We start from the raw sequence: 106,597 nt of genomic DNA, 5'->3' as shown, positions 1-106,597 counted from the left end.
TTTGCTGGCTTCAGGTATGACCCAGCACAGTCCCAGTGGTGGTGGTCATAAGAAGGCTTGCATCACCCCACCCCTAGCTCCAGGAAGCTCAGCAAAGAGACAGAGACTCCATTTATTTGGGAGACAGTAAGGAAAGAGAACAAGAGTCTCTGCCTAGTAATCAGAGAATTCTTCTGCATCTTATCTAGGACCACCAAGGTGGTACTTATATGAGCCCACAAGAACCACAGTGTTATTGGGCTTGGAGCTCAAGTCTTTTTGGATACCTGGAAAGCCTTCCCAAAAAAGATGGGCACAAAGAAGCCCAGACTGCAAAGACTACAATAAATACCTAACTCTTCAATGTGCAGACACTGATGAACATCGACAAGCATCAAGACCATCCAGGAAAACATGACCTCACCAAATGAACCAAATAAGCCACCAGGGACTAATCCTGGAGGAACACAGATGGGACTTTTCAGACAGAGAATTCAATAAAGACGTTTTGAAGAAACTCATAGAAATTCACAATAACACAGAGAAGGAATTCAGAATTCTATCAGATAAATTTAACAAAGAGATTGAAATAACTAAAAATAAGCAGAAATTCTAGAGTTGGAAAATGCAATTGTGATACTAAAGAATGCATTAGAAGGCGTGGTAGCTCACACCTGTAATCCCAGCACTTTGGGAGGCTGAGGTGGGTGGATCACCTGAGGTCAGAAGTTCGCGACCAGCCTGGCCAACATTGTGAAACCCTCTACTAAAAATACAAAAATTAGCCGGGCATGGTGGCGCACACACATAATCCCAGCTACTCAGGAGACGGAGGCAGGAGAATCACTTGAGCCTGGGAGGCGGAGGTTGCAGTGAACCGAGATTTTGCCACTGCACTTCAGCCTGGGCAACAGAGTGAGACTCCATCTCAAAAAAAAAAAAAAAGAAAAGAAAAGAAAAAGAAAAAAAAAGAAGAATGCATTAGAGTCCCTTAATAGCAGAACTGGTCAAGCAAAAGAAAGAATTAATGAGCTTGAAGACAGGCTATTTGAAAATACATAGGCAGAAGAGACAAAAGAAAAAAGAATATAAAATAATGAAAAATACCTACAAGATCTAGAAAATAGCCTCAAAAGGGTAAATCTAAGCATTATTAGCCTTACCGGAGGAGGTAGAGAAAGAGATGGGGTAGAAAGTTTTTTCAAGGAATAATAACAGAAAACTTCTAAAACCTAGAGAAAGATATCAGCATTCAAGTACAAGGTTATAGAACACCAAGCAGATTTAGCCCAAAGAAGACTACCTCAAGGTGCTTAATAATCAAACTCTCAAATGTCAAGGATAAAGAATCCTAAAATCAGCAAGAGAAAAGATCCAAATAACATAAAATGGAGGCTGGGTGCAGTGGCTCACACCTGTAATCCCAGCACTTTGGGAGGCTGAAGCAGGCAGATCATTTGAGGTCAGGAGTTTGAGACCAGCCTGAGCAACATGGTGAAACCCCGTCTCTACTAAAAATACACACACACACACACACACACACACACACACACACACACACACAGGCATATTGGTGCATGTCTGTAGTCCCAGTTACTCACGAGGCTGAGGCAGGAGAATCGCTTGAACCTGGGAGATGAAGGTTGCAGTAAGCTGAGATCGCACCACTGCACTGCAGCCTGGGCGACAAAGCGAGACTCCATCTCAAAACAAACAAACAAACAAACAACAAACAAAAAAACACACAATGGAGCTCCAATTCCCATCTGGCAGCAGACTTTTCAGTGGAAACCTTACAGGCCAGGAAAGAATGGCATGACATATTGAAAGTGCTAAAAGAAAAAAAAATTACCCTAGAATAGTATGTCTGGTAAAAATATTCTTCAAATATGAAGGATAAATAAAGACTTGCCCAGACAAACGAAAATGAAGGGTTTCATCAACACCAGACCTGTCCCAGAAGAAATGCTAAGAGGAGTTCTTCAATCTGAAAGAAAAGGATGTTCATGAGCAATAAGAAATCATTTGAAGGTACAAAATTCACTGGTAACAGTGAGCACACAGAAAAATACAGAATATTATAACGCTGTAATTTTGGCATAAAAACTACCATTATCTGTTTTTTTTGTTTGCTTGTTTGTTTGTTTTTTTGAGATGGAGTTTCACTCTTGTTGCCCAGGCTGGAGTGCAATGGTGCGATCTGGACTCACTGCAACCTCCTCCTCCTGGGTTCAAGTGATTCTCCTGCCTCAGTCTCCCGAGTAGCTGGGATTATAGGCATGCATCACCACACCTGGCTAATTTTGTATTTTTAGTAGAGACAGGGTTTCTCCATGTTGGTCAGGCTGGTCTCGAACTCCCCACCTCAGGTGATCCGCCCACCTAGGCCTCCCAAAGTGCTGGGATTACAAGCATGAGCCACTGCGCCCAGCCAACTACTCTTAAATAGAAAAGCTAAACAATGAACCAATAAAAAAACAATAACTACAACATTTCAAGGCATAGTACAATAAGACATAAAGGGAACCAAATTAAAAAGCAGTGGGGGCTGTACACGGTGGCTAATGCCTGTAATCCCGGCACTTTGGGAGGCTGAGGCGGGTGGATCACGAGGTCTGGAGTTCAAGACAAGCCTAATCAATATGGTGAAACTCCGTCTCTACAAAAAATAGAAAAATTAGTCAGGTGTGGTGGCATGCACCTGTAGTCCCAGCTACTCGGGAGGCTGAGGCAGGAGAATCGCTTGAACTATGGAAGACAGAGGTTGCAGTGAGATGAGATCACGCCACTGCACTCCAGCCTGGGCAACAGAGTGAGACTCCATCTCAAAAAAAACAAAAACAAAAACAAAACAGGGAGGAGGAAGTTAGTGTAGAGTTTTTATTATTATTATTTTTCATTTTGCTTGTTTGTTTGTTTATGTAACCAATGTTAAGTTGTCATCAGTTTGCTGGGCGTGGTGGCTCATGCCTGTAATCCCAGCACTTTGGGAGGCCGAAGCGGGCGGATCATGAGGTCAGGAGATCAAGACCATCCTGGCTAACACGGTGAAACCCCGTCTCTACTAAAAATACAAAAAATTAGCCAGGCGCAGTGGTGGGTGCCTATAGTCCCAGCTACTTGGGAGGCTGAGGCAGGAGAATGGCGTGAACCCGGGAGGCGGAGCTTGCAGTGAGCCAAGATCACGCCACTGCACACCAGCCTGGGTGACAGAGCAAAACTCTCTCTCAAAATAAAAAAAAAGTTGTCATCAGTTATCAGTTTAAAATAATGGGTAATAAGATAGTATTTGGCTGGGCATGGTAGCTCACGCCTATAATCCCAATACTTTGATAGGCTAAGGCAGGAAGATCACTTTAACCCAGGAGTTCACAATGTTACTCATTTTGCCTGGGTAAATGGCAAAATGTTAACTCTACAATAAAAAAAAATAGCTGGATGTGGTGGCATGCACCTGTAGTCCCAGCTCCTGGGGAGGCTGAGGCAGGAGAATCACTTGAACTCAGGAGGCAGGGGCCACAGTGAGCTGAGATTGTGCCATTACCCTCTAGCCTAGGTGACAGACAGAGCAAGACTCCATCTCAAACAAAAAAAAGAAAAGATCATAATGACGAAGTGGAATTTCTCCCAGGGATGCAAGGATGGTTCAACATACACAAGTCAATTAATGTGGTACATCATGTCAACAAAATGAAAGACAAAAACCATATGATCATTTCAATTGATGCTGAAAAAGCATTTGATAAAATTCAACACTACTTCATAATAAAAACCCTCAAAAAACTGGGTATAGAATAAACATACTTCAACATTATAAAAACCATATATGACAGACCCACAGCTAGTATCATACTGAATGAGGAAAACCCGAAAGGCTTTCCTCTAAGATCTGGAGCACGACAAAGATGCCCACTTTCACCACTGTTATTCAACATAGTACTGGAAGCCCTAGCTAGAACAATTAGACAAGAGAAAGAAACAAAGGGCATCCAAATTGGAAAGGAAGAAGTAAAAATTATTCTTGTTTGCAGATGATAAGATGATAAGATCTTATATTTGGAAAAAACATAGACTCCACTAAAAAACTATTAGAACTAATAAACAGGGGACAGTCATGCCAAGCACCTTAATTCATTTTAATGGTGGAAATAATGGACACATATGCTTAGGGAGTTCAAGTCATCTCACTTATGACATATAGACAGAATGAAAAACTATTTTTTTTTTAGCAATATGATTCTTCTTCTTTTTTTTTTTTTTGAGACGGAGTCTTGCTCTGTTGCCCAGGCTGGAGTACAGTGGTGCCATCTTGGCTCACCGCAACCTCTGCTTCCCAGGTTCAAGCAATTCTCCTGCCTCAGCTTCCTGAGTAGCTGGGACTACAGGCATGTACCACCATGCCTGGCTAATTTTTGTATTTTTAGTAGAGATGGGTTTCACTATGTTGGTCAGGCTGGTCTCGAACTCCTGATCTCATGATCTGCCCACCTCGGCCTCCCAAAGTGCTGGGATTACAGACGTCAGCCACAGCGCCCGGCCATTCTTTCTTTTTTTTTTTTTTTTTTTTTTGAGACAGAGTCTGGCTCTCTCACCCAGGCTGGAGTGCAGTGGCGCGATCTCGGCTCACTGCAAGCTCCGCCTCCCGGGTTCACGCCATTCTCCTGCCTCAGCCTCTCCGAGTAGCTGGGACTAGAGGCGCCCGCCACCACGCCCGGCTAATTTTTTGTATTTTTAGTAGAGACAGGGTTTCACCGTGGTCTCGATCTCCTGACCTCGTGATCCGCCCACCTCGGCCTCCCAAAGTGCTGGGATTACAGGCGTGAGCCACAGCGCCCGGCCATTCTTTCTTTTTTTTTTTTTTTTTTTTTTTTTGAGATGGAGTCTAGCTCTGTCACCCAGGGTGGAGTGCAGTGGCATGATCTCCGCTTGCTGCAACCTCCGCCTCCCAGGTTCAAGCAATTCCCCTGCCTCAGCCTCTCAAGTAGGTGGGACTATGAGCGTGCACCCCTAGGCCTGGCTAACTTTCTTCTTTTTTTTTTTTGAGACGGAGTCTCACTCTGTCACCCAGGCTAGAGTGCAGTGGCGTGATCTCAGCTCACTTCAAGCTCTGCCTCCTGGGTTCATGCCATTCTCCTGTCTCAGCCTCCTGAGTAGTGGGGACTACAGGCGCCTGAGGCCTGGCTAACTTTTTTTGTCTTTTTAGTACAGATGGAGTTTCACCATGTTGGTCAGGCTGGTCTTGAACTCCTGGCCTCAAATGATCCGCCCATCTCGGCCTCCAAAAGTGCTGGGATTACAGCACGAGCCACTGCGCCAGGTCAGTCAATAATAATTTAATTGTATATTTTAAAATAACTGAAAGAATATAACTGGGTTATTTGTAACACAAAGGATAAATTCTTGAGAGGATGGATACCCCATTTATCATGATGTGATTATTATGCATTGCATGCCTCTATCAAGGTATCTCCTGTACCCCATAAATATATATGCCTACTATGTACCCACAAAAATTAAAAACAAGAAATTTAAAAAGTTAAAACATACAAAAGAAAAAACCCAGTGTGATACTGACCTAAGGGTAGATAGAGAAACAAATGGAGTAGAATAGAGAACCCAGAAATAAACCCTCACATATATGGTTAATTGATTTGCAACAATTGATTTTCAACTATTTTCCCTTATTGAAAATAGTTGTCTAGACTATTCAATGGGGAAAGGATTCGTATTTTTGACAAATGTTGGTGGGCAGGGGGCAGGGGAAACATGCAAAATAATGAGGTTAGACCTTTTCTGTACCCCACTAGAAAGCTTACCTCACATACACAAAATTAACTCAAAATGGATCAAAGATCTAAACTTAAGTGCAAAAGCCATAAAAATCCTAGAAGAAAACATAGGGGAAAATCTTCATCATATTGTATTTGGCAATGATTTCTTAGATATGATACCAAAAGCACAGGTAACAAAAGTAAAAATAGATAAATGGGACTTCATCAAAGTAAAAAGTTTTGTGCTTCAAAGAATACCAGCCACAAGGCCCAGTGCGGTGGCTCACGCCTGTAATCCCAGCACTTTGGGAGTCCGAGGCAGGCAGATCATGAGGTCAGCAGATAGAGACCATCCTGGCTAACACGGTGAAACCCCATCTCTACTAAAAAAATACAAAAAATTAGCCAGGCATGGTGGCGGGCACCTGTAGTCCCAGCTACTCAGGAGGCTGAGGCAGGAGAATGGCGTGAACCCAGGAGGCGGAGCTTGCAGTGAGCCGAGATCGTGCCACTGTACTCCAGCCTGGGCGACAGAGCAAGACTCTGTCTCAAAAGAAAAAAAAAGGAATACCAGCCACAAAGTGAAAAGACAGCTCACAGAATGGGAAAAAGTATCTGCAAATCCTACATCTGATAAGGTACTTGTACCTAAAAGATAGAAATAACTCTTACAATTCAATAAGAAAAAGAAAATTGGGCCAGGCGCAGTGGCTCACGCTTGTAATCCCAGCACTTTGGGAGGCCGAGGCGGGCGGATCATGAGGTCATGAGATCGAGACCACGGTGAAACCCCGTCTCTACTAAAAATACAAAAAATTAGCCGGGCGTGGTGGCCGGCGCCTGTAGTCCCAGCTACTCGGAGAGGCTGAAGCAGGAGAATGGCGTGAACCCGGGAGGCGGAGCTTGCAGTGAGCCGAGATCGCGCCACTGCACTCCAGCCTGGGTGACAGAGCGAGACTCCGTCTCAAAAAAAAAAAAAAAGAAAAAGAAAAAGAAAATTGACCAATTGAAAAATGGGTAAGGGGCCAGGTGCGGTGGATCACGCCTGTAATCCCAGCACTTTGGGAGGCCAAGGCGGGTAGATCACTTGAGGTCAGGAGTTCGAGACAAGCCTGGCCAACATGGCGAAACCCTGTCTCTACTAAAAATACAAAAATTAGCTGGGTGTGGTGGCGTTTGCCTATAATCCCAGCTACTCGGGAGGCAGGAGAATCACTTGAACCTGGGAGGCGGAGGTTGCAGTGAGCCAAGATTGCACCACTGCACTCCAGCCTGGGTGATAGAATGAGACTCTGAGTCTCCAAAAAAAAAATGGGGCTCTGAGTCTCCAAAAAAAAAGAATTCTGATACATACTACAACATGGATGAACCTTGAAAACATTGTGCTGGCTGGGCACGGTGGCTCATGCCTGTAATCCCAGCACTTTGGGAGGCTGAGATGGCAGGATCACGAGGTCAGGAGATCGAGACCATCCTGGCTAACACGGTGAAACCCCATCTCTACTAAAAATACAAAAAATTAGCCAGGTGTGGTGGCAGGCACCTGTAGTCCCAGCTACTCGGGAGGCTGAAGCAGGAGAATGGCGTGAACCCCAAGAGGCGGAGCTTGCAGTGAGCCGAGATCATGCCACTGCACTCCAGCCTGGGTGACAGAGCTAGCTAGACTCCGTCTCAAAAAAAAAAAAAAAAAAAGGAAAACATTGTGCTAAGTGAAAGTGGCCAGCCATAAACTATAGTCACATATCGTATGATTCCATGCATATGAAATGTCCAGAACAGGCAAATCTACGGGGAGATTAGGGACTGCCAGGGGCTGGGCACACAGGGGAATAGAGAATCACTGCCTAATGGGTTTGGGGGTTTCCTTTGGGGTGATGATAATGTTTTGGAGCTAGATCAAGGTGACGCTTTCAAACATTGTGAATTTACCTAATGCCACTGAATTGTACACTGTAAAATGGTTAAATGGTAAATTTTACATTGTGTGTATTTTACTACAATTTCTTTTTAAAAACTGAGCTTATTACTTTTTCTGTTTTTTCTTTTTGAGACAGGGTCTTGCTCTGTTGCCCAAGCTGGAGTGCAGTAGCACGATCATGACTCACTGCAGCCTCGACCTCCTGGGCCCAAGCGGTTCTCCCACCTCAGACTCCCAAGTAGCTGGGACTACAGGCCTGCACCACCATGCCTGGCTAATTGTTTTGAATTTTAGTAGAGATGAGATTTCTCTATGTTGCTCAGGCTGATCTGGAACTCTGGGGCTAAGGTGATTCACACACCTCAGCCTCCCAAAGTGCTGGGATTATGGGCGTGAGCCACTGCGCCCGGCCTACTTTTTCTTCATATAAACTCCTCTTACTGTATCTTCATCTCAGGTTACAGTGTAATCATCTACCCAGTCTCCCAAGCAAGAAACCTCTGAGTCAGCCTGGACTCCACCCTCTGCCCTTATCCCACGCAATCCATGCATCACAGTCTTCCCAAAGCCTTCCCCTCCTCTCCATTCCCTTTGCTTCCTTTAGACTTTCTTTGTCTCTCATCAGGGCTCAGCAGTGTCTCCTCACCCTTCTCGCTGCCTCCACTTTCTCCTCCATTCAATGCATCTTCCACATCGCCTCCTGAGTTTGTTTCCTAAAAGAGCAGCCTCAAGACTCAGCTGCTCTGCCTGAAGAACTCTGCTGCCTCCAGCAGAAAGCTCCACGTTTTGAAACAGATATGATCCTCCAGCAATCCCAACACTGGGAGGCTGAGGCGAGTGGATCACTTGAGCACAGGAGTTCAAGTCCAGCCTGGGCAACACAGCAAGACCTCCACTGAAATTCAAAAAAGTTAGCTAGGTGTGGTGGCTGTAAGAATTAAAGAAAGAGGAGAGAAACATGAAGGGTGGCTTGACAGTCATCAGGGACAGGTTTATTTTGAATAATAAACTTGGCGGCTGGCCAAGTTAGGTCAGAGCCACCCTCTCTTACAGATTAAGAGTTTGTAAGGATTCAGGGTGGGAGAGTTTATCAGAGGCTTGGACTGCTGCTGTGTCTCTTTGTTGTGCTTATCTTGTGCTTATATTTTTTCTGCAGCTACAGGCATATCCCGAGTCTGCTTTTAACTTCCCTATCTTAGTGCACCTGAAGGGAAAGAAATGTGCTTATTAAGGCCCATTATTTTTTTGTTTGTTTGTTTTGAGACAATCTCTCTCTGTCATCCAGGCTGGAGTGCAGTGGCGTGATCTAGGCTCACTGCAACCTCTGCCTCCCAGGTTCAAGGGATTCTCCTGCCTCAGCCTCCTGAGTAGCTGGGATTACAGGCGCGCGCCACCATGCCCAGCTAATTTTTGTATTTTTAATAGAGATGGTGTTTCACCATGTTGGTCAGGCTGGTCTCGAACTCCTGACCTCATGATCTGCCCACCTCAGCCTCCCAAAGTGCTGGGATTACAGACATGAGCCACCGCGCCCGACCTAAGGCCCACGGTTTTACTGGGGCCCATTGTATGAGGGTGAAGTTTGGCAGTTACCCAAGAGACTTTGCCCCCACCTCCCTCTGTGCCCAAACTGTCTTATCTGTGTTTTCCTGTCTGCTCTTTCTGTCTGCTTGTAGTTAGAAGAGAAGTGATTTCCTTGAAATGCATGAGGCTAGAAAGGGAGCTGGAACTTAAAGTGGCAGTGTTTGTCCGAGATGATAGTGCTCTTGCTCCGTCAGTGTCATATGGCTGTAGTCCCAGCACCTTGGGACGCTGAGGCAGGAGGATCGCTTAAGCCTAGGAGCTTGAGGCTGCAGTGAACTGTGATTATACCACCGCACTCCAGCCTGGGCGACAGAGCAAGATCCTATCTCAAAATTAATGTATTATTATTATTATTAATTTTTTGAGACAGAGTCTTGCTCTGTCACCCAGGCTGGAGTGCAGTGGCAGAATCTCTGCTCACTGCAACCTTCGCCTCCCAGGTTCAAGCAATTCTTCTGCCTCAGCCTCCCTAGTAGCTGGGACTACAGGTGCACACCACCACGCCCAGCTAATTTTTGTACTTTTTTTTTTTTTTTGAGACGGAGTCTCGCTCTGTCTCCCAGGCTGGAGTGCAGTGGCGCAATCTCAGCTCACTGCAAGCTCCGCCTCCCGGGTTCACGCCATTCTCCTGCCTCAGCCTCTCCGAGTAGCTGGGACTACAGGCGCCTGCCACCACGCCCGGCTAATTTTTTTGTATTTTTAGTAGAGACGGGGTTTCACCGTGGTCTCGATCTCCTGACCTCGTGATCCGCCCGCCTCGGCCTCCCAAAGTGCTGGGATTACAAGCGTGAGCCACCGTGCCCGGCCATTTTTGTATTTTTAGTAGAGACAGGGTTTTGCCATGTTGGCCAGGCTGGTCTCGAACTCCTGACCTTGAGTCATCTGCCCGCTTCGGCCTCCCAAAGTGCTGAGATTACAGGTGTGAGCCACTGTGCCCAGCCTATTATTATTATTATTATTATTATTATTATTATTATTCTTTGAGACGGAGTCTTGCTCTGTCACCCAGGCTGGAGTGCAGTGGCACAATCTCGCCAGCCTATTATTTTTTTAAGAGATCCTTCAAAACCTGGCCTTAACTCTCCTTTCCAGCATCATCTCTCATTTTTCACTCCAGTCACATAAATGTCTCACAATTCTACCTACTCCATACCTCCATATTTTTGGTTGGTGCAATTCTCTCTTCGGGAAACTTTCTCCCTTCTTTCTGCCTTGTACACATTTTCTCTTTCTTCAAGACCAATCTCAAAGGTCACAGCCTCTGTAATGCCTTCCCCTACTCTCAGGATTGAGCTCCCATTCCCACTGAACCTCGGCAAGTCTCCACCTACAGTACATAGCACCCTGCATGTAACTCTCTTACAGAAAAAATCCATCTCCTTTGTTTTTTATTTATTTGTTTATTTACATACAGAATCTCCCTTTGTCTCCCAGGCTGGAGTGCAGTGGTGCAATCATAGCTCACTGCAGCCTCCACTTCCTGTGCTCAATCCATCCTCCTGCCTCAGCCTCCCAAGTAGCTGGGACTACAGGCATGTGCCATCACACTCGGCTAAGTTTGAAATTTTTTGTAGAGGTGGGGTCTCACTATGTTATTGCCCAGGCTGATCTCAAGCTCCTGCCCTCAAGCAATCCTCCCACCGTGGCCTCCCAAGATGCTGGGCCAGGTGCTGTGGTACCATGCTAGATGGTATGTCACAGGTAGCCAGTGGTTCCTGGTAGTGACTATATTCAGAATGGCAGTTACAAGTAATCAGTTTATTCTGCAGCAAACACAGGGGCACAGGAAGACAGTCCTGACTCCAGTGGCTAGCACCTGTTGGGGATTCTGGGATGCCAGGGCTAGCTCCAGTCCTAGGGAAACTGTATTATCAGACAGGGCAACTGAGGCAGAAACCTTGGCCAACAGCAGAGAAGAGGAAAGGCAGGGGTCTGGTGGTCATCAGGGTTTCCAGGGCTCATCTCAGGCAGTTAGAGGAAGGCAATGGTTTTTTGGAGAACAGAATGAAGGACATATTGTGTGGGAAATGTCAGGGATGCGGCAAGGGAGGTGAATTAGTGGGGTGCGAACTCCGTTGCTTAGCCTAAAGCTTTTCCTGGTCTTTCCATCTTCACTGGCCAAAGCAGCTGTCATACAATTGGGTCCTTTGCTGCTATGATTCCAGGGCTGGAAGGGTCCTTAAAGATATTCCAGCCAACGCCCTGGGTGATGCTAGAATTCCTTCTAGACTTTAGGCTTGATCCACACACTCCCAGAACTAGTAAAGCCCTCAGAGACCTGGGGACCTGGTATGCAGGGCCCACTCCTGCCTTCTCTGGGGGAATTTTCCCCACCGCCTCCTTTCTCTGCCTGGTCCAAGTCCCAGCTCCCAGAAAGAGGTCCATACCTGAGATACCTCCACTTCCTCCTCCTCCAGAGCCAGCTTAAAGTCAGGAGGCGGCACAAGGCCGCAAAGCTCAGAAAGTCCCCCAGATTCCTCTGTGGTCAAGCCAGTTTCATTCAAATGAAGCTTGTTCCCTGAGGATTTGTTCATGGGGGAGTTATTGTGTACTTGATTATAGTTCCCATGGCTACTGGCTCACAGTGTGAAGGGAATGGGCATACATCCACGTCCTCCTGCAAAATTGGGATTTGACCTCATTTATAACCAAACATGCAGCAGGCAACCTTGCAAATTACACAGCATGAAGAGAGTCCAGAGAGTTCTGCATGACTTAGTAGAAAAGAACATTAGGCCGGGCGCGGTGGCTTACGCCTGTAATCCCAGCACTTTGGGAGGCTGAGGCGGGCGGACCACGAGGTCAGGAGATCGAGACCATCCTGGCTAACACGGTGAAACCCCGTCTCTATTAAAAATACAAAAAAATTAGCCGGGCGAGGTGGCGGGCGCCTGTAGTCCCAGCTACTCAGGAGGCTGAGGCAGGAGAATGGCGTGAACCCTGGGGGGCGGAGCCTGCAGTGAGCCGAGATCGCGCCACTGCACTCCAGCCTGGGTGAAAGAGCAAGACTCCTTCTCAAAAAAAAAAAAAAAAAAAAAGAACATTAAGTAATAGTACATGCGGAAGGATGTGTTCTCTCCCTGGTTCAACTTAGGTGCATAATAGCTGTTCATAGCAGTATTAACCTTGACATCCAGAAGGGAGACCATTCAACTGAAAGCTTGCAAATTGGCAACCCTCAGCTGGAATCTCGCCCATAGACCTATATATCCGATTTCAGAGTACTATGGTTTGAATGAGTCCCTCAAAGCTCAGGTGTTGGAAAGTTAATCCCTGATGTAATACTGTTGAGAGGTGAGATCCTTAAGAGGCAGTTAGGTCAATGGATTAATGCCATTATTTCAGGAATGGGTTTGTTATAAAAGCAAATTCAGCCCTCTCTTTCTCTCTCTCATGCTCTCTTGCCATGTGATGATGTTTCACCAGAGGCAGCTCCTGTATCTTGGACTTCACAGCCTCCAGAACCATAAGCCAAATAAATGTCTATTGTTCCCAAACTGCGCAGACTGTGATATTCTGTGATAGCAACATGAAGTGGACACAGAGTGTTTAAAACTTGCTTTGAGTCAACTTAAAAAAAATCAGTATCTTTCACGGAAAAAAAAAATCCAGGCCAGGTGCAGTGGCTCACACCTATAATCCCAGCACTATGGGAGGCCGAGGTGGGTGGATCACATGAGGCCAGGAGTTCAAGACCAGCCTGGCCAATATGGTGAATCCTCGTCTCTACTAAAAATACAAAAATTAGCCAGGTGTGGTGGCAGGCTCCTGTAATCCCCGCTACATGGGTGGCTGAGGCACGAGATTCGCTTGAACCCAGGAGGCAGAGGTTGCAGTGAGCCGAGATTGTGCCACTGCACTCCAGCCTGGGTGACAGAGCAAGATCCTGTCTCCAAAACAAACAAACATCCCGATTCCAGTGTCAATGTCCTTCTGTTAAGGGCCACCAAGAACACACCTAAAAGAAAGTTTTAAAACAACGTTGGGGGACTGAGTGTGGTGGTTCATGCATGTAATCCCAGCTCTTTGGGAGGCTAAGGTGGGAGGATTGCTTGAACGTGGGGGTTTGAGACTAGCCTGGGCAACATGAAGAACCTCCATCTCTACAAAAAATACAAAAAATTAGTGGGGCATGGTGGCATGTGCCTGTAGTCTTAGCTATTCAAGGGGGCTGAGGTGGGAGAATCACCTGAGCCTGGGAGGTTGAGGCTGCAGTAAGTCATGATTGCACCACTGTACTCCAGCCTGGGCAAGAGAATGAGACCATGTCTCAAAAAAAAAAAAAAAAAAAAAATCCAAAACAAAAAACAAAGTCAGTTTTACGGACTCATTACAATGAGGCGGACCCACATAATATGGGCAACTCTAAGGCATCTCAGATAGAGGTGTTGAAGATGACTTAGACTGGGCATGGTGGCTCCCGCCTGTAAGCCCAGCAATATGGAATGCCAAGGCAGGAAGATCGCTTAGGCCCAGGAGTTCAAGACCAGCCTGGGCAACATAGTGAAACCCCACATGTCTAATTTAAAAAAAAAAAAAAAAGACTTATTGTAGGACTTATGCTTATGTTATGTTTCAGGAGCAGATTCGAGGCAACAGGGTTTGCTCTGGTTTGGATGCATCAGGAAGGAAGGGGTAATTCTTTTTCTTTTTTTTTTTTTTTTTGAGATGGAGTCTTGCTCTGTCTCCAGGCTGGAGTGCAGCAGTGTGATCTCGGCTTACTGCAAGCTCTGCCTCTCAGGTTCACGCCATTCTCCTGCCTCAGCCTCCCAAGTAGCTGGAACTACAGGCGCCCGCCACCACACCCAGCTAATTTTTTTGTATTTTTAGTAGAGGGGGGTTTCACTGTGTTCGCCAGGATGGTCTCAATCTCCTGACCTTGTGATCTGCCTGCCTTGGCTTCCCAAAGTGCTGGGATTACAGGCGTGAGCCACCGCGCCTGGCCAGGAAGGGGTAATTCTATGTCTGAGTACCTTAATTTTCAACTGAAAGGTGGGAGGAAGGAGCAGGACTAAATAGTTTGGACAATGTTCTTGATTTTGTCTGTGTTCAGACATCATGATTACACAGTGGCCTTGTTTTTGTCTGATCCACTACAGTCATAGAGTGGCCTTGTCTCTCTTCTATAAAATTGTTTTTTTTTTTCTTGAGAGGAGTCGCTCTCTTTCGCCCAGGCTGGAGGGCAGTGGCACGATCTCGGCTCACTGCAAGCTCCGCCTCCAGGGTTCACACCATTCTCCTGCCTCAGCCTCCCGAGTAGCTGGGACTACAGGCGCCCGCCACTACGCCCAGCTAATTTTTTGTATTTTTAGTAGAGACAGGGTTTCACCATGTTAGCCAGGATGGTCTCAATCTCCTGACCTCATGATCCACCTGCCTCGGCCTCCCAAAGTGCTGGGATTACAGGCGTGAGCCACCGCACCCGGCCTAAAATTGTTGATGTTGGCTGGGTGCGGTGGCTCACGCCTGTAATCCCAGCACTTTGGGAGGCCGAGGCAGGTGGATCACCTGATGTCAGGAGGTTGAGACCAGCCTGGCCAACATGGTAAAACCCCACCTCTATTAAAAAAATACAAAAATTAGGCCGGGCGCAGTGGCTTACACCTGTAATCCCAGCACTTTGGGAGGCCGAGGCGGGTGGATCACCTGAGGTCAGAAGTTCAAGACCAGCCTGGTCAACATGGTGAAACCCTGTCTCTACTAAACATACAAAAATTAGCCAGGTGTGGTGGTGGGCACCTGTAGTCCCAGCTACTCGGGAGGCTGAGGCAGGAGAATCGCTTGAACCTGGGAGGCAGAGGTTGCAGTGAGCCAAAATTGTGCCATTGCACTCCAGCCTAGACAACAAGAGCAAAACTTCATCTCAAAAACAAAACAAAACAAAACAAAACAAAACAAAACAAAACAAAACAAAACAAAAATTAGCTGGGCATGGTGGTGGGCGCCTGTAATCCCAGCTACTTGGCACCAGCCTTGGCAACAAGAACGAAACTCCATTTCAAAAAAAAAAAATTGCTGGGCGCGGTGGCTCACGCCTGTAATCCCAGCACTTTGGGAGTCTGAGGCAGGCGGATCACGAGGTCAGGAGATCGAGACCATCCTAGTTAACACAGTGAAACCCTGTCTCTACTAAAAAAATACAAAAAAATTAGCCGGGTATTGTGGTGGGCGCCTGTAGTCCCAGCTACTCGGGAGGCTGAGGCAGGAGAATGGCATGAACCCAGGAGGCGGAGCTTGCAGTGAGCCAAGATCGAGCCACTGCACTCTAGCCTGGGCAACACAGCGAGACTCCGTCTCAAAAATAAATAAATAAATAAATAAATAAACAAATAAATAAATAATTGCCAAGATGGTCCAGGTGCAGCAGCTCATGCTTGTAATCCCAGCACTTTGGGAGGCCGAGACAGGCGGATCACCTGGGGTCAGGAGTTTGAGACCAGCCTGGCCAACATGGCGAATCCCTGTCCCTACTAAAAATACAAAAATTAGCTGGGCATGGTGGTGTGTGCCTGTAGTTCCAGCTACTCAGCAGGCTGAGGCATGAGAATTGCTTGAATCTGGGAGGTGGAGTTTGCAGTGAGCCCATATCATGCCACTGCACTCCAACCTGGGCGACAGAGCAAGACTCTGTCTCAAAAAAAAAAAGAAAAAAAAAAAGCCAAGATGGTAAGTTTCATGCAATGTATTCTAAAATTTAAAGTATTATTTATTTTTTAAGAGATGGGGTCTTGCTCTTTTGTCTAGGATGGAGTGCAGTGGCATGATCAAGGCTCACTGCAGCCTCTACCTCACGAGCTCAAAGGATCCTCCTGCTTCAGTCTCTCAAGTAGCTGGAAACATAGGTGCACACCACCATGCCCGGCTAATCTTTTTAATTTTTTTAGAAGCGAGGACTCCTTTTGTTGCCCAGGCTGGTCTTGAGCTCCTGGTCTCAAGTGATCCACCTACCTCAGCCTCCCAAAGTGCTGAGATCACAGATGTCAGCCACCAAGCCTGGCCAAGGAAAGTATCTTAACTGGTAACTGACACAATAATAAAACTTGTTTGTTGATCCTTGGATTCACATTTCCCAAATGAAAAGACATATGTCACCTTCTCCTGCGGAATACAACAGAACAAGATTAGTTATTTGATTACTCGGTACCTTTTTTATTTTCTTCCTTTCTTCTTCTGCTTTTTTATGGTGGGGGTTGGCTGATGGGTTCATCTCACTCTGTCGCCCAGTTTGGAGTGCAGTTGTGGTCATAGCTCTCTGTAGCCTCGATCTCCTGGGCTCAAGCAATTTTTTCCCACCGCTGGTCTTGAACTTCTGGCCTCAAATAATTTTCATGCCTCAGCCTCCCAAAGTGCTGGGATCACAGATGTGAGCCACCACTCCTGGCCCTTTTCCTTTTTTTCAATTTAATTTTATATGCAGGGGTTACCAGGGCATGTTGTGTGATGCTGAAGATTGGGCTTCTGCTGATCACATCGCCCAAGTAGGGAACAATAGGAAGTTTTTCAGCCCTTTCTCCTCCCTCCCTCCCCTATGCAGTCCCCAGCTTCTATTGTTCTCATCTTTATGTCCGTGTGTACTCAATGTTTAGCTCCTACTTACAAGTAAGAACATATGATATTAGGTTTTCTGTTTCTGTGTTAATTCACTTAGGATAATGGCCTCCAGCTGCATCCATGTTGCTGCAAAGGACATCATTTTGTTCATTTCTATGGCTGTGCATTACCTGTTTTCCTACCCTTTGTTCTGTTATTCATATTGCCTGTTATTGTCTTTAATACCCTCTTTAATTAAAGTTTTCTTTATCTGATCTTCCTTATCTTCATCCTGTTACCTTTGACTCTCTATGGTCTTCTTTTGTAACTCAAGAAAAATTTGGCTTACACCTCTAATCCCAGCACTTTGGGAGGCCAAGACGAGAGGATCACCTGAGGTCAGGAGTTTCAGACTAGCCTGGCCAACATGGTGAAACCCCATCTCTACTAAAAATACAATAACTAGCCAGGCATGGTGGCAGGCACCTGTAATCCCCACTACTTGGGAGGCTGAGGCACAAGAATCGCTTGAACCTGGGAGGTGGAGGTTGCAGTGAACAAAGATGGTCCCATGCTGTTCTCATGATAGTGAATAAGTCTCATGAGATCTGATGGTTTTATAAAGGGCAGTTCCCCTGCACACACTCTCTTGCCTGCCACCACGTAAGATGTGTCTTTGCTCCTCCTTCGCCTTCTGCCATGATGGTGAGGCCTCCCCAAGCATGTGGAACTGTGAATCTATTAAACCTCTTTTTCTTTATAAATTACCGAGTCTCAAGTATCTCTTCATAGCAATATCAAAATGGACTAATACACCCATAATAATTTAAAATAAAAAAATATCAGGCCAGGCACAGTGGCTCACGCCTGTAATCCCAGCACTTTGGGAGGCTGAGGAAGGCAGATCACGAGGTCAGGAAATCGAGACCATCCTGGCTAACATGGGCAAACCCCGTTTCTACTAAAAAAATACAAAAAAATTAGCCGGGCGTTGTGGCGGGTGCCTGTAGTCCCAGCTTACTCAGGAGGCTGAGGCAGGAGAATGGCGTGAACCTGGGAGGTGGAGCTTGCAGTGAGCCGAGATTGCACCACTGCACTCCTGCCTGGGCGACAGAGCGAGACTCCATCTCAACAAAAAAAATAATAATAAAAAAAGTAAAAGAATTTTTAAAGTGCAGCAGAAAAAATAATTTTTAAAAATGCCATGTGATGCTAATCATCTCCACATGAGCAGTTTATCTCTCCAGTAAATTATGTATTGCAGTAAAAAGTGATCTCTTGTGGTTCTCCTGTGTTCTTTATTGTGTTTAGTGCAATATCGTAAGCCTTGTATAACACCATGGGACCCACGTGAAGTGTCACTAGTAATGCTGGAAGTGCTTCCAAGAAGCAGGGAAAAGTCATGACATTACAAAAAAAAGTTGAACTGCTTGATATGTAATGTGGATTGGGGTCAGCAGCTGTGGCTGCCCACCATTTCAGACAGATGATTCATCTTATAAACATATGACGCAAACTTATGGTATCCATAATACAGTACAGTACTGTAAATATATTTTCTTTTCCTATGATTTTCCTAATAACATTTTCTTTTCTCTACTTTGTTGTAAGACTACAGTATATAATATATAAAACATGCAGAGTATGTGTTAATTGACTGTTTATGTTATTGGTAAGGCTTCTGGTTGACAGTAGGCTATTGGTAGTTAAGTTTGGGGGGAGTCAAAAGTTATATGAGGCCAAGGCCGGGGGCAGTGGCTCATGCCTGTAATCCCAGTACTTTGAAAGGCGGAGGTGGGCAGATCACTTGTGGTCAGGATTTCAAGACCAGCCTGGCCAACATGGTGAAACCCCATCTCTACTAAAAATACTAAAATTAGCTGGGCGTGGTGGCAGACACCTGTAATCCCAGCTACTTGGGAGGCTGTAGCAAGAGAATCACTTGAACCCAGGAGGCGGAGGTTGCAGTGAGCTGAGATCACGCCACTGCACTCCAGCCTGGGTGACAGAGCGAGGCTCTATCAAAAAAAAAAAAAAAAAAAAAAAAAAAAGGCTGAGGTGGGAGGATTGCTTGAGGCCAGGAGTACAAGACCAGCCCGGGCAACATATTAAGACCTTATCTCTACAAAAGAAAAATAGTTATACATGGATTTTCAACTGTGTTGGGGTTGGCATCCCTAACCCCCACAATGTTCAAGGGTCAACTGCAGGAAGACTTGAAAATTGAAATTACTCCTTGGCTTATGGGCTGAAGAACAGATACTGCATTAGTAGGCAAGAAAACAACATTAATTTCCTTGTACATCTCCATTAGAGCTCTTGGATGACCAGAGGAACTGTCATAATATTTTGAAAGGAATCTCTTTTTCTGAGCAGTAGGTCTCAACAGTGGGCTTAAAATATTCCATGAACCATGCTATAAACAGACATGTGGCCATTCAGGCTTTTTTGTTCCATTAATAGGGGACAGGCAGAATGGATTTAGCATAATTCCTCAGGGCCCTAGGACTTTCAGAATGGTTAATGAGCATTGGCTTCAACTTAAAGTCACCAGAGCAGCCGCAATAGTCCCTGACAAGAGTCAACCTGTCCTTCAAAGCTTTGAAACCAGGCATTGACTTCTCCTCTCTAGCTATAAAAGTCCTAGATGGCATCTTCTTCCAATAGAAGGCTGTTTTGTCTAAATTGGAAATCTGTTGTTTAGTAAGCCACCTTCATCAATTATCTTACTAGATCTTCTGGATAACTTGCTGCAGCTTCCACACAGCACTTGCTGCAGCTTCCACACAGCACTTGCTGCTTCATCTTGCACTTTTATGTTCTGCAGATGGCTCATTTCCTTAAACCTCATGAACTAGCCTCTGCTACCTTCAAATTTTTCTTCTGCAAATTCCTCATCCCTCTCAGTCTTCATAGTAATGAAGAGATTTAGAGTTGTTGTGGCTGTTTTGATCTATTCAGACCACTAAAACTTTCTCCATATCAGCAATCAGGCTGTTCCAGTTTCTTTTCTTTTCTTTTTTCTTCTTTTGAGACAGAGTCTCGCTCTGTTGCCCAGGCTGGAGTGCAGTGATGCAATCTTGGCTCACTGTAACCTCTGCCTCCCGGATTCAAGTGATTCTGCTGCCTCAGCCTCCTGAGCAAGACTCCGTCGCAAAAACAAACAAACAAACAAAAAACACTTGCTCAACACAGGGTTGCCACACACCTTCAATTTGTAACAAATGCAATATCTGTGAAGAGCAATAAAGTGAGGTGTAATAAAACAAGGAGTGCCTGTGTATAATTTTCATTTGAACAATTTATGAAAACCATCACAATTTACTTAACTCATAAGATCAACATAAATACATTGAGAAGGCTTAAATCATGAGGGCCAAGAGCAGTGAGTGGTTCATGTCTGTATTCACAACACTTTGGGAGGCGAAGGTGGGAGAACTGCTTGAGCCCAGGAGCTCAAGATCAGCCTGGGTAACATGTGAGACCCCGTCTATACAAAAAAAAATTAGCTGGGCATGGTGGTGTGTGCCTGGGGTCCCAGCTACTTGGGAGGCTGAGAGAGGAGGATCTCTTGAGCCCAGAAGGTTGAGGCTGCAGTGAACCATGATTATGCCACTGCAGTCCAGATGGGGTGACAGAGTGGGACCCTGTCTCAGAGAGAGAGAGAGAGAGAGAGAAAGAGAATTAACCCTGTTCTTGTACAAACCAAAATATCACACTGGCATCATTTTTACGTGAGTGAATAAAAAATTTAACTGAATCATGCCAAAAGCTCTTCTTTTGTCTTGGAACTAAGACTTTTTTTTTTTTTTTTTTTGAGATGGAGTTTTTGCTCTTGTTGCCCAGGCTGCAGTGCAGTGGCACAATCTCGGCTCACAGCAACCTCCACCTCCTGGGTTCAAGTGATTCTCCTGCCTCAGCCTCCAGAGTAGTCGGGATTACAGGAGCCCGCCACCATGCCTGGCTAATTTTTTTGTTTTTTTTTTTTAGTAGAGACAGGGTTTCCCTGTGTTAGCCCGGATGGTCTCAATCTCCTGACCTTGTGATCCGCCCTCCTCGGCCTCCCAAAGTGCTGGGACTACAGGCATAATAGATCTTTTCTTCTAACTGGAATAGCAAAGGCTATTACATAAATATACTTTTTAGTGCCTATATATACACACACTATATATATACGTATATACATGTATACACACACACACACACACACACACACACACACACATATATATATGACTTTCTGTTTCTTTTAGGCATTTCTATTTCTTTTAGGACTGGATTTACCTGGACTGTGCACATATAACTGAAAAACTTTTTGATTAGTTAATCTTTAAAGCTTTCCAAGAGAGGTGAAGAAAAAGAGAATGAAATGGACAGCAAGAAAATGTGAGAAGACAATAAGATACCATCTCACACCAGTTAGAATGGCCATCATTAAAAAGTCAGGAAACAACAGGTGCTGGAGAGGATGTGGAGAAATAGGAATACTTTTACACTGTTGGTGGGACTGTAAATTAGTTCAACCATTGTGGAAGTCGGTGTGACAATTCCTCAGGGATCTAGAACTAGAAATACCATTTGACCCAGCCATCCCATTACTGGGTATATACCCAAAGGATTATAAATCATGCTGCTATAAAGACACATGCACATGTATGTTTATTGCGGCACTATTCACAATAGCAAAGACTTGGAACCAAGCCAAATGTCCAACAATGATAGACTGGATTAAGAAAATGTGGCACATATACACCATGGAATACTATGCAGCCACAAAAAATGATGAGTTCATGTCCTTTGTAGGGACATGGATGAAACTGGAAACCATCATTCTTAGCAAACTATGGCAAGGACAAAAAACCAAACACCACATGTTCTCACTCATAGGTGGGAATTGAACAATGAGAACACATGGACACAGGAAGGGGAACATCACACACCAGGGACTGTTGTGGGGTGGGGGGAGGGGGAAGGATAGCATTAGGAGATATACCTAATGCTAAATGACGAGTTAATAGGTGCAGCACACCAACATGGCACATGGATACATATGTAACAAACCTGCATGTTGTGCAAATGTACCCTAAAACTTAAAGTATAATAATTTAAAAAATTAAAAACAAAACTAAAGTAAATTCCTAGAAATAAAAGCACTTTGAACAGAAAAAAAAAAAGAAAAATATGAGAATAAGCTACTTCAGACAAACGTGAAATTATCACTCCAAAAGGCTAAGGTTATATTCCCTCTGCAAGGAGAAGGAAGACAGTTTAAACATAGGAAAATAGATTTTGACATATAAACACTGTCTTAGTCCATTCTGTGTTGCTATAATAGAATACCTGAGGCTGGATACTTTATTTTTAAAAATTTATTTCTTACAGTTCTGGAGGGTGGGAATTCCAAAGTCCAGCAGCCACATCTGGTAAGGACCTTCTTTCTTTCTTTTTTTTTTAGGCAGAGTTTTGCTCTTGTTGCCCAGGCTGGAGTACAATGGCACGATCTCAGTTCACTGTAGCCTCCGCTTCCTGGGCTCAAACAATTCTCCTGCCTCAGCCTCCAAAGTAGCTGGGATTACAGGCGCACACCACCAAGCCTGGCTGATTTTTGTATTTTTAGTAGAGATGGGGTTTCACCATGTTGGCCAGGCTGGTCTCAAACTCCTGACCTCAAGTGATTCTCCTACCTCAGCCTTCCAAAGTGCTGGGATTACAGGTGTGAGCCACTGCGCCTGGCCGACGGCATTTATTAATATGCAAAATAGGCAAATGAAATATTGCCTATGTGAAACAAAATAATCTTTGTTTTTAACAAACAAGGCAAACAATCTCACAAGGGTTTCTTCCCTTTGTGTTCTGAGGCACCTCCCAAGTGAACAATCTTATTATTATCAAAAGTTCCACCAAATGGCTACGGCAATTACAAACCGTCCCTGGTGAAATTGTGTCAGTTAGAAATATATGGGTACAAGTTATTGCAATCGTGAGAAAACATGAAGGGAGCAGGTCTTTGGCCCAATTTTAGTTGTAACTGGGGTCTAAAAGAATGGTGCTTATACAACTTCGTATCTCTAGAATGTGGCCAAACACCATCGCTGATCAGAGGCCAGAGAAAGCCCCCAATACTGAGCAGAAGAAATGAAACAAAGCAGTTTGCAAGGACATAGACAAAACCGAAGAAATCCTTTTCAAGGCTTTGAAATGGTGACCTGGGGCCGGGCGCGGTGGCTCATGCCTGTAATCCCAACACTTTGGGAGCCAGAGGCGGGTGGATCACCTGAGGTCAGGAGTTCGAGACTAACCTGGCCAACATGGTGAAACCCTGTCTCTATCAAAAATACAAAAATTAGCCGGACATGGTAGCAGGCACCTGTAATCCCAGCTACTCAGGAGGCTGAGGCACGAGAATCACTTGAACCTGGGAGGTGGAAGTTGCAGCTGAGGTGAGATTGTTCTATTGCACTTCAGCAGGCAACAAGAGTAAAACTCTGTCTCAAAAAACAAAAACAAAAAAGAAATGGTGACCTGGGCAAAGTTTATCCAAAGGACGTTAGTCTGAGAATACCTTCCGAATTGTACAGTCCCTGGAGCTGGTTGTAGGGCACACTTACTGGCGCTTGGTTGCTGGAGTGATTTCTCTGGTTAATTCTGATAACAAATAAGACTCTCGGATGCTAATTAGTTGCACAACCCCTCAACAGTTGGCATCCCTACCTTCCTAGATGGATAAGTTGTGTTCAGTCACCAGAGATTCAGCAATAACAGGTTTGTGATGCCCTTAGACATCCGAGGCTACACATCCATCCTTTTCCTTTTTTTTTTCTTTTGAGACAGAGACTTTTTCTTTTTTTTTTTTGCTCTGTCGCCCAGGCTGGAGTGCAATGGCATGAACTCAGCTCACTGCAACCTCTGCCTCCCAAGTTCAAGTGATTCTCCTGCCTTGGCCTCCCAAGTAGCTGGGATTACAGGCACCTGCCACCACGCCCGGCTAATTTTGTGCATTTTTAGTAGTTGGGGTTTTACCATGTGGGCCAGGCTGGTCTTGAACTCCTGATCTCAGGTGATCCACCCACCTCAGCCTCCCAACGTTGCTAGGATTACAGGCCTGAGCCACCGCGCCCAGCCTACATCCATCCTTTTTATATCGACTTTGCCTCTTATGGACAAACAATATTCAAAATACTAGACAAGAAAACACCACAGGAATGAGTGTAGAAGGACAGAAAAGAATTGTACCAAAGACAAAATAAATATCTGATCAGATAACCAAAAATCCAGTATGTGGGCCTTATTCCAGGAGTAAAAAAACTGAAAAACCAAATAAACCCAATGCTTGGCAGGGCGTGGTGGCTCACACCTATAATCCCAGCACTTTGGGAAACCAAGGTGGGAGGATCGCTTTGAGCTCAGGAGTTTGAGACCAGCCTGGGTAACATGGAGAAACCCTATCTCTACAAAAATATATATATATATATATATATATATATATATATATATAAATTAACCGGCATTGCCGGGTGCGGTGGCTAATGCCTGTAATCCCAGCACTTTGGGAGGCCGAGGCGAGCAGATCACGGGATCAGGAGTTTGAGACCAGCCTGACCAACATGGCGAAACCCCATCTCTACTAAAAATACAAAACTTAGCCAGGTGTGGTGGGGCACACCTGTAATCCCAGCTACTCGGGAGGCTGAGGCAGGAGAATTGCTTGAACCCGGGAGGCAGAGGTTGCAGGGAGCAGAGATAGTGCCACTGCACTCCACTCTGGGAGACAGAGCGAGACTCTGTCCCCCACCAAAAAAAAAAAAAAAAAAAAAAAATTAACCGGCATTGGTTAATTTTAGTGCCAGCTACTCAGGAGGCTGAGACTGGAGAATCACTTGAGCTGGGAAGCAGAGGTTGCAGTGAGCTGAGTCGTACCACTGCACTCCAGCCTGGTCAACAGAGTGAGACCCTATCTCAAAAAGTAAAAAATGAAAAATAAAAAATATGGCCGGGCACGGTGGCTCACACTTGTAATCCCAGCACTTTGGGAGGCCGAGATGGGTGGATCACCTGAGGTCAGGAGTTTGAGACCAGCCTGACAAACATGGAGAAACTCTGTCTCTACTAAAAATATAAAATTAGCCAGGCATGGTGGTGCATGCCTGTAATCCCAGCTACTCAGGAGGCTGAGGCAGGAGAATTGCTTGAACCCAGGAGGCAGAGGTTGCGGTGAGCCAAGATCGCACCATTGCACTCCAGCCTGGGCAACAAGAGTGAAACTCCGTCTCAAAAATTAATTAATTAATTAATTAAAATAAAAAGTAAACCCAATGCTTAAGGGTATCAATAAAATATCAGAACTCAATTAGCTTCCAACCATCAGCAGGATGGCACCTCAGAGACATAAGCAGTTTCAGGTGTGCACACAATGACGAGTCAAGGGTCCCAGTCCCAGGCAGTGAGGGCTTCAGCTGAATCTTTGTTGCTCCTCCATTTCTGATAGTACCCTCCAACCAAGGACCACCAGGAAGCACCTGTAGTTGAACAAGGGAGGCTGAACACCACGGACATCTCAGCAAGAGCATGTGTGAAAGGACTTATTACAGGATTGGAACTTTTGTTAGGGGACTTCCTAGGCAGGTTCAAAAAGGGGGGCATTTGCTCTGGGTTGGATGATATCAGGAAGTAGGGACAATTCTTTTTGGTTATCTTAATAATTCTCATCTAGAAGATGGGAGGAATGAATCAAGCTAAAACCGTACTTGGTAAAGAAGCAGCAGTGGCCAGGTGCAGTGGCTCACGCCTGTAGTCCCAGCACTTTGGGAGGCCGAGGTGGGCATATCACTGGAGGTCAGGAGTTCAAGACCCGCCTGGGCAACTTGGTGAAACCCCGTCTCTACTAAAAATACAGAAATTATCTGGGCATGATGGTGGGTGCCTGTAATCCCAGCTACTCTGGAAGCTGAGGCAGGAGAATCGCTTGAACCTGGAGGTGGAGGTTGCAGTGAGCCAAGATCGCGTTACTGCACTCCAGCCTGGCTAACAGAGCAAGACTGCATTTCAAAAACAAAACAAAACAAAACAAACAAAAACAACAACCAAAAAAGAAGCAGCAGTAACTTACGCTGTGGGAGAGAGGATTGTGTTGGTAATTTTTGTGGTTTGGACAATGTTCTTATTTCTGTGTTGAGGTTTAATTATGGAATGGTCTTTTTCTAGATCATCAGTCAGAGAGTGACCTTGTCTGATGTTTTTTGTGAAATTATTATGCTCAACAGAACACCATCATGGCCTTGCTGTTGGTGCCAGGCCAGCTCCTAGCAACATCAAGGCTTCTGGAATGAGGGTGCAAACCAGCTCCCAGCTGGCAGCAGTTCTTTTCTCTTTTACACCGCCACACTCGAAATCAGAAAATTGGCAACCGCTTTGGTAGAACATGAGCTCCCGGCCACTACAGGCCCATTTATACCCAGTAACGGGCCCACGTCACACATTTACACTCCGACCTCCCTCCTGCGTGTGCATCCCTTACACCAACCACGCCCAGAGGAAAGTCACTCGTCTAGCATCTCCCAGGGACCTGCTGGCAGGGCTGAAGATAGAACTCTGTGTTTTCCCTCCAGCAACCCCCCTTGCTAGACATTAAGGCGGATTGTTAAATCCCTGATGTATCGGCTTCTAAACTGGATGCAGATCGGGTCAGATAAAAACACTTCTCAGTGCACCTTCTTGTCAGCAGTGGGTTCCTATCTATTCTTCTTTCTTTTGGGATTGGGTGCTAGGTCCCACGACATTAGCTGGGATTCTAAGACCTTTGCTCAGCTACTGCGGCCACCACTGACACGCCCTCTGCTCCTCAAATACGGAGAACAGTTCAGTGTTCTTGCCTGAGGATCTTTGCATTTGCCTTCCCTCTGCCTGGAACTCTTCCCTCACATCCGCTTCCCAGCTTCAGCTCCGCATCACCTCCTCAGAGAGGCCTTCCATCCTTGGTGCCCGGGCACCACTGCTACCCCTTTTGGCCTCTGTTTTTTTTTTTTTTAAAGGACGTTATGTTGCCCAGGCTGGAGTGCAGTGGTCCGATCACGGATTACTGCAGCTTCCAACTACTGGCTTCAAGCGCTCCTTCTGCCTCGGCCTCCCGAGTAGCTAGGCTTACAGGCTGGGGTTACAGGTGTGAGCCACAGCGCCCGGCCGCTTTGGCCTCCTTTAAGAGCTTCCCTCCGCGCTTTGTTCGCAGTTTTCGTCACGGTCTGCTCAGTGTGCGGGGCTGGGAGGCGGGAAAACTGCCCAATGCCCAGACCTCTCGGTCTGTTTCCCTTCAAGCTCGTGAAGCTCTCTGACAGCAGAGACCCAATCACGAGGCGGAGACTTCGCTTTCCACATCGGACAGGGGGTCGGCCGCATCCTCGATCTGGTCTTGGGGACTCGAGACCAGAGGGGAGCGCACGTCTACCCGCCCGGGGAACCCTCAGGCCACAAGCCGAACTTCCACCGGTTCCCCCAGCAAGCCCACTGCGCATGCTCCATACTCGCAGCCCCGCCCCCATTCGGGGGCGGGGCCGCGCCTGCGCAGCTGCTCGGCGCCGGCTTCCGGGTGGTGCGAGCGAGATGGGGCGGAGGGCCGGTCTCGCCGAGTAGCTGCGGTGAGTGGGCGTGTGCGCCGAGCGGTCTGGCTCGAGGGCTGGGGGCCGGCCGAGGGTCTTCGGGAGCAGGCCGCAGGGCGCGGAGAAAGCCTGAGATCGCCGTCTGCCGCTGCTACCCGGCATGTCGGCGGAGGCCTCGGGCCCGGCGGCCGCCGCGGCCCCGTCCCTGGAAGCCCCCAAGCCCTCGGGTCTCGAGCCTGGCCCCGCCGCCTACGGTCTCAAGCCGCTGACCCCGAACAGCAAATACGTGAAGCTGAACGTGGGCGGCTCGTTGCACTACACCACGCTGCGCACCCTCACGGGACAGGACACCATGCTCAAGGCCATGTTCAGCGGCCGCGTGGAGGTGCTGACCGATGCCGGAGGTACGAGCGGCGCCCCTACCGTGCCCCCATCCCCAGACCCCCAACTCCCGTTCCCCGCAGTCTCTCACCACCGGGGCTCCTCATGCCCCTTCTCTCTGCCCGCTACTGTCCAGTCAACTCATTCTCAGCTCCCTCCAGCCCCCACATCCCATCTCCTCCCCTTTCTCATTCATAATTTCTCTTCTCCTCCCCCAATCCTTTACCCCCAGCAATAACCAACAGTTACGGAACCCCTAACTCTGCCAGGCGCTGTGGTAAGTGATTGAACGTGTCAGTTCATAATCCTCATGACCACCTCTCCCACCCTTCACCCCTCAGCTCAAGACTTGGGAACCAGCCCTGCTGCCTGCAGTACTACTCCTGGCAGCCTTCATCAGTTTCTTCCGACTGCCCAGCCTTTTGTTTCCCACTCTGCTTCAGAACTGCTAACAGCCAGCCAGGAGAGCTGGGAGATCTTGTCTGTCTCTGTGTTCCCCTGACACAGGTCCCTGTACACTCTAGGAATCCACCTGTATATACACATTGCAGAAGGAGGCTGCTTTGGGTTTGCCAGGGACACCAGAGTGGAGGGTGGACAGGTCTCCTTGGCAGGTGAACCTTACCTTCTTGGAGTGTTGCATTCAAGTTTGGACCCTTCGTGCCCAAGTGAGACTTTGAAGTTTTGGAGTTTGGGAGTGGGAGAGTCTTAAGGGAAGGGTTAACGAGGACTGTGAGAGCAGGAGAATAAAAATTTGGGAGGCGGAGATCTGCCTTCAAGTATCAGAGGTGAAGAATTCGGCCAGGTGCCGTGGCTCACGCCTTTAATCCCAGCACTTTGGGAGGCCGAGGCGGTGGATCACCTGAGGTCAGGAGTTCGAGACCAGCCTGACCAATATGGCGAAACCCCGTCTCTACTAAAAATACAAAAATTAGCCGGGCGTGGTGGTGTGCGCCTGTAGCCCAGCTACTTGGGAGGCTGAGACAGGAGAATCGCTTGAACCTGGGAGGTGGAGGTTGCAGTGAGCCGAGACGGCGCCACTGCACTCCAGCCTGGGCGACAGAGACTCTGTCTCAAAAAAAAAAAAAAAAGGAAGAATTCATTTGTCCAATAAGTATTTGTAAAATATCAGTTAGTGCTGGAGATAGGTAAATGAACCTGACAAAATTACGGAAATTCCCCTTTTTTAGGGAAGTGGGAGATCAGAAGACCAATAAGCAAGTAAACAAAATGTATATGCATATGCAATTGCAGATAGTAGTAAGTTCTTTCTTTTTTCTTTTTTTGATAGTAAGTTCTATGAAGAATATAAAAGTTAAAATGGCAGTGAACTGGATGGAGGGGAGGTGGACATTTTAATTAAATAGGATGGTGAGAATTAACTTTGGGGGTTAGCAGTTTATTGATAAGGTAATTCTGCAAGAACTTTCTCATGGTGAGAGCCTTCTGACTGTAGACCAGATATGGATGAATTAATTCTCTGGCTGAATATGTATAAAAACGTAAGGGAGAACTCGCTGGAGATGTTTTAAAGAGATTTCTTGGCTGTGGCACAGGTTTGAGACAGATCAATATTCAGACTTTTTTGTGGCTTTGGAATCCTTTTTCTTTTCTTTTCTTTTCTGTTTTTTTTCGAGATGGAGTTTCACTCTTGTTGCCCAGGCTGGAGTGCAATGGCACGATCTCGGCTCACTGCAACCTCCACCTCCCAGGTTCAAGCAATTCTCCTGCCTCAGCCTCTTGAGTAGCTGGGATTACAGGCATGCGCCACCACTCCCGGCTAATTTTGTGTTTTTAGTAAAGACGGGGTTTCTCCATGTTGGTCAGGCTGGTCTCGAACTCCTGACGTCAGGTGATCTGCCCACCTCAGCCTCCCAAAGTGCTGGGATTACAGGCATCAGTCACCGTGCCTGGCCTTCTTTTCTTTACTTTACTTTTTTTTTTTGTTTTGTTTTGAGACGGAGTTTCCCTCTTATTGCCGAGGCTGGAGTGCAATGGCTCGATCTCAGCTCACTGCAAACTCCACCTCCCAGGTTCAAGCGATTCTCCTGCCTTGCCCTCCCGAGTAGCTGGCATGTGCCACCAAGCCCAGCTAATTTTGTATTTTTAGTAGAGATGGGGTTTCTCCGTGTTGGTCAGGCTAGTCTCAGACTCCTGACCTCAGGTGATCTGCCTGCCTCAGCCTCCTAAAGTGCTGGGATTACAGGCATGAGCCACCGCGCCTGGCTGGAATCCTTTTTTCTTATAATTGAGGCCAGGTTTGGTGGCTCACACCTATAATCCAAGTACTTGGGAGGCCGAGATGGGAGGATCACTTGAGCCAGGAGTTCAAGACCAGTCTGGGCAACATAGTGAGACTCCATCTCTACAAAATTTTTTTTTAAATTTAGTAGCTCCAGGTCCCATAGCAAAGCCATCTTTCCCCCTGCCTCTCCCCACCCCACCAGGTTGGGTGCTGATTGACCGGAGCGGCCGTCACTTTGGTACAATCCTCAATTACCTGCGGGATGGGTCTGTGCCACTGCCGGAGAGTACCAGAGAACTGGGGGAGCTGCTGGGCGAAGCACGCTACTACCTGGTGCAGGGCCTGATAGAGGACTGCCAGCTGGCGCTGCAGGTGAGGGCCTTCCGAGTCCCCGTGCCTATGTTCCTGGGAGAGCTGCCCAAGCAGGTATTAGGGCAGAAAAAAGGAGATATGGGGTATGGCTTGGAGAGCCTGGCTCTGACTGGCCATAACCCCAGAGAATTTGAGGTGCCATCTTCTGCATCCCTGCTGCCTCAGGCAGTACCCCCACCCCAACCTCATGCCAGGACCTTTGCAATGGTTAAATAGCTGCTCTCTGCTTTCCACTGTTCCTATGCAGCCAGTCCAGCTGTTACACTCGCACCTGAGTAATTATCTTCAAACACAACCCCTATCTATTCTCCCTCTTGCTCAGAAATCCTAAATAGCTCCCTCATGTCACTAGGGAAAAACATCTAAATTTAAATTGAAATATAATAACCTCTGCGATCTGGCCCTATCCTGGGAGGCAGCATTCTCCCATGGCTTCTGCCCCCCAGGGGCTTTCTAATTTTTTTTTTTTTTTTTAAAACAGTGAAATTCTTTATTCAGATGAAATCTCACAGAAGCAGGGCCACTCCCAGTAAAACAGGGTTAGGGATTCTAGAGACCCCACCTTTAGGGCTCCACTTTTGTGGACCTGTTAGGGTTCTGAGGAGTAGAGCTTGGAAAGTGAAGCCAGGACATAAGGGTTCCATGTCACCTCTGTCACAGCTGACTCAGTGACCTTCAGTGAGTCCATTCCTACCTCTGGGATTCTGTCCTCGGGTTCCGAAAGATAGGGAAGGGAGAAAAAGAAGTACAAAGTAGTGAGTTTTACATAAAGCCTGTTATTCTGTTCTATTTTTACAATGTTAAAAATGTCTTTTCTTTTATGTTACAATAGTAAGAGGAGATTATAAAAGTTTCTTTTCAAATGCCCTTTATAGATTAAAAGGTGGCCTCCCTGAACAACTTTTGTCTCAGGGAATACTTACTGGTTCTTGAAACCCAAAGGTGTAGAACTCCTTTGGACAATATCCATGTTTTTCAAACTTTTGGATTGCCTGCCACAGGGAAAAAATGCATTTTAGTACTCATTATATAAAACTGAAATAACAGTTCTATAAAAAGATACTTTTAGTGAAATGTACTCTGATAATCTTCTTTCTTTTTAATGCTGTTTGGGACCCATTACTTATTTCATGACCCATTAATAAATTACCACTTGCGTTTGAGAAACATTCATTGTACTAGATCTTGGAAGTGCGTTCCTGCTCTGTAGCATTTTTGTTTTGTTTTGTTTTGTCTTGTTTTGAGACAGTCTCTCTGTCGCCCAGGCTGGAGTGCAATGGCGTGATCTTGGCTCACCACAACCTCTGCCTCCCAGGTTCAAGCAATTCTCCTGCCTCAGCCTCCCAAGTAGCTGGAATTACAGGCGCCTGCCACCACGCTTTGCTACTTTTTTGTGTTTTTAGTAGAGACGGGGTTTCACCATGTTTGCCAGGCTGGTCTTGAACTCTTGACCTCAAGTGATCCATCCGCCTTGGCCCCCCAAAGTGCTGGGATTACAGGCGTGAGCCACCGTACCTGGCCTGTAGTTTTAAATTTACTAATGTTATCATGTACCCACTGTGTGTCAGGAGCAATTCTGCTATCTGCTTGTGTATACGTCTTGTACCCTTGTTTGACATAAAAAGAAATTCAAGGGAGCTTGCATGACGCGTCCAAGGTCAAAGAGCTGGGAAGCAGCAGAGCTCAGATTTGACCCCAGGCTAGCTGACTATCTGACCTTCAGCCTCCCAAGGGCAGTACTTTTCTGTACTCCTGCTCTCTCCTTTCCAGGTTCCCTCAACACCTCACACAGCTCAGCACACTCCTCAGTGTGTGGCACTTCATCAATATTGGTCTACGCAAACCTTTTGTCTTTTAATTTTATTTCTTTCCCTTCATTCCCAATCCCCTGCCTACTTTCCTTTTCCCCAGGGGCACCCATCCAATTTTAATGTTTTGATACATATGCTCAAAAAGCTAAAGCATTGTTCTGCATATGTGTGCATTTTAAATGTCCATAAATGGCATTGAAACTGTGAATCCGTTTCTGTTGCATTGTGTTTTTTAAATTCAGCACTTTTTTTCAAGATCTATTCATGCTGCTCCAAGTACATCTAGTTCTTTGCTTCTAACAGCTGCAGAGAAATCTATGGTGTTCATTCACCATATTTTGTTCATACATTCCCCTGAGGTTGGAGACCTAGATTGCCTTCCAGTTCCTGCCCCTACAAACCGTGTCACCATGAGCATCCTGGTACATGCTCCCGTCTGATTCTGTGCCAGTCTCCTGTGATTGTAGCTGGGAGTAGAATTGCTGGATAACAGGACACCTGCAAACGGCGTTTTAGTAAATATCATCTAATTGCTCTCCCGAATGGTTATAGTACTTTATCTTCATAATGAGCAGTGCATAAGAGATCCCATTTCTGCATGTCCTCATCAAAACATGGCATCATCCAGCTTTCTAATTTTGCCAATCCGATGAGCGTAGCATGATCTCATTTTCATTTGCATGCCTCTGATTACTAATGAGGTTCAGCATCTTTTCATATACTCACTATTGTTTTTTTGTTTCCCTTCCTGTGAATTGCTTATTCATGTTCTTTACCAGATTTTCTGCTTTTTTGTTTTTCATGTTGCTTAGCAGGAGATCTTTGCATATTTTAGTTTAGTTCCTAAGGATAATTAAGCCCTACTACGTATGGGTATGTCTTATACATGCCCTGGGGCATGGATTATACATAACAAATTAACCTCTAAGCCTGTAGCATGGGACTATTTACCTACTGTTCTCAGCAAAGTTCAGAAAACACTCGAATTATTTGCTGTTTTTTTGTTTTTGTTTTTCTTTTTTTGAGGTGGAGTCTTGCTCTGTCGCCCAGGGTGGAGTGCAGTGGCGCGATCTTGCCTCACTGCAACCTCCCTCTCTGGGGTTCAAGTGATTCTCCTGCCTCAGCTTCCTGAGTAGCTGGGACTACATGTGTGCACCACAATGCCCGGCTAATTTTACCGTATTTTTGGTAGAGATGAAGTTTCGCCACGTTGGCCAGGCTGGTCTCGAACTCCTGACCTCAAGTGATCCACCTGCCTTGGCCTCCCAAAGTGCTGGGATTCAGGTGTGAGCCACCGTGCCCGGCCATATTTGCTGGTTTTTGAGATTCAGATGAGGAACTTCAGTTGAAAAAGTCTGTTCTAGATAAAAATTTCTAGTCAATGTAGATACCGCCAATATTTTTTCTTAGAATGTCACCTGCTTGTGGCATCTAGCATTGAATGGAAGTCCTTGATTTTTTAAAATTACAAATAACCATTTATTACTTTAAAGCAGTATTTATTAATTGTAGAAATTTCAGAAACACAAATAATCTAAAAAATAAAAGCACCAAATATTCTTCCAGGTCGTTTCCTGTGTGAGAGTATGTGTGTGCGTGTGTGTGTTTGCTTGCCAAAATACAATCGTGTTGTATGAAATGTTTTATAATCTGTTTTTTGTTGTTGTTAATAATTGCCATCTTTACATGTCAATAAATTTTTATTTAATATCCAGTCTAGGGCATACTCTGGTTTCTCCAGTTGTTCCAGAAATGTGTTTTTACAGCTGGTTCATCAAACCAGGGTCCAGTCTAGATCTTCACGTTGCGTCTGGTTATCTGCAAGTTGACAATGGAAAGCATGACTTTATAAATAGTCTCATGTAATAATGTTGAAAAGATGATAAGAGTTATGGGTATTCTATGGCACGAATGTAATTACTGGTTCAGGTAAGGATTATCATTGATAGGTAACTGCCTTAATACAGTGGCCAAATAATACCATAAGCATTACTTTATTACAATCCAAGGAGTCCCTTTTTCCTCACGAGGCTGGCCTGTTAAAGACACTGCCAGTTGTCCTGCACAATGACCTGCTTTCCAACTTTGCCTGGTTGTTTACTCCCGGTATCATGTGGTTTATTACCCAGCCTTATCCTTAATTTCCTGTAAACCAGACTGTAGATTTTAAATGACTGATATTGGGTGGGCACGGTGGCTCACACCTATAATCCCAGCACTTTGGGAGGCCAAGGCAAGTGGATCACTTGAGGTCAGGAGTTTGAGACCAGCCTGGTCAGCATGGTGAAACCCCATCTCTATTAAAAATACAAAAATTATGCCAGGTGCAGTGGCTCATGCCTGTAATCCCAGCACTTTGGGAGGCTGAGGCAGGTGGATCACGAGGTCAGGAGTTCAAGACCAGCCTGGCCAACATGGTGAAACCCTGTCTCTACTAAAAATACAAAAAAATTAGCCAGGCCTGGTGGTGGGCATCTGTAATCCCAGCTACTCAGGAGGCTGAGGCAGGAGAATCACTTGAACCTGGGAGGCGGAGGTTGCAGTGAGCCGAGATCACGCCACTGCACTCCAGCCTGGGCAACAGTGCGAGACTCCGTCTCAAAAAAAAAAAAAAAAAAAAAAAAATAAATAAATAAATAAATAAAAATTACAAAAATTAGCTGGGAGTGGTGGTGAGTGCCTGTAGTCCCAGTTACTCAGGAGGCTGAGGCAGAAGAATTATTTGAACCTGGGAGGCAGAGGTTGCAGTGAGTCAAGGTTGCACCACTGCACTCCAGCCTGGTCAACAGAGCAAGACTCTGTCTCAAAATAAATAAATAATAAAATAAATAAAATGACTGATATTAAACATTTTGTTTAGAATACATTTTAGGTAATATTATGTATGTATTTCACGTTGGGCCACATCAAGCAACCTGTAATATTGTTAATATGACTCGTCATTAATGACCTTCATAATTGGCCCCTGGATCTAGGGGATGGTGGTTTGATTTCTCTATCATTGTTACATTTCCTTGTTGCTAACTATAAAATAATGCATATGGTATTATTTGGCCACTGTATTAAGGCAGTTACCTATCAATGACACACAAATTGATAATCCTTACCTGAACCAGTAATTACATTTGTGCCACAGAATACCTGTAAGTCTTTTCTCTTCAACATTATTACATGAGATTATTTGTAAAGTCATGCTTTCCATTGTCAACTTGAAAAATTCTTGATTTTGATGTAGTCCAATTCCTCACCATTTTTTGCCTAATACTGTATCCTTATGGTCTTGTTTAAAAATGTTTTTCTGATTTTCTATTTCTTGTGAGCTTTATAGTTTTATTTTTATTTTTTGAGGCAGAGTCTTGATCTGTCACCCAGGTTAGAGTTCAGTGGTGTCATCTCGGCTCGCTGCAACCTCCACCTCCCAGGTTCAAACGATTTTCATGTCTCAGCCTCCCGAGTAGCTGCGATTACAGGCGTGCACCATGACGCCTGGCTGATTTTTTTTTCTTTTTTTTTTTTTTCTAAACGGAGGCTCACTCTATTGCCCAGACTGGAGTGCAATGGCATGAACTTGCCTCACTGCAACCTCTGTCTCCCGGGTTCAAGCGATTCTCCTGCCCCAGCCTCCTGAGTAGCTGGGATTACAGGCGTGCACCACCATGCCCGGCTAATTTTTGTGTTTTAGCAGAGATGGGGTTCACCATGTTGGCCAGACTGGTCTCGAACTCCTGACCTCGTGATCCGCCCGCCTTGGTCTCCCAAAGTGCTGGGATTACAAGCGTGAGCCACCACACCCGGCTAATTTTTGTATTTTTTGTAGAAAGGGGGTTTCGCCATGTTGGTCAGGCTGGTCTCAAACTCCTGAGCTCAAGCGATCTGCCCACTTCGGCCTCCCAAAGTGCTGGGATTACAGGCGTGAGCCACCATACCTGGCCTATAGTTTTAAATATGGATTTTTTTCATATATGGGTATTTTAATCTAAATGGAACTCACTTTTGTAAATATGATTGTGAAGGGATTTAGCTCATTTTTGTCTTCCATAGGGTGAGGTAGTTTTCCCAGTGCCAGGTATTAAACAGTCCAGAGGTAGCCAGCACCCAAGACAGCCACCAGGGGTTCTTGCCTCCTGGTTTCCAGGCTCTTGTTTAGTCCCCTCCCACACCAAATAGGGCAGACCTTTTCAGTTCCTCACCAAGGAGACCCTTGTGTATGACCAATAGGACATTGCAGAAATGACAGCATGTGACTTTGAAGCTAGGTCATAAAAGACATTACAGCTTCTGCCTCTCTTTGGGATCACTCACTCTATGTGAATGCTATGCGAGGACACTCAGGCATCCCTAGGCAGAGGTCTACTTGGTGAGGAACTGAAGCCCCTGCTGACAGCAAGGACAGACTCCCCGCCATACTGGTGACCTGTCTCAGAAGCAGAGCTTCTAGGCCCAGGCAAACCTTCCGATGACTGAAGCCCTAGCCAAAATCCATACTGCAGCTTCATGACAGACTCTGGGCCAGGTCCACCCAGCTAAGCCCATCCCAAATTCCTGACCCACAGAAACTGTGAGATAATGTTTATTTTTATTTATTTATTTTTAAATAGAGACGGAGTCTTGCTATGTTGGCCAGGCTGGTCTCGAACTCCTGACTTCAAGCAGTCCTCCAGCCTTGGCCTCCCAAAATGCTGAGATTACAGGCATGAGCCACCACACCTCGGCTATTGTTTTAAGCTGCTGAGTTTGTAGTAATTTGTTACCCAGTAACAGAGAACAAACTTTGGTTTCTGGAATGGGGGTCTGCCATAACAGAAACCTCGAATGTAGAAGTAACTTTACAACTGAGAAGTGGGAAGAAGATGGAAGGACTCTGAGGAGATTGTTAGTAAAAGCTTAAGGAGTGTTAAAAAGTATTGGCTGGGCACAGTGGCTCACGCTTGTAATACCATAACTTTTGGAGGCCAAGGTGGGAGGATCACTTGAGTTCAGGAGTTCGAGACCAGCTTGGGCAATATAGTGAGACCTTGTCTCTAAAAAAATTAAAAGAAAAAAGGTAAGAAAGTCTGTTAGTAAGAGTCCAGTGACCTTTAAGACAGCTGCAATAAGGGCTTAAAGAACAGTTAGGAAAATGCTATTGGAAACTGATGGAAAGGAGATCCTTGTGTAGCGGCAGAAAGTTTAGCAACACTGTCTCCTGCATTAGTGTGGAGGGTAGGAAATATACCTAATGAACGGATGGTCTAGCTAAGGAGCTTTCCAGACAGAATGTTGAAGGTGCCACCTAGCTTCTTGCTGCTTATAGTAAAATTGAAGAGGAGAGAGTAAGTTAAAGAAAAAACCACTTAAGTGAAAAGGAGCCTGAAATTGTTGGGTTTGAAAATTCCCAGCCTTTCCAGATAACAAGTGATGTTAAAATTAACAAATGGCTTCCATGCAAAGATTAAATACAAGGCATTAAATACAGGGAAATGTGGTCTAAAGGTCAAGTTGAGGATGTGATGAAAAAGTCCTTTGTTAAGACCTCAGAAATACCAACAAGATACTTCAGAGGGAACTTCCAGTCGAATCAAATAATAATCATGCTTCTGAGAAGGTTAAAGGTGTTGTCTCTCAGCATCTCAGCACAAGCCCAAAGTAGAGAAGGGCTTATCTTGCAGAGATTTTCTTTTTTCTTTTTCTTTTTTTTTTTTTAGATAGCTCACTGCAACCTCCTCCTCCTGGGTTCAAGCGATTCTCCTGTCTCAGCCTCCCGAGTAGATGGGATTACAGGTGCCCACCACCACGCCCAGCTAATTTTTGTATTTTTAGTAGAGATGGGGTTTCACCATGTTGGTCAGACTAGTCTCTAACTCTTGACCTCAGGTGATCCACCCGCCTCGGCCTCCCAAAGTGCTGGGATTACAGGCGTGAGCCACCGTGCCTGGCCACTTGCAGAGATTTCTAGGTGTGGCTTTTTTCTAATGTAGTAAACCCTAAGACATGCAAGATACCCAATAAGTTATGAAGAGAATTATATTGGCAGAGACACTGCCAGCTTGGACTGAAAGGGACAGAGCCAGTGCAAAAGGACAAGACGCCTTTGCACACCCAAACTTCTACAGGCAGGAAGCAGGCAGATGAAACTGTGGAGCTGCAAACATCTTTCATGGAAGAGGTGGAACGACTCAGGGAGAGCCATGGAGAATCATTCATGAACAGGAGTAGGCATCAAAGAGTTCCTAGCATTTCTCCAACTGGATTACAGAATTTCTACAGACCAGTGACTTATATGTGTGACTTATATGTGCCTCCTGTCCCCTGCCCCATTTTTTTTTTTTTTGAGACAGAGTCTTGCTATGTTGCCCAGGCTGGTCTCGAACTCCTGGGCTCAAGTAATCCTCCTACCTTGGCCTCCCGAGTAGCTGGGATGTCAGGCACACGCTACCACACCCGGCTTCCCCTGCTTTTGAGCAAGAGTGTCCTTACTGGTTATCCTGTGCCTGCCTCTACCACTGCACACTGGGAGTGTGGAGATGACCTGTCTCTTTAGCTCACAGGTCTGCAGATAGGAAATGCACTTAAGGGCTGGATGCAGTGGCTCAAACCTGTAATCCCAACACTTTGGGAGGCCAAGGGAGGTGGATCACTTGAGGTCAGGAGTTCAAGACCAGCCTGGCCAACATGGTGAAATCCCATCTCTACTAAAGAAAATTAGCTGGGGTGGTGGTGCATGCCTGTATTCCCAGCTACTTAGGAGGTTGAGGCAAGAGAATCACTTAAACCTGGGAGGCAGAGTTTTCAGTGAGGTGAGATGGTGCCACTGCACTCCAGCTTGGGAGACAGAGCAAGACTCCATTTCAAAAAAAAAAAAGAAATGCACTTAAGGAGCCATAGTTAAGGAACTGCCTGCTAGAGCCACATCCCCACCTGGACCTGACTGAGATGACGAGATTCTGTACTTTGAGCTGATGCTGTAATGGGATGATGGGGGATCCTGGGAGGTGGTGAGTATATTTGGCATGTGGGAGGGGGGAAATCACTGAGGGCCAGTGGTGGCCTATGGAGCCAGCTGCCAAGGCAGCCTGATGATTCTCATTCCCTGGTGCTCGTTCCCGTGCGTCATCTCCTTCCTCACTGGATAGGACCAACAGACCTACCTCATAAAAGACAATGGAGGGGCCTGGCACTGTGGCTCACGTCTGTAATCCCAGCACTTTGGGAGGCTGAGGCGAGTGGATCACCTAAGGTTGGGAGTTTGAGACCAGCCTGACCAACATGGTGAAACGCTGTCTCTACTAAAAATACAAAAATTAGCTGGGCGTGATGGCACACCTCAGTAATCCCAGCTACTTGGGTGGTTGAGTCAGGAAAACTGCTTCAACCTGGGAGGCGGAGGTTGCAGTGAGCCGATATCACGCCACTGCACTCCAGCCTGGGCGACACAGTGAGACTCCATCTCAAAAATAAAAAAGACAACGAGGCTTCCACCTTGCCTTCTCTGGAATTATTTGCTCTGGAGACGCCAGTTGCCATGCTGTGAGGATACTCAAGCAACCCTGTGGAGAGATCTACGTGGCAGGGATTTGTTGTTTCCTGCAAGCAGCTAGTGCAAACTTGCCAGCCACATGAACAAGCTTTCTCAGAATGCATCCTCTAGGGGCGATCATGCCTTTAGATGCCCACAGCCCCACTGACATCTTGGCCACAGCCTCAGAAGAGACCCCATGCCAGAGTCACCCAGCCGAGCCACTGCTGAGTTCCTGACCCTCAGAAACAGAAGTAATAAATATTGTTAATTTAAGCTGGTAAATTGGGGGCAGTTTGTTACACAGTGATAATGAATTCATACTCCGTAATTCCTCTCGCACATTTGTGGTGTCTTTTTAAAAATACCAGTTCTCATATACACAGTGGTCTGTTTCTGATTGCACTGTTGTGTTTTTTTTTTTTTTTTTTTTTTTTTTTTTTTTTTTTTTTTGAGACAGAGTCTCACTCTGTCACCCAGGCTGGAGTGCAGCGGTGCGATCTCGGCTCACTGCAAGCTCCGCCTCCTGGGTTCACGCCATTCTCCTGCCTCAGCCTCCCGAGTAGCTGGGACTAGAGGCGCCCGCCACCACGCCCGGCTAATTTTTTGTATTTTTAGTAGAGACGGGGTTTCACCGTGTTAACCAGGATGGTCTCGATCTCCTGACCTCGTGATCCGCCCGCCTCGGCCTCCCAAAGTGCTGGGATTACAGGCGTGAGCCACCGCGCCCGACCGCGCTGTTGTGTTTCTCAGGTATTTTTGTTTCTGTGCCTGAACTGATACCCTTCTCACTGTCGTGGCTTTGCAGCCTATCTTAATATCTGGCAAGGTCGGCCTTTCCTCTTTGCTCTTTTTAAAAACTGACCTAAGTTTGGGAGGATGGCTTGAGCCCAGGAGGTCAAGGCTGCTGTAAGCTGTGATCACGCCACTGCACTCAGCCTGGATGACAGCAAGACCTTGTCTCAAAAAAAAAAAAAAAAAAAAAAATAGCCTAAGTAATTGTAGACTTTTATTCTTCTATGTTAATTTTAGAGAGTCTTATGAGTTTCTACAAAAAACAAATCTGGAATTTGTATTAGAATTGCGCATTGAGTTTTCAAGGTTGGGAGAAGTGAGAGGGATTTTGGCATGAAGATTCTAGAAGACAGAAGAGAAAGAAGCCCATGTGTTTGTTTCTGATTTCTTTCTCCAACGTCATCCCACCCAGTGAAGTTCATTCACTCTACAAATATGTTCATTCATTCAACAAATACAGAGCATCAGCTGTATACTAGGTAGTTATTCCTAGGTGGGAAGAGACAGATCATAAACAAATACAAAAAGTTACAAAAAGTCAGGCACTAACTGCTGTGTAGAAAATGAACTGATAGGCCAGGTGCAGTGGCTCATGCCTGTAATCCCAGCACTTTGGGAGGCTGAGGCGGGCTGATCACCTGAGGTCAGGAGTTCGAGACCAGCCTGACCAACATGGAGAAACCCCCGTCTCTACTAAAAATGCAAAATTAGCTGGGCATGGTGGCACATGCCTGTAATCCCAGCTACTCAGGAGGCTGAGGCAGGAGAATTGCTTTAACCCGCGAGACAGAGGTTGCAGTGAGCCGAGATGGTGCCATTGCACTCCAGCCTGGGCAACAAGAGTGAAACTCTGTCTCAAAAAAAGAAAAAAGAAAAGAAAAAGAAAACTGATAACACAAAAGGCAGGATGTAGAGGAGGCTGTTTTAGCCAGGAGGGCTGGGGAGGGCTGGCCCTGAGGAGGCACTGTGTGAGCTTCGATCTGAATGGCATGACAGACCCGCCATGCTGACAGCTGAGCAAAGAAGCATCCCGGGCAGGGGCACAGCCAGTGGCTGGGGTGGGCACAAGCTGGATGTGTGAAGCAGCAAGGTGTCCGTGGGACCAAGGCCCAGCAAGCAAAGGGAGAGTGGCAGAGAGGTCGGCAGCTTGGAGCCTGCAGAGCCCTGCGGACCACTGAGGAGTCTGGAGTTGTTCCCAACCAGCTTTTGAAGGCTTTTAAGTGGGGGAGTACGTGGCCTTTGGTTGTGCTGTTAACCACCTTCCGCTTCTTCCCCAGCAAAAAAGGGAGACGCTGTCCCCGCTGTGCCTCATCCCCATGGTGACATCTCCCCGGGAGGAGCAGCAGCTCCTGGCCAGCACCTCCAAGGTGAGGCCCCCAAGCCCTGCAGGGTGGAGGCTCACTGGGGGGGCCTCTCCCTCTCCCTGCAGCCTCACCCCTCTCGTCCATCCTCTCTCCCCCGCCAGCCCGTGGTGAAGCTCCTGCACAACCGCAGTAACAACAAGTACTCCTACACCAGGTGACCGCCGGGGTGCGGGGCACTGGGTGGGACCCTGGGATGCAGCACAGCCCTGCTCCTGCCCAAGGCGAGGGCCACTGCCGCACAGGGGGCCTACAAGAACATCTGTGCCTGCTCGCAGATGCGGCTTCGCCTCTTACCCCTGGCACTCTGGGCAGGTCCTTTCTGCTTCTCAGCTTCAGCTCAGTCATCAGTAAATGGGTTTGGGTGAGGACGAAGTGATAATGGCGAGCCTGTCCCAAGTGCTCTCTCTCTAGGAACTGGCAGAGTCCTCCCCCTTGAGGTCAGTACTGTTGTGAGCTCCATTTTACAGATGAGGAGGTCGAGACACCAAGAGGTGAAGTAACTTGCCTAGTGTCACCCAGTTAAAAAATTGGGACACCAGGACCCCCGGGGAGGCGGCCTGGCTCCAGGTCTCGCACGGGAGCTGCTGTGCTGTGCTGTGCTGGGATTTGCTCAGCGCATGTGGCTTCCCTTCTGAGACCTGTTTAGCCTGGCCCCAGGGGCGGAGGAGGCTCCCTGTTGAGCACCAAAGCCCTGGGCAGGAGCAGAGGACTGGGAATGCATCCAGGCCCATGTTCTGGGGGTACAGAGGGAGGGGTGCCAACTGCACTGAGGCCTCCTGGTCCCCTGGTCCCCAGCACGTCAGATGACAACCTACTTAAGAACATCGAGCTGTTCGACAAGCTGGCCCTGCGCTTCCATGGGCGGCTACTCTTCCTCAAGGATGTCCTGGGGGACGAGATCTGCTGCTGGTCTTTCTACGGGCAGGGCCGCAAAATCGCAGAGGTGTGCTGCACCTCCATTGTCTATGCTACGGAGAAGAAGCAGACCAAGGTCAGACGGGCTCCAGAGCCCACATGGGGGGCTGGGGGTGGCCAGGACCAGGACCCTGGACAAAAGCAGGTTGGCAGGGGAAGGAGCCCACCACCAGGAGGCAGGAGCCAGATCCTGGGGTCTGGAGTGCACAACAGTGGGCAAGCCACCCTATCCCTGTGGGTCTCTTTCTCTGTGAAATGGGGGTCATGGGTTAGAGAAGGGTGCTTAGCCTAGGCCTGTTGGATGGGTTTCAAGGCTGTTTGCAACTCCTGAAATGGGGGTGTATGCATTTTTCTGTATAGGAGGTCCATAGTTGCCATTAGAAACTCAGAAGGGGCGAGGCATAGTGGCTTACGCCTGTAATCCCAGGACTCTGGGAGGCCAAGGCAGGAGGATCACTTGAGCCCAGGAGTTTGAGACCAGCCTGGGCAACATAGTGGGACCTGATCTCTGTAAGAAGTCAAAAAATTTAGCCAGGTTTGGTGGCTTGGTGGCATGATGGCATGCACCTGTAATCCCAGCTACTCAGGAGGCTAAGGCAGGAGGATTGCTTGAGCCCAGTAATTTTTTTATTTTTTATTATTATTTTTTGAGATGGAGTCTCGCTCTGTCACCAGGCTGGAGTACAGTGGCACAATCTCTGCTCGCTGCAACCTCCACCTCCCAGGTTCAAGCAATTCTCCTGCCTCAGCCTCCCCAGTAGCTAGGACTACAGGCACGTGCCACCATGCCCAGCTAATTTTTGTATTTTTAGTAGAGATGGGGTTTCACCATGTTGGCCAGGATGGTCTCAATCTCTTGACCTCATGATCCACCTGTCTCAGCCTCCCAAAGTGCTGGGATTACAAGCGTGAGCCACTGCTCTCAGCCTTTTTTTTTTTTTTTTTTTTTTAAACAGAGTCTCACTCTGTTGCCCAAGCTGCAGTGCAATGGCATGATCTCAGCTCACTTAACCTCCGCCTCCCAGATTCAAGTGATTCTCCTGCCTCAGCCTCCCAAGTAGCTGGGACTACAGGCGCCCGCCTCCATGCCCAGCTAATTTTGTATTTTTAGTAGAGACTAAATGTAGTAGAGAAGTCTCTTTAGTAGAGACTTCACCATGTTGGTCAGGCTGGTACTGAACCCCTGACCTCAAGTGATCCGCCCTCCTCGGCCTCCCAAAGTGCTTGGATTATAGGTGTGAGCCACCTAGGAATTTGAGGCAGCAGAGAGCTATGATCATGCCACTGCACTCCATCCTGGGAGACAGAGCGAGGCCCCAACTCTAATTTAAAAAAAAAAAAAAAAAAAAAAGGAAACTCAGAAAGGCCCATTGCCAAAAATAGATTCTTAAAACCTCAGGATCAGATGTCTCTTAGAACATCCTCTGAGTTTGTAGATCCTGAGTCATTAATGTGGCAATCATCAGCAGATATTCCCCAAGCCCCTGCTCTGTGCTAAGTACTGTACTGGGCTGGAAATCAAGGGGAATGAAGTGCTGAGCAAAATACAAGCCCTTCCTCATCTGGTCCCTTCCGAGCTTACTATGAGCCACATGCCTCAGGTACACCACAGTCATCGCAAGCCTCTAAGCACTCAGTGCTATTTCACACCTCTTACCTCTGCACACACTGTTGCCTCTTGGAATTCTTTCTTTCTATCTGCCTAATGAACTTGTACTTAATCTTAAGACTCAAGCTAAGCATCACTTTCTTTGGGTCACCTTCACTCATGAACTTTCAATCCAGCAACCCCAAAGTTGGTCATACTCCCTTCATAGCTAAAGACAGTGTTTTATCATGTGTCGGGAAGGCGAGGGGGTTTGCATCAGCAGCGAGGTGTTAGTTCCTTGAGGGCAGGGTCATGTCTTTTTCTTTCCTATCTCCCGTTAGCTGGGCCCTTTTCACACAGTGGAAGCTAGGAAACATTTATTGAATGAATGAATGAATCAGTGACCCAACTTTCAAGAAACATCCTCTGTAATTGGGAAGATAGGAAGATAAATCAATAATTAGAGTGCATGGCTCACACCTGTAATCCCAACACTTTAGGAGGCTGAGGCAGGGGACCATTAAGGCCAGGAGTTTGAGGCCAGCCTGGGCAACATAGCAAGACCCCATCTCTACAAAAAATAAAAAAAAATTAACCGGGCATAGTGGTACACCCAGGTACTCGGGAGGGTGAGGTGGGAGGATCACTTGAGCCCAGGAGGTCGAGGCTGCAGGGATACATGATCACACCACTGCACTCCAGCCTAGGCAACAGAGTGAGATCTTGTCTTAGAAACAAACAACGATTAAAAAAAAAAAAAGGCCGGGCATGGTGGCTCACACCTGTAATCCCAGCACTTTGGGAGGCTGAGGCGGGCAGATCATGAGGTCAGGAGTTCGAGACCAGGCTGTACAACATGGTGAAACCCTGTCTCTACTAAAAATCCAAAAATTAGCCGGGCATAGTGGCACATGCCTGTAATCACAGCTACTCGGGAGGCTGAAGCAGGAAAATCGCTTGAACTTGGGAAGCGGAGGTTGCAGTGAGCTGAGATTGCACCATTGCGCTCCAGCCTGGGTGACAGAGCAAGACTCTGTCTCAGGAAAAAATAAAAAATAAAAATAAAAATAAATAAAAAATAAAAAAACCAGTTTGCTAAGAGCTGTGTTAGATGCTTCCAAGGCCACACAAGGGAACACCCCAGTCACCTCTTCGACTTCATCCCTTTCCACTCCCTGTCATCTCTGCCTCAATTGCATTGGCCTCCCTTTTGATCTTCCAGTAAGACACTGGGTGCACTCCTGTCCCACAGCTGTCATGCTGGCCCTGGCCCTCCCCAGGCTGCTCTTTCTGCTCTGTGTGCCTTGTCTCCTCCCCCACTCCTTTGGTCAAATATCACCTCAGCGAGGCCTTCCCTGGAGTCCCTCTTAAAGTTGTAACACTCCTGGCTCTGGCTATCACATCCATTTTTCCTGATGTATCTCTCTCTCTCTCTTTTTTTTTTTAATAGATGAGGTCTTGCTACATTGCCCAGGCTGGCTTTGAACTTGAACTCCTAGGCTCTAACGATGCTCCTGCCTTAGCCTCCCAATATGCTGGGATTACAGTCAGGAGACATCACACCCAGCTTATATCTTTTCCTAAACATCATCATTTGACTGCATTTATATTTTATTTTATTTATTTATTTATTTTTTTTTTTGAGATGGGGTCTCACTGTCACCCAGGTTGGAGTGCAGTGGTGCAATCTCAGCTCACTGCAACTTCCGCCTCCTATGCTCAGGTGATCCTCCCACCTCAGCCTCCCGAGTAGCTGGGAACACAGGTGTGGGCCACCACACTTAGCTAATTTTTTGTATTTTTGGTAGAGATGGGGTTACACCATGTTGCCCAGACTAGACTCAAACTCCTGGCCTCAAGCTGTCCTCCCACCTTGGCTTCCCAAAGTGCTGGGATTACAGGCGTGAGCCACTGCGCCAGGCTAGTTTATATTTTCTTAAGTGTATGACTGAGTCCTCCCACTAGAATGTAACTTCCTGAGGACAGGACCCTTGTTTTGTTCACTGCTATTTTTGCAGTGCCTAGAATAATACCTGGTGCACTGCACTCACTCAGCATTTGTCAAAAGAAAAAATATACCAAGAAACTAGGCAAGGAAGGAGATGAAGGAGAGAAATAATTCTGAATGCCTGACTTCAGAGCTGAGCCTTGAAGTATGACTTTGCTGAGTAAAGGAGTGGCAGAGAGGTCAGGCCAGGCCTAAGGACCTGACTGCAGGGCTAGGAGGTGTGTAGGTGCAGGGGCCCTAGGTAGGGGGATGGCCCTGCCAGACTGCACCAGAAGGAAGGAGCTGGGGCCGGCTGGCCTTTTGCAGGTGGAATTTCCAGAGGCCCGGATCTTTGAGGAGACCCTGAACATCCTCATCTACGAGACTCCCCGGGGCCCAGACCCAGCCCTCCTGGAGGCCACAGGGGGAGCAGCTGGAGCTGGTGGGGCTGGCCGCGGGGAGGATGAAGAGAACCGAGAGCACCGTGTCCGCAGGATCCATGTCCGGCGCCACATCACCCACGACGAGCGTCCTCATGGCCAACAAATTGTCTTCAAGGACTGACCTCTGACCCTCCCCCTGCTTTCCTCTTGCCTTGGGACCCAGTCCCTCTCTCTTTCCCTCCCCTTCCCAGACCTTTGCCCCGGCTCTGCTGGCCAAGTCGCGGGTCCTCCTCTGTCCCTTCATTGCATGGCACAGCTCACTTTGGCCCTTCTCCACCCATCCCGACCCCATTGCTAACAACATGGTACATTCCGGCCCCACCGCTCAGAGCCTTCCGAAGCCAACACTTGTCCCCACCCTGGCCCTGCATCCTTCCCTCTCCAGCTGGTTAAGAGGGATTTAGAATTCCCTTTCTCTTTTTTTAGTGCATCGTCCATGCCAAAGTGTGCGGCCCTTCCTATTATCACCACAGTCTGAGCCGCCTCCCGCGTCGTGCAGGATAGTCCACCTCCTCCTCCCCACCATCCTCCCTACCTCCTTAACTTTGTACTAGACTGGCCTGGGCCTGCCCAGCTCAGCGTTCTCAGTCTGTTTCATATTATTTATTATTTTAATTTTCTATTAAATTATTGAAATAAAGTTAAGTTGAGGAACTGGTGCTGGCTCCTGGGGAGAGGGACGGGGAGATGCCTGTGTTAGGAGGTATCTAGCCGGGCGTGGTGGCTCACACGTGTAATCCCAACTACTTAGGAGGTTGAGGCAGAAGGATCACTTGAGCCCAGGAGTTCAAGACCAGCCTGGGCAACAAAGCAAGACCCTGACTCTACAAAAAAAAAAAAAAAAAAAAAGAGGTACTGGTTTGGTTGTACCAGGAGAAGCCATAAGGCCCTGCCCCAGCCTCTCCCTGGGAAGGAAGTAGTCAGGAGTTAGGAGAGGATTCAGAATTTATATTTCAGTGCTCACTAGCCAGTTCCCATCCTCCACCCCCGCCCACCCCCCGCAGTAGAGAGGAGGTCCTGGCTACCATCAAGCCGTCCCTGAGCGCAGTGTCTCTCCAGCCCGGGTGTGTGAAGGGAGCACCTTCCTTCAAGGGTCTGGTGCGAAGACAAAGTCGAGGGCCTGGCGCTCAGCCCCTGCCACGTTGGGGTGCCAGAGGTCCACGATGAAGACCACTCGAGGCCCATCTTCGGGGGAGCCTAGGGCACATGGGACAGGAACAGCAGAGCCGCTGACATTAGGTACTTGCACACCAGAGCACTCACCAAACACCATAAAAGCAAACAGTAAATAAGTGGCAGGCCTTGTTCTAACCCTTTAAATGTATCAAATCTTTTTTTTTTTTGAGATGGAGTCTTGCTCTGTCACCAGGCTGGAGTGTAGTGGCGCAATTTCGGCTCACTACAACCTCTGCCTCCCAGGTTCAAGCAATTCTCGTGCCTCAGTCTCCCTAGTAGCTGGGATTTCAGGTGCTCACCACCACACCCGGTGTGGTGTTGTATTTTTAGTAGAGACGGGGTTTCACCATGTTGGCCAGGCTGGTCTCGAACTCCTGGCCTCAGGTGATCCGCCCACCTCAGCCTCCCAAAGTGCTGGGATTACAGGCGTGAGCCACCGTGCCCGGCCGATATGTATCAACTCTTAATCATCAAAACAAACTGTGGTATTACCATAATTATCCCTATTTTATACAAAGCAACAGAGGCATAAGGAGGTTAAGTCCTTTGCCCAAGTGCAAGAGGTAGGACAGGAACCCAGAGTCCTGTGCTGGTAGCAGCTTTTCTGTGCACATAATATTATCTCATTTAATCCTTGCAGTCACTTGATGAAGAAGGTGGTGGTCCTAGGGCATTGGAGAAGTTATGTGTTTTGTTCAAGGTCATGCAGCTGGAAGATGGTGGTGGTAGGACAGGAAGTCCATTGGGCCTGATTCTGCTGCCCTCTAGTCAACGCTCCTTTGCTCCTGAGTCCCTCATCCCCCTGCAGAATGGGCACCCCGTTACCATTGTGAGCCACTGTGTGTAGAAAAGAGTCGTCCACCAGTAGACAGTGCCCCTCAGCCCAGCACTGGGGCTCACCGCCGACCACCAGCTCACAGCCAGGAGGGATCTTTAGGCCTGTAAGAAGAGACGCGGGCATCCAGCACTCCTGCCTCCATCCCAGGGGCCCATCCTGGCCAGTCAGTTAGCAGCTCTAAGTGTCTTAAATGCCAGGTTTTGTGGTCGTCCTCCTTTCTTTCCAGAAAGTGGCCACAGTATAATTACAATACAGTCCTGGAGGAGGGAAGTGCTAGGAGATTAGGGAAACGCTGCTGTGGGTAGTGTGACCCACCTTTTTTTTTTTTTTTTTTTTTTTTGAGACGGAGTCTCGCGCTTTCACCCAGGCTGGAGTGCAGTGGTGCAATCTCGGCTCACTGCAGGCTCCGCCCCCCTGGGTTCACGCCATTCTCCTGCCTCAGCCTCCCGTGTAGCTGGGACTACAGGCACCCGCCACCTCGCCCGGCTAATTTTTTTTGTATTTTTAGTAGAGACGGGGTTTCACCGTGTTAGCCAGGATGGTTTCGATTTCCTGACCTCGTGATCTGCCCGCCTCGGCCTCCTAAAGTGCTGGGATTACAGGCGTGAGCCACCGCGCCTGGCTTTTTTTTTTTTTTGAGACAAAATCTCACTCTGTCACCCAGGCTGGAGTGCAATGGTGTGATCTCAGCTCACTCTGCCTCCCAGGTTCAAGTGATTCTCATGTCTCAGCCTCCAGAGTAGCTGCTGGGATTACAGGCATGTGCCGCAATGCAGGGTTAATTTTTTTAATTTTTTTTTTTTTTTTTTTGGAGATGTAGTCTTGCTCTATCTCCAGGTTGGAGTACAGTGGCATGATCTTGGCTCACTGCAACCTCCGCCTTGCAGGTTCAAGCAATTCTCCTGCCTCAGCCTCCCAAGTAGCTGGGATTACAGCTGCCCACCACCACGCCTGGCTAATTTTTGTATTTTTAGTAGAGACGGGGTTTCACCATGTTGGCCAGGCTGGTCTCGAACCCCTGAGCTCAAGTGATCTGCCTACCTCAGCCTCCCAAAATGCTGGGATTACAGGTGTGAGCCACTGCATCTGGCCAGACCCATTATTTTATTTTATTTTATTTTATTCTTATACAGACAGCGCTGGTCTTGAACTCTTGGCCTCAAGCAATCCTCCTGCTTCGGCCTCCCAAAGTGCTGGTATTTCAGGGATGAGCCACGGCACCTGGCAGCAACCTCTCATTTTAGAGAAAAGAGAAGGTTTCCTGGAGGAAATGGCTTTTCCTCCTGGGCTTTCTGACAGTTTGACTCAAGAGCTTACTGTGTGATAGGCGCTGTCTCACCGAGAGGTATAAGATTAAAGATGATCCTGGCCCAAGGACCACATGGCTGAGTGCAGTGTGGAAAGTGCGCAGCCAACTCAACTGATGGGGGAACAGGAAGGCATCCCAGAGGAAGTGTGGCACTTGAAAACTTGAGTCCTGAAGGCTGAGTAGGAGTTTTCCAGGAGGTGGTACGGGGGAAGGGGATTCTAGGTTGAAAAGAATAGCACATGTGGCATCTGTCAGGATTGGCCAGAAGGCTTTCATGATTTAGAGCACAGAGAGAGGGAAGAGAGGAAGGATTGGGAACTGATCCTGAGGCCAGTGTGCCCTGAAGTGTAGGACACATCCAGCTGGCAGCACAGGAGATGATTAGGGGCAAAACAAGGTCATGGCATGGAATAACAGAAAATTATTTCCTTTTCCATTTTCTTCCAGTCTTTAAGACATCAAAAAGTGCCAGGTGCAGTGGCTCACACCCCTAATCTCAGCACTTTGGGAGGCCAAGGCAGGAGGATCACTTGATCCCAGGAGTTCGGGTCCAGCCTGTCTTCACACAATTTTTTTTTCTTTTTTTTGAGATGAAGTTTCGCTCTTGGTGCCCAGGCTGGAGTGCAATGTTGTGATCTCGGCTCACTGCAACCTCCACCTCCTGAGTTCAAGTGATTCTCCTGCCTCGGCCTCCCGAGTAGCTGGGATTACAGGCATGCGCCACCACACCCAGCTAATTTTCTGTAATTTTAGTAGAGACGGGGTTTCTCCATGTTGGTCAGCTGGTCTCGAACTCCCAACCTCAGGTGATCCACCTGCCTCGGCCTCCCAAAGTGCTGGGATTACAGGCGTGAGCCACCGTGCCCGGCCTACACAAATTTTTTAAAAATCAGCCAAGCACGGTGGTGGGCACCTGTGGTCCCAGCTACTCAGGAGGCTGAGGTGAGAGGATCCTTTGATCTCAGGAGGTCAAGGCTGTAGTGAGCCATGTTTGTGCCACTGCACTCAGCCTGGTGACAGAGCGAGACCCTGTCTCAAAAAAAAAAAAAAAAAAAAAGAAAAGAAAATAGAAAATCTCAGTTTGGTGCTACTGTAACTTTGACACCCCACCAACCTTGCTCCCTTTTAAAAAAGAAAGTGTAGGGCTAGGCACGGTGGCTCATGCCTGTAATCCCAGCACTTTGGAAGGCTGAGGCGGACGGATCACGAGGTCAGGAGACGGAGACCATCCTGGCTAACATGGTGAAACCATGTCTCTACTAAAAATACAAAAAAAAAATTAGTCAGGTGTAGTGGCGGGTGCCTGTAGTCCCAGATACTCAGGAGACTGAGGCAGGAGAATGGCATGAACCCGGGAGGTGGAGCTTGCAGTGAGCCAAGATCGTGCCACTGCACTCCAGCCTGGGCGACAGAGCGAGACTCCGTCTCAAAAAAAAAAAAAAGTGTAGGCTTCAGGATCGGAGAGACTAGAGCACTTAACTAGAATGTTCTAGACTGTTGAAAGCTTTCTTTTTTAAATTTCAGCTTGTGTTTATGAGTACTTTCTTGTCACCCAGGCTGAAGTGCAGTAGCAAAATCTCAGCTCACTGCAGCCTCAAACTGCTGAGCTCAAGTGAACCTCCCACCTCAGCCTCTCTAGTAGCTGGGACCATAGGCATGGGCCACCGCGCCCGGCTAATTGTTTTATTATTTGTAGAGACAGGGTCTCACTGTGTTGTCCAGCCTTTTTATGAGTACTATTTAGGGCAAGTGATACTGATGATAGTGCTATAAATATTTCTTTTAAATACGTAGAACAAAAGGTCGGGGGGAGAGCCAAGGTGAAGAAACGCAGTACAGGTGGGAATGACCACGGCAAAGCTTATGAAGATGGTGTGCAGATAACCGAGGCTCAGGAAATGCTGCTGTGGGTGGCAACAGGGATCCATGGAAGAAGAGAGGCACAATGAGAACCATAGAGCAGACAGCTCTGGCGGAAAGAAGGGTCTGGGGGGGGGAATCATGGAGGCAAGGAGGTTGTCAGTAGGCGGCAGCTACTTACCCAGATGGCATCTGACTCGGGCATTGGTGGGCCCACAGCGGCCCTCGAGCCGGGCCCCAGGCAGGAGAACGGAAAAGCCGGCATTGCCGAAGGTGTTGGCACTCATAAAGCTTCGAAGCCCCCTCAGTGCCCGATAGGCCCCCGGGCACCGGCGGCAGTTGCTGGGTTGGCACCGGCCTGCTTGGTACAGCAGGAGCTGGTAGCACCCGGGGGCCAGAGGTGGGGACCAGCCCCGAGGCGGAGGGGTAGTCCCTGAGAAGTCCCAGCTCACAGCCCCGAAGTCCCGCAAAATGGCAGGGAAGCTGCCCTCCAGGAGCTCCACGTCGTGCCGCTGGGCGTCCCGCGGCACAAAGGGGGCTGAAGGCAGGTCTGGTAGGAAAAGCAGGCCTGGGCGCTGAATACCTAGGACCCCTGGCCCTCTCCCAGGGCCTGGGCCACCGTGAGCTGCCCGCCTCACTCTACCCATCCCAGCCCAGGAGTAGCGCCTTGCGTAGGCCCGAAGCCGCCGGCTCACTAGGCCTTCCGTCCTAGATCCTTCCCCGGGATCCCCAGGACCCTTTGGGCTTGGCCCGCCGGCCTCCGAGCATCCCACAGGCCCACCACGAACACCCCCAGCCCGGCTCCCAGCCCCTAGGGCCTGCACGTCTTGGGAGCCCAGGCGGTAGCAGTACCAGAGGAACAGGGAAGTGAGGGCCCCGAAGAGCAAGGTGAGGGCCGAGGAGGCCAGGGGTAGTGGCCACGGGAGCATGATCAGGGAGGCCCTGGCCAAGAGGCCTGGGGCGTCCTCCGGACCCCAGTTCCCTTGTCCCCCCAGCTCCCCACCTGTCCCTTCCATGGCTACCCCCTGGCTCCCCGCTTGACTGTTTCCCTGCCACATTCCACTCTGGGCTCTCTCTCTCTCCTTCCGCGGTCCTCTCTCCACGCTGAAGCTCCCTCTCCCCTCCTTCATGCGCCTCTAACCCTCCTCTCTCCTTACTCTCCCCCTTCTCTCTCCTTCTACCTCTTCTTCCTCCTCTCCCTCTGTCGCCTCCTCACCCTCTTCTTTCTCCTTCCAGCAGACTCCTCTCTCTCGCTCTGCTTCTCTCTCCCACCTCAGTCTCCCCCTTTCCTCCCCACCCCCGCTTTTCGCTCGCTTTCTCTCCCCGCTTCCTCCTAGCTCCCCTGGGCAGCGGTTCCTACCCTGCCTGGACCTGCAGTCCCGGGAACCCGCAGCCTGTCTTCCTCCGTGGCAGCTTCTTTCTCTCCGGCCTCACTGCTCTCTCCTTGCCCTCGCTCCTCACTAGCCCCGACCCTGCGGTCCTGCCTGGCTCTCGCTCCCTCTCTCCTACTCGCTCCTTCCTGGGCTCCCACTCACCCTGACGTCACTCCTTCCCGGAGCCGTCTCAGCTCAGCCACCCCCGAACCCTCCCAGTGGCACAGCAAATCAGCCGGGGGTCGGGGGAGGGGGGAGAGTCGTCTCTGGATGTGCCTCCCCGCCACCCCCCAGCCCAGAAAGGGCCCCACGTGGGGCGCAGGGGCCACGGTGCCAGCCTCCAGCCATCCCGCAATGCGAAAGAAGGGGCGGGTCGTATCGGGCGGGGCCTGAGGGGCGGGGCGAGCGCGGACTGTCGGCTGGGCAGGCGCCCGGGACTGCGGGCAAGGATGCAGAGGCCAGTCCGTCGGGCGGCTTGTCCCTCGGTCGGTCGGCCTGTGACTCCCGCTGGCCCTAGGCAGCCCGGGAGCCCGCGAGCCCGGCAAACACCGAAAGCGGCCTCAACCAATCGTGGGCGGTGTCGGGCCGGGCCCGCCCCGCGGGGGCGAGGGGAGCTGTCCGCGCGCCGCTGGTGCTGAAAAGGGCGCTCCGGAGGGAAAATCAGAGCCGAGGCCGCCTGTTAGCTGGCCGGGGTCATGGTTTATGGAAGAGGAGGGGTCTGTCTCTCCTCCCCAAACCCCGGCCCGTCACCCACGAGACTTGTCACAATCGTGGAAGCTCGCCATTCTCCTGGAGGAGGGAGAGCCCATTCCACCCGAGCTACTGTAAAAGGGGAAGGGAAGCCCCGTGGAAGGTCTGGATGTGAACAGGGGGCATAATGAGGGGCCCAGCAGGCGCGAACCAAGCTGTGCAGCCCCTCGGCGCCCTGGAAAGAGGAGATTCAGATTCCAGATGTGCTGGAATGGCAGGCGGAGGGGGCTAATTACTGCTGGGACCAAAGAGTTTCCTTTGCCTCCCCTAGGGGCCGCGGGAGTGAGGATTACGGCCCTGGCTCGTATGATCCCTCCCTCCTCCATCTGCACTTCCTCCTCCTCCCTCCCCGTCAAATAAATCCCAGGCCCCTCCCTTCGCCCGTCCCCAGGATCTGACGTGGGCTCGACACCTTTCTCAGCTTCTCCCTCCCGCAGCTCCAGTGCCCGAGCTTTGGCTCTCCCAGTTCCCCAACCCACCCCTTCCCCTCCCCGACAAGCCCCGCTAGAGCCCAGTGGGGACCCCCCCGATCCTCGACCCCACCCTAAACCCCCAGAAGCTGCCTTTCTCCTCCCCAGTCCCCTAGCTTGGGGTCCAGCCAGCCCAGTGGACCCAGGCGCCTGAGCAGGAGGGTAACCCAGGCCACCCGGCCCCTTCGGCCCTCTCGGCCCCACCCCCTGCAGCCGGAGCCGCGCCCCCTCTACCACAGAGCCGGGAGAAGAGGACAGAGGAGACTGAGCAAAGGGGGGTGGGCTCCAGGCGACCCCTAGCCCAATTCTGCCCCTCCATCCCAAGGGGCAGAGAAATTGTCTTTCTTTGCTGACCCCTACCAGGAAAAAAAAAAAAGAATTAAAGGGAAAGATAAACGGAGACGGAGGAAAGGTGGCAGCCAGATTACTTAGAGAGGCACAGAGGAGAGAGATCGGGGTGAGTCGCCATGGGGACTCCCAGGGCCCAGCACCCGCCGCCTCCCCAGCTGCTGTTCCTAATTCTGCTGAGCTGTCCCTGGATCCAGGGTAAGGACATGAGAGTGTGGGGGTGGGCCCCAGGAAGGCGTCCAGCGGGGTCCTCCACCCTCCTTTCTCTTAACATCCTGGGTCTTCCGAGCGCATGGGGGAGGGGAGAGGCACAGCTGATGGGGAAGGGGCAAGCCAGAGCTTTCTGGCTTGAACCCGAAGCCCCTTAACCCTCAGTATTGAGAAGGCAGGGAAATGAATGAGAGAAGCTTTTAGCAGTGTCTCAGGGGCTAGATCCACGAAGGAGGGCTGGGAAAGTTGGGGGGATGTCTGCGGAGGCGGCAGAAGCACAGAGGGACCTGGGTGGGAGATGGAGGTGCTGAGAGAGATGCCAGGCGCTGTACACACAAATGTTCTTGGATGAATGGACAAAGACAGATGAGCAGAGGCAGGGCTCAAAGACCAGATTTTCAGTCCCCCACTCTGACCCCCAGCCAGACTCCAGAGGAGGAGGCAGAGACTGCAGAGGACCAGAGAGAGGGAGAGGGGGAGAGAGAGAGAGAGAGAGAGAGAGAGAGAGAGAGAGAGAGAGAAAGAGAAAAGACAGCCACGCTGCAGAGACAGAAACCCAGAGAGAAAGCCAGGCACTGCGGAAGCAAGGGCTGGGAGGTGCGGCCGGACCCTCTGCAGAGCCCCAGGGTTGGGGGGAGATCACCACTGAGATGAAAGGGAAGGCAGCACCGGCGACCCCTCTGCCTTGCTGGCGCTGTCCAGGGTTCATGAGAGCTAAAGTGTTCAATGAAGGCCCACACAGCCCGGGGAGAAGGGAGAGGGGAGGGGAGAGAAGAGGTGTGGGAGTGGGAGTATGAGGGCAGCTGGGAGCCCCTCCTCCGATCTTGGCCCTCAGTCGAGCCTGGGACCATCTGAGCCCCTGCAGGCCCAGCTGATGGAGGAGGGAGGAAGAGTTCTAGAAAATATCTCTCTGGAGAAGGAAGGGGTGTGGGGAAGTGGAGAAGCTCACACAACTTCACCTCCTAGGTCTGCCCCTGAAGGAGGAGGAGATATTGCCAGAGCCTGGAAGTGAGACCCCCACGGTGGCCTCTGAGGCCCTGGCTGAACTGCTTCATGGGGCCCTGCTGAGGAGGGGCCCAGAGATGGGCTACCTGCCAGGTGAGGCCCCCAGAGCGGCAGGAGTGGCCTAGAGGCAGAGGGAGGGACATGGGCTCAGGGAGATGGGGAGCCAGGCTAGAGAAGAGCAGGCAGAGAGAGACTGCAGAGGAGGAAAAAGCCTGCATTCCTGTGAGATTCAGGGGACACAGAACGAGACTGTCGGAGAAAGTCAAACCTGGGCACAGACAGAACCAGAGACAGAGACAGAATGATTAGGAGACGGTCAGACAGAAAAACAGACACATAGAAAAAGAGATGGAAATTCAGAGAACCAGAGTCAGAGAAATGGTGGAAGACAGAGAGAGAGAGAGAATGAAACACAAAAACTAGTGGATCTCGAATCATGAAATCAGAGTGCAATCAGAATACTAAACAGGGAAATGAGGAAATAAAGAGTTCCAGAGAGAACGAGACAGAGGAGAGAGGAGATAACCAGAGACAGAACCTGATCTGAGTGAGGAGGCAGAGAGAGAGGCTCAGGGAGAGGAGTATCAGCGTGGAAAGGGCTGGGTGGAGAGAAGGGACCAGAAGAGAAAGAGGGGGGACTCAGGCTGTGGAAGCCTTGGGAGGAGGTAGGGGCTGGGGTGGGGAAGGGAAAGGTGGGGGGTGCTGTACCTTGTGCGGGAGGCTTTTGGGGTATGGCAGGGGAACCCCCAGCTTCCCTCAGCCCTGCTCCCCACCCAAGGTCCTCCATGTGCTCCTCCTGTGCTCTGACATTCCCTGCACTGTCCCAGGATCTGATCCGGACCCCACGCTAGCCACCCCTCCGGCCGGCCAGACTCTCACAGTGCCCTTCCTGCCACGGGCCACTGAGCCGGGGACAGGGCCTTTGACAACAGCCGTCACACCTAACGGGGTCAGGGGGGCAGGCCCCACTGCGCCAGAACTGCTGACCCCGCCCCCAGGAACCACAGCCCCACCCCCACCCAGCCCTGCCTCCCCAGGGCCTCCCCTTGGGCCTGAGGGAGGAGAGGAGGAGACAACGACCACCATCATCACCACGACAACTGTTACCACTACGGTGACCAGCCCAGGTGAGGTGACAGCAAGGGGATGGGGGTGGGAGCACCAGAGAGGTACATGCTGGGGATGGATGGGAGAGAGGCTGCTGGGAACTGTGGAAGGAGTCCTGGGTACAGATGGGAGAATAATAATAACAAAGGTAGCATTTCTGTACCCTTACTATGTACCAGGCAGTGTTCCAATTGTTTCAGCTATATAACAGTTGGGAAAGGGAGTTCTGGCTCAGGTGGGAGAGGGAGCATTGTTTAAAGATGGTGCCGGGCGTGGTGGCTCTAGCCTGTAATCCCAGCACTTTGGGAGGCCAGGCAGGCAGATCACCTGAGGTTGGGAGTTCGAGACCAGCCTGACCAACGTGGAGAAACCCCATCTCTACTAAAAATACAAAATTAGCCAGGCATGGGGGAGCATGCCTGTAATCCCAGCTACTCAGAAGTCTGAGGCAGGAGAATTGCTTGAACCTGGGAGGCGGAGGTTGTGGTGAGCTGAGATCCAGCCATTGCACTCTAGCCTGGGCAACAAGAGGGAAACTCCATCTTAAAAAAAATAAAAATAAAAAATTAAAAGATGGTGCGGGGGCACAGCAGTGCACACCTGTAATCCCAGTGATTTGGGAGGCCAAGGCAGGAGGATCGCTTGAGGCCAGGAGTTTGAGTCCAGCCTGGGAAACATGGCAAGACCCCATTTCTACAAAAAATTTAAAAAATTGGCTCAGCATGGTGATGCGCACCTGTGGGCCCAGCTACTTGGGAGGCTGAGGAGGGAGGATCACTTGAGCCCAGGAGTTTGAGACTGCAGTGAGCCATGATTGTGCCACTGCACTCCAGCCTGGGTGACAGAGCGAGACCCTGTCTCAAAACAAAACAAAAAAATGATGAGAGGTGCGAAGGAGAAGGTAGATGAAGGCCTTCAGAGTTGCTTGGCTGGGAGGGCAAGAGCACAGGCATTCCTTCCATCCCAGCCATTTGTATCTCCTCAGTTCTATGTAATAACAACATCTCCGAGGGCGAAGGGTATGTGGAGTCTCCAGATCTGGGGAGCCCTGCCAGCCGCACCCTGGGGCTCCTGGACTGCACTTACAGCATCCATGTCTACCCTGGCTACGGCATTGAGATCCAGGTAACTGGACCAAAGCATGTGACTGTGCAGCTTCCAAGCCTTTTCCTCTGGGCTGTGGGTGTGCACGGGTTTGGCCTGGGAGCCAAAAAACCTGTTTGATGACTCAGGTGACCTCAAAAACTCTTCTAGATTTCTACAACTTGGGTAGCAGTGCGGTGCCTTTTGGGCAAAGGGCAAAGGCACAGGGCAAAGGCACAGCACAGGGGCTTTGGAAGTCAAACCCCTGGCTGACTTGCCCTGGCGGGTCTGTGTCTGGCTTCTCTAGGTGCAGACGCTGAACCTGTCACAGGAAGAGGAGCTCCTGGTGCTGGCTGGTGGGGGATCCCCAGGCCTGGCCCCCCAACTCCTGGCCAACTCGTCCATGCTTGGAGAAGGACAAGTCCTTCGGAGCCCAACCAACCGGCTGCTTCTGCACTTCCAGAGCCCACGGGTCCCAAGGGGCGGTGGCTTCAGGATCCACTATCAGGGTGAGGAGTTTGAGGGTGCTGCTGGAAGGGCAGGGGCCATATTGCATACAGGGGACTTTTTTTTTTTTTTTTTTGAGACAGAGTCTTGCTCTGTCTCCCAGACTGGTGGTCAGTGGCACGATCTCAGCTCACTGCAAGCTCTGCCTCCCAGGTTCACGCCATTCTCTTGCCTCAGCCTCTCAAGTAGCTGGGACTACAGATGCCCGCCACCAAGCCCAGCTAATTTTTTGTATTTTTAGTAGAGATGGGATTTCACCGTGTTAGCCAGGATGGTCTCGATCTCCTGACTTCGTGATCCACCCGCCTCAACCTCCCAAAGTGCTGGGATTACAGGCAAGAGCCACTGTGCCCGGCCTATAAAGGGGACATCTTTAAGAACCATCGAAGCACAGGGTGCTGAGGGGGGCTTTTCCTCCTGACTGTGACCCTGGGGGGCAGGGCCCTCAGAGGAGGCCCATGCATACTTGTCTCACACACTCACAGATCTGTGCACACATTCAAGGGACAATTCATCCATTGAACCCAACAAATGTTTATCAAGTGCTTGCTTCATACCAGGACCTGTGTTAGCCTTGGAGGAGGAATGAACAAACCAGGTGTAAATCTGGTTTCAACGAGCTCAGAATCTAGGTAGGAAGACAGATGAGTAATCAGGATGGTTATAATTCAAGGAGATAAGGAATATGATGGCGGAAACGCCAGCGGGGGCAGCACATAGCCAAGGGACCTAAATTTCTCCCAAGGAATATGGGGACATCTTCTTGGAGGAGATGATGACTAAGCTGAGACCTGAAGGATAAATTCACCAGGGAAAGGGTGGGAGGGAGGGAGAGAAGGAGGGAGGCAGATGGCTAAGTGGATGAAAAAGCACACTCCAAGACCCAGAGAGAGAAGATGTGACCCCCCAGATGAGGTGAGGGAATTCAGCATGGAAGATAGAATTGTCCTAGCTATGTGACCTGGGACAAGTTACTTAACTTTTCTGTGCCTCACGATCTCATCTGAAAAATAGGGATCACAACTTGGTATTATGGGGAAGGTCAAATGAATTAATACATGTCAAGTGTTTAAAACAGTGTGTGGCCTGGCGTGGTGGCTCACTACTGTAATCTCAGCACTTTGGGAGGCCAAGGCGGGTGGATCACCTGAGTTCAGGAGTTCAAGACCAGCCTGGCCAGCATGGTGAAACCCTATCTCTACTAAAAATACAAAAATTAGCCTGGCATGGTGGCAAGCACCTGTAATCCCAGTTACTTGGGAGGCTGAGGCAAGAGAATTGTTTGAACCCAGGAGGCGGAGGTTGCAGTGAGCTGAGATTCGCCATTGTACTCCAGCCTAGGTGACAAAAGTGAAACTCTGTCTCAAAAACAAACAAAAACAAAACAAAACAAACAAAAACACAAACAGCATGTGGTACACAGTGAGAGCTCAAAACTGTCAGTCACTGCTATTACTTTCAAAGCACAGAAAGGGGTGAAGGGGAAATGGGCCAGAGACCAGGCTGGGAGGCAGGTCAGATTCAGACCATAAAGAGTCTTATCTGCTTCAGTAAGGAATTCAGACTACTTCAACCTGCAGGTGTGACAGGGAGATATTTGAATTTTTTTTTTTTTTTTTTTTTGAGACAGAGTCTCACTTTGTTGCCCAGGCTGGAGTGCAGTGGTGATGACCTTGGCTCACTGCAACCTCTGCCTCCCAGCTTCAAATGATTCTCTTGCCTCAGCTTCCTGAGTATCTGGGATTACAGGCACCTGCCACCATGCCTGGCTAATTTTTGTATTTTTAGTAGAGATGGGGTTTCACCATGTTGGCCAGGCTGGTCTCGAACTCCTGACCTCAAGTGATCCACCTGCCTTGGCCTCCCAAAGTGCTGGGATTACAGGCATGAGCCACCACACCAGGCCTCCTAATTTGAATTTTATTAATTAATTAATTTATTTATTTTTTTGAGATGGAGTTTTGCTCTTGTTGCCCAAGCTGGAGGGCAATGGCGCAATCTTGGCTCACCGCAGCCTCTGCCTCCTGGGTTCAAGCAATTTTCCTGCCTCAGCCTCCTGAGTAGCTGGGATTACAAGCATGGGCCACCACTTCTGGCTAACTTTGTATTTTTAGTAGAGACGGGCTTTCTCCATGTTGGTCAGGCTGGTCTCGAACTCCCAACCTCAGGAGATCCTCCTGCCTTGACCTCCCGAAGTGCTGGGATTACAGGCGTGAGCCATGGCGCCTGGCCTGAAATGTTTTAAGCAGGAAAGTGAGAGCCTCAGATTTGCAACTTAGAAAGATCCTTCTGACTTCTGGGGGCGGGAAAGGGGGGCTGTATTCACGCACGACTGCATTTGTTAGGACCTATGACAGATGACCTGCACATGTGTGTACATCCACGCTTACCTGTGTGTGCGGGAACTTTCCCACAGTACAAGGGTATGTTCTAGCAGACATGAGTATGAAGAAAGGGGCCCAGCCAGTGCCCTGTTCCAGACACCACTGTCTTCCTATGCTTCGTGGAGACAGAGAGAACTGTGTGTCGGGCCAATGCCCCCTTCACATCACCGCATGGCCTTGGCTGGTGTCATGCACTCTGCCCTCCTTGAAAGCTCTGCTGACCACAGATGCCTTGTGTGCCTCATGCAGGGTGCACCCTGAATCCTGTTCTCACGTCCTCTCCAGCCTCTTTTGAGGCCTCTGCTCAGGACCTGCCTTAGGGGCTCATGTGTGCCTAGCAAAGGTGCCTATTCATCGGGGGGCCAGCAAGCTGGGAGACGTGTATTTGGCAGTAGGGACCTGGTTATTGGGGAGCAAGAGCATCCCTGGAGGGCCCGGGCCAAGTGCTGGATTTCAGATATTGTGAAATCCGAAGATATGGCTCCCCACTGGCTCCTTTAAGCAGCCACTTCCCCAGGGCACTGAAAATAGGACTCCTTAGGCTAAGTGGAACATTTGGGGAAGCAGGACTATTGCATAAATTGGCCTTCATTGCTCAGTCTTCCCTGCTTCACAGCTGCACTGGGCGCCTTTGGGACCGAGGCCCTGTTTCAGCCCTTCCCAACCTGCACTAGCTGGGGCCTCTGGTCCAGAGTGGCCTCATTAGCTTCTCTGAAAAGCCAAAGGCTCCCTCACCCCAAGTTCAGCAAACTTTCCCATTACAAAGCCCTTTCACCAACCTTAGTTTCATTTGCTTCTCACAGGAACCCTGAGAGTGGCCATTGTCAGTTCCATCTCTCAAAGGAAGGAAAAGACCCAAAGGTTATGTAGATTGCTCAGCCACCTGCACGTTTATTGCAGCCAGACACCAGATCCCCGAGTCCCTGGCTCCCAGTCATTCATTAACTGAGGCTGAGGGGCGGGTGATTAACGTTTTCTCAGCAGCTTCTATGTGCCAGGTGCTTTGCGTGTTTCTTTTATTTAATTTTCAGGCCAATCTTCCCTGATAGGAATTATTATTGCCGTTAATAGGTGAGAGGCCCCTAGAGATGAAGTCACCTGCTCAAATCATGTAGTTAGTAAGTTCTGGAGCTAGAACTGGAACTCAGGTCTGCCTGATGACAAATCCAATGGTCTTTGCACCGTTTCATGCTGCCTCTTGGCTGCACCCATTGATCAGCCAGGCTAGCCCTTTTTTTTTTTTTTTTTTTTTTGAGACGGAGTCTCATTCTGCTGCCCAGGCTGGAGTGCAATGGCACAATCTCGGCTCCCTGCAACCTCCGCCCCCTGGGTTCAAGCGATTCTCCTGTCTCAGCCTCCTGAGTAGCTGGGATTATAGGCGTGTGCCACCATGCCCAGCTAATTTTTTGTATTTTTAGCAGAGACAGGGTTTCACCATGTTGGCCAGGCTGGTCTGGAACTCCTGACCTCATAGACTAGTCTTTTAGACACAAAATAAATAAGGCTTGGGCCAGTGTAGACAGTGGTTAGGCCAGGCATGGTGGCTCACGCCTGTAATCCCAGCACTTTGGGAGGCCAAGGTGGGTGGATCACCTGAGGTCAGGAGTTCGAGACCAGCCTGGCCAACATAGTGAAACACTGTCTGTACTAAAAATACCGGCACGGTGGTGCACGCCTGTAATTGCAGCACTTTGGGAGGCCGAGGCGGGGAGATCATGAGGTCAGGAGTTCGAGACCAGCCTGACCAAAATGGTGAAACACCGTCTCTACTAAAAATACAGAAATTAGCTGGGCCTGGCTGGGCGCTTTGGCTCACACCTGTAATCCCAGCACTTTGGGAGGCCGAGGCGGGCGGATCAGGAGGTCAGGAGATCGAGACCATCCTGGCTAACACGGTGAAAACCTCGTCTCTACTAAAAATACAAAAAAATTAGCCGGCCGTGGTGGCGGGTGCCTGTAGTCCCAGCTACTTGGGAGGCTGAAGCAGGAGAACGGCATGAACCCGGGAGGTGGAGCTTGCAGTGAGCCGAGATCGCGCCACCACACTCCAGCCTGGGCAACAGAGGGAGACTCCATCTCAAAAAAAAAAAAAAAAAAGAGGAATTAGCTGGGTGTGGTGGCTCATGCCTGTAATCCCAGCTACTCAGGAGGCTGAGGCCGGAGAATTGCTTGAACCTGGGAGGCGGAGGTTGCAGTGAGCCAAGATTGTGTCACTGCACTTCAGCCTGGGTGACAGAGCAAGACTCTGTGTCAAAAAAAAATAATAAAATAAATAATAATAAAAATACAAAAATTAGCCAGGAGTCGTGGCACACGCCTATAACCCCAGCTACTTGGGAGGCTGAGGGAGGAGAATTACTTGAACCCGGGAGGTAAAAGTTGCAATGAGCTGAGATCAAGCCACTGCACTCCAGACTGGGTGACAGAGTGAGACTCTCTCAAAAAAAAAAAAAAAAAAAAGACAATGGTTAATGTGATGACAAAATCATGCATGCAGGGCTGTGTATAGGTAAGAGAATAAGTAACTGTTGGAGAGATGTAGAGTCAGGAAGGCTTCCTGGAAGAGGTGGTATGTAAGCCCCCCAGTCTGATCTCTTAAAAGATGAGAAAGTAGGTGGAGAGCACAAGCGAAAATATGGAGGTGGAAACTTAAGGAGTCACAAAACTGTGTTGTGTAGGCTATATTGGTCTTGGGAGATCAACCCTGAAGCTGGAATGCGCTGGGCTGCATTTAACTGTGGAAGGGGCTTGAATGTCAAACTAAAGCATTCAGACTTGGTTCTGTTGGGCATGGGCAGCCATTCCCGAGGCTACCATTTATTGAAACCACTGTGTTCTAGAAGGTTGTTCTTATGTTTATCTCAGTAGACAATGGACTCCTGATGACAAGGCCTGGGTCTTTTTCCTGACCTCAGGTGATCCACCCGCCTCAGATCCACTCCCAAAGTGCTAGGATTACAGGTGTGAGCCACTGTGCCTTTAAAGACTATTTTGTCTTTAAAGATCTTAATACTCAGTGGCCTATAAATGAATCCCTCAATGAAAGTGAAGTCAGGAGGTCTGAAGAGATCAGGAGTTCGAGACCACCCTGGCCAACATGGTAAAATCCCATCTGTACCAAAAATACAAAAATTAGCTAGGCATGGTGGCACACACCTGTAATCCCAGCTACTTGGCAGGCTGAGGCAGGAGAATTGCTTGAACCCAGGAGACGGAGGTTGTAGTGAGCCGAGTTTGTATGCCATTGCACTCTAGCCTGGGCAACAGAGTGAGACTTCTCCTCAAAAACAAGAACAAAAAAAATAAAGACAAAATAGTCAAATTTCCTCAAGAAGTTTCATGTTTGCTTGAGGCCAGGAGTTCAAGACCAGCCTGGGCAACATACTGAGATGTCATCTCTACACAAAATTTAAAAATTAGCGGGGCATGGTGGCACAAACCTGTAGTCCCAGCTACTTGGGCGGCTGGGTCAGGAGGATTGCTTGAGGCCAGGAGTTCAAGGTTCCAGTGAGCTATGATCACGCCACTGCACTTCAGCCTGGGCAACAGAGTGAGACCCTGTCTCAAAAAAAAAAAAAAAAAAAGAAGAAGTTTCAAGTGGTTCTTCTGGATGGAAGCTGAGGAGCTGAGGGTGTACCACAGGGCACCTTGGTGGAAGAAAGGCTGTGTGTGTGGAGGGGAGAAAAATCAAAAGAGACATTTAATAACTTGGAGCCTCAGTGTTCACACCTGCAAAACAGGTCACATAATCTTTTTTTTTTTTTTTCGAGACAGAGTTTTGCTCTTGTGGCCCAGGCTGGAGTGCAATGGGATGATCTCGGCTCACTGCAACCTCTGCCTCCCAGGTTCAAGTGATTCTCCTGCTTCAGCCTCCCAAGTAGCTGGGATTACAGGCGCCCACCACCACGCCTGGCTAATTTTTGTATTTTTTAGAGATGGGGTTTTACCATGTTGGCCAGGCTGGTCTCGAACTCCTGACTTCGTGATCCACCTGCCTTGGCCTCCAAAAGTGCTGGGATTACAGGCGTGAGCCACCACGCCTAGCCAGGTCACATAATCTTTGTCTGCTGACCTCAAAATCTCTATGTGGACTCATTTTGGGAGCTGAACAAGCTCTGCAAATACTATCTGTTATTAGAGCTGGATGAAGTTCAGAGTAGTTCATTGATTTGCCTGAAGTCACACAACAAATGAGTAGCGGGGTCCAGAATAACTTGTTTGAACCTCGGATACCTCATCTATAAAATGGGTGCCAACGAGGGTGAATTACAATGAGTGGGGGAGATAAGGGATGTTGCAATTTCCTCTTCGTGAGGCAAGGTGCCTGTGTGAGGAGCTCTTATTTCTCGGTATGTACGCCAGTATGGCGCCAGTGTGTGCCCCTGGAAGGTTGGCCTGAAAGGAGAGGGGGGAAGTGCTGGGGGATCAGTATGAGAGGGTGGCATGGGAAAGTGAGCCCTGCTACCCGCTGTCTGTCTGGTGCAGCCTACCTCCTGAGCTGTGGCTTCCCTCCCCGGCCGACCCATGGGGACGTGAGTGTGACGGACCTGCACCCCGGGGGCACTGCAACCTTTCACTGTGATTCAGGCTACCAGCTGCAAGGAGAGGAGACCCTCATCTGCCTCAATGGCACCCGGCCATCCTGGAATGGTGAAACCCCCAGCTGCATGGGTGAGTCTCCTGCCACAGTGGGTGCGGGTGTCTGTTCTGGGAACCCTATTGGGAGGGTCCTATCTCAGGGGTGTCCAGGTGTCCACCTTTGGGGAAAACCCATTCTGAAGGGGTGTTTACCCTGAGGAGTCCCCATCCTGGGGTCTGCAGCCAGAGCTCTTTATGCAGAGGGTCTCTCTCCTTGGGGTGTCTCCATCCTTGGGTGGTCTCCATCTCAGGGTGTCCCACTGGAGATTTTATTTTGGGAGTCACCATTCTGGAGGTCCCTTCTGGGGTAGCGTCCTCATCTTAGAGGAAGCCATTTTTAGGGTCCATGTCCAGAGGGCTTCTATCCTGGAGAGCCTCTTACTGGGATTCCCATCCCGTGGCGTCTTCACTCTGAAAGTCCTGTCCTGAAGATTTCCCAGCTGAGGCTTTGAATTTTAGGGATCCTCGTAACTCCCCATCCTAGAGTGTCCGCAGCTGGAGAGTCTTCATTTTAGTGGTGTCTCCATCCTAGGAGGTGTCAATCCTGGGGTTCTCCTGTACCGGGGCTGGTTTCTCTCCTGGCTCATGCCTGGAGAAGGTCCTGTCCTCTGGGGCGACTCCATGGGACAGAGGCTAACCCTGGGCCGGGTCCCAGCCAAAGGTGTGAATGCAACAGCTCTGAAAACGGGCCGAGGCCCCGAGGAGAAGCACAAGTCACCTCAAGCTGGCCTTAACGTGCCCCTCCTCTGCCCACAGCATCCTGTGGTGGCACCATCCACAATGCCACACTGGGTCGCATCGTGTCCCCAGAGCCTGGGGGAGCTGTAGGGCCCAACCTCACCTGCCGTTGGGTCATTGAAGCAGCTGAGGGGCGCCGGCTGCACCTGCACTTCGAGAGGGTCTCGCTGGATGAGGACAATGACCGGTAAGGGTCTGGGTCTTGGGTCAGAAGTCCCCACCTTGGCCGGGCATGGTGGCTCATGCCTGTAATCCCAGCACTTTGGGAGGCCGAGGCAGGCGAATCACAAGGTCAGGAGATCGAGACCATCCTGGCTAACATGGTGAAACCCCATCTCTACTAAAAATACAAAAAAAAAAAAAAAAATTAGCCAGGCATGGTGGTGGGCACCTGTAGTCCCAGCTACTCGGGAGAATGAGGCAGGAGAATGGTGTGAACCCAGGAGGCAGAGCTTGCAGTGAGCCAAGATCGCACTGCTGCACTCCATCCTGGGCGACAGAACAAGACTCTGTCTTAAAAAAAAAAAAGAAGTTCCCACCTCAGGGAAATAGGGAGGCTAAGTGGGGACTTGGACACAGCTGGGGTGGATCCTGGTTGAGATATGCATCACAGCTTAGTCCTAAGCCTTTTTTTTTTTTTTTTTTGAGACAGAGTTTCACTCTTGTTGCCCAGGCTGGAGCGCAGTGCCGCAGTCTTGGCTTACTGCAACCTCCGCCTCTCAAATTCAAGCGATTCTTCTGTCTCAGGAGGGGTTCAAGCGATTCTCCTGTCTTAGCCTCCTGATTAGCTGGGATTACAGGCATGCACCACCATGCCCAGCTAATTTTGTATTTTTGGTAGAGATGTGGTTTCTCCATGTTGGTCAGGCTGGTCTCAAACTCCCAACCTCAGGTGATCTGCCCACCTTGGCCTCCCAAAGTGCTGGAATTACAGGTGTGAGCCACCGCGCCTGGCCAGTCCTAAGCCTTTCTTAGGAAGTGTAGCTGTGCAACCTTAGACAAATCACTCAACTTCTTTGCACCTCAGTTTCCTCATCTGTAGAATGGAGATAACAGTACCTCCCTCTTCAGGTTTCTGTGAGGATAAGTGCTGAAATTATATAAAGTCCTTAGAATGGCGCCTAGGGCAATAAGCACTATAAAAGTGTCTGCTACCCTCTTTTTTTTTTTTTGAGATGGAGTCTCTCCCTGTCGCCCAGACTGGAGTGCAGTGGCGCGATCTCAGCTCACTACAACCTCTGCCTCCCGGGCTCAAGCGATTCTCCTGCCTCAGCCTCCCGAGTAGCTGGGACTACAAGTGCATGCCACCACGTCCGGCTAATTTTTTGTACTTTTTTTTTTTAGTAGAGATGGGGTTTCACCGTGTTAGCCAGGATGGTCTCGATGTCCTGACCTCGTGATCCGCCCACCTCAGCCTCCCAAAGTGCTAGGATTACAGGCATGAGCCACCGTACCTGGCCTTATTTTTTTTTATTTATTTTTTTTTGGAGACAGAGTTTCACTGTCACCCAGGCTGGAGTGCAGTGGCACAGATTCAGCTCACTGCAACCTCCACCTCCCAGATGCAAGCAATTCTCCTGCCTCGGCTTCCTGAGTAGCTGGGATTACAGGCATGCACCACCATGCCTGGCTAATTTTTGTATTTTTAGTAAACATGGGGTTTTACCATGTTGGCCAGCCTGGTTTTGAACTCCTGACTTCAGGTGATCCACCTGTCTTGGCTTCCCAAAGTGCTGGGATAACAAGTGTGAGCTGAGCCACCATGCCTGGTCAAGCATCTGCTATCTTCATCATCATTATCATCCTTTACCTAGCAACTTGGTATCTCAGCCCTGCCACTACTTGCCCTGTGACCTTGGACAGGTTACTTGATCTTTCTATGCCCTAATATCCTCATCTATTAAATAAGGGATAATAATAGTGTCTGACTCAAGAGTTCTTGTGAAAATTAAATGAGATAGAATGTGTAAGGGCTTAGAAGAGTGTGTGGCATATGGTTATGTGTGATGATAACAGCTATAAAAATAAGTTAGGAAAGCAGGCAAGGGGTGAGGCAGCTTGTGAGGGAGGTTGAGCTCCTGGTCACGTTTCTGTCCATCCCAGGCTGATGGTGCGCTCAGGGGGCAGCCCCCTATCCCCCGTGATCTATGATTCGGACATGGACGATGTCCCCGAGCGGGGTCTCATCAGTGACGCCCAGTCCCTCTATGTGGAGCTGCTGTCAGAGACACCTGCCAATCCCCTGCTGTTAAGCCTCCGATTTGAAGGTAAGTGACCCACTCCCCCACCGGACCCCAAACGCCACACCTCCTCTTCCTGATACCAAGCATAGTCAGAAGCACAAACTCCATGCCTGTTCATCTCCATGCTGGGATTCCTGAAACGTGACTCGCTTCCCTGCCCCAAAACTGCAAGGATCTCTTCTAGGGACCCCTTCTCCTTCCCCGAGGCAGCCTTCTCTGTTTAAGCTTCATGCATGTCTGGATCCAGGTACATAGCCCAGAGACCAGTTATCTCAGTATCTCAGTTCTTTCCTCTGTGTTGGCTTTATTCTCAGGCAGGCTTTCCCTGTGTGATGGACATAGCTGCCGACTTACATACCACCAACTTAATTTTTATTTTATTTATTTATTTATTTATTTATTTATTTTTTTGAGATGGAGTCTTGCTCTGTCGCCCAGGCTGGAGTGCAGTGGCGCGATCTCGGCTCACTGCAAGCTCCACCTCCCGGGTTCACGCCATTCTCCTGCCTCAGTCTCCCGAGTAGCTGGGACTACAGGCACCCGCCACCACGCCCGGCTAATTTTTTTGTATTTTTAGTAGAGACGGGGTTTCACCTTGTTAGCCAGGATGGACTCGATCTCCTGACCTCGTGATCCGCCTGCCTTGGCCGCCCAAAGTGCTGGGATTACAGGAGTGAGCCACCGCACCTCGCCTTTATTTATTTTGAAAGGGAGTTTTGCTCTTGTTGCCCAGGCTGGAGTGCAATGGTGTGATCTCGGCTCACCGCAACCTCTGCCTCCTGGGTTCAAGCGATTTTCCTGCCTCAGCCTCCCGAGTAGCTGGGATTACAGGCATGCGCCACCACGCCCAGCTAATTTTGTATTTTTAGTAGAAATGGGGTTTCTCCACGTTGGTCAGGCTGGTCTCGAACTCCCGACCTCAGGCAATCCGCCCGCCTTGGCCTCCCAAAGTGTTGGGATTACAGGCGTGAGCCACTGCGCCTGGCACTTTTTATTTTTTATTTATTTTTATTTATTTATTTATTTTGAGACAAGAGTTCCTCCCTGTCGCCCAGGCTGGAGTGCGGTGGCGTGATCTCAGCTCACTGCAGCCGCCCTCCTCCAGGTTCAAGCGATTCTCATTCCTCAGCTTCCCGAGTAGCTGGGATTACAGGCATGCACCACCATGCCCAGCTAATTTTTGTGTTTTTAGCAGAGACGGGGTTTCACCACGTTGCCCAGGCTGGTCTTGAACTCCTGGGCTCAAGTGATTCGCCCATGTGGGACTCCCAAAGTGCCAGGATTACAGGTGTAAGCCACCTTGTCCAGCCCATACCACCAACTGAGTAACCGCATCAGAGAGAACACTCATGTATTTCCTGAGAGCTCAGCAAAAATGCCAGGAGAGGCGCTCATTGACCTGACTAAGGTCCTGGTTGGCCTTAGCCTGAGCCAATCACTGAGCTAGGAGAAGGCAGTATTGGGATTGGCTAATCTGCCTCACGTGGCCTTCCCTGGTGGGCTCCAACTCAACCTCGTGGAGTGAGAGTGGGGAAGGCCTGCGTCCCAAAATTAAAATTGGGATGCTGTTACCAGAAGAGGAATGAATGTGAAGGAGTAGAAACAAGGAAGTGATCATGGAGGAAGAGGCATTTGACCTTGGCCTCAAAGTATAGAAGGTATTTTATTATTATTATTATTATTGAAACAGGTCTTGCTTTGTCGCCCAGGCTATAGTTCAGTGGCCAGATCATGGTTCACTGTAACCTCAACCTCCTGGGCTCAAGTGATCCTCCTGCCTCAGCCTCTCTAGTAGCTGGGACCACAAGCGTTCGCCACCATGCCTGGGTAATTTTTAAATTTTTTGTAGAGACAGCATCTCACTATGTTGCCCAGGCTGGTCTCCAACTGCTGGGCTGAAGTGATCCTCCCACCTCGGCCTCTCAAAGTGCTAGGATTACAGGCGTGAGCCACCCTGCCCAGCCAACAGAGGACATTTTAAAAGAGGAAGATTGAGGCCAGTTGTGGTGACTCATGTCTCTAATCTGGACACTTTGGGAGGCCAAGGTGGGATGATTGCTTGAGGCCAGGAGTTTGAGAACCAGTCTGAGCAACATAGTGAGATCCTGTGTCTACAAATTAAAATAATAATAATAATTATCCAGGTGTGGTGGCACACACCTCTAGTCCCAGCTACATGGAAGGTTGAGGTGGGAGGATCACTTGAACCCCAGAGGTTGCAGTGAGCTATGATTGCACCACTGCACTCCAGCCTGGGCAACAGAGCAAGACCTTGTCAAAAAAAAAAAAAAAGAAAAAAGAAGAAAAGAAAAGGAAAGAGAGGAACTTTGAGAAAGAGCAAGTAGGGAAATGCCTGGTATGTTTGGGAAACAGAATTTCACTGTGGCTGAAACAGAGGAGTTGTAGAAACAGTAGCAAGAGAGAGACCAAAAAGATGAAATGCTTAGAGATGGGAGGGTCTAGTGTTTGATATGAATCATGGGAGAAATGGAATTGGCACGGGACTGTGATGGATGGGTAGGATTTGGACAAGATACCTTGCAGGTTAAGCAACAGTGAAATAGAACAGTGGATCTGCAAAAATCAATTGCGGGATAGATTCTGGGAGTGTTAAAGTGCAAACAGCACAGGTCTTTTAGCGAAAATGGCAAGTTTTGAGTCCTGACTCCATAGTTGTAGGCCACTGCCGTTCTATGAGTTTAAGATTCTTCACTGTGGCCAGGCACAATGGATCACGCCTGTAATCCCAGCACTTTGGGAGGCTAAGATGGGAGGATCACTTGAGCCTGGGAGTTGGAGACCAGCCTGGGCAACATAGCAAGATCTTTGTCTCAACAAAACAAAACAAAACAAAAAATTAGCCAGGTGTGGTGGTGCACGCTTGTGGTCCCAGCTGCTTGGGAGGCTGAGGCAGGAGGATCACTTGAGCCCAGGAGGTCAAGGCTGCTGTGAGTTGTGATCCCACCATTGCACACTCCAGCCTAGGTGACAGAGCAAGGCCCTGTCTCATTTTTTTCTTTTTTTTTTTTGAGACGGAGTTTCGCTCTTGTCACCCAGGCTGGAGTGCAATGGCGCAATCTTGGCTCACTGCAACCTCCACTTTCCGGGTTCAAGTGGTTCTCCTGCCTCAGCCTCCTGAGTAGCTGGGATTACAGGTGTTAGACACCACGCCCGGCTAATTTTTGTATTTTTAGTAGAGACGGGGTTTCACCATGTTGGTCAGGCTGGTCTCGAACTCCTGACCTCAGGTGATTCACCTGCCTCAGCCTCCCAAAGTGTGGGGATTACAGGTGTGAGCCACCGCATCTGGCCTCATTTTTAAAAATAAATAAAATAGCCCAGGCACAGTGGCTCATGCCTGTAATCCCCGCACTTTGGGAGGCTGAGGCAGGTGGATCATTTGAGCCCAGGAGTTTGAAACCAGCCTGGGCAACATGTCAAAGTCCCATTTCTACTAAAAACACAGCAATTAGCCATGTGTGCCTGTAATCCCAGCTACTCGGGAGGCTGAGACACGAGAATCGCTTGAACCTGGGAAGCCGAGGTTGCAGTGAAGTGAGATCATGCCACTGCACTCCAGCCTGGGCGACAGAGTGAGACTCAGTCTCAAAAAATAAAAAATAAAATATTAAAATAAAATTAGAAATCTCAAAAAACAAAAAAAGTCTGGGTATGGTGGCTCACGCCTATAATCCCAGCACTTTGGGAGGTCGAGGCGGGTAGATCACCTGAGGTCAGGTGTTCGAGACCAGCCTGGCCAACATGGTAAAACCCCATCTCTACTAAAAAAATACAAAAATTAGTGGGGGATGGTTGTGGGTGTCTGTAATCCCAGCTACTCGGGAGGCTGAGGCAGGAGAATCACTTGAACCTGGGAGGCTGAGGTTGCTGTGAGCCAAGATCACACCATTGCACTCCAGCCTGGTAACAAGAGCGAAATTCCATCCCCCCCCCCAAAAAAAAAGAGAAGGATTCCTCATTGGTATCATAGGCACCTACCTTACAGGGAGTTTTGCAGCTAAGATCCGATCAGGTGAGCAGAAACTCAAATGCTCTGCAAATGTTCACTTTTGCTGACTTAAAGTAAAAACTGAGTAGTTTTTGCATTAGCTGAAATTTTGGGTTCTAGCAACAGCATGGATGATCAGAATCCAACTGTTATTTCTGAGGAGAGAATACACCTACACCAGCCAGTTCTCCGAAAGCACCCCTCCCCTTACCCGCCTATCTCTGCTGTTTCCAGAGCCAAGTATCTGTGGCTGGGAATCAAACCATCTGGGTTTGAGACCTGCTTTTGCCATTGTCTCTTGTGTGACCTTGAGCAAGTAGCTTTTTGGTCTATCGACCTCCGCTCTGTAGAATGGTGGCTGGGATTTGGCTAGCTCAGTGGCTTCCCTCCAGAGGCCAGGGAGGCAACATAAATATGTGAATGAGGAGTGTTAGAACTTTTTTTGACAGTCTGGAGAGTGAATGCTAAACCCAGTGGCATTCAGTTTTTAAAAACCCACCAACGTCAGGGCAATGGCTCACACCTGTAATCCCAGCACTTTGGGAGGCCGAGGCCAGCAGATACCTGAGGTCAGGAGTTTGAGACCAGCCTGAGTAACATGGTGAAACCCCATCTCTACAAAAAAAAAAAAATCAGAAAATGAGCTGCTGGGTGGGGTGTGCATGCTTGTAGTCCCAGCTACTGGAGAGGCTGAGGTGGGAGGATCGCTTGAGCCTAAGAGATCTAGGCTGTAGTGAGCTGTGATCACACCACTGCACTCCAGCCTGGACAACAGAGTGAGATCCTATCTCTAAAAAAATAAAAAATAAAAAAACCCCAGGCTGGGCGCAGTGACTCATGTCTGTAATCCCAGCATTTTGGGAGGCCGAGGCAGGCAGATCACTTAAGGCCAGGAGTTCAAGACCAGCCTAGCCAACATGGTGAAACCCCTGTCTCTACTAAGAATACAAAAATTGGCCAGGCACGGTGGCTCATGCCTGTAATCCCAGCACTTTGGGAGGCCGAGGCAGGCAGATCACCTGAGGTCGGGAGTTCGAGATCAGCCTGATCAACCTGGAGAAACCCCGTCTCTACTAAAAATACAAAAAATTAGCCAGGCGTAGTAGCACATGCCTATAATCCCTGCTACTCAGGAACCTGAGGCAGGAGAATCGCTTGAACCCAGGAGGCGGAGGTTGTGGTGAGCCAAGATCGTGCCATTGCACTCCAGCCTGAGCAACAAGTGTGAAATTCCATCTCAAAAAAGAAAAAAAATTAGCTGGTCATGGTGGTGCACGCCTGCAATCCCAGCTACTTGGGAGGCTGAGGCATGAGAATTGCTTGAACCTGGGAGTCAGAGGCTGCAGTGAGCCAAGGTCTTACCACTGCACTCCAGCCTGGGCGACAGCACAAGACTCTGTCTCAAAAAAAAAAAAAAAAAAGCCCAGTGAGTGGCCAAACACCCCAATTCAGCCCACATCCCCAATTTGAGATCCCTTGAGGCCTGTCCTAATGCTTAATTGTTATGACTGACTCCTTCCCAGCCTTTGAGGAGGATCGCTGCTTCGCCCCCTTCCTGGCACATGGAAACGTCACTACCACGGACCCTGAGTATCGCCCAGGGGCACTGGCAACCTTCTCGTGCCTCCCAGGATATGCCCTGGAGCCCCCTGGGCCCCCCAATGCCATCGAATGTGTGGATCCCACAGAACCCCACTGGAACGACACAGAGCCGGCCTGCAAAGGTGAGCCTTCCTTGTCGCAGGCAGGTCCTTCAGTCCACGTTGCCCCCTGAACTGGGGATCCCAGCAAGGCCATTCAGAAAGGAAGGCTGCACATCCAGACTTAATCGACCCAAGCCTTGGGTACATCCCTGTCCCTTCAGAGGCTGTTTTCTTAGCTGAATAACTGGTGGGCTTGTTACTGAATGCAGGGGTCACAAACGCAAATGTCTTCAAGAGTGAGAACTGCTGTTGGGTTAAGTCACAGATTGGGCAGGCTTGAGAGTGGGTGGGGTTTGTTAAGAGCAGGACTGGATATTGAACACAATAGGACCTAGATGCGACAAGAAACAGGTGGACCATGGCTGGGCGCGGTGGCTCACGCCTGTAATCCCAGCACTATGGGAGGCCGAGGCGGGTGGATCACCTGAGGTGGGGAGTTCGAGACCAGCCTGATCAACATGGAGAAACACTGTCTCTACTTAAAATACAAAATTAGCTGGGCCTGGTGATGCATGCCTGTAATCCCAGCTACTCGGGAGGCTGAGGCAGGAGAATTGCTTGAACCCGGGAGGCGGAGGTTGTGATGAGCTGAGATCGCAGCACTGCACTCCAGCCTGGGCAAGAAAAGTGAAACTCCGTCTCAAAAAAAAAAAAAAGAAAGAAAAAAGAAACAGGTGGATAAAGCCAGGCGCGGTGGCTCACACCTGTAATCCCAACACTCTGGGGGGCTCAGGCAGGCAGATCACCTGAGGTCAGGAGTTGGAGACCAGCCTGGTCAACAGAGTGAAACCCCATCTCTACTGAAAATACAAAAATTAGCCGGGCATGGTGGTGCCTGCCTGTAATCCCAGCTACTTGGGAGGCTGAGGCACAAGAATCGCTTGAATCTGGGAGGTGGAGGTTGCAGTGAGCCGGGATTGTGCCACTGCACTCCAGCCTGGGCAACAGAGTGAGACTCCGTCTAAAAAAATAAAAATAGGGGCTGAGCGTGGTGGCTCACGCCTGTAATCCCAGCACTTTGGGAGGCCGAGGCGGGCGGATCACGAGGTCAGGAGATCGAGACCATTCTGGCTAACACCGTAAAACCCCATCTCTACTAAAAATACAAAAAAAAAAAAAAAAATTAGGGCGTGGTGGCTGCGCCTGTAGTCCCACCTACTCGGGAGGCTGAGGCAGGAGAATGGCGTGAACCCGGGAGGCAGAGCTTGCAGTGAGCCAAGGTCGCGCCACTGCACTCCAGCCTGGGCGACAGAGAGAGACTCTGTCTCAAAAAAAAAAAAAAAGTAAAAATAAATAAATAAATAAAATAAAAGAATAAAAGAAACAGGTGGATCATAGGTAATAGGAAACAATCGAGGTGATGTGATGCATGCATCATGAGTGGTGAGGACTGTGGTGAAATGGAGACAGCGTTCCCACCTGGGTCCCGAACCTGACACCACTTTTTTCCTAGCCATGTGTGGAGGGGAGCTGTCGGAACCAGCTGGCGTGGTCCTCTCTCCTGACTGGCCCCAGAGCTATAGCCCGGGCCAAGACTGCGTGTGGGGCCTGCACGTCCAGGAAGAGAAGCGCATCTTGCTCCAAGTCGAGATGTATGTTTGGGTCCTGCAGAGGGTGCGACGGGTGTAGGCTCAGCAAAGTGTGGTATGCCAATGCACTAGCCTGCATTCTGAGCCTGCCTGGCTTTTGCGTATCTATCCAGAATTCAGTGGATAGGCTGGTGCACTAAGGGTTCAGGATAGAGGTGAGAGAGCTGGGCTCAAATCACGTATTAGCCAGGCAACCTCGGACAAATAAATAGGGCAATGCAGCCTTCCTTAGGGGCCACTGTGAACAAGGGGCTCTGGCCTGGTGCCTCTCACTCTTTGGAGGTTTCTGAGGCTGCCCCTGGAGCTATTTCCAAACTGTTGCGTTATCACCAGCAAGTTGGGGAGGTCTAGGGAGAATCCAGTGAGCTGAATTGGTATGAGAGGGTCATGAGACGGCACAGAAGCTGAAGTGGGCTTGGCTTCAAAGCAGGTACTCAGGCGGGGCCTAGAGTTGTGTAGGGTGGTAGCGAATTTGGTCTGTGATTGGCCAGAGCTGGAGCTGGGCTAGGCTGTGGATCCCATGGTGTTGGAGGAGGGACTGGACAGTGGGCGGAGTTAGTAATGAGCAAGCTTAGGGATTGGGTAGTAGGACATGGGAGGTGCCATAGAATAGGGGAACCCTGAGGCACTAGCATAGGAGAAACCATGATTGGTCAAAACAGAGGCGGTGCCAGACCTGGGATAGAATATGGGCGGGGCTGGTGAGTAGGAGGGGCTACCAATGAGCAGAGTTGAGGATGGGGCAGAGCTGGATGGGAGGGGCCAGTCGCAGCCCCGCCCCATTGTCTGGTCTCACCCCCTGCAGATTGAATGTGCGGGAAGGGGACATGCTGACGCTGTTCGACGGGGACGGTCCCAGCGCCCGAGTCTTGGCCCAGCTGCGGGGACCTCAACCGCGCCGCCGCCTCCTCTCCTCTGGGCCCGACCTCACACTGCAGTTTCAGGCACCGCCCGGGCCCCCAAATCCAGGCCTGGGCCAGGGCTTCGTATTGCACTTCAAAGGTACTGAGGGATAGAGTCCCGGGATGGGCAGGGGTGGGGCAGGCCAGAGATCCCGGGAGGTGGCCGGTCGTGGTGGCTCACGCCTGTTATCCCAGGGCCTTGGGAGGCCGAGGCGGGAGGATTGCTTGAAGCCAGGAGGTTGAGGCTGCAATGAGCTATGCTTGTACCACTGTACTCCAGCCTGGGCGACAGGAAATCCTGTCTCTGAGAGAGAGAGACAGATCCCGGGAGGGGGCACAGAGCAAAGCCTCCGAGGCTGGAAGGGAGCCCGGAGTTAAAATGCAGCCTCCGAACTCGCCCTCCCTCCCCTGCAGAGGTCCCGAGGAACGACACTTGCCCCGAGCTGCCACCTCCGGAGTGGGGCTGGAGGACGGCATCCCACGGGGACCTGATCCGGGGCACGGTGCTCACCTACCAGTGCGAGCCTGGCTACGAGCTGCTAGGCTCCGACATTCTCACTTGCCAGTGGGACCTGTCTTGGAGCGCCGCGCCGCCCGCCTGCCAAAAGAGTGAGCCGGCCCCGCCCGCGTCCCCTCGGCCCCGCCCCCAGCCTGTCCTGTCCAGGCCCCCGTGCTTTCTGGGTTCCATCCCTTCGCTCGGGGTCCTTCCTGGATCTTCTTCAAGGCCTGCCCCTATGCCCTTTAGCTCTCACTTCTCCGCCCGGTTCCCCGAAACTGTCGCCTCTGGGTCTCCCTCTCATCTTCTCCGGGCTGCATCCCTCTTTCTTGCACCGACCTGGGCTCGGTCCCTGTTTCCTCTTCTCATGGCCCCGCCCCGTCCCCTCCTGACCCCTCCTCTGCGGCGTCTGAGTTTGGCCCCTAAAAGGGCTCCGACCAGATTCCCACTGGGCTCCCCGCGTTCACACTTGGCTCCACCTTCCTGTCCTACGCCCCGCCCCAATCCCGCAGTCCTCTCAGTTGAAATTGTAGAGAGCCACTTTGCTAGGACCAAGGCTTGTCAGAGCACTTGGTTTATTTGAATGCCATCATTGAAGCCCCGTGTTGGGTTGGGGTTAGGAGAGGGGGGTTCAAGCCACTCCATACTCTTACGGAGCTCGCATTCTGGGAGGGATACGCAGGGTGGTGATCACTGGGTGACTTTGGGCGAGGCACTTAGCATCTCTGAGCCTTGGTTTCCCCATCGGCAGAGTAGGACTCAGGTTGTGAAGCGCAGATGGAAAGTTCACAGGGCCCATGCTGCCCTGGGCGTGGCGAAGGGCTGTGGGGAGAGCAGTGGGCTAATTTTCTCAGGGCTGGAGCAGGAGATTTCACAGAGGAGGTGACATTTTAAGGAGCGGGGAGTGTGTATCTTTTAGAAGAGCAGAAAGGGCCAGGTGCGGTGGATCACCTGAGGTCAGGAGTTCGAGGGCCAGGTGCGGTGGCTCACGCTTGTAATCCCAGCACTTTGGGAGGCCGAGGCGGGCGGATCACGAGGTCAGGAGATCGAGACCACGGTGAAACCCCGTCTCTACTAACAAATACAAAAAATTAGCCGGGCGTGGTGGCGGGCGCCTGTAGTCCCAGCTCCTCGGAGAGGCTGAGACAGAAGAATGGCGTGAACCCGGGAGACGGAGCTTGCAGTGAGCCGAGATTGCGCCACTGCACTCCAGCCTGGGCGATAGAGCGAGACTCCGTCTCAAAAATAATAATAATAATAAGAAGAAGAAGAATAAGAAGAAGAAGAAGAAGAAGAAGGAGTTCGAGACCAGCCTGGCCAACATGGCGAAACCCCGTCTCTACTAAAAATAAAAAACTACCTGGGCGTGGTGGCATACGCCTGTAATCCCAGCTACTCAGGAGGCTGAGGAAGGAGAATCGCTCAAACCTGGGAGGTGGAGGTTGAAGTAAGCTCAGACTGTGCCATTGCATTCCACGCTGCGCCACGGGAGTGATACTCCATCTCAAAAAAAAAAGAAAAGAAAAAGAAAATTGAAGAGCAGAAAGGAATGGCAGCTGGTTACTTTCTCCAAATTTTGGGAAGCCAGCCCCAAGGATGTGGGGCTGTAGTTCCATGTGGCATCTCGAAGCAATGGTGGGACCAAGGGGAGAAGCTTCAGGTAGCCAGATTTGGGCTGAACACAGCTCCCCGCCCCTGGAAGGATTCACAGGATATCAGGCCTGGATGGGGCTGAGAGTTCGGCTGGCCCCGCTGCCTCGGGCTCAGGAGGAACCTGCCCCAGGCAGCAGATTGAGCCTGAAGGTGTGCCAGGACCCACATCTCTGAGTCCCTGTCCAGTGCTCCATGGCTGTGACCCTGGGCAGATTCCCGCTCTGCCACTCCCTGGCTGAGTGACCATGGGCCAAGTCCTTTGACCGCCCTGAGCCCTGGGCTCCAAGGGAGATGACAGTGACATTGGCCTCTCAGGATAATCAGGATTAAATATTATGTTTGTGCCAGGTGTGGTGGCTCACATCTGAAATTGCAGTGCTTTGGAAGGCCAAGGTGGGAGGATCAGTTGAGCCCAGGAGATTGAGAACAGCCTGGGCAACATAGTGAGACCCTGTCTCTACAAATAATAAAAAATATAGCCAGGCATGGTGGTATATGCTGTGGTCCCAGTTACTCAGGAGGCTAAGGTGCGAGAATTGCTTAAGCCCAGGAGTTTGAGGCTGCAGTGAGCCATGATCTCACCACTGCACTCCAGCTTGAGTGACAGAGCAAGTTCTCATCTCCAAAACAAAGAATTATATTTGGGGCCAGCCGTGGTGGCTCACACCTGTAATCCCAGCACTGTGGGAGGCTGAGGTGGGTGGATCACCTGAGGTCAGGAGTTCGAGACCAGCCTGGCCAACATGGCAAAACCCTGTCTATACTAAAAACACAAAAATTAGCTGGGCGTGGTAGCGAATGCCTGTAATCGCAGCTACTCAGGAGGCTGAGGCAGGAGAATCTCTTGAGTCCAGAAGGCAGAGGTTGCAGTGAGCCGAGATGCGCCACTGCACTCTAGCCTGGGCGACAGAGCGAGACTCCATCTCAAACACACACACACACACACGCACACACACACACACACGGAATTATATTTGTTTGTAAAACATTTAGCAGGGTACGTAGCTCAGGCTTATATACAAGAAATGGCTATGATTATGATTCGTTCACAACAGGGTTGTAAACTCAAACGCCTGAAGGCAGGCAGTGTATGGCTATGATTATGATTCCTTCACAACAGGGTTGTAAACTCAAACGCCTGAAGGCAGGCAGTGTATGTTAGTGAACTGGGCTGGGCATAATGAGAATACTGGGGACAGGAGAGCTGGGCCCCCTCTAAAGAGGGCAGCTGCTGTTCCACAGATGACAAGCCATGTTGGGCTCACCCTGCTGGGATTTGGCTGGGTATGCTCTGGTATGGTGGTTAAATATTTTGAATTTTACCCCAGGATAGGGGCTTGGGGTTTCCCCAAGCAAACTGTTTTTTAAATGAAGCCTGAAATATAACATACATTGAATTTTGAAAAAAATTAAGCCTGTCATTCTGCTCTGAAAATAAATGCACTGCATTTTAAGTTTTTCCAATTCATGCTCTCTTCCTTCTGAGGAATTGGTGGGAAGTGCGTGTGTGTGCAGAGGTGTTCAGAGGAAACGGCCTGAGGCTCAGGCCTCTCCTAGCCCTAGGCTTCTGGGAGATTTTCTTTTATTTTTTTTCGACTGGGTCTCACTCTGTCACCCAGGCTGGAGTGCAGTAGCGCGGTCACCATTCACTGCAGCCTCGACCTGCTGGGTTCGAGCAATCATCCCGCCTCCAACTCCTGAGTAGCTGGGACCACAGGAGTGCGCCACCACTCCTGGCTAATTTTTCAATTTTTTGTAGAGATGGGGTCTCTCTGTGTTGCCCAGGCTGATCTTTGAAGGCCCTCGCTCCCCCTGACCTTGTTCTTCTGCCACCAGTCATGACTTGTGCTGACCCTGGCGAGATTGCCAACGGGCACCGCACCGCCTCGGACGCCGGCTTCCCCGTTGGCTCCCATGTCCAGTACCGCTGCCTGCCAGGGTACAGCCTCGAGGGGGCAGCCATGCTCACCTGCTACAGCCGGGACACAGGCACACCCAAGTGGAGCGATAGGGTCCCCAAATGCGCCTGTGAGTCTGGGGCACACCCTGGGAGGGTGGCTGGGTAGCCCTGGGAGAGCCCGTCTGTCCCGTGCGCAGTAGTGCAGCTGGCACGTGACTGGCATGCTCCCCGCAGTGAAGTACGAGCCATGCCTGAACCCGGGGGTTCCCGAGAATGGCTACCAGACGCTGTACAAGCACCACTACCAGGCGGGCGAGTCTCTGCGCTTCTTCTGCTATGAGGGCTTTGAGCTTATCGGCGAGGTCACCATCACCTGTGTGCCCGGCCACCCCTCCCAGTGGACCAGCCAGCCCCCACTCTGCAAAGGTGCCTGGCCAGACAGGGCAGGAGGGGCACACCAGTGTCCGGGAAGTGACAGGGCTGGGAGAGTCAGGTAGCACATTTGAGACCAATGGGCGACCCCACAGAGCTCCCGGTTCTCCTCCTGTGGCCTCGCGTCCTCATGGGTGTGTCCAGAAGCCCTGGGTCATGTGAGGTCATGGGATTGGCTCAGGGGTGTAGTAGAGGGGGCCTTGGCTTGGAAGTCCCTTGCTCTCTCTGAATAGGCCTCAGTTTCCCTATCTCTGACAAGTTCTAGTTTGGCTCAGACTGTCCAGGAACCCTGACTTTGTAGGGGTCTGGAGAAAGAGGACAAAGGCCCTGTGCTGGTCACTCCTCTCTCTTCCCCACCAAGGGAGAGAGAAAGTTGAGGCTGAGCAGAGGGCAGAGAGAACCAGGCTGTCCAGCCCAGCCCCACCGGGCTCCCGGCCCCTCCCAGCCTCCTCCCCTCCCTGGCTCAGACCCCATCCCCTCCCCCTCCTCTCCCTGCAGTTGCCTATGAGGAGCTCCTGGACAACCGAAAACTGGAAGGTCAGTGAGAGCACAGGTGGAGACCCAGGCTGGCCAGGTCGGGAGGGCAAGGCAGAGGCCGGGCAGGAGGCCAGGCCTTGGAGGGATGAAGCCCAGGGTTTGAGGCCCAGGGCAGGAGGCTGGGAGAGCCCAGAACTGGGCCCAGCCACAGCTCACCGGCCTCTCCTCCTCCTGTAGTGACCCAGACCACAGATCCATCACGGCAGCTGGAAGGGGGGAACCTGGCCCTGGCCATCCTGCTGCCTCTAGGCTTGGTCATTGTCCTCGGCAGTGGCGTTTACATATACTACACCAAGTAAGTAGCCTGCTTGGGGACTGCCGGCCGGGGCAGACGTCTTGCAGGCCTGGCACTGGAGCCTGGGTCAGGGGAGCTCAGGGCTCACCTGTTGATAAGCTCCTCTGTCCTCTCCCTTTCCCAGGCTTCAGGGAAAGTCCCTTTTTGGCTTCTCCGGCTCCCACTCCTACAGCCCCATCACCGTGGAGTCGGACTTCAGCAACCCGCTGTATGAAGCTGGGGTAGGCACCTCCCCTGCCCCTGAAGAGCCACCACTTGGCTCTCCCAGGACTCCATAACCGTCTCACAAGGTCTCTGGAATCTCTGTCTTGGGAATTTCAAACTCAGCTGCCCCCAGAGGCCATGTCAATGAGCACAGCAAGCCATGTGTAGACAATAGGGAGTGGTGAGGACTGTGGCTAAGTGGAGCACTTGTGCCCCATCTCAAGAATACGGCTCTACCCCATACTCGAAACTGAGGCACAATTGGCAGATCTTCCAATTATTCAAGACAAGCCAGAAATTCAGATTCTTGTGTCATTTTACGACACTGTAGGATGAACCAAACACATTCACTGGCCCCCCAGCTCCCAGTGGTCAATGTTACTTTAAAACCCAGGATCATTGCCCCTTCTCCCATTCGGCTGCCTCTTCCACCCCTATCAGACCCCAACAACTGACCTGATCTCTCTGTCTTCAGGATACGCGGGAGTATGAAGTTTCCATCTGAACCGCAAGACTACAGCTGCAGGACCCAGGACGCCTCTCCCCTCCTCATTTGGGCAGAGGGAAGTATGGGACCCGGTCTCTGCCTCCTGGCTGCCCTCCTCCCTGGCTGTGTAAATAGTCTCCCCATCCCACGAGGGGGCTTTGATGGCCCTGGCGATCCTACAGTAAATAAACCAGCATCCTGCCGCCCAAAGCCGCCTCTTCTCAGTTGCCAAACGAGGGGCCTGCCCCCTACCCTACTGGCTTTTGGATTCTGGGAGGGGAACTCTGCCTCCCTGAATATCTTGCAGCCCCTCCTGCCCAGGGCACCCCTCAAGGACTGCCCCCGATAGCTCTACTGTTCCCTTGGCCACGAAGGCACCCCCCTCCCAGATGCCCTGGCCCTAGGCCTGACTCCAGCCAGGAGGGTCAGAAGAAGGACGAAGGGGAGAGCTGGGACAAGGCCTTGCCCCCTTCCTGCCATCTCCCCAACCCACAGTCTCTCTACCTTTGCTTCTGAATTCTTGTTTTTGAGCAATAAACAGAAAATCACCACTTGTAATTGGGCCGATGGGGTGTGGGGAGGTGGTCACCAAGCACTGGACCACTTCTCTGGAGAGAGGGCTGGGGAAAGGGGAACAATTTGAAAAAAAAAAAAAAAAGGAAATGCGAAAGTGGGCAGAGGGCAGTGTCTGGGGACCTGGCCTGAGGTCAAAAAGCCTGGCTTTAGCCTCAGCCTCTGTGAAGCCCTCCCTGCGACCAGCCTCACTCCAGGACGCAGTGACCTCTCCACCAGGCCTTGCCTGACCTTGCGGGCCTCTTCCAGCTGGAAGAAAACTGACAGGAGCCACCTGTCTTCTCTCACTGCTGGGCAGGAGGCAAACAGCTTTCAATTTCTTTCTTTTTAGAGACAGGGCCTGGCTCTGCTGGCCAGGCTAGAGTGCAGTGGTGCCATCACAGCTCACTGCAATCTCAAACTCCTAGGTTCAAGGGATCCTCCCGCCTCAGCGTCCTGAGTAGCTGGGACTACAGGTGCAAGCCACGGTGCCTGCCTAATTTTTAAATTTTTTGTAGAAATGAGATCTTGTTATGTTGCCCAGGCTGGTCTCGAACACCTGGCCTCAAGCAATCCTCCTTCCTCGACTTCCCAAAGTTCTGGGATTACAGGCATGAGCCACCAAGCCTGGCTTTTCAATTTGTCTTATGACCAGTTTGCCTAAAATTCAGCCCCCTTTGGAGAATTTTTGTATCCATTCAAGTACACCATTTCTTCCCCCCACCCCAATCTTTTTAGTATTTTAGGCGTATCTGCTGTGACCCATCCAACTATTTGAACTTGTTTTTTATCCTTGGGGGTGTCCTTTTCCACTTTTTTTTTTTTTTCACTCTTGTCACCCAGGCTGGAGTGCAATGGCGTGATCTTGGCTTACTGCAACCTCCACCTCCTGGGTTCAAGCCATTCTCCTGCCTCAGCCTCTCGAGTAGCTGGGATTACAGGCACCCATGCCTGGCTAATTTTTGTATTTTTAGTAGAGACTGGGTTTTGCCATGTTGGCCAGGCTGGTCTCGAACTCCTGACCTCAGGTGATCCGCCTGCCTGGGCCTCCCAAAGTGCTGGGATTACAGGTGTGAGCCACCTTGCCTGGCCTAATTAAAATTTTATATTTAAGCTGGGCGCAGTGGCTCACACCTTTAATCTCAGCACTTTGGGAGGCCGAGGCTGGCAGATTATGAGGTCAGGAGATCAAGACCATCCTGGCTAACACGGTGAAACCCCATCTCTACTAAAAATACAAAAAATTAGCCGGGCGTAGTGGCGGGCGCCTGTAATCCCAGCTACTCAGGAGGCTGAGGCAGGAGACTGGCGTGAACCCAGGAGGTGGAGCTGGCAGTGAGCCGAGATTGCGCCACTGCACTCCAGCCTAGGCGACAGAGCGAGACTCTGTCTCAAAAAAAATAAATAAAAAAAAATAAAATAAAGTAAAATAAAAATTTATATTTAAATGCAATTAAACATTTTTAGGATACTTGAAAGGATGCTGAAATATTCAGAAAGGGGTGGACTTTTAGAATGTGAGGCAAACTGATCTCAATAATAGCAAGCATTTTGTATGCATTATGTTGTTTTTTTGTCTTTTTTTTTTTTTTTGCGACTGAGTCTTACTGTGTCACCCAGGCTGGAGTGTAGTGGTGCAATCTCAGCTCATTGCAACCTCTGCCTACTGGGTTCAAGTGATTCTCCTGCCTCAGCCTCTCAAGTAACTGGGATTACAGGAGCCTGCCACCACACCCGGTTAATTTATTTTATTAGAAACAGGACACGCCTGTAATCCCAGCACTTTGGGAGGCCGAGGCGGGCGGATCACGAGGTCAGGAGATCGAGACCACGGTGAAACCCCGTCTCTACTAAAAATACAAAAAAAAAAAATTAGCCGGGCGTAGTGGCGGGCGCCTGTAGTCCCAGCTACTCGGAGAGGCTGAGGCAGGAGAATGGTGTGAACCCGGGAGGCAGAGCTTGCAGTGAGCCGAGATTGCGCCACTGCACTCCAGCCTGGGCGACAGAGCAAGACTCCGTCTCAAAAAAAAAAAATTTATTGCATTTACAAAATACACTCACAGCAACATCTAGACACACAAAAAATTGAGCACCATATACTATTCAAGTTGGCACGCAGAATTTAACTGTCCCAACTATTTACATTAATTGCTACAAATCATATTCAAAGAATGGACATAATTTTTGAAGGTACAGATATTTTGTAATGACCATGTGTTTTTGTGAAACTTTATCTCAGAAAACATTTTTTTCAGATAAGGAAACTAAGGCTCAGAGATGAGAACTGACTTCCACAGGAGGCTCCAATAAATGGCCAAACTTTGTGCAGTTTGCATTTAGCAATGCAAATGCTAAAAATGCTAAAATGAATTTAGCATTTGCATTGCTGAACGCAAACTGCGCAGCAAAGCCTACTGCATTGCTTTCTGGCTAGTAATGGGTGTGATATGTTCTCACAGGCATGAAGCCCAAAGCTCAGAGGGGCAAGGTCATAGCTCAGTGTCCCCATCCCCAACGGTGGTGGCAGAGGTGACTCCTCAGAAGGAAGAGGAGTCCTGCCAGATGCCACAGACCTAGACCTTAAGGTGCTGGAGTGTGGCCAGGAGGCTGGATTTGGACCCATGAGCTCATCTGTGTCAACAGGCCAGGTGCGGTGGGTCACACCAGTAATCCCAGCACTTTGGGAAGCCAAGGCAGGAGGATCATTTGAGGCCAGGAGTTCAAGACTAGTCTGGGCAACACAGTGAGACCTTGTCTCCACAAAAAAAAGATTTTTTGAGAAGGAGTCTCGATCTGTCGCCCAGGCTGGAGTGCAGTGGTGCAATCTCAGCTCACTGCGACCTCCGCCTCCCAGGTTCAGGTGATTCTCCTGCCACAGCCTCCCGAGTAGCTGGGACTACAGGCACGTGCCACCATGCCCGGCTAATTTTTTGTATTTTTAGTACAGACAGGGTCTCACCGTGTTGGCCAGGATGGTCTCGATCTCCTCACCTCATGATCTGTGCTGGGATTATAGGCGTGAGCCACCGCACCCGGCCACAAAATTTTTTTTTAAAAACTAAACACTCCAATCATATGCCCACATCCAGCACCCACATCTAGAAAAAAAAATAAAAGCCCCCCTGTCCCGCTTCTCTACCCCAGAGAAACCACACATGAGCAGGGCACACCCCGTCTCTTTATTAAAGCGCTTTCATTCCTGGTGGTGTCCTTGCTCGCTGAGGCTGGAGGGTCCTGTGATGAATCCAGAACACTTTGAAGGCTTCGGGATGATGCTGCTCATGACCAGGAGGTCCCCACAAACAGAAGTGGTTAAAGAGTGGCAAAAGAGTAGTTTTTAGGCATGTTCTACGGACAAAAAGGGGGAGGCATGAGAAACCAAGAGCATCAAAGAGGGGTGGGCTCATCTTCCAAACTGACTGTTAGGAAGAGCTCCATAAAAGAGACAAGAGCCTTTCCACTCTTTAGACCCAAGGATCATGTCTTTTTTATTTTTCTCGAGACAGGGTCTCTCTCTGTCAGCCAGGCTAGAGTGCAGTGGCGTAATCATATCTTCCTGCAGCCTCAACCTGGGCTCCAATGATCCTCCCACCTCAGCCTCCCAAGTAGCTGGGACCACAGCTGTGCACCACCATACCCTGCTAATTTTTTAAACCTCTTGATAGCAGGACCTCTGTTTCACTCACTGCAATACCCCAGCCCCTCGAGCAGTGCTGGCACATGGTAAGTGCTTAATTTTTATTTATTTTATTTTTTGGAGACAGAGTCTCTATCTGTGGCCCAGGCTGGAGTGCAGTGGTGCAATCTCGGCTCACTGCAACCTCCACCTCCCGGGTTCAATTGAGTCTCTGCCTCAGCTTCTCGAGTAGCTGGGATTACAGGTGTGCGACACAATGCCTGGCTAATTTTTGTTTTTGTTTTTGTTTTTGTTTTTTTGAGAAAGAGTCTTGCTCTGCGGCCCAGGCTGGAGTGCAGTGGTGCAATCTCAGCTCACTGCAACCTCCAATTCCTGGGTTCAAGCGATTCTCCTGCCTCAGCCTCCTGAGTAGCTGGGATTACAGGTGCACACCACCATCCCGGCTAATTTTTGTATTTTTAGTAGAGACAGGGTTTCCCCATGTTGGCCAGGCTGGTCTCAAACTCCTGACCTCAGGTGATCTGCCCACCTGGGCCTCCCAAAGCGCTGGGATTACAGGTGTGAGCCACCGCGCCTGACCTAACTTTTGTATTTTTCATTGAGACAGGGTTTCACTATGTTGGCCAGGCTGATCTTGAACTCCTGACCTCATGATCCACCCACCTTGGCCTCCCAAAGTGCTGGGATTACAGGTATGAGCCACTGCACCCAGCTCCTCCTACTATTTCTTTCTTTTCTTTTTAAAAAAATTTTCTTTTTGAGACAGGGTCTTGCACTGTCACCCAGGCTGGAGTGCGGTGGCATGAACATGGTTCACTGCAGCCTCAACCTCCTAGGCTCAAGTGATCCTCTGGCCTCAGCCTCTCAAGTAGCTGAGACCACAGGTTCGTGCCACCACACCTGGCTAATTTTTTAACTTTTTATAGAGATGGGGTCTCTCTATGTTGCCTAGGCTGTTCTTGAACTCCTGGGCTCAACCAATCCTCCCACCTCCCAAGTAACTGGGACCACAGGCACATGCCATCATGCCTGGGGTATCAAAATGTTGCCCAGGCTGGTCTCAAACTCCTGGATGCAAGCGATCCTCCTGCTTCAGCTTCCCAAAGTGCTGGGATTACAGGCATAAGCGACCACACCCAGCCAGGAAAGTGTGTAAGGCTCTAAATAAGGCACATAAAGTCTCTTGAGTTCCCTCTTACCTTGCCTGTAGACTCCAGCTGCTAAACTGCTTCTCCTTGCCCTAAGTACACACAGATGCTCACACTGGCTCTGCGAAGACTGCTCTTTGCCTTTGTTCATGCAACCCCAACTGCTTGAAAGACTCCTACCAACCTCTTTTTTTTTTTCCTGGAAAATTCTTTTTTTTTTTTTGAGATGGTCTCACTGTCGCCCAGACTGGAGTGCAGTGGTACTCCAGTGATCTTGGCTCACTGCAACCTCTGTCACCATGTTGACCAGGCTGGTCTCAAACTCCTGCCCTGAAGTGATCAGCCCACCTCAGCCTCCCAAAATGCTGGGATTACAGGTGTGAGCCACTGCACCTTGTGGAAAATTATTTCTTTAGGTGCTACCAAAGCCCCTGTAATCCCAACACTATGGGAGGCCAAGGCTGGCAGATCACGAGGTTAGGAGATCAAGACCATCCTGGCTAACACGGTGAAACCCCATCTCTGCTAAAAATACAAAAAAATTAGCCGGGCGTGGTGGCGGGCGCTTGTAGTCCCAGCTACTCGGGATGCTGAGGCAGGAGAATGGCGTGAACCGAGGAGGTGGAGCTGCAGTGAACCGAGATCACACCACTGCACTCCAGCCTGGGCAACACAGCAAGACTCCGTCTCAAAAAAAAAGAAGCTCCATGGCTCCTGTCCTTCCTGTCCAATTGAGGCTGGGATAAGAGTACTATCCCACTGTGTCCATTTCTATTATAGAAACTTATCCATACTGTATTATAATTTGCCATTTCCTTGTCTGTCCCCACACTGAACTGTGAACTCTTCAAGAGCTGAGACTGTATCATTCATTTCTGTTTCCCAAGCTCCTAAGACAGGGACCAACATATAGTGCAAACTCAAATGGTTTGGTTAATATCGAATAGCCTTGGCAGCCATGGACCCTGCATGTACCTTTTCACCAGGAGTTGGCAGGAGGTGTGCCTTGCTGCAGGTACGGTTTCTGTTGGAGTGGGAGATGGTGGAAGAGAGGGGAGAGAGCTGAGAATTCAGAATTTGAGGATCAGGGAAGAATAGAATGGAAGTGCACGGTTCAAAAATCCCCCTACCCTACTGGGATATTGTGAAACCCTCGCTCTCTCCCCTCCAGGTTCCTCATCTCTCTCCCAGGACAAAGAGCATCTCCCTTGAAGCCTCACTCACCAGGTGTCTGTGCCTCAGGTCTTGGTAAAGAATGCTGGAAGTAGAGGCGCTAGTCAGAGAAAGGACTATCCCCATGGCCAGGAAGAGATGCGGCCAGGGCAGACAGGGCTAAGGGGATTCTTGGCCAGCAGTGAGGAGTGGGTACTGGGTTAGCGGGTGAGAGGGGCACTTCACAAGTCCTAGGGCTGGCTGTGAGATGGGTGAGATGGGCACAGACTCCTGGAGAGTTCAGCTAGAGGTGGGAGGGGTCGGGGACTGGAACCAGGCATGGTGGAGGCAGCAGTTCTCTAGATATGGTGGTCCTGAGGCAGGGGGTTACTGCATTTGGATATCTGAGTCGCTTGGTCTTGTGACTGCTTTTTTTTGATGGGCATAGGGTTCAAGTGGCAGCAAGCAGTGCACAAAGCCTCCTCCATGAGTTCTGTACTGATCCGGGACAGGTATTCCTCAGAACGAGATAACGAAGCCTGGGAAAGGAAAAGCCAGAGGGGTTCAGCCTGGGAGCTCCCACATGGGAGTGCTGGCTGTGGGAGTTCCCAGGCTGGGGCCTGTGGGTCCAAGAAGCTTGCTCCTGAAGGACTGGGCCTTGAGATTTAGCTAGAAAGCTCTGGACCTGGGGGAGCAGGGTTTGGTGGGGGTTTAGAGTCAGGGCCTAGTGCTGAGAGCTATGGGTCTGGGCTTCAGGACTCAGGGTTGAGGCTAGAGTCTCAGGGCTTGTGGCTCAGACCTGGGACGGGGTGCCTCTGCCTGGGAGGCCTTCACTTCATTACATTCCCACCTCTAGGGTTCCCTGCAGTGCTCACCGGACCTTCTCTCAAGGAGGGTGCGGTTTGAGACGGCCAGCTGCTCTTCTTCTCCCCCTCATTCCCCATCGGAGTGGATGCCATCCCCCTGGGAACAGTCGAAGCCTGAGTTGACCTGAGAAACCAGCCCGCTTTCCCCCAGAACCCAGCCCACCACCATTCCCCGGGCCCAGGTTTAAACAAGGCCTTTAGAGGAAACATCCCGCTGCCTCATTCCCTCTCACAAGAAAAAAAATAATAATAATAAAGGTTGCTTTATATTTTCGGGAGTGAGAGGGAACTCCCGCAACCCCCCACCCCTCACCCCTGCGCCTGGTGGGGCTCTCCTTCCTGCTTCCCTCCCAAGCACCTTCCTAAGCCAAGGCAGCTGATTTGACGCCCCAGACCTGGCAGATGGGTGGAAACCTTGGGCTACTCTGCAGAAGGGGAGACGTGGAGGCCTAAGGACCTCTGGTATAGGTCGTGGGAGATGGGGAATGGGAGATGGGGAGGAAGGCTGGAAAAGGGGGAGCCGGCTCCGTGTCGCTACCGGCCGCTATAAAACCCTTGGAGTCTGCAGAGATTCCGCAGCCTCGTTGCTAGGAGATCAGGGGTTCTAGAACTAAAGACAGAAGAATTTCCTAGCGCGCCTCGTTTGCTCCTCCAGCCTCCCCTCCGTACCCCTCCAGGTGCCTCCTTGGGGGCAGTGACCCCAAGCGCCAGACGCTTGAGAAGCTTAGGAGGATGACGTAGGGTGGAGCCTGCGACCTAATCCTCCCATCACAAGGGGCACGCGAGAAGCAACCCAGCTGCAGGGCGCTCTGGAGCCTCTCTAGCCGCCTGGAGCCTGCGAGAGCAAAGGCGGCTGGAGACTTAGCGGGCGGGGAGTAAAGTGGACACTGCACCAAATCTCCTGGCCTCTCGGGGATGCAAAGACTCAGGAGGAGGAATTTTATCGCCTTGTCTTTGTCTCCAGAAAGCCATACCCTCCACAAAAGGAAAGCAGAGATTTTTATTCGGTCTTCTCTTTTACCCTTTCCTTTTCCTTTTCTACCTTTGCTTGACGTTAATGGTTCCTTCCTCCCTCTCCTCCTCTACGCTTTGGTACGAGCCAAGGGAGAGGGGCGGAGGGAGGAAAATGGAAAGGAAGCAGACAGGCTTTAAAGGGGACGCAACTATTTTTTAAGCCACTTTTTCTTCTCTCCAATTTTGCAACTTCGGGGGCGCAGGAGGAGGTTCCCGGAAGCCACGCGCAGCTGGAGCAGCGGCGACCGCAGCTGGAGGCCCAGAGCGCCTGCGGGGCGGGCAGAGGCGAGGGAGGTTACGGGTAGGAAGGGCGGGCTGCGCGCGCCCCCTGCGCCCCGCGCACCTCGGGGCTGGCCCATGCTCCCGACGGCTGCGGGCTTCAGCATCTGGGGCCGGGTTGGGGCGGCTGGGTCCAGGGCGCAGGTAGTGCGGCAGATGCACCGGGCCGGAGGCTGAGGCCGCGCGGCGGGGCTGGGACAGCACTGGCATCTCCAGAGCAAGCCCGGGGCAGCAAGGGAGGCGCCGCGATGCCAGACGAAAATATCTTCCTGTTCGTGCCCAACCTCATCGGTGAGTGCTGCTCGCGGCCCCGGGCCGAAGGAGAGGGCGAGGGGCCTTGGCGGGCTCCCTGATCCTGCCCTGTCTCCCCGCGTCCCGTTCCAAGGTTATGCCCGGATTGTCTTCGCCATCATTTCTTTCTACTTCATGCCCTGCTGCCCCCTCACGGCCTCCTCCTTCTACCTGCTCAGCGGCCTGCTGGACGCTTTCGATGGACATGCTGCTCGCGCTCTTAATCAAGGTGACAGACACCCCTCTCAGCCAGCCTTGGGACCCAACAATCCCCTGCTCCCTTCCCCTGCCTCCTCGGGACCTCAGAGTCAGAGGGCTGTCATTCCCATCTCTGAAAAAAAGCAGAACAGGATGGCCTGGGGTATTTTGTTTTGTTTTGTTTTTTGTTTTTGAGACAGGGTCTCGCTCTGTCACTTAGGCTGGAGTGCAGTGGCGCGATCATGGCTCACTGCAGCCCCCATCTTCTGGGTTCAAGTAATCCTCCCACCTCAGCCTCCTGACTAGCTGGGACTGCAGGCGTGTGCCACCACACCCGGCTAATTTTTAAATTTTTGTAGAGACTGGGTCTTGCAGTGTAGCCCAGATTGGTCCCCAGCTCCTAGCCTCAAGCGATCCTCCTGTCTTGCTCCTAAAGTGCTGCGCCCAGCAAGAATGGACTGATTTTGTAGCAGAAGGGATTTAACCTAGCTCTTGAGAACTCACTGCTTGTGAGAGGTGTGGATTAGCAAGACATGATATGGCCGTCGCGCTGCTGGAGGTCTCTCTGAATACAAATCCATTCAGGCCAGGGGCGGTGGCTCACGCCTGTAATCCCAGCACTTTGGGAGGCCGAGGTGGGTGGATCGCGAGGTCAGGAGTTCGAGACCAGCCTGGCCAACATGGTGAAACCCTCTTTCTACTAAAAATACAAAAATTAGCGGACTTGGTGACGCGTGCTTGTAATCCCAGCTACTCGGGAGGCCAAGGTAGGAGAATTGCTTGAACCTGGGAGGCGGAGGTTGCAGTGAGTCAAGATTGCGCCATTGCTCTCCAGCCTGGGCGACAGAGCAAGACTCTGTCTCGGGGGAAAAAAAAAAATGTGTATTCAACAGGGGTTTACTGGAGGCCTATTGTGTGCCCTGCATAAGCAGCTGGGGCTCCAGAAGGCATGCTTAGAGGGAGGATGGAGAGGGAAGGGTGATGGCTTCCGGAAGATTGACTAATTTTTTAATCTGTTCTCCAGACCCAACTGTAAGGCTTCGCCTGAGGCATCAAGTCTCTTTATCTAGCTCTAGAGTCTTGGTTCTGGGGTTGATGAGTTGCAGACATAGCTTTCCTCTCCTCCTACCCTGTTCCCTCCACTCTCATGCCTTTCTCAGTTCATGTCATGGTGACCTTTGCCCACTGACCTCACACACAGCCTGTTTTCCAGCCTGCGTTCCTCCCCAGGCAGGTGGACACTTCCAGTCTTCGTTTACACCCTGCATCAGAGTGGTAAAACAAATATGGGTGCCTGTCCTGCATCCACTGCGCCATAACAGCCCCTGCCCACCTAATCTTCCAGGAACCCGGTTTGGGGCCATGCTGGACATGCTGACGGACCGCTGCTCCACCATGTGCCTGTTGGTCAACCTCGCCCTGCTGTACCCTCGAGCCACGCTGTTCTTCCAACTCAGCATGAGTTTGGATGTGGCCAGTCACTGGCTGCACCTCCACAGGTCTGCCGCGATTCTGGGGGCCTTGGCCAGTTGGAGACACTACAGTGGGGTGGGCTGAGCCTAGATGGAAGGGTGGCACTAGGCATCCTGGAAGGACTCCTTTTTAGCTCTGCTTTGTAGAAAGACCCCAGGCAAACCTGCCTCTCTTTAAAGCTTCAGTCATGTTTACAGTTGCATTCAGCAATTCTTAGGACTCTTCTGGCTGGGTATTCTAGGATTCCAAATAGGTGACAGCTCATAGGAAGGGGCATGGGAGCTTTCAAATGTGGCATTTGAATCCTGACTCTGCCCCCAAATAGGTAACTGTGGCTTTCGGCAGGATACTCGTCCTTAGCCGTGCCCAGTTTTCCATCTGTACAATAGGTGTTAACATGAGGATTGGATGCATGGTAGTGGTCATGAAACCTCGTGGGTTCCCCTGTTTTCTCCCCAAGTTCTGTGGTCCGAGGCAGTGAGAGTCACAAGATGATTGACTTGTCCGGAAATCCAGTGCTTCGGATCTACTATACCTCGAGGGTAAGCATTTCCTGCAAACCCCGCCCCTCAGGCTCTTGACTGTGGGAAGCCCTGGGCTGAACCCTGGTCCTAGCCTAGGAGAAGGTGAGGGCACAGAGCAGGCCCTGTCCAGTCACTCCAGGAGGAGGGGCCTGTAAGCTGAGACGTGGAGGAAGAGGACTGGGGGGGAAGGCCTGTGTGAATTACTCCAGGGAATAAGTGGGAATGAGGCCTGCAAAGAGGAGGGACTGAAAGCGGGGAGGGAGATAAGCCAGAGAGGTCTGCAGGGCTGGAGTGTGGACTTGATTCCAGGAACACAGGCAGCCTCTGGAAGGATTTTTAAAAAGATAATGGCTGGGCACGGTGGCTCATGCCTATAATCCCAGCGCTTTGGGAGGCTGAGGTGGGAGGATTGCTTGAGGCCAGGAATTTGAGACCAGCCTGGGCAACAAAATGAGACTGTTTCCACACACACACACAAAATCTTGAATTAGCTTAGCCAGGCACAGTGGTGCACACCTGTAGTCTCTATTTAGGAGGCTAAGGTGGAAGGATGGCGTGAGACCAAGGGTTTTTTTTTTTTTTGAGACAGAGTCTTGCTCTGTCACCCAGGCTGGAGTTCAGTGGCGGGTTATCGGCTCACTGCAACCTCTGCCTGCTGGGTTCAAGTGATTCTTGTGCCTCAGCCTCCTGAGTGGCTGGGACTACAGGCGCGTGCCACCACACCTGGCTAATTTTTGTATTTTTAGTAGAGAGGGGTTTCGCCATGTTGGCCAGGCTGGTCTCAAACTCCTGACCTCAGGTGATCCGTCTGCCTCAGCCTCCCAAAGTGCTGGGACTCCAGGCATGAGCCACCACCACTGGCTGAGACCAGGAGTTTTGAGGCTCTAGTGCTATGATCATACCACTGCATTCCAGCCTGGATGAGAGAGCGAGACCCTGTCTGTAAAAAAGAAAAAAAAATAAGAGAAGTAATATGCCGAGATTGTGCCCTCATTAGTGCTGGGGGGCAGGGGGTGGCACACGCCTGCCTCTTGCTAATGTGGCCTGTTTGCTGTGTGTGCAGCCTGCTCTGTTTACCTTGTGTGCTGGGAATGAGCTCTTCTACTGCCTCCTCTACCTGTTCCATTTCTCTGAGGGACCTTTAGGTAGGAGATGAGGGGCTGGGCAGGAGGATGGGAGGGGGATCTGGCCTGCCCTGGGAGATGGAGGCCCCCTCCTTCGGGCCCCACACTTCCCTGCTGCCTTCCTGCAGTTGGCTCCGTGGGACTGTTCCGGATGGGCCTCTGGGTCACTGCCCCCATCGCCTTGCTGAAGTCTCTCATCAGCGTCATCCACCTGATCACAGCCGCCCGCAACATGGCTGCCCTAGACGCAGCAGACCGCGCCAAGAAGAAGTGACGCTGGAGCCCCGGGTCCTGGCTGCCCACCTGCCCTGGGAGTCTTGCTGTGCCACACAGCTCCCCACCCCCTGCTAGGAGGTCCCAGTCTCACGCCTTCTTCATGTGTTGTTCTACCTGTTGGGACGGGGATCAGCCTCTCTTTGATGATGTCACGTTCTCTGGGATCCCGAGGACCCAGGCCTCAAATCAGGGAGGATACGCGGGAGGCCCCATCCAGACAGGCAGTGCTCCTGGGGTGCCAGGACCGGGCAGTGTGACACCCTGCTGGCTCAGCCCTGGGGTCTGAGATGCTAGGGACACTTGAGTGAGGGAGGTGGCGTGAGGGCCAGGTTTCCCGAAAGGGAGGGGAGTCAGACCTCCTCCCCCAGCCAGAGCAAGCCTGGGGCACCATGCCCAGGAGGGAAGAAGCCATCCACAGCCTTCCCTGTCACTGGCTCCTCTGTCCTGCCTACCCTGGTCGTGGCGGGACTTCACTATTTGACTTGCTTTCCTTTCAGATATTCTTGGCTCAGGGCCTGGGTTGAGGGAGCTTAGGGAAGGATGTCCGTCTGGGTGCTTTTCCTCCAGTTTGCTGGCTAGCTTCTCCGTCTACCCACAGTGACCTCAGAGAGAGGCCCTCCTGCCACCCATGCTCATGCGGTGTCCCCGCCGCCCACTTGTTTGATGTCATTGACTGTCTACATGTATTTATATTCTTGATATTTTCTACCCTCACTAGAATGTAAACTCCATGAAGGCACAGACTTTTCTTGTTCCCTTCTCTATCCCTAGAATAAGACCAACTTGAACCTGGCATATAGTAGCTGCTTAATAAATACTTGTCTGTCAATGAGTTGGTTTCTCAGAGTGTGGTCCTTAGACCACCTGTGGAATATTTCTATTTCTCTTTTTTTCTTTTCTTTCTTTTTTTTTTTTAGAGACAGAGTCCTACTCTGTCATCCAAGCTGGAGTGCAGTGGTGCAGTCATAGCTCACTGCAGCCCCAAACTCCTGACCTCAAGTGATCCACCTTAGCCTCCCAAAGTGCTGGGATTACAGGCATGAGCCACAAAGCCTGGCTGGATATTTCTTTAAAATGCAAATTCAAGCCAGGTGTGGTGGCTAACACCTGTAATCCCAGCATTTTGGAAGGCCAGGGTTGGGTGGATTTAGTACGGGAGTTCCAGGCCAGCCTGACCAACATGGTGAAACCCCATCTCTACAAAAAATACAAAAATTAGTCAGGTGCAGTGGCACATGCCTGTGGTCCCAGCTACTCAGGAGGCTGAGGTGGGAGGATGGCTTGAGCCTGGGAGGCAGGAGGGAGAGGTTGCAGTGATCCATAATGGTGCCACTCCAGCCTGGGAGGCAGAGCCAGGCAGTCTCAAAAAAAAAAAAGCAACTTTGACCCGTCTTGGAGGCTCATGCCTGGCCTGTAATCCCAGCACTTTGGGAGGCTGAGGTGGGAGGATCACTTGAGCCCAGGAGTTCAAGACCAGCCTGGGTCACATGGCAGGACCCCGTCTCTACAAAAAATAAAAATAAAAATTAGCCAAGTGTGGTGGTGTGTGCCTTAGTCCCAGCAACTGGGGAGGCTGCAGTGAAAGGATTGAATGAGCCTGGGAAGTCAAGGCTGCAGTGAGCCATGATCATGCTACTGTACTCCGGCCTGCATGACAAAACAAGATGTCTCAAAAAATAAAATGAATGCAACTTCTTGGACCCTGCAGCTGACCTTCAGAGTTAGAAGCTCTAGGGATGGGCCCAGAAACCTGCAACTTGAATGCCGGGGAATTCTTCCAGTAATGTTGAGAAACTGTTCCCTCTTTTTGTGGGCTCCTATCATATACCAGGCATTGTTCTGGGCATCTATCCCCTGCCATCTGTGGTTTTTAAACTACTGTACTGTATGCCAGACTCTGTGCTGCGGGTTCTTTGCAGATGTTACTCATTCTATCTGCATAATAGCTTAGCCAAGTGGCCCAAGAGGCCCCCATGTCCAGGAGAGTGGAAATTTACCAGATGTGTACTGAGCCTCAACTCCTGTGCTAGGCCCAGGGGATTCACTGGGTACTGGGCAGCTGGCTTACTCTACAATAACACAGGAAAGTGCTCATTGGGGGTGGGAGTAGAAGACACCTAGGACCTGATTCAGGGTTTGGTGAAGGGGCTGGGTATCCCATGTGGAAGGCTGGTAGGGATTGGAGAGGAAAGGGTTAGTGCAGAGGAGACTGGTTCTTCGCTGAGGGAATGGCATGGGAAGGCAGGGAGGCCAGAGAGGCCCCTGGGCTCTGCACCTCTTTCTCCTTCCTGTCAGCTCTTCTTCCAGCATGGTGGGTCCTCTGAGCACTCTCCAGCCTCAGAGCACGGAGCCCTCGGTCGGCCTGGGTCCCACGTCCCTGACTGGTTCCTGGGCTCCTTGGTTCTAACCATTTACAGTAACATCAGAAATTGGAACAGATCTAGGCCCAGCACAGTGGCTCACACCTGTAATCCCAGAACTTTGGGAGCCCAAGGGGGTGGATCATTTGAGGTCAGGAGTTAAAGACTAGCCTGGCCAACATGGTGAAACCCCATCTCTACAAAAAATACAAAAATTAGCCAGGTGTGGTGGTGCATGCCTGTAGTCCCAGCTACGCAGGAAGCTGAGGTGGGAGGATTGCTTGAACCCAGGAGGTGGAGGTTGCAGTGAGCCAAGATCATGCCACTGTACTCTAGCCCAGCGACAGAGCGAGACTCTGTCTAAAAAAAAAAAAAATGGGTGCACAAAGCAGGTGTGTTTCCAGCGCATCAGGCACCCCCACCATCCCTGCCAACCTGGCCTGCTCCAGTCAAGGTGGGGAAAAAAAAAAAGGATCTAGATCACAGGGCCTGGAGCACCAAGTGCTGGGGGTTGGGGGCTGGGAGAGCTGGTGAGAGGCGAGGCAGAAGCCAGATGGGGCGGCCTAGGAGCCCAGAGGACTTTTTAAAATTTTATTGTGGAGACAGGGTCTCTGTCACCTGGGCTAGAGTGCAGTGGCATGATCATAGCTCACTGCGGCTTCGACCTCTCAGGCTCAAGCAGTCCTCCTGCCTCAGCCTGCTGAATAGCTGGGACTACAGGCATGCACCACCATGCCCGGCTAATTTTTATTTTTTTCTGTAGAGATAAGGGAATCACTGTGTTGCACAGGCTGGTCTCAAACTCCTGGCCTCAAGTGATCTTCCTGCTTTGGCTTCTCAAAGCGCTAGAATTATAGGTGTGAGCCACTGTGTCTAGCCCATTTCCATATCTTAACATTCATTTTATGTGTGTGCTGTTCTGCTAACACAAGCTACCCTGCTCTAAGTGCTATTTGCATGCATTATGTTATCTCACGATTGTACAGTTGTACATAATACGACAGCCTTGTTACTGTCTTCATTCCCCAGAGAGGAAACAGGCCCCGAGAGGTGGTAGCCTGGCCAGTCTGGTTCCAGAGCCTATACCTGAACACTTAATTGTATGCAGTACTTTCACACCAGCGGGCTTCTGAATGGTTGCATAGAAGGCCAGGCGTGACTGTAATCCCAGCTACTCAGGAGGCTGAGGCAGAAGGATCACTTGAACCCAGGAGGCAGAGGTTGCAGTGAGCTGAGATTGCACCACTGCACTCCAGCCTAGGTGACAGAGTGAGACTGTCTCAAAAAAAAAAAAAAAAAAAAAAAAAAAAAAAAATTCAGTTTAGCTTGGTTCTGCCACTGTGAATGGTGCTGTGGTAAATCATCTCGCACTTTTTGGGGGACACGTATAGGATGAACGTTGAGGGGCTTAAAGCAGGACAGTGGCAGGGACAGACCTGTGCTTGAAGAAGCTATTGGTGCACAAAACTGAGGTGCAGTTGGTGCGGTGGCTCACACCTGTAATCCCAGCACTTTGAGAGGCCAAGGTGGGCGGATCACGAGGTCAGGAGATAGAGACCATCCTGGCTAACACGGTGAAACCCCGTCTCTACTAAAAATTACCTGGGCATGGTGGCACGCGCCTACTGTAGTTCCAGCTACTCGGGAGGCTAAGACAGGAAAATCGCCTGAACCCGGGAGGCGGAGGTTGCAGTGAACCAAGATTGCGCTACTGCACTCCAGCCTGGCGACAAATGAGTCTCCGTCTCAAAAGAACAAAAAACAAACAAAAGAAAAAACTGAGGTGTGTTTCCAGCTCGTGGGCACCCCACTACCTGGCCTGCTGCAGTCAAGGTAGGAGACTGGGTCAGGGGCTGTCCCTGCACCTGCCCTGCAGCCCTTTCTCCTTCCTGTCGGCTCTTCCTCCAGCAGGGTGGGTCCTCTCTCTCCAGCCCCAGAGCACAGAGTCCTTGGCCTGCCTGACTCCCATGTCCCTGGCTGGCTCCTAGGCTCCTTGGCTCTAACCATTTACAGTGACATCAGAAGGCTGACTGTGTAAATCCAGCTACATTGAGTTGTTTGGTTTTGAGACAAGGTCTCACTCTGTCACCCAGGTTGCAGTGCAGTAGCTCCATCTCGGCTCATCACAACATCCACCTCCTGGGCTCAAGTGATCCTCCAGCCTCAGCCTCTTGAGTAGCTGGGACTACAGGCGGGACCACCACCCCCAGCTAATTATTTCTGTATTTTTTGTAGAGATGGGGTATCCTCATGTTGCCCAGGTTGGTCTTCAATTCCTGAGCTCAAGTGATCCTCCCACCTCAACCTCCCAAAGTGCTGCAATTACAGGCATGAACCACCATGCCTGGCCATATGTGATTTTTTTTTTTTTTTTTTTCTTTCACCCAGGCTGGAGTAAAGCGGTGCAATCTCGGCTCACTGCAATCTCTGCCCCTGGGGTTCAAGCAATTCTCCTTCCTCAGCCTCCTGAGTAACTGGGATTACAGGCACCCGCCACCACGCCCGGCTAATTTAGTATTTTTAGTAGAGACGGGGTTTCTCCATGTTGGCCAGGCTGGTCTCGAACTCCTGACTTCAGGTAATCCACCTCCTCGGCCTCCCAAAGTGGTGGGATTGTAGGCGTGAGCCATTGCACCTGGCCATATGTGATCTTAAAAAAGAAAGTTGGGGAGGAGAGTGTGAGCATAGGCGGTCTAAAATAATCTGCACCCGAGCATCCTGAGGCTTGTAGGGTAGCACTGAAGACTCACAGGAGGGTTTCTAAGTCCCCTTGGCCTACAGGGATGTGGCTCGCAGTCAGTCTGGTGCCTGCGTTCCATGTCCAGTGGCTGGCCTGGGCTCAGGTGGAACCTGCAGAGCCCTTGATCTGGAGGTGGGGAGTGGGGAAAGGCTGAGCTGACCTGGGCCCTGGAGTCTCTATATTTGATCTAGGGAACATAGTGGAGTCACGTTATATGTGCAGTAATAGCCTTCTGGAATTCAGCTATATGCCTTCAGAATAAATGAATGATCACCACGCCACTATGTAAGAAGTTTCATTTGTTTGTTCCACTCAATGACTCCACCTCGGAGGGCAGGAGATCAGTACCTGTACATCTGCTGTTCCTCTAGGCAGTCTTCAGTCTTCGAGGCTCTCCTTCTGTGATTAAAAGTAACCCTAACTACTGTAACAAACTTCAAGATGTGTAGTGCCTCAAATATGATAGTTTATTTCTAGACTGGTTGTGGTGGCACACGCCTGTAATCCCAGCACTTTGGGAGGCTGAAACAGGAGGATTACTTGAGGTCAGGAGCTTGAGACTAGCCTGGGCAACATAGCAAGTCCCCATTGCTACAAAAAAGTTAAAGAGTTGGCCAGGCGTGGTGGCTCACACCTATAATCCCAGCATTTTGGGAGGCTGAGGTGGGGGGATCACCTGAGGTCAGGAGTTCGAGACCAGCCTGGCCAACATGGTGAAACCTCATCTCTACAAAAAATACAAAAATTAGCTGGGTGTGGTGGCGCATGCTTGTAGTCCTAGCTACTCGGGAGGCTGAGGCAGGAGAACCACTTGAACCAGGAGGCAGAAGTTGCAGTGAGCTGAGATCGTGCCACTGCACTCCAGCCTGGCGGCAGAGCGAGACTCTGTCTCAAAAAAAAAAAAAAAAAAAAAAAAAAAAAAGGAACATTATTTCTAACTCATATTAAATCTTAATCAGATGCTGCCGACTGGGAGACAGCTCTCCTGCAAGTGGTGATTCAGGGATTTGGGCATCTCCTGTTCTGTATTGCTGCGATTTTCAACACGTGGCTCCTGGGACTGCCTGGCTTGTTTGCATCATGTAGACAGATGATGTGCATGGAGGTTGCAGGAGCCAAGTTTTTATGGAAAGACAGGAAATTAGCACTTATTACTTCCACTTCCATTCCATTGGCTACAACTCGGTCACATGGCAGTGTCTAAGGACAAGGGAAGCTGGGACACAGATTAGTTGTGGGCCTAAGTGGAAGAGGAAACTGATTCGGTAAACAGCATCTTACCATGCTGAATGTGTTCGCTGTTGAAAGACACAGATTTTTCTTATAAAAGGGGTCCTTCAACACATCAATTACTTTGGTATTCAGCCAAAGAAAAGCCATTTGTTCTAGTGCTAGAGAAAAACAGGCTGTGTTGAACTTCTTCAGAGATCACACTGTTCTCTATGTATGTATGTTTTTTGAGACAGGGTCTCACTCTGTTGCCCAGGCTGGAGTCCAGTGGTGCCGTCATAGCTCACTGTGGCCTCAAATTCCTGAGCTCAAGTGATCCTCCTGCTTCAGCCTCCTGAGTAGCTGGGACTACAGGCACATGCCACCACGCCTGGCTAATTTAATCTAAAAACACTTTTTTTGGATTAGACATAGGCCCAATTTTTAAGATGTAAAAAACTAAGGCCAGGCACTGTGGCTCATGCCTGTAACCCCAGCACTTTGGGAGGCCCAGGCGGGCAGATCACCTGAGGTCAGGAGTTCAAGACCAACCTGGCCAACATGGTGAAACCTCATCTCTACTAAAAATACAAAAATTAGCTGGGTGTGGTGGCAGGCACCTGTAATCCCAGTTACCTAGGAGGCTGAGGCAGGAGAATCACTTGAACCCAGGAGGCAGAGGTTGCAGTGAGCAGAGATTGTGCCATTGCACTGCAGCCTGGGCAACAGTAGCAAAACTCTGTCTCAAAAAAAACCAAAAAAATACAACAATTAGCCAGGCGTGGTGGCACACGACTGTAATTCCCGCTACTCAGGAGGCTGAGGTAGGAGAATTGCTCGAACCTGGGAAGCAGAGGCTGCAGTGAGCCGAGATCATGCCACTGCACTCCAGCCTGGGCGACAAAGCAAGACTCTGTCTAAAAAGAAAAAAAATTCAATGTACATTTCAGGTTTCTTTCAGAAAACAGGTTGCTTGGGGCAACCCTAAGCCCCTGGGATGAAATTCAAAATATTTAACCACCAAGCCAGAGCAAGACCCTGTCTCAAAAAAAAAAAAAAAAAAAAAGGTTAAACCTAATAAATTTAAAAAATTTAAAGTTAAAAAAAATTAATCTAAAAATTTTTTTTTTTTTGAGACAGCAGCTCACTGTATTTCCAGCAAGTCCTGTCTTCCCCACTCTATGGCCTGTGCTGGGTCCCTCTTCGTGCATATTTTTTTTTCTGAGACGGAGTTTTGCCCTCTCCCACGCTGGAGTGCAGTGGCATGATCTCGGCAGACTGCAGCCTCCACATCCAGGGTTCAAATGATTCTCCTGCCTCAGCCTCCTGAGTAGCTGGAATTACAGACGTGTACCACCACGCCTATTTTTTTTTTTTTTTTTTTTTTGTATTTTTAGTAGAGACGGGGTTTCACCATGTTGGCCAGGCTGGTCTTGAACTCCCAACCTCAGGTGATCCACCCACCTCAGCCTCCCAAAGTGCTGGGATAACAGGCGTGAGCCACTGCACCTGGCCCCGTGCATACAATTTAGAGCAGTTTCCCCTATGACCTATGGGATCTTACAATCCTGTGTGGTACACAAAGTAGTCAGGATGGGCTAGGTTATGCTGTGGTAACAAAACCCCCCAAATCTCAGTTGCTTAATACAGCAAACATTTCTCACTCCTGCCACATGTCTGTTGCAGGTCAGCTGTGGCTGCACCTCATGCCATTTTCTCTCTGGGACCCAGGCAGTTGGAGCAGCCTTCACTTGGAACATTGCTGGTCACCCATTTATATGGAAAAGGGAAGAGCGGGCATGTGATGTCATTTCCCCTTGCATTTCATTGGCAAGAGCCAAAGCCTGGCCGGGCGCGGTGGCTCACGCTTGTAATCCCAGCACTTTGGGAGGCCGAGGTGGGCGGATCACGAGGTCAGGAGATCGAGACCACAGTGAAACCCCGTCTCTACTAAAAATACAAAAAATTAGCCGGGCGTGGTGGCGGGCGCCTGTAGTCCCAGCTACTCGGAGAGGCTGAGGCAGGAGAATGGCGTGAACCCAGGAGGCGGAGCTTACAGTGAGCTGAGATTGCGCCACTGCACTCCAGCCTGGGCGACAGAGCGAGACTCTGTCTCAAAAACAAAAAAACAAACAAAAAAAAAGAGCCAAAGCCTGATCACCAATTGAGGTCCATGTGGAGACATCAAGGCATGGATTGGAAATGAGTCCAGAGCTCTTGGGTGAGGTCAGAGCTGGAGTAATGGATTCTGAGGTCAGTGGTATAGAGACCATCTAAGGTCATGCGACTGGACAAGAATGTCACCATGAGAAGCGGGCCTCAGGGAACCTACTGAGAGAAGCGAGAAAGAAAACTAGAACAGGTGACGTCAGGAAAGTCCAGCATGGGAGGAATGGCCAACTGTGCCAGGTGACCGATCAACTACTGGATTTAGCAACAGGACATTACTGGTGACGCTGAATAGAGCAGTTTCCATAAAGTAAGGGGCAGAGACAGAAACAAACTGAGGTGGTTTTTTTGTTTTGAGTTGGAGTTTTGCTTTTGTTGCCCAGGCTGGAATACAATGGCGCAATCTCGCTCACTACAACCTCTGCCTCCCCGGTTCAAGGAATTCTCCTCCGTCAGCCTGCCGAGTATCTGGGATTACAGGCACCCACCACCATACCTGGTTCATTTTTGTATTTTTAGTAGAGACAGGGTTTCACCATGTTGGCCAGGCTGGTCTTGAACTCCCGACCTCAGGTGATCTACCCACCTCGGCCTCCCAAAGTGCTGGGATTACAGGCGTGAGCCACCACGCCTGGCCCTATCTGGAGTGGTTTGAAGAGATAATGAGAGATGAGGAATGGAAAGTGAGACCACAGAGAACTCTGGAAAAATTTGGCTGTGATGGAAAACGGAGAGGTGGAAGTTAGAGGGGCTCATAGGGTTAAGGGAGTTGTTTTATATGGACAGAGTTGACATGTCTATATCCTGATGATGATGATACAGGAGAGAAGATGAAATTGATGGCATATCAGCTGGGTACAGTGGCTCACACCTGTTATCCCAGCCCTTTGGGAAGCCAAGGCAGGCGGATCATGAGGTCAGGAGTTCATGAACAGTCTGGACAAGATGGCAAAACCCCATTTCTACTAAAAATACAAAAATTAGCAGGGCATGGTGGTGCATGACTGTAGTCCCAGCAATTTGGGAGGCTGAGGCAGGAGAATCACTTGAATCCAGGACGCAGAGGTTGCAGTGAGCTGAGATCACGCCACTGCACTCCAACCTGGGCGACAGAGTGAGACTCAGTCTCAAGAAAAAAAAAAAAAAAGACAGCACAGGAGAGGAGGGCAATCAGTGAAGGAATGCAGCCCTCTCTCCTAGAGCCCAAGGGGAGGAGCCCAGAGTGGGAAGAGGAGGGAGGACAGAGTCTAGATGCCAGCAGTTTGTTAGGTTTGTTGCTGGGAAGGGCCTTCCTACCCAATTTGCTTCTATTTTCTCAAAGAGGTGAGAGAAAGTGGGCAGGGGTGTAGGAGGCTGAGAGGAGAGGTGGTGTGAATGGTTGTCTCGAAGCGGATCGCACACAAGACAGAGCAGCACAGTCAGAGAAGCTGCACCTCCCTCAAAATTTGTTCCCATGAGTTTAAAATAAGATCAGTCAGCTCGGTGGGGTGTTCCTCCTCCAGCAACGTTCAGCTGGTCAGGGGCAGGGCAGAGAGGGAGGGAGGTGGTTTAAGGGGGGGATCAGGCTTTTTCCACTAAATATTACGGGAAGGTGAAGATGAGGGAGTTAGGGAGGCTTTAAGGATTTTTTTTTTTTTTTTTTTTTTTTTTTTATAGAGACAGAGTCTCCCTCTGTCACCCAGGCTGGACTGCGGTGGTATGATCATAGCTCACTGCTGCCTCCAACTTCTGGGCTCAGGCAATCCTCTCACCTTAGCCCCCTGAGTAGCTGGGAACACGGATGCATGCCGTAACATCCGGCTTTTGCTTTTCTTTTTGGAGAGATGGGGGTCTTGCTATGTTGCCCAGGCTGGTCTCAAACTCCTAGTTTCAAGTGATCCTTGTGCCTTGGCCTCCCAAGGTGCTGTGCTAGGGTTACAGGCCTAAGCTCCTGCACTCGGCCCCTAGGATCTTTTTACTTCCTCGGCAGAGACGGGGCAGGCCTGGCACCTACAACTCTACCTGGCCCCAAAGGGCTGGTGCACCCAGGCTGACTGCACCTGGATCCTTGTCTCAAATGAGGACCCCTTACTGGTTGTGGGGGAGAAGGTGGGATAAGGGCACTCCTCCTTCAGTACTCCCAAACAGCCCAGACTGGAAGCTCAAGGAGATGCCCAATTCCTACTGCCCTAGGCAGGGTCCTCCTCCCCAACCTGACACCCCCACCTGGGAAGGGACAAGCGCACAGCACCGGGTGCAAACCTGGCATGTCTGCTGGTGCTGTGGGTACTACCAGCAGGTGGCGCCAGAGGGCGCCTCCACGATGGGAAGCTGGGCTGCATCTGCCACAGCTGAGAGCTACTGGGCAGCTGGGCTCCTGGAAAACCGGTGGTGAGCTGTTGCCAGTGTGGGCCCCATGCCCCCACCGGTGGCATCATCGCCCCTATCTGGGCTCTAGGAAGCCCAGTGCACAAGGCTTTGGGGCCACATTCCTACTGGGTGACTTCCAGCTCATCCTTCCCCTGCCGCGGGGTCCTCTCTCCTTTACGGAAGAGAATAGTCTCCTGTAACTATCTAAAGATGTTGACCGGGC

General features: G+C 50.1%; 4 protein-coding genes and 1 long non-coding RNA gene across 15 annotated transcripts; 3 read left to right on the top strand and 2 right to left on the bottom strand.

Moving 5' to 3' along the window:
- The first annotated feature begins 27,317 nt into the window (after positions 1 to 27,317).
- On the top strand, positions 27,318 to 47,424 carry KCTD13 (potassium channel tetramerization domain containing 13). Of its 2 annotated transcripts, XM_012505339.2 has the most exons (7): positions 27,340 to 27,775; positions 27,985 to 28,029; positions 30,200 to 30,369; positions 41,748 to 41,837; positions 41,936 to 41,988; positions 42,630 to 42,825; positions 46,652 to 47,424. In XM_012505339.2, exons 1-7 carry the CDS (start codon positions 27,532 to 27,534, stop codon positions 46,886 to 46,888), a joined length of 1,035 nt encoding a protein of 344 aa, XP_012360793.1. In that variant the 5' UTR covers positions 27,340 to 27,531; the 3' UTR covers positions 46,889 to 47,424. The 2 variants fall into 2 exon arrangements, with proteins under 2 accessions (XP_003282046.1, XP_012360793.1); XM_003281998.3 differs by lacking the exon at positions 27,985 to 28,029 and having other exon boundaries at positions 27,318 to 27,775.
- Positions 30,845 to 53,663, bottom strand: ASPHD1 (aspartate beta-hydroxylase domain containing 1). Of its 4 annotated transcripts, XR_004026737.1 has the most exons (5): positions 52,132 to 53,663; positions 48,769 to 48,882; positions 47,793 to 47,964; positions 31,293 to 31,361; positions 30,845 to 31,073 (listed from the first exon to the last, which is right to left on the bottom strand). XR_004026737.1 is itself a non-coding variant. In XM_003281994.4 (3 exons), the coding sequence occupies exons 1-3, from the start codon at positions 53,078 to 53,080 to the stop codon at positions 47,855 to 47,857; spliced, it is 1,173 nt and encodes a 390-aa protein (XP_003282042.1). In that variant the 5' UTR covers positions 53,081 to 53,663; the 3' UTR covers positions 47,695 to 47,854. The 4 variants fall into 4 exon arrangements, 1 of the variants encoding a protein (XP_003282042.1); XR_004026734.1 differs by having other exon boundaries at positions 30,845 to 31,361; XR_004026736.1 differs by lacking the exons at positions 30,845 to 31,073; positions 31,293 to 31,361 and adding an exon at positions 33,663 to 33,998.
- A 791-nt stretch (positions 53,664 to 54,454) lies between these two features.
- Positions 54,455 to 83,571, top strand: SEZ6L2 (seizure related 6 homolog like 2). 5 transcript variants are annotated; one of them, XM_030798075.1, is made up of 18 exons: positions 54,455 to 55,089; positions 56,068 to 56,199; positions 56,934 to 57,233; positions 58,199 to 58,338; positions 58,604 to 58,805; positions 65,673 to 65,858; positions 66,582 to 66,750; positions 68,667 to 68,830; positions 74,339 to 74,539; positions 75,972 to 76,110; positions 76,913 to 77,109; positions 77,424 to 77,618; positions 80,995 to 81,186; positions 81,293 to 81,484; positions 81,989 to 82,027; positions 82,205 to 82,322; positions 82,447 to 82,543; positions 83,002 to 83,571. In XM_030798075.1, exons 1-18 carry the CDS (start codon positions 55,011 to 55,013, stop codon positions 83,029 to 83,031), a joined length of 2,772 nt encoding a protein of 923 aa, XP_030653935.1. In that variant the 5' UTR covers positions 54,455 to 55,010; the 3' UTR covers positions 83,032 to 83,571. The 5 variants fall into 5 exon arrangements, with proteins under 5 accessions (XP_030653935.1, XP_030653943.1, XP_030653946.1 ...); XM_030798061.1 differs by lacking the exon at positions 54,455 to 55,089 and adding an exon at positions 55,239 to 55,698; XM_030798083.1 differs by lacking the exon at positions 81,989 to 82,027.
- A 3,154-nt stretch (positions 83,572 to 86,725) lies between these two features.
- Positions 86,726 to 91,123, bottom strand: LOC100603535. 2 transcript variants are annotated; one of them, XR_004026774.1, is made up of 4 exons: positions 91,038 to 91,123; positions 90,378 to 90,465; positions 89,326 to 90,041; positions 86,726 to 86,913 (listed from the first exon to the last, which is right to left on the bottom strand). It is a non-coding gene; the product is annotated as an uncharacterized LOC100603535 (long non-coding RNA). The 2 variants fall into 2 exon arrangements; XR_004026771.1 differs by lacking the exon at positions 91,038 to 91,123 and adding an exon at positions 90,764 to 90,932.
- CDIPT (CDP-diacylglycerol--inositol 3-phosphatidyltransferase) lies at positions 91,027 to 96,379 on the top strand. 2 transcript variants are annotated; one of them, XM_030798523.1, is made up of 6 exons: positions 91,027 to 91,952; positions 92,047 to 92,181; positions 93,496 to 93,649; positions 94,084 to 94,165; positions 95,211 to 95,292; positions 95,400 to 96,379. In XM_030798523.1, exons 1-6 carry the CDS (start codon positions 91,910 to 91,912, stop codon positions 95,543 to 95,545), a joined length of 642 nt encoding a protein of 213 aa, XP_030654383.1. In that variant the 5' UTR covers positions 91,027 to 91,909; the 3' UTR covers positions 95,546 to 96,379. The 2 variants fall into 2 exon arrangements, with proteins under 2 accessions (XP_030654383.1, XP_012360794.1); XM_012505340.2 differs by lacking the exons at positions 91,027 to 91,952; positions 92,047 to 92,181 and having other exon boundaries at positions 92,983 to 93,649.
- The last annotated feature ends 10,218 nt before the right edge of the window (positions 96,380 to 106,597 follow it).

This window comes from Nomascus leucogenys, chromosome 2 (assembly GCF_006542625.1).
Source record: "Nomascus leucogenys isolate Asia chromosome 2, Asia_NLE_v1, whole genome shotgun sequence".
In the NCBI taxonomy this organism is placed as follows: domain Eukaryota; kingdom Metazoa; phylum Chordata; class Mammalia; order Primates; family Hylobatidae; genus Nomascus; species Nomascus leucogenys.
Note: the sequence above shows the minus strand (reverse complement) of the source record. Positions and strands in the feature narration are given on the sequence as shown.

Coding starts and splice junctions, on each gene's coding strand:
- CDIPT (XM_012505340.2), top strand. CDS start 93,132: ATGGCTTCCGGAAGATTGACTAATTTTTTAATCTGTTCTCCAGACCCA. Junction 94,166..95,210: donor GGATCTACTATACCTCGAGG/GTAAGCATTTCC, acceptor CTGTGTGTGCAG/CCTGCTCTGTTTACCTTGTG. Junction 95,293..95,399: donor TTTCTCTGAGGGACCTTTAG/GTAGGAGATGAG, acceptor GCCTTCCTGCAG/TTGGCTCCGTGGGACTGTTC.
- KCTD13 (XM_012505339.2), top strand. CDS start 27,532: ATGTCGGCGGAGGCCTCGGGCCCGGCGGCCGCCGCGGCCCCGTCCCTG. Junction 41,989..42,629: donor AACAAGTACTCCTACACCAG/GTGACCGCCGGG, acceptor CCTGGTCCCCAG/CACGTCAGATGACAACCTAC. Junction 42,826..46,651: donor CGGAGAAGAAGCAGACCAAG/GTCAGACGGGCT, acceptor GGCCTTTTGCAG/GTGGAATTTCCAGAGGCCCG.
- SEZ6L2 (XM_030798061.1), top strand. CDS start 55,440: ATGTTCTTGGATGAATGGACAAAGACAGATGAGCAGAGGCAGGGCTCA. Junction 58,339..58,603: donor GCTACGGCATTGAGATCCAG/GTAACTGGACCA, acceptor TGGCTTCTCTAG/GTGCAGACGCTGAACCTGTC. Junction 77,619..80,994: donor GCCGCCCGCCTGCCAAAAGA/GTGAGCCGGCCC, acceptor TTCTGCCACCAG/TCATGACTTGTGCTGACCCT.
- ASPHD1 (XM_003281994.4), bottom strand. CDS start 53,080: ATGAAGGAGGGGAGAGGGAGCTTCAGCGTGGAGAGAGGACCGCGGAAG. Junction 48,883..52,131: donor CCGAGTCAGATGCCATCTGG/GTAAGTAGCTGC, acceptor CTCTTCTTACAG/GCCTAAAGATCCCTCCTGGC. Junction 47,965..48,768: donor ACACACAGTGGCTCACAATG/GTAACGGGGTGC, acceptor CATGTGCCCTAG/GCTCCCCCGAAGATGGGCCT.